Source organism: Aulonocara stuartgranti (genome assembly GCF_965226115.1).
Source record: "Aulonocara stuartgranti genome assembly, chromosome: 11".
NCBI classification, from domain to species: Eukaryota; Metazoa; Chordata; class Actinopteri; order Cichliformes; family Cichlidae; genus Aulonocara; species Aulonocara stuartgranti.
Genome location: NC_138947.1, coordinates 21,859,944 through 21,995,000, shown reverse-complemented (window position 1 = coordinate 21,995,000; position 135,057 = coordinate 21,859,944). Strand labels below are relative to the sequence as shown.

Sequence of the window (135,057 nt, the reverse complement as noted above, 5' to 3'; positions counted from 1 at the left end):
CTACCTGTATTCTCCTTCACCACCTCCATCCTTTAGGGTCCCATCTTTTCATTATTGGCACCATTTCCAGTCCATTTAACATAGTAGCTGCTCTCACTACCATTGTGTAAACCTTTGTCTTCACTCTTGCTAGTATGCCCATCTGTGGTAAATCATTTCTGACACATGCACTCCACCGTACCTCTCACCTCTCGTTCACGCATCAGTCACTTGACCCCTCAACAAGGGCTGCCACGATTAGTCGACTAGTCACGATTACGTCGACTATCAAAATCGTCGACGACTGATTTAATAGTCGACGCGTCGTTTGAAGCTTTGTAAGATCACAAAGACGCAGAAATAAGTAGCAGGATTTAAGAGTGTAATAACGGACTGAAACAGAAGATGGCAGCACTGCATGTACAAGGATGCCAGCTGCCGTTAAACCCCGAAGAAGAAGAAGCTGTGTCCCAGAATTCATAGCGCGGCCCAGCTCAGTTTCCAACAATGGCGGCAGCTAGTTAGTTTTAACCCTCTGATGCATGAATTATGAAAGCCTTGGTCAAGATTTTTTTCTTAAGTGCTTTTATTCTTCTCAGGACATGAAAAAAAATGTTCAACTCTTTTTTTCCCAAAAATATGTTTTTTTATAAAGTTATAAACTTGTCCACTCCAGTGGACTACATGCGCCTGAGCACTTAGCATGAAATACTGTGAATTTACTATAAAAATTAATTACCTTGTGTTCTATTGTAAATATACAAACACTTGTTTGCTTGTATCCTTTGAAAAACATCTCAGCAATTTTTTTTGGAACTTTCAACTCATAAGGCCCCAATGTTTAGACGTAAATAACAAAACCAATCAACAGTCCTAGCTGTGAATCCTACACCTGAATATGGCAAACTATCTCCAACAAGAGAAACATTTTTGAGTCTACACAGTTCTATAACGATGCAGGACAGTATTACCAAGCCCTTAGTAGCATGCTGGAAGAAAACACAAACTGACATCTTAGTCTCTGCATCTCCAAACACTTCTGTGTTCATCACACCTAGACTATCCGTAGTTCCTATGTCTCTGTTCTGCTCTGGCAGCCACTCTCATCATCACTGGACTTATCACTAAACTCATCATCACTGCACTCATCAATGAAATCATCATCACTGGAGCTGGATGGAATTTCCTGGACTATTCTGTACGCTGCCTTATTCTTTGCTGCATTTGAAGTCTACAAAATATGATAAAATAATTATTATAGTAACTCAAACTACAGCTGATCTGCACAGAAATATATATTTTAAATGAGTAGCTTATAAATGTAACAATTATATGCTTACTTATAACCAAAACAGTCCCAAAAAACAGTGAGACAATTTATGACTTATGTTAAAAAAATATAGTGGGTAATGCATGATGTCCACTACAGTGGACACATGGTTAATCGTAGTTTTCTACATATTAGACATAACAATTTCTTATTCCAAACAGATAATATCCTTCCCTAGATGTTACTGCATATCATCATATTTTTTTTACCTGTTGGGCTCTTTTAGCATAGAAGGATTGACAGGATATGCCAGCAGTGGTCGGCAGGGGTGACAGTTTGTCTGCCATCTTTGATTCAGAGGAAATTTACTTGCAGTTGCACTAACTGAACACTGAATTGACCTCAATGGAGCATGGCAGCAGAGAGCACTCTAAAGGCTAATATGCAGTTCCACCATAGAAACCAATGCATTAAAGAGATATGTACGTTTTAGTAGCTGTCCACTCCAGTGACCACTATGCATCAGAGGGTTAATATTACTCTTATTATTCTTTCTGGGTCACAAAATAAACGTTTAACATATTTTCAGTCAAGAATGTAGCTGTGTAAACCTCAAATATCTGCTCAGTTTATCAAGACACCACATATTTTCAAAAGCGCTCCGACGTTTTCAGAGACGTCTGTTACCCACTAGCTCGATAGCTAGCCGGGGGCTAGGCTAACTAGAGCCGTGAGAGCACCGGACTCCCGGCAAATAGTTTTCAAACCCACCGCCGTCTTTCGCTCCTCAGGTTAAACGTGATATATAAGTCACTTAGATAACTTAAAAATGTTATTGTTTTGCCTTTTTTTTTTTTTTTTTTTTTTAGTATTTTATTTGTTCCTGAGTAAATCAGTTTGGCTGAGATTAAAGTTATAGTTTTTACACAGCTGAATAAACATCAAGCAGACAGCTGATTATCAGAAGTGTGAGATGCTGTTATAGTTTAGATAGCAAGGAGTTTATTAAACTTCACCGAAACAATCTGCAAATTTCATTAAAATTTAATAAACTATCATCCTGTCTTTATTTTTAGTTAGCACAGACCTTAAACACTTAAAGCTGTAAGCTAATGATAGTTATATAAGAGCAGATGCTGCTGGTGCAATAAGCTGTACGTTTTACGTCCAATGGATGATGATCTGATTAGTCGACTAATCGCCAAAATAATCGGTGACTAGTCGACTATCAAAATAATCGTTTGTGGCAGCCCTACCCTCAACCGTTGCCACCTCAGCTAACCAATCCTCTCACCTGTCCTATCCACTGTCCTCTCACTCATTCATGCACTGTCCTGACTTTCATGGGGTTTTTTTCCCCCAGAGGATATACTCTCCAGGATCTTCCTGACTTGCTCTGTACTCTTGAAGCAGATCACAATGTCATCTGCAAACAGCATAGACCACAGACGCTCTTGTGGGATCTTGTCTGCCAGCGTGTCCTTCAAGGAAAGGGCTGAACATCGACTCTGTGTGTAATCCATCCTCCAACTTGAACCTATCTGTCACTTCTACTGCAAACCTCACTACCATCTCTCTTCCCTCATCAATCACCCTCACATTTCTGTCTCTCTTAACTTCCTCATACAGCACCGCACTTCTACTTCTATGCAGTTCCTCATTATTTGTCTGCAAATAAAAAAAAAGAAGCTTTCAGACCTCGTATTAAACATCACATCTGTTGTGTTTGTTTTGCTGCTCATTAATCATTAGATCTCTTCTTAACCTATCTTCCCCTAATATTTACCGTGACTTCATTGCTACATGGATTTATTTGCCTTTTGTTACTTTATCAGTAACATGCTTCTTCTCTGCTCACACACACATTGTGTCAAACATCCCTGATCAAACATCCCTCAAACCATCCCCCATGAAAATCCTCATACCTTTCATCCTCATGAACGTTCTGATCTACAATCTCCACACGATCCAACCTTTTCTTTCTCTCTCCTTCTTTGCTTCAGAGCACTGCTTTCAGTCTCTCGATCCTTTTTCTTTTCAGCATATTTTCATCCTAATCCTTCACAACCCTTATCTTTTACATATCCTATATGGCAGTCAGTGTAAGACCTTTTCTCCATCCTAAGCGTTCAACCATGGCTACAACTGTCATCTAACAGAAAGATATAAAATATCTTTTTCTAAAATATTTATAAGATATAAAAAGAAAAAGAACAGGACCAGACCAGAAGAAAAATCTTACCAAGCTAAAATCCAATAAACAGTATGAATGTTACTATTTTTGAGAACTACACCTGAAACAGTACCATCCATTTGACTATATGATAAACTCTTTTCCATTCAGATCACATTCTAAATTGCCCTATGAATCATCAATTAGCCTAATATCGCTAGCTGCATGTCTCTGAACTGTAAACAGAGGGAGAACATGCAATCTCCACACAGAGAGACCCCATCCAGATGGTGGAATTGAACTCAGGCCCTTCACCTGTGAGGCAACAGTGCTGAACGCTGCACCACCATGCTGCACTGTCTTACAGGTTTTCTTTGGAAGTTTAATACTCTGTGTGCACCATACGCTGCAAAAATGTTTATATAAGAGTGTTTGTGTTGGAGTCTTGCGTGCAGTTCTGTACAATCCCTCTTTGTCATGTGTTTGGAAAAACAGCTGAACTCATCAGCCTGGAACTATGTCCTATAGTGCACTGCTCATACCCTGTCTGACCACACAGGGGACAAAAGCTGGCCTGACTTCAAGAATCGTTTCTCAGTATTTTCTGGATTTCTCTGGATTGCTGGACAGACTTTTTTTTTTTTTTTTTTTTTGCTACACAAAGATGTGTGTTCAGCTCATGTTCCCCTGAGCTGACATTAAGATACAGAGAGGATAAATACCCAAAAGACCAACACATTATTATTTCTGTTTTAGGCACGCCTCTTAAAAGCGTCTGGGAATATAGACTGAGTAGGGTGGTTGGTTGCAGTTAAATGAAACTTTGTTAAAGAATGGAAAGACTATAGGCTGTAAACGTAATCTGACCACCACTAAGAAGCAGGGAAATTGCCTGTTTTGATAAGCAAATTAGACCCAGTGGAGTTGGCATTGTGTTATGAAAGGTATCTCTGAAGCTGAGACACTGAAGAAGCAGTGCCGTCCAGTTTTATGGGCTTCACGATATCGTGTTTTAGTGCTTTGTCACAGTACTCAGGAAGAACTGTGTGGCAACTGTGCAACTCATTTGCACAAGTGGTGACAGTGGCTCTCGTGTTTAAAACGATTGATTTGAAAAACTTTTAAATCTTTATCAGGGCTACTGAAAGATTCATCAGCCTGTTCCCACAGAGGGTAAACTACATGCAGGTGAGTGTGTAAACAAGGGGGGAAATGCAGCATTGCATTTGCATTTTGTGGTGCTGGAACAACGAAACGGTCATTAGACTGAGGAATAACTAAATATATTAAATTCTTCTTTTCTCTTATTAACATAAACTTCAAACTATTTTAGAACAGGTGTTAACACTTAGCTAACAGCGACTGGACGTATAAAGCTCTTATATATACATATGACAGTGGAAGATTTTCTGTGGGGGAGTGGGCTCGTTTGCCGGCGTTAGCTATCATTGGTCGAATGGATTTGCAGAAGAAGCCTTGTGTTTGCTGATTGGCTAGAACATCAGTCCGTTCACCAAGCGATGTCCGCCCTCCCAGCGATTGAGCCGTGAGAGCCGCCAGGCGCCGCTCCCGTCACGTTTCTCCGCTGCATGTTCACCGCCGTCAGATAATGTTATCCATGATCTCCACGGCTCTAACTCGTCCATCCTCTCCTGTATCTTCGGCTCTGGATTGATTCTCCCGTCGAACAGGTATGTGTATTTATTTTGCCATTAGCCTCAATCTATGAATTATCTAGAACGTTCGTTGCATCAGTGGAAGGATGCGCCTCGAACGCAAAGCCCTGTCATTTTCTATCATCGTGCAGCGGCATTTCTCGGGCTCATTCAGCACTAATGCCTAACTGCAGAGTTATGTGGCGTCCACGGGGAATCGAAGCGAGACGATGGTCGGTGGAGAGGTACATGCAAATTCATCCCGGCCACTGGGTGTCAAGTTTAAAGCAGACCGATGGTGATCAGGTGCAGGCTTGCTCGGGGGGAATTGGCTGCATCAGGCCCGTAAAGGCCCGCGTTTAATACCCACTAGCTCTCTCTCTCTCTCTCTCTCTCTCACACACACACACACACACACACACACGCGCGCTTTTTCAGTATTTTCGAGAATTTTTCTTTCATCCATAAATATTTCAACGTGCATCGCAATTGTTGGAAGCGGAGGGTGTGGACGCCGGATGGGGTTATGTTACGTAATCCCCCCCTCATTCATCACTCCACGCCATCCCTCCTGATCGCCGGCCCTTGTTCATCCCACACAGAATGATCTCTGCAACGCTGCTGCCTCCGCTCTCTGCCTTTCCTAGTCCCTTCTCCACATGTTAATCAAAAGAAGTATTGATGAATTAAATGACCTTTTTTAGGGTCCCTTACGCACACGTGACTCAGCATTCTGAGTGTAGTTTACAAAATCTGATTTAATTGGCCCAACAGAACACAAAGAATGTCTTTACAGGAAGATTTATAGAAACTTTGTATTTTCCCACGTCGTGCTCCAAACTGAGCTTTATTTGAAAAGGAGGAGCTAAACTACTGTGTGGTACTTTGGCTGCTTAGTAGGCACAGATCATGCCTACTACTAGCTAGTTATACTGTGATATCGGTGTCTTTTTGGATAACTGTGTAGCACACTGTAGGTAGATTACCGTCGTCAGTTTGCTTTACCCATTAGTACTTTCTATGTCAATAGCAACACTTTTTCAGCTGCAGGTCTTTTAGATCAAACCCCATTTTCAAACCCATCGTGCATTTTTTAAGTTAGCCGAGTAGCAAACATTCACTGTGTGTCAAGTGCTGCACTTTTTGGGAAGCAATTTCTCCCCATTTTCAATCAGTGCAGAATTTATGAGCTGAGCTGAGAGCTTTATTGTACCCGAGGTCCCGTGGTGTGCATCCACCCTTCAAAGTGATGCATTATGGTGAGTGGAGCGTAGAGGCTTCAGGACACTTTCAGACACACAAATCAGCTCATTAAATTTTGGATAAGTTACCTTTGGTCCCAGCAGCTGGCTTCACCTCTCTGAGCCTGGTTCTGCCTGAGGTTTCTTCCTGTTAAAAAGGAGTTTTTACTTCCCACTGTCACCTAGTGCTTGCTCGAAGAGGCCGTTTGAGTGCTGGGGTTTTCTCTGTATTGCTTTTGTCACGGTCCGGGGCAGCGGCCGTGTGGAGAGCAGAAGGAGGACTCAAAACGCAGCACTTATTCAGGTGTGAGGGTGATTTATTGATAATATCCAATATAAAGTGGGGATGGTAAAACAGAACTAAGGATGAACTAACTGGGAGAAACTACACAAAGAAATAGCAAACCTGAGCATGAAGGGAGACCAGCAGGGAGAGCACGCAGGGGATTACACCAGGTATGAACACAGACGACGCGACGAGGAGCAGAGTAAATCACACACTATAAATACACAAAGAGACACTGGGAAATCACACACAGGTGGGGGAAACAGCTGGACCTGATTAACCTGACGAGACAGGGGAACACTAACACCAGGGACCAACAGAGGGAGCACAAACCCAGAACCCAGTGTCTAAAATCCCAAACACAAACCATCCCAAAACAGCCATGAATAATAATGAAAGTAATAACAATAAAGAACATAAACATAAAGTCACTGAGTCATGGTCGCAGGACCATGACAGCTTTAGAGTCTTAACCTTACAATATAAAGTACCTTGAGGCATCTGCTTTTATTATAAATACAATTTAATTTAATTTCAGACGGGAAACACTTAAAGCTGCGCTGAGCCATAATGTTTTGTTACCAACAGTGGATCAGAAAGGCTGTGGGGGAGCTTAAACTGTTTCTCTCTGCAGACAATAACAACTAGTTGGTCATCTTTATTGGAGCCGTTTAAACTACCGATTTATAGATCACTGCTGTTTATATCTAGACTCTTATCAACCCCACTTTTAGCCAGAGGAAGCCGTGTTATTTTTAGCAGAAAGCTTTTCAAGATAAAACCCACTGCACACCACCAGCAGGGCCTCCAACAGAAGAAACACAGTTGCATAATTAGCTGCCAAGAAGTCGGAAATGTTCTGACGTTTGACATGTGACAGATGTAATATTAAGTCAAGTTGTCACATAGTTTCACTGCCCCCCGGTGGCCAACAAATTCATTAGATTAAATTAATTAATTTAGTTTATAATTTTTCATTTCATTTCATGTTGCATCTGATGGCTTTTACATTCAGTCAATCTGCTGATTGTTTTTAAATAATAAAAGCAGTGAACAATGAAAAAGATGTCAAGTCCTCCAGTGCCCACGGTGAACTGTGTGACGATTAAACCCCCCCACCCAAAATGACCTAAAATCATAACCTGTGCTGTTTTTGGGTGTCATTCTGCTCAGTGATCCAATGACCGCTGCTCAGATTTGCTTTGTGATATCAGTAGTATTGCAGTTTATAAATGTGTTCATACATGTTGACACAAGTGTGGCTCAAAGGCAGGTATTGACTAACCCTCCTCTTTGGTCTACAGTTCGCCATGGCAACGGTGGTGATGGAACAGATCGGTCGCCTGTTTATCAACGTGCAGCAGCTGCGGCAGATCCCTCAGCTGCTCGAGTCGGCCTTTCCAACCCTGCCTTGCACTGTAAAGCTGTCCGACGTTCCGTGGGTGTTCCGCGAGCGCCACATCCACACGGGGTACAGACAGCCGGACCTGAGCTGGCGGTACTACTTTCTCACCCTCTTCCAAAGGCACAACGAGACCCTCAACGTGTGGACCCATCTGCTGGCTGCCCTCATCATCTTGGTGAAGTGGCAGGAGATCTCGGAGACGGTGGACTTCTTGCGAGATCCTCACGCTCAGCCCCTCTTCATCGTGCTCCTGGCAGCTTTCACCTACCTCTCATTCAGTGCTCTCGCTCATCTCCTCTCTGCCAAGTCGGAGCTCTCCTACTACACCTTCTACTTCCTCGACTACGTGGGGGTTGCCGTTTACCAGTACGGGAGCGCTCTGGCACACTACTACTACGCTATAGAGAAAGAGTTGCACACTACTGTGCAAGGGATCTTTTTGCCCGCTGCGGCATTCCTGGCTTGGCTCACGTGCTTCGGCTGCTGCTATGGCAAATATGCCAGTCCCGAGCTGCCCAAGCTGGTCCTCAAGCTCTTTCAAGTGGTGCCCTCAGCCTTGGCTTACTGCTTAGACATCAGCCCCGTAGTCCATCGCATTTACAGGTGCTACCAGGAGGGCTGCTCCGACCCGATGGTGACGTACCACTTCTACCACGTGCTCTTTTTCTTAATCAGCGCCTATTTCTTCTGCTGCCCTCACCCAGAGAGCTTGTTCCCTGGGAAGTGTGACTTCATCGGGCAGGGCCACCAGATCTTTCACGTGTTTGTGGTGGTTTGCACCCTGGTGCAGATTGAAGCGCTGCGAACAGACTTCACAGTGCGCCGCCCCTTGTACGAGCGTCTTCACGGGGATCTCGCGCACGACGCCGTGGCGCTCTTCATCTTCACTGCCTGCTGCAGCGCCCTCACCGCGTTTTACGTGCGCCAGCGCGTGCGGGCCTCTCTCCACGAGAAGGAAGAGTGAGAGTTTAGACTATTTAAAAAAAACAAAACAAACAAGTCAAACAAAGTCTCATTTATTTTACTCTATAGTGACTGTTCTAAAATAACTTAAATGTTTTTGTCAAGGAAAGTTATCAGCTCGTGATAGTGACTTCTGATTATTTCTTCTCTGTGTTCTGCCAAACAACAGTGAACTAAATATTGACTGAGGCGGTGTTGTTGTGACTTAAAGGGGGGGGGGAAAGGGGGCTCCTGCAGCTCATCTGTAGCAATGCGGACCCTGCAACAAACCCTTACATCCTAACTTCTCTTTATTTATTTATCTTTTCTAGACGGTCTGAAGGAATGTTTTACTTTACGAAAGAAAAAAAGTCTTTGTGCACAGATTAGCAAAAAAAATGAGAGGCTAGTTTCTTCAGTTGCCTTCTTAATTGTATTTGGAAAAAATCTGACTGTCTTAATCAAATTGTAGCATTTGAATTTAGTATTTATAGTCCCTCAGACTAACTTTTAGCTCCTGTTAAGTTTTACACTGGTGCTTTTCTCAATGTCCTGATATTCTTTTGTGTTTCTTTGGGTTTTGGTTAGGTTTGGATATCAAAGCAGGGATTATTTTTCCATTTCCCAAGGCGCTAACACTAGGCCACGCTAATGTTTCAACACAGTCCACAAAGATGGAAACCCAATTTGAAAACCAAATATTTTACCTCCTTATGAAAAGCAGACCCTTTTCCTTGGATTCGATGACACTCTGTTGAAAAGGAGGCTGGCACTCTACACTGGTTAAAAGATGAGCGGAAGATTACTGATGTCTCCTTGTTGTTGTGACAATGTTAATCTTTCTCTATTTTCTTTAATTCAAAGGGCTGGAACTTCAGCTTTTGCCTTTTCACGTCCTGTGATGTCAGTGCTTTGCGTGAATCATTTTCATTGTTGGTCGATTCGAGTCGTGGAAAAAGGAAAAAGCTGCGTCTGACCTGCTTTTAGTATGGTTTTTTTTTTGTATGATGAATATGTATGTGCCTCTACGCATGTCTTTTGGTATATACCGTGGATAATAAGTGTGTGAATGTCTATGAAAGCTTAGCCTTGCACTTCTTTCTTACCCTGTAAATAGCTGTATTTCTCTTGAAATTTTCTTTGCATCCCATTTTCTCCCCACCTGATGGCATTCGGAGGTGAATGCACAATATTTTTCTGTGGATGTCACGGGCTGCGATGGCAGACCGTGGAGTGACAGTGAAAGCAGGGCCCAAACGCGAGACTCTAAGTGAAGGACAGTGGATTTATTTACAGGAGGTGAAAAACACACAACTATATACAAAATCCCAGCACTGTGGTCCCGTGGTGATTCTCCCTGAATCCCACACAGTGCAGATGTCCGTGAGAAGTGAAAGGTGGCGACTCCAAAAAACTCCAATTCCCACACCGTGACTTTAGAGGCGTACTCCGCTCCCGATTCCTGGTAACACAAAAGGCAGAGGGTTAGCAGGGGATCTGTTTCCGCGGAGGTTACGTAAAAGCTCACGGCAGTACTGACGAGTTCTGACTCAAGGATCCAGCGTCGGCCTCAGCTCAGCTGCAGTCCTAAATGCCGTTCCTAGACGAGCGTAATCTGCTGCAGCTGGCAGAGGACGACGAGCGGCAGGTGCGGCCGTCTCTCGAGTAGACCACTTCCGGGTTTGCAGTCTCCTCAGCGAACCCACACCTCCGGAAGCTCACACAGAGACACATGGAGAGATGGCGAGCAAACCAATACAACACACGGAAAACATAAACATAAACATACACTGAAAATGCCTGAGCCCTGGGTCCCTATACCCAGGCCATGACAGTGGAATACAGCACATTACTCTTTTGCTGCTTCCTTTCAGAGCGTGTTTTGTGTCCTCCTGCCCATCAGACTGTAATGGGTATGAATATTGTAATTTCATACTGCCTCACTCTGAAGAGTCCTCTGGTTTATCTCTTTGGTTAATGGCAGTTCTTATAAAAATATCTCACAAATATGGCTTCTGTGATAACGCCGCTTGGATTTTTATCTCACAAAATCTCAAATGCCAGAAATGATCTATATTAATGACTGCACTCCTTGTTCATGACAGTGCTGTAATGTGCCAATGAATCTGTTATTGCTTCAGGGATGGCTTTACTGAAAGATGAATGAACAGACAGAATGCAAGACATCGATTTGAGTGGAGATTTAACCATAATTCTCTTGATTATAAACCTAATTATAAATTGGTCTCATCATGCACTGTCTAAATCCACACTATATATATATATATATATATATTGTAGCTGACAGCACTGGCTGTGTTTACATGCACGGAGGCTGATAATGCGGTTATTCTGGTTTTCTCCTCAAATGTCATAAATCAGAATAACGTGGTTAAGTCTGTACTCCTGCTGAGAGAAATTATGTTGTGAAGCTCTTGTGTATAAAACAGATTTTCTGCACACAGTCTTCACAGTCTTCACTGAAATGATCCATTATGGGCTAATCATTTCTAATTGGCAACCAATGTCTCCTAAACCTCTGCCCAGCCCTATCTGTAACATAAGGGTGTTGTTGTGACCATCAAAGGGACCAAAACAACTACTTTATAGATTATAATGTCTTTTCTGTGTGTTAGAGAGAACGTAACTTTCTTGAAACTGGAGGGGAACAGTTACAAAGTAACAAGTATTTCTTTGCTTAACTGATTATTTGTGGCAACAAAGACACTCTGTCACAGGTTGTCTGCGATACGTGCCGATTAAACGGGAGATCTTAACTGGAATAAGGCCAGCACTCCATGCAAGCGTGTGTGTGTGTGTGTGGGTGTGTGTATGTTCAAACGTAGCCTCTGATACTACTGAGGGTTTCCCTTTATCCCGTTCAGAAAAGTAGGTTGAAAGGGACGAGAATGTCTTCTGCCTCTAAAAATACGTGTAACTGACTGTACTAATATTCTGTTGTATTTAAGAAAATAAAGTGTTACGGTACATTCAGAAATTCTCCTATGTTGTTTGTACTGATTCTAAAGAAACTGAAATATCCAGTTTGCCAATTCTGCACCAGCCGAACAGCTGTGAAACATTTTCCTTGGGAAAGAAGCCATGTGAATATGTTTGAGGTCACGTCTGAATTTTACCTGCCAAATTTAATTTCAATGTGATGGCTGCACTTACAGCCACACAGGGGTGATATCCACCATAATAGTGTAGAGCCTTATACACAACATTGCATTCACATTTGTCTTTAAATATAGGAATTAATTTACAGGACAATTAATAACTGGTTTTGGTTTAGAATTAATTCACATATCCACATGACATTGCTTTCTAAAATAAGTGTGCACATTTTAGTTTACACTGTTATGTATGATTAATCTTTTGTTTTCTGAGTTACCTTAGTTGCAGCTGTTCCAGTCCCTTGATTGAGGAGCCGAGAGGTGGAAAAGGGGCGGAGCAAGCTTTGATGGAAAACTGCAAATTGGCTCATTCCATAACTCGGGACCATGGGGGGGATTGGAGTTCATTTTGTTAGTTTCAGTTAGGTTTTGTGTTTTACCCCTCTGTGTTTTTGTGGGCTGATCAGCCACTATTTAAGTTTCCCCTTTGTCTCTTTAAGTTAGTTTGTCTGAGTTATCGGTGGCGCCTGTGTCCGGCAGCCTCGCCTCTGTCAGTGCGCCCCAGGGCAGCTGTAGCTACAGTGTAGCTGCCATCACCAGTGTGTGATTGTGTGTGTGAATGGGTGGATGACTGAATGTGTAAAGCACTTTGGGGGTCCTTAGGGACTAGTAAAGTGCTATACAAATACAGGCCATTTACCATTTACCATTTACCATTTTACCATTTATCAGTATTGTTGTCAACTTTGAGAAGAGTTCTGTTATTTTGACCTCTTTTATGGGCCCAAGATTTGGATTCTTTTTGCATGATTTAACCAATTATGTTTAAACTGTGCCTAAGTTTCCTTCGCTGCTCGGTCCATCACTTTCAGACATTTGATTTAAATATTTTAAAGAATCATAAATGACTGAAAACTGTTTTTCTCTCACTCACTCATCGAAATATTGCAAGGTTGTTACTTTCTGTAACATGACCCAAGAAACTGACTCCAGTTCCTATTTTTATTTGTAGAATTAAGCTCTTTGTGAGTATATACTCACGGCCACGCCAGATATTAACAACTGGCCAATCACATGGCAGCAATTCAACATGTCACATGTAGGCATTGTGAAGATTACCTGCTGAAATTTAAACAAGCATCAGAATTGTGACAAAAGGTAATTTGCGTGACTCTGAACGCAGCGTGGCTGCTTGGTTTGAGTATTTCTGAAACTGCTGATCTGCTGGGATTTTCACGCACAGCCATCTCTGGGGTTTTACAGAGGATGGTCTGAAAAAGAGAAACTGTCCAGTGAGAGGTCAGAGGAGAATGCACAGGTTGCTTTGAGATGATAAGAAGAATAAGTAACCCAAATAAACACTTGTTACTACTAAGGTATGCAGCAAAGCATGTTCAACCGTGAAGCAGATGGTCTACAGCAGCAGGAAGTGGAAACTGAGGCTACAGTTTGCATGGGTTCACCAAATATTGGACAACAAAGGATTGAAAAAACATGGCCTCGTTCTGAAGTCTTGATTTCTGATTGGACTACAGGTCCTGATGGTGAATTTGGCCTAAAGATGAAAGCAGGGAAGCGTCCTGCCTTGTATTTAACAGTTTGTTGGCTGGTGATGGCAGCGTAATGGCATGGGGGATATTTTCCTGGCAAACAACAACTGAGTATCGTTAAAAAGCCACAACCTCTCTGACTAGTGTTGCCGGCTATGTCCATCCCTTTATGATCACGTCTAATATCTGCTTCCAGCTGGTTAAAGGCACTAAGTCACAAGGCTCAAACTGGTTTCTTTAAGATGATACTGAGTTGTACTCATTATCATCTGTACTCAACTGGCCTCCAGATCTCAATCCAACAGGGCACCCTTAGGACGTGGTGGAACAGGAGATTTCCATCATGGATGTGCAGATGACACATCTGCAGCAGCTGTGTGACGCTTTAATGCTAACATGAACAAAATCTGTGATGAATATTTCCAGCACCTTATTGAATCTGTGTCATGACGAATTACAGCAGTTCTGAAGGTAAAAGAGGTCAAGGTAAAATGAAGTGGACAGTAACAGTACATGTAATTCTACTGAAAGCACCAGAATACACTATGATAATATAACATAGGAAGTCTAATGAATCTGAACTACAGCTGAACTACAGCTAGTGCATGTTATTTACTGTAAAAGTAAATAACATGCACTAAAGACATAATAATATAATAATATAACATAGGAAGTATAATGAAACTGAACTACAGCTGTTGCGACTGTGAAAATAAATAACATGCACTAAAGACACATGCTCAAGGATAGTCATTTCTCAGACACACTGTACCTGCTGTCACCAGCAGAGGGCAGCCTTGTCGTTTGGTGAAAGCGGCAGTAGCCCTACAGCACACCGACTTATCTCAGGTAAAAAACCCTGAAGATGTATTGTGAGGTAACAAAATAAGCAAAAGCAAATGTTGTATTTATCATGGTTCGTGTTTTCATAGTAGGTTTTCTTTCCGCTGAAAATACTTTTCATCCCAATAACTGTAAAATAGACAGAGTTGTCCACATGAAGGTATACAGTAAAGACTGGAAAACAAATGAAAAACCCCCACTTAACTTAAAATGGCTCTTTTGTAATAAATGTAATAAATGCATGAAGACCGAAGTAATGCCGAATGGAAATTAGCTGATTAAAAACTGTTAGTAGGATTAAGAAAAACTATTGTGAGATTATAGAGTAGCTTTTTAGGCTAATACAGAACATGCTGTGGTAGAAATATGGCAATAATATCAAACAGGTGTTTTTCCTCATCTGTCCAGGGTACAGTCAAATAGGAGTAGCACACAATAACTTTCATCTTGGACACAGAGCTCTGACTGGTATCTAACTAGAAAACATTTACCAAAAAACCCCAAAATCTTTTAAGAACTGTTTTGTTATTTTCGTTACACAAGAAAAATAAATCTTTCCATTAGGGGGCACAAATGGTCTGCATATCTATTTACATCATGGATGTATAACTCCACTTTAAAATGAAATCCATCAAGGCAAGTTTTTCTTTGTTTCTTTTGAATAATTTTTGTAGATAGTGATACCCACTGTTGTAATGAAACACAAAACTCATTACAGGCCATCTGCAGCCAGGATTACTGAACAACAGTCTATGCTACCCCCTTTTGTTGAATTAAACCTTCTGTGAAAATGAATAAAACTTAATTATTGCTGCAAACATTTGCTTAATAGACTAAGAATAATATTACACGAGCAAATCTAATGTCTTACATGTAACTGTTCATCTGGAAGCAACGGCTGGAGCGGCTTCCTGCTAAGATTGGATGTGGGTGGCACATTATGGTTTATATATGCATATGTACGTTCTGTACGTGTGGATTCAGTCTCTCGGGTGTTAACACTTGTATTTATTTACATATGTCTGTATTCCAGTTTTTTTTCCCACATAAGTTTGTGTGGGTTTGCATCGCTTCGTCCTTTTGCTATTTGTCAGTAGCTTTGGTTTATGATGATTAAGCTGCATTGTACATCGTGCATTCATATGAGGGAACTATCTCATCAGGCGCATCCTTCTGTCTCTCGTCTGCCTACATGCTCACATGCATAACATTTGTACCCTGCATGAGTGGAAATTCATATCGTGAGATAATTAGAACATCTCTAAACTACGTTTTCCAGTAATGGAAAAGAATCATTGGAATTTAAGGCTGAAATGGGCTCTTGATATATCTCCCTTGGATGTGATTAATTCACAGTATTACACACTCAGACGGTCCTAAATCAAATGGCAGAGATAGTGATAATTGCCTTACAGCCTGCTTCCTGTCCTCTAACTATCAATTGCTTCCTCAGACTCCATCAATTTTCATATGCCTGCTTCTGGAGCAGCTCACCGTCTCTCTCCCGGCTTCACTCTTCTCCATTGCCTGTCTCTTTTTCTGTCTGCGAGTTGAGCTACAAAGCTATTTCTTCTCTTCTTTCCTTTTTAAATGCTTCATTTGCTTTATATGATTTGTATCAAGGTTACCAAGGCAATATGAGGTGGCCTTGGTCTCACATCATGTTTTGTAATTAAAGGTTTGACTTGCTAGAGGGAATGGCTTTGTTCAGAGTTATTAAATCACCTTCTCTTTTTGCCAGGTGACAGACAGCCAACTTCTCTCCCATCTCTCTTTTTTGATGAACCTCTTCTGTGCTGCCAGGTATTTTGTTCCCACATCCTTTGTTATTGTGGCATTTTCATATGGTCTCCTGCTTTTGTTATTACTTGGAGAAAAGCTTAGGGAAACTCACTGTGTTATGAAGGATGTAATCATATAAAGAATGGAACAATGCATTATCAGACTGTGAATTAGAAATGAGTCAAAATGGAAAATGTAATACCTGTTCTCCAGTCCCTCTAATGTACTCATAAGTAATAATGGCACGGTGCCACTGCATGTAGACGCTGCACAAGTGTCAAATATTTCTCCTCTAAAACCTAGTTTCATCATAGGTGTGTGTTTACAGTATAACCAATGGTTTATTTGAAATCATAAAAGTCTATTAAAACAAATGAAAAAAGACTTGAAATATTTAATCCGTCTTAGGCAGCGATGAGTTATTGATTTTTATCAGGAGGCCAAATGATAAACTCAGACTGTTGTGGAGGGCTGTACCAGTGAACTTAATATTAAGCAGATATTAGTTCAGCTTATTAGTGTAGCCTTCCACAACAGTTTATCATATGGCCTCCTATTAAAATGACTAACCCATCACTTTTTAGACCAATTAAATATTTCGAGTCTTTTTTTCAGTCTTTTTAATAAAGTGAAATAAGACCTGCTTAAAATTTGTTTTATTGGTGCGGCTCTCAACAACAGTCCCGGTTTCTTTTTCTTTTTTTTATTACTTGGTTTTTAATAAAGGTTTTACATATTTTTACAACAGAAAAGGAAAACAACAAACAACCAAAAACAACAATAACAAAACAAGCAGTCGACTGAAAAGCACAGCTTTTCCCCACAAAGCCAGTCCCGGTTTCTATTGTGGGAAAATTGATTTCCCATCCCTGTTCTAAAGGGAACAAGAAACACACTCTTTTGCATTCTAAAGTTCATTATTCTACCTTGTTTATGTTTTTAATTGTTTTAAATCAACACAATTGCATACTTGGTAAACATCCTCAATTTAATTAATGAGGGTTGCATCAGGAACGGCATCCCACGTATCCAGCATAAGGCACTGTGACAAATCAAATATCATAAAGCTAGCAAGACGTTAGCCTAGCTTAAAGACCGGAAACAGAGAAACTGCTCCGTCTCCTTCTTTGGGAGGTCACCAAATTGGCTTGCCAGTAGCTCTAAATCTTACAGCTAAAGTGTTTCATTTTATTAATTTAATCAGTACTTTTTTATACGTTTGCAGGTTAAACAAGATATAGTTTAAGGTTCTTGTAGGTGGCTTTTATTGTACCTTTGAGTAGTGCAGGTTAACTGGTTTCCCTGCACCACTGCGACTGAAAAAAACTGGTTCAAGTTTCACATGACGGATGGGAGCACTATTCCTCATCCTATAGCTCAAAATAAACAAATCAGCATTTTTCCCATAATGTTTTTGGCTTAAATTGTGCAGTCACTCATCAGATGGTCACATCTGGAAACAGACGTGGACAGAGAAAATGTGCCATAGCATAGTTTTATTACTCATAAGCAGGTTACTACAGCAACATGTTCTCACTCCCAAAGCGTAATATGTTACGCAATGTGCCAAATCGTTGGTATGTTATGCTTTCGGCCACTCAACACATTCCTATGTTATGCGTGGGGAAATAGGAGGAAACATGAGAACTGAACTGAATCGCTTTGGAAAACACTGTCTAACACTGTCTAACACGATTAGGACTGTGGTTAAGGTTAGGGATTAAGGTTATGTATAGGGTTAGGTTTTAGCTTAGGGTTAGGGAGAGAACATGTGTCATTCTATTGGATTCCATCCACAATCGGGCACGTATCAGGACGGGTACCTTTCGCGTTCCTATGGGACTCCTTGGGACCTGACAAATCGTTGGTATGTTTCGTGTATCCAATCTAGATTACACCACCAAAAGACTACAACCTACTGACATTTAAAATATGGAGCTTTACAAAGAACCCAAAGGCAGTGTACACACAGTGATAGACTGATGAGACCACTCTGTAATTGGCTAACGACATCATTTATAAGTTGTAAGTTCAGAAAGCTGTTTTCCCTTAGACTTCTAAAGGACCCAGAGTCTTTTTCCAACAACAGCTTTCTCCATCTGATGGCCTTCAGATAAAGTGCAAGTTTAAAACACTTGCGCATCGCCTGCTGTGTCAAAGCATAAATTTGCACCGTTAGTCAGATATTTACTTTAATAATAATAATAATAATGGATTGGATCCATTACTTTACTCTCATATGTTTTTATATATAGTGTCACAAAAAATTGACTACTATATACTGTACTTTGAGTACCATGATGATGAAATCATTTTCTGGGTTTTTAAAGATTAGTCTGGATGCGGATTAGAAAATTTCTTTTTTTTTTTTTTTACATTACTTTACTTTAGCCCAGTATGCACAGCTCTATTCTTGTCCTTAATAGCGCTTTCTGCACTGTGTTGAATGTCACTGTGTTCCAGCGTTCAGTAATTTAATGTACTTTACAGTGTTTATTCTGGTATTTCTAAGAATGTCTGCCGTTTTTCCTCATCAGTCACCCTACTGTGTATTGGTAAGCAGACTGTGGTAGACAGATAAAGACTGTAAGAATAAAAAGCATACAATATAGATAACAGAGTTGATGAAGCAAGCTTTAAAAGCAATTGTGAGGCTGATGATCCTTCTAAAGTTACACAGTGACTATGTAACTGGCAATGAGAGGCACTGGCTCATTGTGTACTTAAATGCTAATACACTCACCACTAAAACAGAATCCAAAAATAAGTCTCTTTATTTTAATAATCACACAGACACTGCATTGTCCTTGCTAACACTGATAGATATATATTGGAGCACCTCTTCTCCAACACTGTCAGAATATAATATTAGCCTCATAGATTCTGTCTCTTCTAAATGAGACACTTCTTACCTCCTCTTCATCTTTGCAGTTGCCTTGATGCTACTTGCTTCACCAATCAGCTCGCCCACTGATCGGGCCTATTCATCATGAGCTAGTTGAGGAGATACTGGGGGCTGGGAGAGGTGAGGAAGAAGCACGTATGTCCTATCTGAAGGTCTCTCCTTCTCTTGCCAGAATCCGGAGCCGCTCAAGGATAATGAATTCCCCCCTTCGACCCTTTAACCTCTCTGTATACAGCTGGGTTACAGACTCCAAACACATTATACCCAGATAACCAGCAAGTGGGAAACTTTGAGATGCCTGGACTCTGTGTTTTTGCTCACAGCGGGCTTGCGCTAGAGCTGCTTAGGGGGTATATAGACTTATTTTGTGGGTGTTATTGTTTGAATAACCTTTTGCTCAGAGTGGAGTTGAGATATGACAGCCCATACTTCATGCTTCTGCAGCGCAATTACTTTACTGCAACCTAAATCGTGCCGTCCGTTATTGGCTGTAATGTTTGCAATACCTTTGCGGTGTCACAATTATAATCACTTGATTTGTTACTTTTGGAGGTTGTCAGCTCGCGGTAAAGGCTGTACGCACAACACTGGAATGTGGCCACAGTGTGTGTGTCAGCATGGCTTATTTAAATGATGAATAGAATATGCAGTTGCTTATGTTTCAAACTAGATATCAAACACACACTTAATGTATCTTCTCACTTCTTATTTTCCCACCAGAGAGTCTATATGTTCCATTTCTGAAAACCCATCACCTGCCAAAGAGTCCTCCCTTCCTCTTCCTCCCCATCACAGCACAAAGTATGAATTTTCTCAAAAGACTCCAGATGGCTCGGGATCATTTTGTTGTGGCCCATCTGCATGCTTCCTCTGCCGATCTCTGTTCCTTCATACGCGGTATTTAATTACACATGCACCTGCAGCGCTGGTTTCAATTTTCAGACGGAAGTACGAACAGGCTTTTCACGCTTGTTGCTATAGAAAATGAGAAGCCATTTCAAGTTTCTCTGCAGTCGCTGCTGTTAATATCTTTAGGGTTTTCTATACTGTAAATTACTGTTGAAGAGTTCTTATGATGGATTGGTTAAAATGACTTCCTTTTTCCTCTCAGTGAATGATGAAAGTCTCGGGCAAGACAGAGCAATGCTCTTTCTGTAGATGATTGGAGTTATCTGTTTTCAGCGATAACTTGAAATGTAATTCTTGGATTATGCAACTGGATGGGCTCAGTTATTGTTGTGACTTTTTCAGGGATTACATCCACACTGAGGATTAGTAGCAAAATTGTTAAATTGAATTTTGGGAAGGTACAGAGATGATAAAGGCAAATATTGCTATGTGGCACATTGCCTCAGCATTGCTAAATACACTCGCTCTTGTTCAAAGAGCAGGAGACCCAAGAGCCGCTTGAAACTGGAAACCTTCTCTTATCCCCCTTTTTACAGTCTTAACCGGCTTAGTCAGCAACAGCTGAGCAACCAAAGAATGACGGATGTTGTGTTTTCGATTGTTAGGCCTTGCATTAAATATATACGTAAAGCTTACAAGGATGCACTGCACTGTTGGACTGTCAAACTCATCAGCAGCTCTGTGTTTTCAGGCTTTGTAATAACCATGGATCCGGTGACTCACCAGCGACACAGAATCTGAGGAGTTCTTTAGCCTCTGTTGTTCTGGTTTCATGCCATTTTTCTAATACTTTGCTCTCATTTACCTATTCGTCAAACCATTTCCATATATGCATTAAAAAGGAGACACATCAGCGAAAGACAAGCTTGGGTATAAATGAAAAGATTGTTGCTGTCATAAGGTATGATGTGTCAGAGACTTAGTTGGTTCAAAAGTATATCTTTTTTGCATGTTAAAGCATCAATACTGCAATTTCTTGTTCTCATAAATTCAAATTTTGGAGACCAGAAGAAATAAAAAAAGCAAAAAACAGTTGTTTTTATTTTACTTAAATATGTTGGCCAGCAACACAACTCCAGATGAATATTGTGTTATAGGTTTGGCTGCAGAGCAACAAAGATGGAGAAAACAAATAACCAGGCAGGGCTCACAAAACGTTTCTGCCTGTTGTTACCTAACATCAGTGATCCTGGATAATAGATACAGGCAAGAGTCGTGTAATAGAAAGTCTATAATAATGCAGTTTTTCTTTTAAAAAGTGATTAAATGTGAATTTAATGATCTTGATTTCCAATGACAAAGATTACTTTTCTTTGAAGTGGATTAGTGTAACAAAGTATCTGCCTTTGATTCAACTTCCTGTTTTGACCTGCCCTGAAGATGAGGTGATTAATCCCGGTTATGTGCCCTTATCCCAGCTCCTATTTTCTCAAAACTGATTGCAAATCTTTAGTTTGAGTTTTGTCCATATGTGTTGCTGTTTTTGTTAAAAAAAATATGTTCTTTGTAAATCGCTATGACAAAGAAACGACTACATCAGAGGGCCCGGTGGCGCCAATGTCTGGCAGCCTCGCCTCTGTCAGTGCGCCCCAGGGCAGCTGTGGCTACAATGTACAGTGGGGCAAAAAAGTATTTAGTCAGCCACCGATTGTGCAAGTTCCCCCACCTAAAATGATGACAGAGGTCAGTAATTTGCACCAGAGGTACACTTCAACTGTGAGAGACAGAATGTGAAAAAAAAAATCCATGAATCCACATGGTAGGATTTGTAAATAATTTATTCGTAAATCAGGGTGGAAAATAAGTATTTGGTCAATAACAAAAATACAACTCAATACTTTGTAACATAACCTTTGTTGGCAATAACAGAGGTCAAACGTTTACTATAGGTCTTTACCAGGTTTGCACACACAGTAGCTGGTATTTTGGCCCATTCCTCCATGCAGATCTTCTCGAGAGCAGTGATGTTTTGGGGCTGTCGCCGAGCAACACGGACTTTCAACTCCTGCCACAGATTTTCTATGGGGTTGAGGTCTGGAGACTGGCTAGGCCACTCCAGGACTTTCAAATGCTTCTTACGGAGCCACTCCTTTGTTGCCCGGGCGGTGTGTTTTGGATCATTGTCATGTTGAAGACCCAGCCTCATTTCATCTTCAAAGTTCTCACTGATGGAAGGAGGTTTTGGCTCAAAATCTCACGATACATGGCCCCATTCATTCTGTCCTTAACACGGATCAGTCGTCCTGTCCCCTTGGCAGAAAAACAGCCCCATAGCATGATGTTTCCACCCCCATGCTTCACAGTAGGTATGGTGTTCTTGGGATGCAACTCAGTATTCTTCGTCCTCCAAACACGACGAGTTGAGTTTATACCAAAAAGTTCTACTTTGGTTTCATCTGACCACATGACATTCTCCCAATCCTCTGCTGTATCATCCATGTGCTCTCTGGCAAACTTCAGACGGGCCTGGACATGCACTGGCTTCAGCAGCGGAACACGTCTGGCACTGTGGGATTTGATTCCCTGCCGTTGTAGTGTGTTACTGATGGTGACCTTTGTTACTTTGGTCCCAGCTCTCTGCAGGTCATTCACCAGGTCCCCCCGTGTGGTTCTGGGATCTTTGCTCACCGTTCTCATGATCATTTTGACCCCACGGGATGAGATCTTGCGTGGAGCCCCAGATCGAGGGAGATTATCAGTGGTCTTGTATGTCTTCCATTTTCTGATGATTGCTCCCACAGTTGATTTTTTCACACCAAGTTGCTTGCCTATTGTAGATTCACTCTTCCCAGTCTGGTGCAGGTCTACAATACTTTTCCTGGTGTCCTTCGAAAGCTCTTTGGTCTTGGCCATGGCGGAGTTTGGAGTCTGACTGTTTGAGGCTGTGGACAGGTGTCTTTTATACAGATGATGAGTTCAAACAGGTGCCATTCATACAGGTAACGAGTGGGGGACAGAAAAGCTTCTTACAGAAGACGTTACAGGTCTGTGAGAGCCAGAGATTTTCCTTGTTTGAGGTGACCAAATACTTATTTTCCACCCTAATTTACGAATAAATTCTTTACAAATCCTACCATGTGAATTCATGGATTTTTCTTTCACATTCTGTCTCTCACAGTTGAAGTGTACCTCTGGTGCAAATTACTGACCTCTGTCATCATTTTAAGTGGGGGGACTTGCACAATCAGTGGCTGACTAAATACTTTTTTGCCCCACTGTAGCTGCCATCACCAGTGTGTGAATGTGTGTGTGAATGGATGAATGATTGAATGTAGTGTAAAGCTCTTTGGGGTCCTTAGGGACTATGTAAAGGCCATTTACCATTTTACATACATCAGAGTAAAACAGCAAAACACCATGTAAGGGGAAATTTGGGGTTTTATTTACAGATCCATAATAGTTTTGTTATTCAAACCTTAGGATATCAGAAATTAAGACCTTTCTTTGTTGAAGGACCCACAATAGTCTAAACCCCCAAGTCCCTGCGTACATGTAAGATGTTCACTTTCTTATCTGTCGAGGAGTCGAGCTGGGAGTATTAACGAAACGATTGTGACGATATAGGAAAGAAGAGAACCTCCCTGCCCATCAGTCTGAAACAATACATATAATGCGATGAGTGTATCTTGACAAAATCTAAATAGAAATGTCTGTGGGAAAACAAGAAATGGTTGGAGGAAGTGGCTGTGGTTTGGAACTCCCAGCTCTGTGAGGCTGATAGATGGCTCTCAGCCCAACAACACTGCCACAATGACTAAATCACAGGGAGGAGGGACACGGCTGATAAAAACTCTGGGACTGTCACACTGTTTCTGATTAAGGTTTTCTTCCAGCCCCTCTGTTGTGTGAAAGCAGTACTTTTACACTTGCTGTGAGACTTTTTAGAGAGATGCCCGGGGGTCGTGAAGAACCTCCTTCTGATCCTAATTAACATGAGCAGTAGTTCTGTGAGAGTATGACAAAGTGGGGAACGTGACCTGTATTTAACATGTTTTTTAGGCGAATATCAATGTCGAGTGTGTACAAAGGATTTTAGGTAAAAGTATTGATACGACCACCTAGTTTCATCTAATTTCTCTTTTGTTAAGGGGCTAAATATAAACACATAAAAACAGGAGTTAGCCTTTTAAGGTCTGTAATAAACATGTTGTGTAATTGCTGATAGATGTATGTAAAGTTTGGCCGCATTCCATTTGCAACCAATCTGAAGATTAGAGATGTTGAGTGGAATTGATGCCAGTCCACAGAAACGCAAAAGAAAAAACCCCATCTGTAGATCTTCTGAAAGGCAGATGATATGCTCACTTCAAATAAATTCCTGCTCTGAAGATAACAGCGGTTTGCATTTTTTGTTGGAAACTCAGGTGTACTTTATAAGAAAATGCCCTTGAAAAGGACCACCAATGTATTTTAGGCTACATGAAGTGCGACTCTTTGTGGTTTAAGAAGCGCACACCCACATGCACTTGTGAGTCAGCCCGCTTTGCTAAAGCAGTCAGTTAAATTAAACTTGGCAGCAACAATTTTAAGATTATGTAGATTTTAAAAAACCTAGTATCTGTGTTTAAAAAAAAAAGTTTTTTTGTTGTCCCTCCAAAATGAGCATGAAGAATATAAACACTACATACAAATTATACACTCTTGCTGGCAAGAAAATGCCCTGCAATTTAAAATAAAGTTGTCTGCTATATGTAGACAGACATCGGTTCCTACTTTGAGTTAGCTACTTTTTTTAATGCTTGAAGGATTCATAGATCAGTGTTGAGTGACCTATGAAATCAGTTGGCTTAACAAGCAAAAAACATTTCTCACAACTGAACATAAAAACATGAAAAAACAGCAAATGTCCAAAGAAAAATGATAAAAAGACCTTCAGGATGCCTTGAGAACTATCATTAAATACCACTTTTAAAACAATTACAAGAAAGTCTGGGTCCTGAGATGCAAAGTTACTGTTGCACAGTACTATAATTAAATATAACAAATGCTCAATGTAAAATCTTTCAAATAGATTGAATAGCAAACCAAAAAAAGATGTTTTCTCTCTATAGTGCATTACATTGGAAGTCTCTAGTGAAATGTTATTCAGATTCCTTTATATGTAGGACATAAGCTTGTGTCCTTGTGTGAGTTCAGTCTTACAGATCTGCCGAGCAGCTAAATCTGAAAACACTATACCTCACAGTGTAAGCGATCACTATAACGGATGAAGGTCATAGTTTCCAAGAACACTAAATGGATGCACATGCTGAGCATGGATTTTGAGCTATCACAGAGTTGTAAACAAAGACTGGCTCCAAAACGAATCTGTAATGCTTTCAATTTCTTTAAACGGACAAACTACTGATATCAAGACCAGTTTAATCAGCACATGAGAGCAGTTTTCAAAAACTCTTATGTTTCTGAGCTCTGAGGGGAGCTTTTCAAGGTGATGCAACAGTGACGGCATCGGGGTTATCTCAGCTTGGACTTAAGAACTGATATTTTAAGAGTCAGACACTTGAGGAGTTGTTTTGAAACATGCATACACCTGTTGATCTACATTGTTGCACATGTAAAATAGTGAAATTCAGATTTACACTAATTTAGAGGTGATTTTTTTGGATGCATGAGCTGCCAAAAATTGTTGGAATATCATTTTCCTTTTGCTCACCCAGCTGCAAGATAATAAAGACATACATTCAGAGATATTCAGAGTCGGTGTCTGGCAATCTTTCGATTTGGCTCCTGTCTTTCTTTTGATTCACAATAAAAGCTCCTGAGTTTACAGCTGTGAGAACAACAGGCTTGGTCAATTCTATTTTTCATGGCTTAAATCTGGATGTTGTAAATGATCAGATTGCGGTGTAGTTCAGACGTGCCCGTCACACCCGTGGCCGCCACCCAAAAGCCCAAACTCGAGTATATGTAAGCACAGATGGTAATGCAGTTGGAACACATATACAGAGCAAATATAAGCATATTAAACCAAGTGAATGAGAGGAAGAACAGATGCTGTATTAATTTACTTGCTGTTAATCCAATACTCAGTGGCATGCCACACACTCCCCTCAGCACGAAGGTCTGCTGACACAGAATTGGTATTCTTCTGCAGGCACAACTTTCAGGGGTAAATATTTATAGAGGGGACTGGCATGAGGTGATAAGGAGTAGGGGTTCATTCATGATAACGCGGGGGGAATTTACACAGAATATTTAATCAAGCACTAGTTTATATCTCGGGGACAATAATGTTTCAAAGCTTTTAAAGGCCTACCTTGAAGCGTTTTGGCAAAGGTCAAGGAGGATTTCTACAAAGTTTTATTCACCCTAGAGCTCAGTGCTATTTAGGGGCTGCATTCATAGTCTTGTAATAATCACTGACAAAAAAAAAGAAAAACGCAGAATATTTGTCCCAGAATACATTGTGCTGTGGGCTTACTGCTGAGCATAAAAAGCTATCTGAATGCACACAACATGGAAAATAAAAAGCAAACTTGCAGCTGCATATTCTGATATGGAAATATCACAGAAAGAGTTGTATTATGTTTGCTCCTACCTCATTCCTTCAAAACAACAATTTTGCCTGTTTTTGACTTTGGCCCTGAGCTATTGTGTGCAAAAGGATGATTAAAAAAAAACCCGTCATGCTAACAACAGCAATTTCCAAACTGCTGGTACTGTGAATCCATCCTCTGTGCAATGCTTAACTTGTGAATCTTTGTTTGCCATTTCAGTTACCATTTCTAATACCTCTCCTAATATGATACTCATCTTCAGCATTCACAAGGTGTGACAGAGAACACAGAACTTATGCAGGAACAGGAATCAATACATAATTCAGACAACAAGGCCTGAAGCGCTTATATTCACATCTGAATGAGACTTCAGTTAATAGTTTTACTTCTAAGAGCAAAAACGAAGTCCTGGTGTGAGCACAGAAGCTATTCAAGTGGCTGGCTCTCAGTAGGTCAAATTGCAGCCTCTCTTTCAAAACTCGGAATAAATTGTTTGCAACACAATATGTTTATACGCTAAAATAATCTGTTATCTGAACGTATAAAAACAACCTGACGGGTCAGATAATGAGCAAATAGGTTGTTTGATGAAGCTGTTATGTGGTGACAAATGTTGCTACATTTTAAAGTTAAGCAACCCCCAACGGGAGTGTGAATAATTGCATATAAAATATGCACTGGCTATATCACCTTCTGATGGGCTCAGAAATCTGGAAGCCCGAAATAAAGCTTCTAACACTGCTGGTGTCATATATTTTAAACAAATGTGTAATCAGATTACAGTTATTAATCAAGTGATATTGTTATGTCAAACATAACAAGCATAAGAAGAAACATGTTTTGTGCAGCAGTTGCTTGACCTCATATCTTGCAGGTTATAGGACAAAATGCACTTTTTATTGATTACCCAGAAAGAAGGGCATGAGAAAGAGAAGAGACAACAATTCACCCGTCCCTTTGGCACCCTAACCATTACTTCTATGCCTAAATCTCACCTAACACCAAATAGATACGAAGCAAACAGTAACTGGAAGCAAATGTGTAGTCTCAGACAGGAACTCAACTCAAAGATACTAATTTTGCAGGTCTTTTTAATCACTAATGTATGTCATTCCAAGGCTCTGACATCAGTTGTGATAGTAGTAATATGATCGATTAATTGGTGGAAATGCAGTCTGTGGAAAAAGCAACCTAGGGTAGGCTTACACAATGTTTTGCTTCAATATAAACAACTTAACAGAATATTGATACTCAATCAACTGTAGCCCATAGAGCCAAGAACTGTTTATCTAATGATACTCTAAATCTATAATGAATTATTCCATAGGACAGCAGGGTGGTGCGGTGGTCAGTACCGTCTCCTCACAGCAAGAAGGCTCTGGGTTTGAATCTGACCACATGTGCCCCACATTTCATGCCAGTAATAAGGCCCACAGTGACTGCTTGCACTGGCATGAGATGGCATGACTCTATTCCTAACTCTGTTGGAATACTGGAAGTAGGCATACTATATACACGTTAGACATACTGAAGCAGTGTATCTAATCACAGTTAAGCTATGATACCTTTTCAGTGCATTGGTGATGTTCTTTTACACATAGTTCTGTATGTAAGGAGTGTGCTGCACCTTACTGTAAAGACAACCACAAATACAACAAAAAGCCTGTGCTTTCAGTTACAGCACACCACAATAACTCTGTATAGCCATGAGTGTATCTGCTGCTGTATTACCGGGGCTTCCAAAAGTTGTTCAACTAACTGAAAAATAGTTTAACCAGGAAAATGTTAAGTGTGAGGCAGAATGAGCTTTAAAATCTTTTCAAAGGAGATGCTTGGCAGCAAGGACCTCAATGTGACAGATGGCTGAGGGAGGTGAGGGAATAGAGGAGAGCACCAGATCAGACCTGATTCAGGATTGCAGGATTGGAGAGAGTTGGAGTTGGAGAGCGAGTTCTTGGATCTCAGGATGAAAAATAGGCGATGAGAGGAGGGACGGCAGGACTGGCTCCAAACATGAATCATGTAACTTTAATGACAGTTTGGAGCATCATGACACAGCGAAGTCTTTCTAGTGCTTTCAACGACTTTCCACAATCACGAGGCATTGCATTAAGATGCACTCAGTGAAGTGCATTGTTACGCTTAATTTCGTTCTCATGTTGAGCCTTGTGATGAGTAGAATTTTTTCCTTCACATCTTGAACTTGGGTCATTCTTATTTGCATGCAATTAAGAATTTAGATGTGCAAAGAACATGGCTGCTTGATGTCGTACGCGCTTACAGGAGGCTTCCCACAAATGTTATGGGCAGACCTAGCAAAGTGAAGCCTTTTTGGCGACTTAATTAACCCTAATCATGCTTGTATTGTGCCCTGGTTAGTGTAAATGGCACTGCTTGGGGAGAAGCATGCAAGTGCAAATGAGTTGGTAAAAGCCTCACGATGAGCCACAATTTGGATTACAGTAATGGATAATTATAAAAATGCAGGTTGGAGTGAAAATGTCGAGCGTTGAAACACGCTTCGTTAATAGTCGTGCTCGCATAGTCAGTCGTAAATGGTCTTATTTTTTACTAAAGCTGTAAAATTATACTTTGTTAACTGCAAGGCTTCAAACATCTTTTAACAGCAGGAGGAACAAACACTGATCTAAACTGTTCCCTCTGCAGATTTCTTGGTTTGGGGCAGCATTCTCTCTTCTTCTTGGCATGGCGCTCTTGACCCAGGAGCCAGGCTTAATGAGCGTAGTGGTTCATCTGTTTTTCAACATTCAACACTTAACACCATCTGTTGTGCTTAAGTACTACCCACCCGCAGGTCCAAACCCACCACCTGATTTTCTAACAGCGCCGCGCTGCCCACCCCCCCATCCTCTCATCCTCTCGCTGCTCCTGAGGGAGTCTGTGTTTCAGGCTCCAGGTTGGTGGATAGAATGTGTCCAATCTTTCTGGTGCACTGGGTATTCAATCTTGTCTTTTTTTTCTCCATCTGTCTTTCTCCCACTCTGATGATCTCGGCAGCCTCTCCGAGCTTTATCTTTTAGAGGGAAGCAGCTATCTGCATCATCATCCTCCCTTTGTAAATTGTTTTTTTTTTCTCCCCACACCTCCTCTGACTTGTTGTAAGCCATCAGTATGATTTAGTGAGCGATGCTTCACTGGCTTTAGTATCGCTGTAGTGAATCAAAAGAAAACTAACAAGGAGGGCAGCAATGTGAATATGTCTTTCTTCTCTGCTAAAATATGAGGTGTCATGCAAGTTTTAGGGCGAAGATGGGAACAAAGGTGTACTTAGTGTGCATCCAGCAAGTGTGAATATGGCAAAGTACCAAAAAAGATGAAAACACCCATGTGTTTATTGGTAAAGGCATGACAATATTTGGAGCATTATATACAGAACAGACCTTCACGTATAGTTTTAAACTCTTGTTGTTCGTCACTGAGACGTTTACTGGTGAGGTCAACAGTCATACATATAAGGATGATTAATTTAATCTAACTGTTGTAATTTCATTCATGTCAGGCACGACCTGGGGTGTATAGGTCATAATGGTTGAGCTCATTCATCCTAACAGAGTGCAAAATTTTACTTTAGATGACTTAGTGAATATAAATATGAGCGATGTACTGAAAGTGCCTGCTTGGAAGTATAATGAAGCCTCTTCTGTACCGCTGCAAGACAGACCTGCATCATCTCAGTGCAACAACTTCATCATCTGCTGCATCTGAAGCTGAAATACTTAATAGGCAGTGTAGAGATATATGCAAATACTCTTCCCAAAACTCCAAACTCCTGTTTCTACATTATAGTACATTATATACTATAGTATAGAAGTGATCATATACTACATTGCCGTGGATTTCCACTAATTGCGGTGCCAGTTTGTTCTTTTTTTTAATATGCATATGATATCTGGCCTTCATTTAGCCTCAAACCTGTAAAGTTTTGTGATCAACAGAGTCTGTCCAGGTGCCATATACCATCAGCCAACACATTAAAACCACTGATATGTGAAGTGAACTGATCATCATCATATGCAATGTTCTGCTGGGAAACCTTTCCACTTATATTGATGGTATTGTGACATTTGAAACATTACTGTAGACCAAGCACAGCCCTTCCATTGCAGTGCCAATCCACCATCAGGAGCATAAAAAACATCCTTAGGTGTTGACTTGACCTCCAAACTCCTCAGATTCCAATTCAGAGCATTCACAGGGGTTCTGCATCAAGCCTGATCCATAAAAGACCCCCTGCAAAACCCACAAGACCTAAAATGTCTATGCACACACAGGGCAATATGAGGGAGACCTACATTATTAAGCAGGTGGCTTTAAGTGTACATAGACACCTGTTAAAGTGCTTAAATCCAGCTTTGTTATAGACCTTCTGCAGCATGTGTCTCATTTAGCCACAGTAGCACACACACACACACACACACACACACACACACACACACACACACACACACACACACACACACACACACACACACACAAGATGAAAATAATACTAGCCCTGCTGTCCCAGCTGGTAACTAGCTGACAGATAAGAAGTTGTCTTTCAATCACACAACATATCAAAAAGTTACCCAGTTGGCATGGAAACAGAGAATTTCTGTTTTTCCGAGCGCTTCCACAGACTTCTTGTCCAGGTTATCTGAAAAGTTGGGATTGACATCAGCTAGCAAAGACATGTTACTTTTGGAGTTTCTGATTCTTTCCATGTAAAAACACTGTAAAAAACTTTATCAAACAGTCAATGGTAACTATGCTTGTTTGGGTCAGTTTAACTGTGGTCCTTAGTCACACTGAAATGTGGCTCAAACAACAAATGTTACATGATAATACACCCTCTCAGTCCATGTAAACCTTACTTCACAGTCATGCTGGCACTTTCCACTTCATGGTAGTCTTGAGTCTGGCTGGTTCCTGAGTTGGTCCTGAAGATCCTAACCAATTTCCTTTCATCTGAGGGAGACAGTTTGGGTCTTCTTCCAGAACTTGGTAAAGTGGTGACACGTCTGAACACCTTGTGCTTGAGTACAGTTGTTTGAGCCAATAATCTTGGAGTCTGCAGTTGTTTAGGTGGAATTATGGACTCAAATGCAGATTTGAAGAGTAGAGAGGAATAACATGGAAACTAACTTTCATTTTGGCAAACAGAAAATCCAAATAACTGTGAATAACTAAAGTCCAGCTAGCGGGCAAGCAGAAAAAACAGTATGACCCAACAAAGGCCAAAGGCAAACTGAGGGCTTAATACAGGCAGTCAACTGCCTAAACAAAAAACTTAACAAAAACTAGATAGCAAAACTAATGAAACTCAAAATGTAGAAATAATTATATAAATAATAAACTATAAATAAAAACACTTGGGATAATGCATGAAAATAAACTAAGACTCGACAGAGAACAGTAAATAAAAGTCCAAAACTCGAACAGTCTGGGTTAAAATAACACAGCAACACGAGATAACTAAAGATTAAGATGAAATCAGAAAACCACTCAAGTATAAAGTAAACTTAAACCCAAAAACAAAGTAAGAAAACTCAAAACCACGGACCAGGGACCGTGACACTTGTTAATGCACAGTCCTCCTTAGATTTTCACTGAGCTCCTCTCAGATTTAGCCATTCTTATATTTTGCTTGTTCTTATGTTATTGTATTTTTGCACACCTCTGTTGCTTGTGAAGCTCGCACACAAGAATGTCACTGGCATGTACTGTACCAGTGTACCTCCACATGTGATGTGACAATAAAAGTGATTTGATTTGATTTTACTGTCTCATATTTCATGATCACTAACAAGTTAACAGGCCTTGGATGCACATGAGCCTGGAAATCGTCTTTTCTACATTGATTTTATTCTGATTTCCTGCTGCTGTGTTCTTGGTCCCCCCCTGTGCCACCCCTTTTAAAGCATCCTGCCCCGTCACTGATTACGGTAATGTTAACTTCTGTATTACATTGCAGCACTACAACGTGTACTATCTGAACGACAGCACAAATGTTCCAGAAAGCTAAAAACATGCACCCTGTTTTTATATTCATATTTTTGCCTCATACAAGAGTACAGAGTACAGTCACGTACACCTGGCTGGTTTATAGCAGCAGGAGGTCTGTTGTGTGCTGGAGTTCTGCTCTGGGTCTCTGCCACTGATGTTACATTGAGACTAACTTTTCTCACCTCTCTTTTTTCTTAATACCTTTCCCTTTCAAGGACCTCATTTAGTTCTTCTGTAATTATTCTTGACAACAACTTGCATAAATTAGCATAATTTCCTTCCAAAGCATTTATGCCTCTTGTTAGTGTTGTGCTGCAGTGCCAAAGCAATGCAGAGGTCATCCTTTTCTCACAAGTGGTCTGTGTCTTCCCCCTGCAAGAGCCTGAGAGTCTACATTTGTGTTTTAAATATTTCATGTTGAAGCTGGAAGAAAGGATAAAGCTGCCTCTTTTATGCTTTTATCTTTATCCATATTATTATATTGCTATTATTATTGTCATCTCCCATTGTTTTTTACCACTTGTCCAATTCAGTGTTATGGGGCCATCCTGAAATCATGGCTGATTCAGTGCTTTAAAGCTTCAACATATCCAAAAGAAATGTATCTCTGCATTTAAGAAACTAGAAATGCAATTCAAACATGGTCACTAGTCTAAAGAAATGATGAAATATTTTACAGTCATGCATCCTAGCTATGCATGGATCCTTTGGAATAACCAGGATTTCTGATGCTAATGTGAAATCTCAAGAAACCTCCATTAGTAGTAAAAACATCCCTGCTGATAGCAAAGGGTTCAGAAACTTTTTCTATTTACCCCACTCTCTCTTCCCACACCTCTTCTCCACCTACGTCCTTCCCACACACACTGGTTTGCCACTCTCAGTCTGTCATCCACCTTTTTCCACTACCGACATCTAGATTTTTCACAGTAGGGGAAGAGCAGATTAATGCATTCCACTTACATCTTTGTGCAAGGTGTTTTACTGCATATTAAAACACAGAGCCAGCTTTATTTTCTCCGGGCTTTCCACACTGTAACAAGTCTGCTGTCAAAAAAAGGTCTTTCGCCTTTGTGCTCAACAGCACTGCAGTCCAGTGTTTTGTAGTTTGTTTGTTTTTTGCTCCCTGACTGTTATTTTGCGGTCTTGGTCCAGTTTATTAGATTTTTATTTAATTCTTAGTGTTTATTTCATGTTTGAGCTTAATTCTGGTTATGCTTGAAGTTTGATAATATTTGTTGTCCAGTGTCATGAATCTGAGTTTTAATATCCTTAATCTGTTAACTCTTTTTGGGTGATTGGCTTGATTTTCATGTATTTACCAGCATTCTATGCTTTCACCTTCGGCTTTGTGTTGGCTTCTGCGTTTAGAGCTCAAATTCTTTAAAAAGTTGTGTAAAATGTAAATAAAACCAAAATGCAATGATTTGCAAATCCACAAACCCATGTTTTATTCACAATAGACAAAAGAAAACATTTCAAATGTTTAAACTGATGAAACGCAAATTTAAAGAAAAGAAAAAGTTCAGTTTGAATTTGATGTAAATGGTAAATGGTAAATGGCCTGCATTTGTATAGCGCTTTTCTAGTCCCTAAGGACCCCAAAGCGCTTCACACTACATTCAGTCATTCACCCATTCACACACACATTCACACACTGGTGATGGTAAGCTACATTGTAGCCACAGCTGCCCTGGGGCGCACTGACAGAGGGGAGGCTGCCGGACACTGGCGCCACCGGGCCCTCTGACCACCACCAGTAGGCAAACACGGGGTTAGTATCTTGCCCAAGGATGTAAACATAAAAAATGGAACAGGGCAACAAAATGCTGGAAAAGTAACTGGTACTTAAAAGAAACAGCTGGAGGAAGATTTTGCAGGTCAGTAACATTGCACCAGGTGCTACTACCTAAAAAAAACATGATACATATTGTGGAAGGACTGAGATAATCTGGAGAAATCTCCACATGAAAGGGAATCATTATTGGATACCACCCTCAGACGGCATGACACAACTGCATGGGCTCAGAAACACAGTCTGCTGTACTGTCCATAAATTCATGTTAAAGTTAACAAAGTTAAAGAAACCCACAGTGTCTGTGAACATGACACAGAAACAGAGCTTCTTCCCTGGAAGCTCATTTCAAATGGACTGAGGCAACATAGAAAATTTTCCTGTGGTCCAACAGACAAAATATGAAATTATTTTCAGAAAACATCGATGGTGTGTCCTCCAGACTAAAAAGGGACCAGGGACCGTCCACCTTGTTATCAGCACTCAGTTCAATACCCTGAAACTGATGTTATTGAAATATGTCAGTCACTATGGAATTTACAGCCTGCACATCTGCACAGGTTTTAGGCCAACATATGATCCCATCCATGTGACATCTTTTCAGGGAAGGCCTTGCACAGTTCAACAATTCAACATCATTCTGCATCTGTTACAACAGCATGACTGTCTGCACTCCACACCTGGAGTCCACGCCTTCAGAGAAGCAGGTAAAAACCAACTAAAAACATCTGGAGCATCATGAAACTAAAAGCTGAGCAGACCCAGGACTGTTGAGCAGCCAGAATCCTATATCAGACCTGTAAAGGCTAAGCTTATGCTTGAAGCCATTGAGGTGTTCGTTGACGGGGGTGACGCGATGTCACTGGTATGCATGAATTTATTAAATAACTGCAGTCCAATAACTGCAGCCTTACTCATCTTGTCATTCAGATTCTTTATTTCCACGATTTAGCATAGCAGCACAGCTGTTTGTCTTTTTCCGATCAACAACACACCTGCCGCTAATTACATGTGTCTACCTTAAATACATTCACCAAAACTCAAAAAGTGACCTCTAGCAGCATACATAATGTATAAATCCAAAAATGGCTCCTACAAGACCAGAATGGAAATATTTTCTCTCCCAAAAGTCCAGCAGCTGCTGTCCTCAGTGCTGAGACGTTTAGGGAGGAGGGGATGCTACACAGTGGTAAACACCGACCTGTCCTAACTTTTTTGTCATGTGTTGCTGCCACCAAATTGAAAATGAGCCAATATTTTTCTCTTAAAATGGTCCATTATCTCAGTTTGAACATTTGATATATTTTCTGTTATACTGTGAATAAAATATAGGTTTATGAAATCTGCAAATCATTGCATTCTGATTTTATTTTCATTTTTCGCAGCAGCCCAACATTTTGGAATTGGGGTTGTAGGGTTTATTAGTTCTGTCATATTTTCCTCCATTTCATCCTGTTATCCTTCCCGTTCCTGTGTTTCCTTCTGTTGGCTGTTTTTCACTTTCTGTTTTACTTTAGCAGTTATCTCATGTCTGTTTTTACTTCCTCCTCCGTCTCATGTCTGGGTGGGTTCACTGATATCTTTTTACCCATGTGTCCAATTCTGTGATTCACCTTTTGTGTATATGAAGTGTGATGTTGTCCCCTGAGCTTCCTTGGATTTTTGTCTTGTTGTTTTGGATTTTGTTTTTTCACTTTTTAGACTTTGATCAGCTGGAATAAAAGTCTTGCTTTTATTTTAACCTGCACCTACACTTGGGTCTTTTTACTCCACACTTCAATTTTGTCTCTACCTGAACGCCTTCTTGCCTGTTTCTTCTTACAGCTGATGTCTGTGCTTTGGTTTCTTTAGCCACATTCACCGTTTTGTTAGACACAGTACAATTACATGACTGAAAGCTGTGAACCCATTTTGGCTCACATACTGTGGCCCATTATATGTAGATCTCTCCACATGACTTGTGGAAAGAGGACAATGAAAACTTGTTGGCTTAGAAGCAAATAGGACTCAGTGTGACCGATTTACTGTGTCTATTTAGAGCCAAAAGGGGAAAAAAGTCTAAGCATACTATGTAACAAAGACATATTTGTGACTGAAAAGCTGAAAGAATGAAAACATTTCTGTCCACAACCAATTCTCAAGGCTGCTTTAGTCTTAATGTCTTTAGGAAAAAAAGAAGATCAGAATTATCTATCTGCAAATCGCAGCTAGATAACTGAAAAGCTAACTGGTGTCAGTTCAAAATGCTATCCAATGTTAACAAAAGCTTCAAATTACAAGCAGGAAAGGTTTTGTTTCTTTTTTAATATCATCCAGGAGTGGAGTCGGGTGGTGGGTCAAATACGAATCACTCAAGCCCCACTTATTACAGACAGTAAGGAGACCAATTTCTACTTGGGCAGTGAGAACAGAAGGATCGAGTACTTAAAAAAAGATGAGGGATAGCAGAAGAGGGTCGTGTGCTGAGAAAATTGGGAAGAAAATGAAGGGGTGAAAGTAGTAAGACAGATTTTAAGAAATGTCGAGAGATAATTTGATAGCCTCCACTGACAGAAAATCCAACTTTATTGTCACGGGAGTGGAACGGACTCAGGCGCAGACTGAGGTAGCACAGTTCAACGACACTTTATTAATCACACTGGTGCACTATATACACGTGAAGGGGGGGGGGGAAAACACCAGGGTCCCGGGGATCACTTGGCTGGGGAGACACACTTCTTCGCACTCGCTCTGCTCCTCGTCCAAACAGTCTCCACACAAGCAGCTCAGCTCACTCTCCTACTCACGGGGTCCAGGGGTCACAAAAGGGCTGATCCAGGTAAACCTGTTTACACAGACGAGGGTAAGTCGAAGGCAAACACGGGAACAGTAGAATCGCAAGGAAGCCAGGCAATACTAACGAGAGTTACTCAATATTCCAGCGACGAACAGCTCAGAGCCCCAGCCTTAAGAGCCAGAGAACTGCAATCCGCTCGAGATCAGCTGCAGGTGCGTGGGCCAAGGGCAGGAGCCCAATCAGAGCTCCGCCCAGGCAGACAGGTAGGAGAGACAGAGTGAGAGAAAAACAACAAACACTTGTGGCTACACTGGGCTGGCCGGGGAGGCACAGGGACCATGACATTTATAGAAAGACAGGCAGGGTATTTTGGTAGTTAAGGGACATCTTTTCATCTTGAAGAGTTTGAATTTGAGACTGATGGCTTGGTATAAAATCTTCATGTCAGCAGGTATCCATCCTGCTGCAGCATTATTGACCAAAACACTGAAAGCCTCGTCCCAGGGGTTCTGTTTTCTAATGTTTTTATAGAGGCGGAGAAAGAGAGATTTTTCCCCTTAAAGCAAACACCAAACGATCACAAACAAAATTGCTACTTATTTTCCAATTCTCAGTAATTTCCTGTGTGGCAGGATACTGGGTTAAAAATAATTAGGGTCCTCAGTGTGTTCAGGAAAAGTTTTCCTGCTCTATAAGTGTGCACAGATATATAGCCAGCTGGTAGGGACTGCAATAAATATGTTTGAACTGTAGCCCCAGGAAAAAAAATCAAAGAAGGCCTGCAAACACTTTTCCAGATGAACTGCAGTGACCCCGCACATCAACTACTGAAACGAAGAAGAAACAGTCTAGAAAAAAAAGATTTCCATTAGCAGGTGTTCAAGACTGCGTGACATTCCTTTCAGGAGGACTAGTTAAGCTTTCTTTGACTGTGTATTTTTTAAATGAATGCTAGAACATCTTTGTATGTGACATTTAAAAGATTAAAAGCCAAAACAAATGTGACCTATAAAGATTATTATGTTCAGAGGACGACGTGTTAAAGTTATTGCAAGACTTTTCTTCACACTTCTTTGGTTATTACGCTGTCAGGGAGGACTCATCCTGTTTGCTGCACTTGATGAATCCTTCTTGTGCCACTGTTTTCCAGGCCCAGTTCACTGTGGGTATTTTTACAGCTCAGACTTTGATAATGCATATGGTCAGGTTATTTGGTTTCCATAGAACAATATTCTGTGATGAACAGTCTTGGTTTCCGGCCCACATTCACATCACATCCCCTCACTTTTTTAGCTGTGCTGCTGCACTGTGGATGAAAATGTCTGACAGTTGGTCAGTTCCAGCTGAAATATTTAAAGTAGTTCAGCTATGTGTTATAAATACTGAAATGGTTTGCCTTGAAATTCCAATAAAATGTTGCATAAAGAGACGATAAATCTGGTGTTCCCCTGACATTTTTTAATTAGTCCTCCTGAAACATGAGGGAGGAATGAGGGCATAAGACCTGTGCTCACAGCCCAGTGCTGTGCAACTAATTTAGCACGTACTAGAGAATACCAGAACTGGGGGTTCCAGCTCTGGTGCCCATTCTTTAAATAGAATACAGAGCATATTTCTCCTGTTTTGGCTTCCCTTCATTGGCTTCCTGTTAAATCCAGAATTGAATTCAAAATCCTGCTCCTTACTTACAAGGTCTTAAATAATCAGGCCCCATCTTATCTTAATGACCTTGTAGTACCATATCCCCCCATTAGAGCACTTCGCTCTCGCACTGCAGGCTTACTTGTTGTTCAGATTCAGATTCAGAAGACTTTATTTATCACCAAGGGGCAATTAGACTAAACTAAACTAGACTAAACTTGCCAACCGTACATACAATACGGTTGTTCCTAGAGTATTTAAAAGTAGAATGGGAGGCAGAGCCTTCAGTTTTCAGGCCCCTCTTCTGTGGAACCAGCTTCCAGTTTGGATTCGGGAGACAGACACTATCTCTACTTTCAAGATTAGGCTTAAAACTTTCCTTTTTGCTAAAGCATATAGTTAGGGCTGGACCAGGTGACCCTGAATCCTCCCTTAGTTATGCTGCAATAGGTGTAGGCTGCCGGGGATTCCCATGATGCATTGAGTTTTTCCTTTCCAGTCACCTTTCTCACTCACTATGTATTAACAGACCTCTCTGCATTGAATCATATCTGTTATTAATCTCTGTCTCTCTTCCACAGCATGTCTTTTATCCTGTCTTCCTTCTCTCACCCCAACCTGTCGCAGCAGATGGCCCCGCCCCTCCCTGAGCCTGGTTCTGCCGGAGGTTTCTTCCTGTTAAAAGGGAGTTTTTCCTTCCCACTGTCACCAAAGTGCTTGCTCATAGGGGGTCATATGATTGTTGTTTTTTTTTCTCTTTATGTATTATTGTAGGGTCTACCTTACAATATAAAGCGCCTTGAGGTGACTGTTGTTGTGATTTGGCGCTATATAAATAAAATGGAATTGGATTGAATTGAAAAACAGCAGATCATCTGCCTCTCACCCTATCCCCAATATCCTCTTCTGTCACACCCACCCTCTGCAGGTCCTCCTTCACTACACCCAAGAACTTCTCTGTAGTTTTTCTGCTGCATCATTGCATTCATCCTTTCTCTACCACGTGTTCTTATCTTATCACATGTCTAAAACATTGCAACCTTGCCTCTCTAACTGTGTCACCAACTTACTCATTTCTAATCGTATCCTTCTTGGTCATTCTCGGTGAAAATCTTCAACTATGACACCTCCAGTTCTGCCTCTTATCTTTTTGTCTCTAAACTATTAATCTTGTAAACATTTCCATGCACAGACTCTCCTTTTGTCACATCATCACATGTTCAATAGAACAATATTCTGTGATGAACAGTCTTGGTTTCCGGCCCACATTCACATCACATCCCCTCACTTTTTTAGCTGTGCTGCTGCACTGTGGATGAAAATGTCTGACAGTTGGTCAGTCCACCGCTTCAGTTCCAGCTGAAATATTTAAAGTAGTTCAGCTATGTGTTATAAATACTGAAATGGTTTGCCTTGAAATTCCAATAAAATGTTGCATAAAGAGACGATAAATCTGGTGTTCCCCTGACATTTTTTAATTAGTCAAGCTTGACAGAATGTCAGATTATTTCAGATTTGTGATGTTTTGCTTTGACCGCTAAAGACTGGAAAAACAGAAGTTTCCTCAGCTAACAGAGATGGTACAAACTGTTATCTGCTTGTACACAGTGTTGGGAAGGTTACTTTTAAAATGTATTCCACTACAGATTACAGAATACATGCCCCAAAATGTATTTTGTAACGTATTCCGTTACGTTACTCAATGAGAGTAACGTATTCTGAATACTTCGGATTACTTAATATATTATCATGCTTTTACAACTACATGAATGTGATTTATTACTATTACTGAAGTTCCGCGGGTCTGAACCGTAGTAAAGGGACCTCTGACTAATACGTCAGGTTCCCTGTTGGGCTCGTAGCTGAAAACTAGCTTTACTTTGTTGTCTGGGTCAACTTTGCTTGCGAGAGAGAGAGAGAGAGACAGAGACAGGCGTTGAAAGGCTGCTCCAACAGAACTTATTGTTTCGGATGAAAACACGAACACAGCGTACAGTCGAGTCGTAATAGCTTACTTACAACTGGGCTTGTCAGGCACTCTTCTTGGCTGCAGTGGTTATTATTATATTTACATGCTTCCAGCTCCCGTTTCTGCTTGACGATAACTCCTGCTTTTCGACTCTCCTTTTTCTCCCTCCTCGCGCTCACAGACCCATAACGTGTATGGCAGTCCATGCTCCCTGCAGCACGGACTACACTGCCCATGAGGCTACATTCTTTAGGGCTATGTCTGTAACACTCTACCTTTTAGCTTAGCACAACAACAACAACAAAAAAAAGGCGCTCTCTCACCCAGGAAACACAGTCACAAAGAGAGCGCGTCACCCTGTAACCATGGCAACCGTAACGCTGCCGCCTGGAACAACAGAACGTAGCTGTCAAACAAAACCGAAACAGTCCCGACCCGCCACAATATGAAACAGGAAAGTACCGCCGTGTAATCAATTTATTTCAACAAAGTAACTGTACTCTAAATACCACCTTTTTAAACGGTAACTGTAACGGAATACAGTTACTCATATTTTGTATTTTAAATACTTAACGGCGGTACATGTATTCCGTTACTCCCCAACACTGCTTGTACATCATTAGGTTAGCATTGTAAATGTGAGCATTTTTTAGAGTTTAGCAAAACACTGCTACACCCTTGAGCAAAACTAAGAGCAAGAAAGGCCTATCTGTGTAATTGTAGGCTGTGTGGCAGGCTGGGTTAGGACCCAAACGCAGGACTCTCGGCAGGGGCGTAATTTCCTGGGGGGTTAAGGGGGTTATGACCCTCCCAATAATCAGACCCAACCAATATAACCCCCTCAATAAAATTATCAATTATCTTGAATAAATAGACTGTTGATTTTCTTTACTCATTTCAGGTATTACCAGCAAAATAGTTGCATGTTTAATGATCTGGGAATTTACCCACATTTATTTATTTATTTAGACAGAGATCTTGACCCCCCAAATGTTCAGCACAAATTTATGCCGATGACTCTCAGACAGAAAACTTAAAGCTCTAAAACAAAAGACATGAATATTCAAGAAACAAACTAAACATAAACTAGAGCTAAGAATCTCCTGACTAGCAATTAAGGACTTTACATGACTTGACAGGACTAGAGAACATGGAACAAATGCAAGGACACACAGCCAATGCGGTTACGATGTGACAACGAACAGAGGAAAACACAGGGCTTAAATACACAAGGGAGTAACATGGAAACAGGAGGGAAACACAGCTGGGACTAATCTGACATAACGAGACGGGGAGGAGGCAAAAGTGAATACAATGAACACAGGACAAGGAACTATCAAAATAAAACAGGAAACAGACAGACTGAAAACTCAGACTCAAGGCCCGTAATCTTAACACAGTGAGTGGAGAGACACTGGAAACATAGAGACAAGACATGAAACGTGGGACACGGGACACGCACAGAATAGACACGGGAACAGAGACTAAACACAGGCTAAGCACAGCTAAGCTAACCACAGGTTAAGATAAACACTGAGAGAGGGAGAACTAAGATCACTGAGAAAGACATAACAGAACCAAAACCAAGAATAAAAGTAATAAAAGAATATTAATTAATCAACAAACACAAAACACTGGGTCACAGACTCAGTACCGTGAGAGCATACAGCCAAACACAAATGCTTTACAACTTGCCTCATCCTCTGTATCACAGCCCTTTCATTTGCTACTATTATTCCTCAGTTAGTATTGTACATTACCTTGTAGTGTCACATTAACCTAAACCTTTCCTAAACCAAGCTTGCCCTGGTGGGAAGCGTATTCTGTGTCCTAAAGTATACTTTTTTATAATTAGATGCAGTGGCACACAGTGGTGCATAATAACAGAGCAGTGCATCTGTTTTCTTCTTCTTTCTATTCGATTCAGCATTGCGGTTAGGCTGAAGAGTACTCCAGCTGGTATCCCAGAGGCGGGATTAACTCAGTGACGTCACTTCCTGGCCAATCAGTGGCATGCAGTCTGTTTACTGCATGATTTTGTTTTATTTAATCAAATTTATGTGCTGATTTTGGGATATTCATGTTGGATATGAAGAACTCAACATGGAAGTTACCTAAAAAGATCTTCTGATTCATCGTTTTGACTCAATCATATTCTTTCTCTAAGCCTAACTACATAACTATACTGTGAGGAAAAAGGAATAAACTACCAAAAATAAAAATAAGATAATAAGATGCAAACAAATTCTAAAAAAATTCTAAAAAAAACCCAATCCCAAAAGGAGATGATCTCATCATCCAAATTGTCACTAGGTGTGAATGTGAGTGTGAATGGTTGTCTGTCCCTGTGTGTTGGCCCTGCGACAGACTGGCGACCTGTCCAGGGTGTACCCCGCCCTTCGCCCTATGACAGCTGGGATAGGCTCCAGCGCCCCCCGCGACCCTGAAAAGGATAAGCGGAAGCGAATGGATGGAGGGATGGATATCATCTTACTTAACTTGCAAAGTGCTTTTCTGCTGAAGCATCAGTGGCAAACTTCTCCTAAATTTGTGGGAATATGTAAAACATCCATGGATCTCTTTGAGGAAGCTTGCAAAGTCTTTTCAGTGCACATGCCACTGAGCAATTTTGGTTTTGAATGAATGAGATGTCGTCTTGTAATCCATCTCGTAGACAGTTTTCCACAGTAACTCCATAGCTAGCATGACTCCATGCTACTTCTACTGTGCTGTGAAACTTTCTTCAGAAGCTAATAGACGTGTTAAAAAAGAGAGAAGGCTGAGTGCAGTCTTTTACTCTGCTTAGCCACAGGGCTCAAGGATAATGCATGTTTTACCAACCTTGCTCTCAGTGCTGTTCCCTTCAGAGGCTCTCATTATGACATACTGTTCGGGTGTTGGTGCAGTGGAGGACACTTTCTGGTAAATTGCTGTGGAAAGGAGCTTTAGCAAGTTGACATTAACACACTCCGCTCTCGGTTGCATCACTCGGCAGCTAAAAGCTGACTGCCTTTTGCAAAGCATTTATCTTGTTAGCTTTGGCTAGAGCATAGTGGTGCTTTGAAGGAGATAGACGGGTGTGAAATGCTGCATTTAAGGGTGGATGTCCTCTTCCTCAGCAAAAGTTTGCCTCAAGATAAATAGCTGCCCATTCTGCTGGTCGACATTGCCAGAGTGAGAACAAAGACAAAGGCTTCAAAAGACTCTCTGAAAAAATGGGCTAATGCAAATAAAACCACAAATCATATTTGTTGTCTTTGCTTACAAGGCAGCAGATGCAGAGGGGACTACGAGGATCACTTTACCTTCCAGATGGTTTGTTCTCAGACAAATCCTTCATTATATGTTTTAAACCTGCTATCTATCACACCATCCTCCCCACCAGCCTTCAAAGTACTTGTTACGTTTATACTGCTTTCAACAAAGCAGTAGTTCCCCAATTAAGCTTGCATTTAGAGTTATTACCATCTCATCTAAAAAGTAAAACAAGAAAGATTTAAGTGGCACAACTACAGTAACGAGTTATGAGTTAATTAGCCATTATTTTGGTTTTTACTTAACATAACAGTGTTTTGCTTTAAACACAAACATACATGAACGCATGGTTGATCAGTTGATCCTGTACAGGTGATGAGAGCACAGAAAATATGCATCTCTACAGCTAAATGTAAATTACAATGAGCTCCAGCACTGTATCACGCGGCTGTTGGTGTGCAGGCAATCAAACAGTCTCCACAATAATTCCAAGTGAATCTTGTTTCATGTGCAAAACTGCAAGTTGACAGACTACAAATCACCAAACATCTACTCAAACATTTTTATAAGTCTGGGGTCTGACTCAGGTCTGCATTTGCATAATGAAATCTTTTGTTTATCATAAACTTGTGCATTCATTTCACCAAGGACCATTAAACAAGCACAAAGTAGTTAAAACTGTGGATGCTATGGTGTGGAATATAAAATTAAAATGCAAATGTGGCTCAGTCCTGATATCTAGTCCTCCGTGGCCCAATATAACACCAGCGAAACAGGTAGCGCGTACTCGATCTGTGGTGTTTCTCCACAGCGACTGACAGAGAGCAGAGGACCCAGAGGAACGGAGCCAAAGCAAGATGTGGATGATGACACTTGATTTCCTTTGATGAACGAGACTCAGGTGGATACTAAGAGTGTGCAGAGGGAGACTGTGGGGGGAATGGGGGAGGACAGGATGGTATGAACAAGCAGCAGATCAGCTCCACACTATTGTGCCATTAGTAACTTCCTGCGCAGAGATGTTTGAACAGCTACTTGTGAACTTGTTGTGAAGGCAGACAAACAGACACAATTAAAGGTCAGGTCACTGAGGATTAGCTTGTTCATTCCGCATAAATATTTATCAGATTGTATGTGTCCTTGTTCTGTTTTTTTACATCTACTTCCACATGTTTATACACGCACACAGAGAAGAGGATAAGGTTACATTTTGTGGCAGAATGATCTTCTTTCAGCTACAAAGCAACGTGCTGTTGCTTCTGGGCAAGTTGCCAAGACAACATGACTGGATCTGAAGTATGTGGCAAGCTTACATAACCACAAATCTATGTCTAAGCTGTGGCAATGCCATGTACTAGCTCCATAAGAAAGGCAGCCAAATTAGGCTACTGTCAATCGCGTCTTTTCTTCACAGTGTTTTGGAAGCTTTGCTTCATACCGATCAGCTTCATGAAGATTGTAATGATTTTCTACAGAACAAGAATGAAAGAGCTGAGTTTAAACTTGCCTTATGCTGCACACACTGTAACAAGGGGAGGAAACAGATAAGTGAAAACAGAGTACAGCAGTAGGTTTACTGTTCATATGGTGCTTGTTTAGTTTGCTGCTAAATTAGAACATGAAGGAACAATCCAAATAAAAGAACCAGATTTTATCATCATTTGCTTTCAAGAGAGTACAGTACAGCTATCTCATTACCAAAGGTAGGCTACAATTGCTGCGTAAGCTAATGACTTTTGTAATTATTTTATTACTTAGTAATGGAAACTGTTGCTATTGCTGAAGTCTTCTTCACTACTGGGAGCATGAAATGATGCCTGCAGCCCATTCACATTTGACAGTTCCAGCTCCTTCATGATGGCACACCCATACATGCCACTGTAAGTATGCTGTGTCTCCCAGCACATTCTCAAGAACGTGAAGGAGATACCAGGAAATTGGCTGTTACATGACGAGAGCAGGATTCAGTTCAATTCAGTTCAGTTTTATGTATATAGCACCAGAAAATAGAGAAAACCTCCAGAATCAGACAACTCGACCTGAGCTTTGGTGGCAGGGGAAGAGAAGGAAAAAACTCCCTTTTAACAGGAAGAAACCTTGGGTAGAAACAGGCTGACGGACGGGCAGCCATCTGCCATGACAGATTGGGGGTGAGGGGAGGGAGACAGGACAAAGACATACTGTGGAAGAGAGCCAGAGATTAATAATAATTAATAATTAAATGTAGAGTGGTGTAAAAACACATGGTGAGTGAAAAAGGTGAGTGAAGAAGAAACACTCAATGCATCATAGACAGACCCTAACAACCTAGACCTCTTGCAGCGTAACTAAGGGAGGATTCAGGGTCAACTGATCCAGCCCCATCTATCAAAACATTTTAAGCCTAATCTTAAAAGTAGAGAGGGTGTCTGTTTCTTGAATTCAAACTGGAAGCTTGTTCCACAGGAGAGGGGCCTGAAGCTGAAGCCTCTACTCTTAAATACTAGGAAGTAAAGCAGTAGCCTGAGAGCAAAGCGCTCTAATTTGGTGATATGGTACTATGGGGTCTGTAAGGTAATATGGGGCTGGATATTCCATGACCTCTTATGTGATAAGAAGGATTTTAAATTCAGCTCGGGATTTAACAGGGAATCACTGAAGAGAAGCCAGTATAGGAGAAATATGCTCTCTCTAGTCCCTGTCACTATTCTTGGGTCAACAAAAGGCTTTCCAAAATGACCTCCAGCAGACCACTGGTTTGACCGTCTCTGACCAAACTCTCAGAAACATGAGGGAGGAATGAGGGCATAAGACCTGTGCTCACAGCCCAGTGCTGTGCAACTAATTTAGCACGTACTAGAGAATACCAGAACTGGGGGTTCCAGCTCTGGTGCCCATTCTTTAAATAGAATACAGAGCATATTTCTCCTGTTTTGGCTTCCCTTCATTGGCTTCCTGTTAAATCCAGAATTGAATTCAGAATCCTGCTCCTTACTTACAAGGTCTTAAATAATCAGGCCCCATCTTATCTTAATGACCTTGTAGTACCATATCCCCCCATTAGAGCACTTCGCTCTCGCACTGCAGGCTTACTTGTTGTTCAGATTCAGATTCAGAAGACTTTATTTATCACCAAGGGGCAATTAGACTAAACTAAACTAGACTAAACTTGCCAACCGTACATACAATACGGTTGTTCCTAGAGTATTTAAAAGTAGAATGGGAGGCAGAGCCTTCAGTTTTCAGGCCCCTCTTCTGTGGAACCAGCTTCCAGTTTGGATTCGGGAGACAGACACTATCTCTACTTTCAAGATTAGGCTTAAAACTTTCCTTTTTGCTAAAGCATATAGTTAGGGCTGGACCAGGTGACCCTGAATCCTCCCTTAGTTATGCTGCAATAGGTGTAGGCTGCCGGGGATTCCCATGATGCATTGAGTTTTTCCTTTCCAGTCACCTTTCTCACTCACTATGTATTAACAGACCTCTCTGCATTGAATCATATCTGTTATTAATCTCTGTCTCTCTTCCACAGCATGTCTTTTATCCTGTCTTCCTTCTCTCACCCCAACCTGTCGCAGCAGATGGCCCCGCCCCTCCCTGAGCCTGGTTCTGCCGGAGGTTTCTTCCTGTTAAAAGGGAGTTTTTCCTTCCCACTGTCACCAAAGTGCTTGCTCATAGGGGGTCATATGATTGTTGTTTTTTTTTCTCTTTATGTATTATTGTAGGGTCTACCTTACAATATAAAGCGCCTTGAGGTGACTGTTGTTGTGATTTGGCGCTATATAAATAAAATGGAATTGGATTGAATTGAAAAACAGCAGATCATCTGCCTCTCACCCTATCCCCAATATCCTCTTCTGTCACACCCACCCTCTGCAGGTCCTCCTTCACTACACCCAAGAACTTCTCTGTAGTTTTTCTGCTGCATCATTGCATTCATCCTTTCTCTACCACGTGTTCTTATCTTATCACATGTCTAAAACATTGGAACCTTGCCTCTCTAACTGTGTCACCAACTTACTCATTTCTAATCGTATCCTTCTTGGTCATTCTCGGTGAAAATCTTCAACTATGACACCTCCAGTTCTGCCTCTTATCTTTTTGTCTCTAAACTATTAATCTTGTAAACATTTCCATGCACAGACTCTCCTTTTGTCACATCATCACATGTTCAATAATGAATAATTAATGAATAAATAAGGGTCTGACTGCAAGGTTTGTATTCCAGTGCAGTGTTTGGCTGCCTTAAAGGGAACTACAAAGAGTTTGTAATTCAGTTTCTCCAGTAAATACATTTTATTTTATGTTTTCTCATTTTGGGGAGTTAGGTAATCTCACGTACAGGCCCATCACACAGGAAAACACTGGATATTGCAGCCCAAGGAACATGAAGATGGTGCACAAACTAAACTTCAGGCTCTCAAGTTCCCAGTCAAATGGAGAATCTGTTGGGTTACCTGAAATAAACACGATGCACAGTGACTCCACACAAAAACTCAGAGCAGCCAAAGAATCTACCAATGTCAGGATGTGTCTCAGAGAGGACATTCTGCCCTGATGACACACACACACACACACACACACACACACACACACACACACACACACACACACACACGACAAGATGGAAACAATACCAGCCATGCTGTCCTGGCTGGTAACTAGCTGACTGACAGCCTTGTCTCAAGAAGCTGTCCTGGAGCTTTCAATCATACCAAACATCAGACCTCAAGAGGAAAACTCACTCAGCAACTGGAAAATCTTTCTTAAAGGTGTTCATATATACACAGTGACTACATATAAAAGCCTTTATGATTGACATTAGAGAGTCTATATATTAATATTTGCCTTATAGCATAAGTGAGTCATTAAGAGTGCACAAATGAGCAACTCAAACAGGTATGTGCCTGGGATGTGTTGGACCACCTTTGCAGTTGACAAAAAAGACTGAGTCTATAACTAAAAGTCACGTTTTCCCCCCCATAACACATTTCAGCTAACATTGACAGTCAGTCCAGCTGCTGTGATCTTGGTAATGCTTCCAGTCGGTTATTTCAGTTCAACAAGACCAAAGAATCACCGGAGTGATCAGGATTCAATGTCTCAGCATCATGTTTGTCTAAACTGTTGTTTGCTAAAATTATTATTTTGCTAAATATTTTCAGTTTTAGGGCAAAATATTTGACAAACCAGCCAGCACTGCCACTTTTCAAGGCAGATGATGTCACGGAAAGCTTGTTTTTACATACTGCCCTGCAAATGTGTTTTCCCCACCATCATCTGACAGTCCCCTCCCCTAAAACCATCCATGCTCTGTGTAGAGGATGTTAATATTGCTTCTCAGGACGGGTTCCAGGTGTGTACCTGTGCAGTATGCGCACTGCTCTTTCGTTATCCAATGTGTCTCCTCCCCATGTTTGTTGAGGATTTTCTGGTTGTGCCAGCTACACACTCCTCGCTGCACTTCACTGCATCTGTGGCTCCAGTGATGTGCAGGTATATCATCCCTTGGGTAAAGTAAGTGTTACCTCAGTGTGTTGGCAGGTTTGTCAAAAACATGCTACCTGCTGTGGTTTTAGACATTTTTGTGGCATTTGTCAAAGAAGGTGGATTAAAACAGAAAAACTGGCAACCACGATGGTCGAGGTTTGCACTCCATGTGGGAGCTTTGCTTTTACCCACCTTTTAGCTTTTCCTTTCACTGTTCTTTGGGTCAGTCAAGGAACCCCAACTCATGAAGATATAACACCAAGGGGTCCTTTCCAAGAGTCTGTACGTGATGAGTCTGGAGTGAGATTGAGCTGCTTTTAAAAAGTGCAGCAGAACCAGCAGCTTGGAGCTTCAATCACCAGGATGCACCCAGTGCTTATTTCTTCATTTCCTGCATGCTGTGGGGTACACTGACGAGGCTGTGACAAAGCCAATATGAAAGGAACTTTGAAGTGTGAATACTCCTTCAACCAGTCTGGGCTTAGCTGAATTCTGAGCCTCTGCCATTGTTACTGTTTCCACTGCTTCCTTTGTTGGAATACATATAAACATTATTATTTTGTTATACTGTTATTTTATCTGATGTTGCATTATTTCCTAGACATATTTCACAAAAGAGTCATCTATTCAGTCCTAATTAGAGGTTTTAAGACAGCGGCTTGGCATATGGATATATTTCCAAAGTTGCAGCTTGGTGGAGGAAACTTTACATTTCTAGAAATAAAGTTTGTAAATGTGAACTAAAAATGAAAACAGACAAATTTCTGTTTCCACACTGTGAACAGCCCCTAATCGCATTCTTTCTGAGTGTTTTCTTCATTGATATTCAAATGTGTCTTTGCTCGCGCGTCTGCTATCAGTTCTTCTCCAGTAATGTTTCATTTAAGCTGCTCGCCACGGAGAGCATTTATTTTACACCGTCCACATTTGTCCATTTGTGCATTGGGAGTGTGTTTGTCTCTCTGCGGTGAGCAAGGACAGGGCATATTACTGACCTGTGACAGCAACAGCACACTCAATCAAGGGCAAAGAGCAGGAGGAAAAAGAAAAAAGGGTCTGCATAAATTTCCATCGCATTTGATTTGTGACTTTGAGCGGCTGCGGACAGGTGAGCAACTTATCATCCATGAAGAATGAATTTTAGCACCTGTCGATGCTTTTAATGTGTTTGTACAAGTTCTACGATTTAAGACAACTACTTTAATACAACCACCGAGTCACTACAGACAGAATTGTGCTGTAAAGCCAGAAGATCAAGAGAGGAATTCAAATTTGATTTCCAGTGGGATTTTTACCGTGAAAATGCGACTCCTTCAACACCCCCATCCTCTCGTCACATTGTCATCTCCTCTGAAGTCAAACAAATCTGTTTCAAAATCCTCCCAAACATTGGACTCTCTGGCACTGTTGCCATGGAGGCCACTTCAATATCAAGTTCCCCTCCTCCTTGTGAACAACACATTTCATTATGGCCCCCCAAACCAGATTAAAGCTGTTTTGCCCTGGAACAACCAAAGGCCTAAACCAGCTGTCATAGTTTATTAGATGATAGCGCTGCTATAAAAGAGCTGGAATCCTCTAATATCACTCTGTTGTTTTATTGCATGTTTCATTGTAATTATGGACATGTGGTATTTCATGGGTGTGAACACTTTTTCTTTTTGCAGTTCAGAAAAAACTTTGATACTAATATTTCTTTCACTTAAGTAGAACAACAGCAGATTTATAAGCTACACTCACATTCTGAAGCTATTCCAAAAAGCACGAGGCATTACAAGCCCTCTATATCGTGACTTTCCACCAGCATGTCCTCCTCTCGCTTGCAGAAACAAAAGCTTAACTGTCTAACATTGCCAAAATGAGCTCCCACACACTAAACAATGTCTTAGTCTGTGTGTGCGCTGCACACTGTTGAATAGCCAAATAAGCTATGCGCAGTGCTGGCATTCCAGTAGGCGGGCAAAGTACAATCTACTATAGTGGGCGGCTCTAATGGAATTCAAATATTTCGCACCTCGCAGATTAAAACGGGAGCTGATAATTCCAGTTTAGAGGGAGACGTTTAGATTAAGCCTCTTCTCGTTCGCTCTGTCTCCGTCTCCCTTTGGCGCTTTGCGTTTTGCTGTGTGTTACTGGAGCCTGAGGAAAAACACAACTGCCACTGATGGAACTCATGCTAGGTGTGAAATTCACAGTGGAAGAGCTTTTAAATGTGCAAAAAACAATAAAACAAACAAGAACAAGAACAAAAAATAAATTAATCATCATTCTCTATTGTCTGCTTTGGGCTGAATCGATATGGGGCACATACTCGCAACTGCCATAGAGGTTCTCATCTAATTTATCACAGTCTGCAGAGAATTGCTAATCAATAAGCCCATCAAGCCTCTTATGCTTCAAGGTCAAAGGTGTCTACAATATAACACATTTCCCACCCCTCATCACGTGTTTGTCGTCACCGTTAGTGTAATTGTGTTTCTTAAACCTTGAGAAGGTGACGTTCACAGGACCCAGTGAAGGTAATCTGCATTCAGCAGCATCTCTGGCTGCCTGTGCAGATGGTTTTCAAATGTTTTCGTACTTGTGAGCGAGACACTAAATCCGACAAATGAACTGGGGGTCATTTAAATTTTATTCAGATTTAATGGCTTGTGAGCCGTGGAATTATCTTCTGAATGTTTTTGATGAATATTCCACGTCAGTACATGCATTTATTCTTTCAGTCATCATTTTTCTGCAGCTCTGAATGAGGAGGGGGGGGGGTGGGGTGGAGTATACCTTGTTGTTCTCTAGTAGACCCGCTGAGTAGTATCACCTGCTGCATTAATTTGCAAAGCAGATGGATTTTTGGGGTGAAAAATAGACTGTTGCGAAGGCACAAAATAAATGCACTTGCAAAGACCCTCAATCTCCCTCATCTGACAGCAGGGGGCGCTAGTAGGCCGTTAACTGAGTTGGGAAGTTGGTTTCTTGTGAACTGAGAGCAGGAGCTGGGGGTTTTTCTCCTCAGATGTGGTATATGGGCTCTTCAGCTACACAAACACAGCTCCTCTTTTCTGCTGCGAAATGCGCATATTGCACGGAAAATACTTAAAGAAAAGAAAAAAAAAATCAATTCCACCACATTCTTTTCCTTCTTTCTTTTGATTTGACAGATAAAGCGTGAACTTGAATGACCTATCATCACCACCCCTGCCTCTTTGTACACACACCAAAAATGTTGTGTCACACTTTTAAAATATTGCCTGCTTTGTATCGCGCGAGGAATAACCCACAAGATACGCCGCTACTCTGCTGTCGTGAAAATGGGAACTCGGTAGCTGAACAATAAAGCTAAACAGTTCATTTTGGAGTGATTTACAAAAATAAGCCACTGTCTGGAAGTATGAAAAACATTCTTCACTTCGCCGGCAAAGATAAACACTGCAGCGACATTGCACAGTCTATTGTTATGCCTCTCTTTCTGGAGGGTGGTGCAGTAGCTCTCATTACACATTACACAAAGTGCTTCGATACTAACGTACCTCTTATGACAAGGAGCTCACATTTGGTTTGATTCTCCTCCCTTTTCCCGTCTTCCTCTCTCTCTCCTTCTGAGTGTGTCGCTGTGCTCTCCAGATCTCCCACCAAAGAGCTGCGTTCATGAAACAGTGCAGTCTATCTCTGGATATACTCCATTGTTCCTCGCACATTTAAGTGTCTGAGTCTATCACTCCTTTCTTCCCCTCAAAGATTTTCCTTGAGAACTTGACTGACTATAAATTAGGCAGCTAATGTGTTTTTAATGTTTAGGGCAATCTCACCCTTTTTAAAAAAATATTCTAAGGAGTCTTTAGGGAAACGCTGCTATTGGAAGTTGTTCAAGTGAGTGAGATTTGGTCTAGCTGTCTCTTCTAATGTTAATTGGTCCCTGTGAAGGTCTGTTATTAAATAAACACTGGATAGATTCAAATTACATTAAGAAACAGCTAATGCACTGCACATTTTCTTATCTATTATCACAGAACGAGGGTGGGGAAAATAAGTTGAAATGGTAATTCTTCAAACTGTCATATGAGACATGATTCTAACCAAAGGAACTGGTGGCCAACAACAGTAGCTCAGAGAAGTGTTTCGGGCTTTAAATAAAACATTTTTCACCGAATTTCCATCCCAACACCACTTTTTGAATTCCACCATCTTCAGTTTATAACACAGGGTTTCTATTATCATTTTAACATCTAAAACTCACATTTGCCAGTACCACAGGAGTTATTTTTTCCTTAGCAGGGTATGTAGTGTTATCTTCCATGCGTTTTAGATGTGATGTTCAAAAATCACATTGCGCGAGTGCACTCTGGGCTTTGACCATCTGGTTCTTAAGTACTACTGTGCTCCTTAGTGACTTTGGTTTCCATAGCTGAACTATCCCCGAACAGCTATTGACAACCAAGAATGGCAGCTTCATGAGGCAGGAAGTTTGTTCCTTTCTTCTCATTGGCTGTAAAGAGAAAAGAATAGATATCATTATGAGATGTGCTTCATTAAAAAGGGTGCTAATGGCTGCTCTTTAACGCCGAGCCCAGGCTGCCTCTGCAGACATCAGTGCTCTATAGTGATTGCCACTGCAGCCTCAGCATCACTTCACATTAAATCTGCCTGTGCTCTGTCTTCTTTGAGCTAGGAAAGGGAGGAAAAAGGAAGACGCCAGTCAGCGGATTAATGAATGCAGAAGGACCTATTCGCTTTTCCTTCCCTTAGTGAGAGGAAATGAAAGGCACTTTATCATGTGAAGAATAGAGACTAAACACGAGACGACCCTTGTGGAGAGAATGGAGAAAGCAAAAGGGGACGAATTACTTTATCCCAGGAACCCTGTGACTCATGATTTCTCCTTGCTGCACTTTCTCTCTGTGCTGCTACACTTTTGTGAGACATTGAATACGGTGCAAATATGTTTTGAGCTAAAAGTAAAGATTGCCTTCAGAAACAAAGGCTATGATTTGGTTTTATTCATCAAGTAACTTAAAACAAAGCGCGCAGCAAACAGAGAATATCTAAGAAAAATCGATATTTGGTGCATCCACCCATCTCCTTGAAACAGTAAATCTCCCACATTCGCCTGCACACAATTTTTCAAGGGGCTTGGCAGCCGTATATTTCCAAGGATCTCGGATATGACTCAATTTCTTCTCTCTCTTCATGTAATCCCAGACTGACTCCTTGAAGTTGAGATGAGACTCTGTGGGGGCCACACCACCTGTTCGAGGAGTTCTTGTTCTTGCTGTTCAAAATAATGCTTCATGACTCTGCCTATATGTTTGGGGTCTGTGCCTTACCGCAGCATGAATTTGGGACAAGAATATAAACATCTACAGCAGCTAAAACTTTTCCCTCTTGCTGTATATTTGTCACGTAGAACCATTATGCCGTTAGCCTGGCTTTTAATGGAGAGATCTGTGTGAAAACCCCGTTTCCCCCATAAATACTTCTAATGAGCATAACAGCATGTGTCACTATATAAATTGCATACATAGAGCTTCTCAGCATTTCCATTTGGATAGGCTCATAAAATGCTAATATGCTCTGAATTTTAAGTCAAACTCAGGCTCAAATCAAGCTTTTAACTGAGGCAACGATAGGACATGTGAGTCTTGGAATCAATTTATACACATTGCAGCCAAAATGAAATAAATGTTGTTGTTTTTTTGCTTTTTTAAAAGATGGCAATTCGAACATCAAGAGAGCACAGAAAAATACTCATGACTCATGATTTTTCTAGACACAACTTGGCGTGGATAAACAGGAATAGAAGAGCTCACTCGATGACAGCTACTAAACCCTTCTAGACATCACTGTCTGTCTTATTCACCATAGCCGTGGTCTCAGGATTGCTTATCAGGAACACTGCTGTTTTTTGTTATAAGATGAGGATTTTTGGAATATTTCACTGGACCTTTATGTTTCTGGGTTTCACTTATTATATCTACTAAAATAATAAAAAAGGTAAGGTGTATTAAATCTATGGAAAATTACAGACAGTATGTTTTGTGTAAGAGGGTTTGCTTGAAGTAGATGCAGTGATCTTTGTGAATGCCCTCGTGTATGACAGCTGACATAAACCCCCTGAATCCCATTGCCACAGATGGACAGAGGGGATGTAGCCCATGCATACCCTTTGCACTGACATGCAGCCCCCCGCTGGGTGATGCTGAGGTACCAGTGTTCAGCCAGTAGTCCAGTGCATATTAATGCTGACAACAGTGCTTAAACAAGGCTAGAAAATGAATGCTTGGCAACACGAGGGAAGGAGCACTAAGACATGATAATCAAGTGTCATTGTGACAAATGCCTATTTCTCAAAAGCGGGTGGTGAAACTAATTTTATTCAAATGAACTTGCCATCACCAGCTTGGGAGCTCATCTCCATACAGTGGGTCATTCGGCTTCATATGGTTTCCCTACTGTGAAATTCTCACACTGTCTTTATTGCAAGAAAATAAGGTGTAAACTTCAAAGGCACTGCATGGAAAAAGCTACACGGTGCTAAACTCATTGCGGATCTGTTTGGGGTTTTTAATGCTCATCTTGTTACTCATTTTGTTACAGTAACTAAGCTGCTTGTTATTGGCTTTGGTCATTCTGCTAATAGCATCTCCAGAGAGTTGATAAAGATCTTCCACCAATACTCTGTGGATGAAGTAGAAACTCAGGCCATCCGGGTTAACGTTGCAGTAATGAGCTTTTCCATCCTTTGAAGCGTCTACAGTAATCTACAAAAGTCTCATTTCTTTATATTTAGCTAGCGTAATGGGAAATAGGCGCAATGATTTATTGAAACATGTGCAAACATACATTGAAATACAGTATATGAGGCAAAAACAGAGTTGGTACAATTCTAACAAGTATAAAAGTCAGTATTTGGTATGACCGCCTTTATTCTTCAACACAGCCAGAACCCTTGGGCAAGCTTTCTCATATTTTCTTTAAGTAGTATTTAGGAATAGTACTCCAGGCTTCTTGAAGGACACTCAAAGCCCTTCTTGGGATGATTGCTGCCTTTTGTTGTGTTCTCCATCAGGATGATCACACATCACTTTAATAACGTTGAAGATTGGGCTCTAGGGAGGCCAGTCCATGACTGATTGTGCTCCATTGTGTGTTTATCTAATCAGATAGGATTTTACTGCATTGGAATTGTGTTTTGGATCATTGTCATGGTGATAAATTAATCAGTTGCCAATCAGATGCTTTTCAGATGGTGTTGGATGGTGGATAAAAATCTGTCAGTTCTTTTCTGTGTTTACATCTGTCAGTTTAGACAATATTTCCAACAACACTGGCTGAAATACAGCCACAGACGCTCCAATCTGTTCTACAGATGGCTGTAGACAACTGTCTCCTGACCTCCTCAATACATACTGAACCAACTAATTCAAATTTGGATTTATCAATCTATAAAACCTGTTGCCACTGATGATTTCAGTCCAGTTCCTGTGTACACCAGAGTGTAGTCTATTGGTTTACACATCTGCATTGTAAAACCTAATATTGTGCTTAATCAAAAATAAAAATTGGACTCAGTTTTGGCTTAAAGTTGTTAGAGTTGGCTTAAATTAGAAAAAACTAAGTAAGCTGGAAATTTTTCTTCAATGGTAGAATGTAACATTTCCTCTATATTGTACTCAAGTAGGTTACAACTCACAGGTAGCCTGCTTTACCTATCCTTGCTTCACTATATTTTATTATTTCACTTCATTATCTGGCAGTTTATGTTACTGTTGGACTTTTGTGTATTTTTTTTAGACAAAAACAAAGAACTAGATTGAGAGACTGCTTCTTAGGTCATACAAATGCCCCCGTAACTTTAAATAAACCTTATGAAATGGTCATTTTATTTTGTTTTATTTCATTATCAGATGATTTTGCAGAGAAACAGACAAAAGACCGTCACCCTTCAGCAGAAGGACAAAACGACATGGTTTGAAAATGCCCTGTCACTGCTTTCCTCCTCGCTCGCACAGATCAGTCCGCATGGTTGGCACTAGTTTTTTCTAGAACATATTGAGCAAATGTGGGTGCTTTATTAAGTGTTTTACTAAGAATCTCTTGCATTCAATGATGATAAAACATAATGTGATTTAGTTGCATTAGTAATTTAGTAAGAAAAAATTAAAAACAGTAAGTTACAACAAATATTTTTTTAATTTAATGGAACTTGAAATGTTTGTCGGTGGGTAAACAGTTAGTATCTATGGAAGCGTAGAGCTGCCACCCAGGCAAAAGAAAAATAGAAGTATATCACATTATAACGTGAAAAATTTATCATTCTAACAATATACTTTTCATGTTTATATAATATAATATCACGTTATTACAATATACATAATTATCACGTTCGTACAATATAATATTTATACTGTACAAACGTGATAATTATGTGTATTGTAATAACGTGATATACTTCTATTTTTCTTTTGCCTGGGTGGCAGCTCTACGCTTCCGTAAGCATTACTAGTAAAAATCAAGTTATTCTTAGTGCATCATTTTTACTAGTGATGCTTATCACTTGCAATGAATAAGTTGTCCAAACATAGTTCGCTTGGTTCTTTTGAGGCAACACGTTTGTAAAAAGTTCTGGACCTAATTAGATTTTATAGTGTACCTGATGAGTGAAAGAACCGGGCTTGATCCAAAGAGGGGACACAAATCCTTTTGCGGTTTTTATCATGAAGGGCATCTGATGTGAAAATCAACCATGCAGAGCTAGCTGGAAGTAGCTCTATCGTGTAATTTGTCATATCTCAACCTTTTATCCCTGACAGAGAATGGCTTCTTGACAGCCACCCTTCCAGCAAGACTGTTTCTGATGCTGCTCTAGTGAGCAGCCGATGGATCAACTGAAGGGCCAGTTGTACCTGTCAGATCTTTGTTGGTTCATTTCTTAAGAATGTGGTTTTCAAATATTGTTCATCTGCTTTAGATTGTGTTTACACCTGTAACTACTTATTCTGTCCTCCACTTATCCAGTTTCCTCAAAACTTTTAAGGAGACAGTGCACACCATGTAGAGATCTGACAAAGTTTTGGTTATTAGTTCTTTGCTAGTCCTAAAATACTATTTTATTTCTTTCAAACTGTCTTATATTGGGGATTTGTCTTAGATTCAGCTGAAGAAATGGGAACAAATTATGTATTTATATTGTCTGTTATGTGTAGATGCAGACTGGTTCGTCCCTTGAATTAGGTGACTTTTTGATTAATGATTCATAGGTTAGTGTTGTTAAGTGGTTTAATAAATAATAACAACAACAACAAAACTTTCTAAAAACATCAGGTAGCAGGACTGATTCGAAAATGAGTGAAAAAGCAATCAGTGTCCACAGAAAAGTCTGGAAAACTGTCGCTCAAGACGTCTTGATCCATGCTTAATCATCATGGCAATGACAATTTGCATATTAATGGTCAAGAAACTAATCTCACAGCACATTGTTTGCCAGTGGTGCTAGTTTCATTCATCATACAAATGTACTGTTTATAAGGTTGGGGAAACCTGCAGTCAGCTGAGACTGAAGAAGTCACTTCAATTCATGAATTCATTTCACCAAATGTTTCTCCCACTGAAAACGCTACGTCCAGATGAACAGAATCAACTTTTGGGACATTACTCAAAACTAAGGCTGGGGATCATCGTCACTGATTTCTATAACTGATTCTATTCTGAGGTCCAGATTCCAGAGGTGTGGACTCGAATCACATGACTTGGACTCGAGTCAGACTCGAGTCATTAATTTTATGACTTTAGACTTGACTTGAAAAAATGTTCTAAGACTTGTGACTTGACTTGGACTTTTACACCAATGACTTGGGACTTGAATTGGACTTGAACCGGTTTACTTGAAAAGACTTGATATTTTACCCCAAATATAAAATTTAACATGCATATTATATAGAGATTGAAAATGTGACGTCATTCACGGGTAGAACCGCAAAGGATTCTGGGAACTCGTGGCAAGCGGTACTAGCGCACGCAGGCTTTCAATTAAAATCAGTTATACAGCGATAAAAAGAAACACAAAAATGTCAAGAAGCCGTTGTATTATTAACTGCAATAGCCGGTCGCATGACAGCCACGGGAAGCCGACGGGTAAAGAGATCGGTTGTTATCGGATTACGTCGTTGAAGAGAAATTGTTCAAGCCATGTTTCCGAAGTAACAAAGATGCGACGGATGGCCTGGATTGCAGCCATTCAAAGATCAAATATAACGTCCCAGAACACTCCAGCTCACAGGTTAGTCTGCTCCAAGCATTTACACGAAGGTCAGTGTTTTTTAGTAGTTAATACGTCATTTTCATAACATAATTGGTGATATAGGTTACAAGCAAGTCTGGCGCTGAACAGAAATTGTCGCGCTATGCTCCTTTATTTATTGTGCATAAATAGTGAATTGTCCTGACACAATATTGCGTTTCGCTTCTGTTATTATGGTACATTGACAAAAACATATGCTTTTATTCACAGGATAAAACAGGTTTTTTGTATCACTAATTGCCCAGTACGATTACAGCATACAGTATTATTGTCACTGCTACATTTCTGTGATGCTACCAGAAATTATTTCCACTACTAATTAATTACCGTTGAGCTCAAAGGTCCTATTAATAAACGGTTAAGGAATGTATATTTATGACGACGATTTGTGAGACTGGTAAACTTATGATACGTACGATGGTCTTTCGTTCTACACGGTGCATTTCAAGGTCCTGCACCCATCTGTCGGTAAACTGTACCTGGGCTTGTTGCAGTGACCGGAAGTTACTAAACTTCATGAGTGTATGCACTCACTCCAAGAACCGTATGATTATAAATATGCATATAAATATGCTAAGATGAGATAGCTGACTTCATCTAACTAGCAAATGTTTTCCAGGCTATGTTGGTGATACAGTTTTTTTTAATGTGTATGATATTTTTGTCATGCGATTTTAAAGCCGGTCCTACAACCGCATCCAAGAATAACATGCAGCTTATCTCAGAACTGTCGGTGAAAACTATTCTTGGAGCTAGGTTTAATTGAGCTGCATTTTAAAGAGGTGCAATTTCACAATTTGTGTATATTTTCTAAGTTCACTATTTTGTCATGTGTTGAGAAAAACACAGATTTTAAAATTACATGGTCTAATATTTACATTTAGCATAACTGCAACATTATTTTTTCGTTTTTTTTTTTTTTAAAGACTCGAAAGGACTTGAAATTCAAAGTTTCAGACTTGTGACTTGACTTGGACTTTTACACCAGTGACTTGAGACTCGACTCTGACTTGCCTGACATTACTTGAGACTTGACTTGAGACTTGAGGATAAAGACTTGAGACTTACTTGAGACTTGCAAAACAATGACTTGGTCCCACCTCTGCCAGATTCGATTCACTTCACGATTCCATTTGATTCAATTCAATTTTGACTCAGACAGTCAGAAATATTAACATTCTGATCATTTATCAGTACGTATCCATATTTTTATATTTCTGAATAAAAACAAAGCTGACACTTGTGAGACTTCATCAGAGGTGCAAGCATCACAGCAGATGCCTTTGTGTCAAAGTAACTGAGGATAAAAAAGAAAAATATGAAGGAGATTTCCCTTCCCTGGCTTTTTATAGCAGATAACTGCCGTAAAAATATTCTGCAGTAGATGAAAAACTAGAGAGAACCATGAATCAACATATGAACATTACCTGATGCTGCTGAAGTGAAGCAGAGCAAACTTACAGACGTTTATTAGAGACACAGCTAAGTGTTTTGCAATTTGGCATAATTTGCAAAAGTTTAAATTTCTTTGGTATTGAAACAGCAGAAATGAAGCTTTCTTGTCTTTTTTTTTTTTTAAAACTACCGCCAACAGTGCTGGACACAACAGTAGACTGCTGCATAATAAGCAAGCGAATAATGCAGAAAATTGAGATTTATCATGGGAAACTGTTCCTGAAGTACACTGACAGAGAGAGAGCTGTGCAGGAAGTGCGATTTTATCGTGGTGAAAGTAAAACTGCCAAAGTGAGAGGGAATTAATGACGATATTTATCAAATGTGAAGCGTAGTTTTTGGTCAGAGAGTGACGAAACCTGCAGCTTCAGTATCTGAGAGATGTCGTCTCTTAGCACTCGATGGCATGTCCGTACATGCTGTCGGGTCGCGCTTTGTGTTTACATCTTTTTGCGGACTCGGGGCCTGTTCTTCGTACCGCGCTAAGTGAGTTAGCTGGATGAGATTGTTGACGATTTCGCGTGATCCTGGATCGTTCGGTTCCCCGAAGCCCATCCGGGACTTGCTGTCATAGCAACAGAGCCGTAAGCGTAAACCTGCTGGGGAGCAGGTTTACTTTATGTAAACAGGATTAGATCGCGGCCACGCAGGTATGTCCGCGTCATTCATACGAAAGCAACAGCGATATTCCACCACTGTTTCACCATAAATAAATAACATCAATGTAACTAAAGATAATGCAGCACTTGATCCTTTTATTGATTTCACACAGATACATACAGGTCATTCCCTAAAAAAGGGAAATGTACTATTAACATTCTATTACATGTATGTGATTATTACAGATGTAATTCATATTTCAGAGTAGTAATTGTAAATTACTTCGTGTAATCAAGATGAGAGACCACGGCTATAAAAGCGAAGGTGGATTTGGGAAGCCTGTCGCAGCCATGTCCTGTCCGTTTACGCGAGCAACCCATTGCGGAAGGTGCAAGATTGATAAGGAGAGTCCTCAGAATTCAGCGTATATTGCGGGACAGACAGGATCCTTTAGCTCAGCGCGACAGTGTGCTCATAGAGAGATATCGATTTTCCCGTGAGGGTATTATTCACTTAACCAACTTGTTGACGAGGGGGTGCAGGACCACCACCTGTCTTTTTTTGCTCTGCCCTTTTCTTGGTTGCTGTTATGAACAAACAAACAGATTATTTCAGGGTCTCTTTCCAAGAGACGACAAGCAATATAAGTGATAAATATTACCATTCTGTAGAATATTCTTATATTTCACTTTTACTTGTTCCCATGTTCTAGTGGGTCCTGTCGTGGCTCTAATGTGAAAGGGGATATAATATAACATATTATAATATAATATAATGTAATATAATATTGGATAATATGGTGTGATATGATAAATCTACCCTACCGCCTACTGGTGTTGGCCAGAGGGGCCGATGGCGCAATATGGCAGCCTGGCTTCTGTCAGTCTGCCCCAGGGCAGCTGTGGCTACAACCGTAGCTTGCCTCCACCAGTGTGTGAATGTGAGAGTGAATGAATAGTGGCATTGTAAAGCGCTTTGGGTGCCTTGAAAAGCGCTATATAAATCCACTCCATTATTATTGTTATTATTGAATTACTTACGAGTTTGATTTGTCAGCAACTTTCTGCCAGCCCTCTCTCCTTGCTTTTGCAGCCTTTGCAGTGTTCCCTTGCGTTTTAATTAAACTCTGAAACTCCTGAAATCCCTCACTCAAGAGTTCTTGCTCTGCTGCCGAAAAATACCGAGCGCGCTCCTTCGACATTTTCGCCGACCAATCAAAGGGTTGCCGATCAATGTTTCTACTATCGATGCGTAGCCCCTGTTGGGCCACCCAGTGATCTCACATTACTTCATCCAGCTATACTAATCGTCAACAACAGGTGTGTTCGGGGAACCGGAATAGCGAGCTCAGAGTTAGCGCGATGATTTGGTCTTGGATGTTTCATTTGATCTTGGATGTAGTAAGCGACGTACGAAGCACAGGGCCTCTGTTTATCCGCTCTTTCAACTTTAATTGCTGTTTTAACTGTTTGGCATCTGATGAAATAGTTTACACTTCACACTGAGATTCCGGGGTTTCAGGCAAAATACACTGAAAAAAAGGCCATGTTGGATTTACTTAACTCAATAGTGGATATTGGTTGCACACAAATGTTTTGCTTTGGCAGAAACTTAAACAACTGAGTTAAATCAACACAACTTATTCATATTCAATAAACTTGTGCATTTTGTGTTGATAAAACGCGATTAAAACATGTTTAGATGAAGTAAGTTGAGCTCTTGGAATATTTTAATCCAGGGGTGCCCAGTCCCGGTCCTCGAGAGCTACCGTCCTGCAGCTTTTAGATGCATCCTTGTTCCCACACACCTGAATCAAATGAATGGCTTGTTATCAGGCCTTTGCCAAACATGATGGCATGCTGAAGAGGTAATCAAACCATTTGATTCAGCTGTGTTGGAGTAGGGATGCATCTAAAAGCTGCAGGATAGTAGCTCTCGAGGACTGGGATTGGGCAGCCCTGTTTTAATCCTTCACAATTTTGTCATTTTATTTCGACACTATTCAATAACTTCTACCTCAATACTACTTGGTCACTTAAATACTACATATTGTCTTCATATTACATAATGTTCAGTCTGGGTACCATAAAAAGTGAATGGATCTACAACAACTACCACCCTCCTATCTTTATCCTGGTTGCAGAGGGGTTGGGGAATAAACCTAAAGTGGCAGGTCACACTGTGGACAGCTCACCGGACAAACAACCATTTGCACTTACATTCACAGGTAATTTAGAACCACCAATTAACATAACTCCAATAACTGCATGACTTTCAACTGTGGGAGAACACCAGAACACCCAGAGAGAAACCACTGTAAGCTAGCCAGGTTGTGGATTTGAACCAAGGACCTTCTTGCTGTGAGACAATAGCACTAACCACCATGCCATCAATCCAGGCTTAACAAAAGTAGGAAAGTTCAAGGCTTGATGCAGAATTTTCTGTACGTTTTTGTCCTTGACAGGTTAGACCAGAGGTCCCCAACCTTTTTTGCGCCACGGACCGGTTTATGCCCGACAATATTTTCATGGACCGGCCTTTAAGGTGTCGCGGATAAATACAACAAAATAAAACTAGCACCGGTACCGAAAAAAAGAACATTTATTCATAACACATGTGAAAAGACCCAGGAAAACCGAGTTAACGATAAAAACGATAACAAAATAACGCTGAAAACCGATAAAAACCCTGAAAACTATACATTTCACACCTGAGCCTCAACTCTCGCGGCCCGGTATCAAACAACTCACGGACCGGTACTGGTCCGAGGCCCAACCGGGGGTTGGGGACCACTGGGTTAGACTACAATAAATAGCGATAGCATATACGTGGTGTTTGTGTGTAGTTGTCTGCCTCTTACAACTCCAGTGATTTTCCTGCAGTTTGAAATCTCGTGCGATCTTGTGAATTTCACCAGTCCAGCAACTAACCACTCGTATTAGATTGCATCATGTCATCTCAACAAGAACAAATTAAGTTGTTGAATTTCATACAAATTCTACATGATTTAATTATGTTTAAGATAGAAACATTTTTGTGTTCAAATTACAAGGTAATTGTAACTTTTTTGGACTTTTTTAATGTAACAACCCCCTCTACTTTTTTCGGTGTACCAAAAAAAGTAGAGGGGGTTGCTTGACTTGACTAAGATGGATGCCTTCCTCAAACCACAATCCAAAGCGTGCGAGACTGAAATCCCATGCAGTGTCGTGAGATTTAACATTGCTATATTATTGACTTACTTCACATATTAACATGATATGAACAATTTAATCTACCCTCTCTGCATATAATGTAGTTTCTACACTATATAGTTACACTTAACTTTAAAGCACGAGGCAATTGTGTTAAATACAAGCAAGATGCTTACATAAATCTAAGAGATGGCCAATCACTTTTTTTCAGTGTACATTTATATAAAAAAAATTGATTTAGGACTTAACAAATCGATATTGCATTATTCAAACTAAAATTGATTTGAATTGGGAAATCAATTTTTTTTTAAACCCACCCCTACTCGAGACCAATTACAAAAATAACATGAAAGTTTGGGTCCTCATATAAAGGATAGAGGAGTAGCACAAGACTTTTGCACAGTACGGTAACACTTCCTAAAGATGTTAATGTAGTGAACTTTTTCAACTCTTAAAACACACTTCAGCTGTCCTGGGATTTGAGAAGTCTACATGGCTGTGATGTGGTCTGCAGTGACAATGACATAAAGGAATCGCACAAAGAACCACAAAGACTCAAGCAAACATACAGACATCCACATAGCTCTGGGTACACCAGTGGTATCAAACTGTCTATGACCAAATGCAAAGACAGTATATGTATGTGTGTGTTTATATGTGTCAGGTGGGGGTGTTGGTAAGGTAATGAAGGGGACTGTGATGTATGTATAAAAATGCCTGTGGGGATTTGTTTTTCTGTTTGCAGTGCCGTCGAGCTCTTGTTGCATGAATTTCTTTTACATTATTCCACCAATTGTTATCAAGCTTGTCTCTGGGGACCACATTGGGTTAGTTAACTACCCAATATCTGGCATAGCATATGCACTGACAGCACAATCATTTTGCCTTAACAATCTTGCAACAATGAATATAGTTTCCTTCAGGAAACAACAAAAACCTTGTTCACACAGAGAGTCTTCAGGATGTCTTTTGTGTGAATGGCCCAGGCTGTGCACAGTGTTCTGCCCGTTGGCAGAAAAAGCCATTTCTCAACAGCTTCCCCAAGCAAGATGTCCGTAGGTTGTATGCCTCCTGACCCCACTGTATCAACAAGCAAATTAATATCAATTTGTGTCACTTCATTACACTCTGCCATTATTTAACATCACAGTTGCAAATTCTTTACATCCCCTTTGCTGCGAGACTGAGATTAAAGCTCTAACGGACACTCCCTGTTCTCATTAGAAAGCTTTCCCAGATACACTTTTCATCTGAGCCTGTCACACACAGACCCGCCTGTCAGCCAAATGATGATAGAGGGACCCTTAGAAAGCTTTGTTGTTTTGCTGAAGTGTTTGGGTTGTTTTCTCGTGTGTATTGCTGTTTTTTTCTTCTTCTTCTGCATCTTAGGCCTCATTTTATACTCACAAATCTGGTTATACATTCATGTAGATGATTGTCTTGGATAATCTGGTGCAGCAATGCTGATGCAAATAATTGGTGACTTGACCCTTTAGCCGTCATGTCTTCTTGTCTATATGTGACATATGCAATAAGAAAACTGGTTTTAATTTAATAGGAGGATGTCTATGGGAATGGAATAACTACACTACTATTGTGTTGTCAGCTGTTAATGGCCTGATGAAACTGTGGCAAAACAACAGCAGTGCAGTCCCATTAAACATGTGCATGCTATGGTTCTGTTGCTAAAATTCATCCCTGTTCTTTGGTTTGGGTGGCTTCATATTGAAGTCTCCTATCAGATTGCTCTGCAGTGCAAAGCATCATGAAACCATAAACAAACATCACTCAGAGACATCAGCTGTGCTGGGTTTTCCGGATAATGATCAGAGTTTTTAAGCCGATGCGACTGCAAGTGCTGAGTCCAACTGGACTGCCTTCTTGTGTTTGTGTATACAGAGAAGTGTGAGTGTATTTACGGCATCTCCTCTGACACAATTTTTAATAACTCAGTGATTGCCATATGTAAATTATTCTGTGGAACCGGCTCTTCCCAACAGGAGGAGCAATTTGAGAGATGAAGCTGCTACAGGCATTTTAAGATGAACAACAATTCTAGTACAAGAACAATATGCAGAGGTGTTAAAATATTCAACATAGCCTGCAAACAGTCTTTGCACCTCCCTGGGTTATTGTGCACTGAAATATGTAGCTGATATTGGTGAAGGGGCAGCTGTGAAATGGCAGCTCTGTCTGGTTTCTGTGCCTCTGTGAGTCACTAATATTGTTCAGTAACGTCCAGTATGCACTGATGAACTTTCGATTGAGCATGTAAAGCTGGAGAAGCAGGGGCATACACTTACATCACATATCCCCCCGAAGTTTCCAGCACAGGAGGGCGTTTTAATTCTCTATTTTGCTTTGCTGGGTTTTGTAATGAATCACAATTCAGAGACCTCTGCCTTGAATCGATACAAAGCGCCACCACAGCACTATCTCTGCCTTATTACAATATGGTTAGAGTCATTGGAAATTAGTTCCCAGCAAGCATCCCACTAGTTCTTTAAAAATGCATAGGATTAAGAAGGAATGGTGCGCTGCAGTATCAATCAAGCTCAACCAAGTGAGTAAAAGGACAGAGGGGATAGAAAAACTGACACTTGACAGTTTCCACAGAAGCTGCTTTCTGGTATTTTCTTTCTTAGATGTTCTGTACCGAGTGTTGGTGATCAGAGGGTGGCAAGGTTATTATTTATTGCTAAAGCAGAATTTTCAGTGTGAATTCAGCCAAGTGTGGGCTGAAATACACTATAAATGAATTTGTCATTATAGGCTTTTTAACTTTTTTTCAGTACGCTTACTTGGCCAGTTACTCAGTCGACTCAGCTACTTGTGATACAAACCAAAGCCCTGATGGATACATGGCAGTGCTGGTGGAGTAAAAATGCTCAAACATGCTTTTTATGTTATCTGCAGCACCGGCTGACACCTTGGTCATGAAACATGGCCAATGATTTACATCTGTACCTGCAAAGAAACTGAAATCAAAATGCTTATGCACAATTATGGGTTTGATACTCACAATGTACAAACATGGCCATGGTATCAATGAGTTCAGGTCCTTTAGAGCAAAGCAACACATGAAAGTATTTACTTATGTCGGGCCATTTCTTGAAAGTACTGAAGAAGGTGTGAGGAAGGCAGAGGAGAAAGGGGCTGAGGTAGTTCTCAAAGGTTGGTGTGTTTTGTGGTGGAACCTTTCAGTTCAAGTTATATTTCACAAAGTGAGTGTGTCAGCAGTGATATTCAAAAATGCTTTATTTCTCCAAAGGTGAAGAAGAGCCAAAGGCATCTCAACGAACCTGAAGTCCTCAAAGAGAAACACATGGAGTGAATTGCTAAAATCCTTCTGAATATCTTTTGTGCTGTGACACTCTCGTGACACCACGGATATTGTGTGCCTTTTCCTAGGTGGAAAGTAATTCTGAACCAGGAAAGATACAGGTGACAGGAAAGAAGGAGGCCAGAAAAAATACCAAATTAAAAAGAGGGTCGTAAACACTATCAGCTTCACAGAAGCAGGACAAAAGGCTCTATGTGGAAATCCCAATGAGAGCGAGCCCAGAAACTGGCAGAGAAAACTCCAGTTTCCTCAAGCACCAAAGAATTTGATAGAAGGCACTTAACTCTTACATACTGTTCAGGTCAAATTTGACCTGTTTTGATATTGACAGCTCAGTAGGTAGCGTGGTGGCCCCATGATCGCAAGGTCAGGGGTTCAAATCCACTAAAGGGCTACTCTGAGGTACCCCTGAGCAGGGTACCGTCCCTACACACTGCCCCCTGGGTGCCCAATGGCTGCCCACTGCTTCACAGAGTGAATGGGTTAAATGCAGAGAGGACTTTCCCCAAGGGGATCAATAAAGTAAATGGTAATGGCCTGTATTTATATAGCGCTTTACTAGTCCCTAAGGACCCCAAAGCGCTTTACATATCCAGTCATCCACCCATTCACACACACATTCACACACTGGTGATGGCAAGCTACATTGTAGCCACAGCCACCCTGGGGCGCACTGACAGAGGCGAGGCTGCCGGACACTGGCGCCACCGGGCCCTAAGTATACATTATTAAAACTGAAAAATACGTACATTTCAGAATTATAAAAAAAGGCCTTTTTCATGGAACACAAAATGTGTTAACAAGCTGTTCTGCAGCAAAGGAGGTTGGTCAGGCCTTGAAAGCTGGTGCTACTTCTACAGGTGTTCCAACTTTTCTGGATTACTTACAACCCCCCGGTCTGCGTAAAAGCAGTGTTGGAGCACACTGTGGTACCATACTCTCCAGTTGAACAGTATTGTACTGCAGAAAGTAGCGTGCTGCTACAAAAAGAGTGGCATCATATAGAGGAGGAAGTGTGATGGTCTGGGGCTGTTTTGCTGGATCCAGGGTCGGTGAATTGCACAGAGTGAGAGGCACCCTGAACCAAAACGACTACCACAGCATTTTGGGGCGCCATGCAATATCCTCTGGTATACACCTAGTTGGTCAGGGGTTCATCTTACAGCAAGATAATGACCTAAAACATAAGTCCAAGCTATGTAAGAAATACCTCAGGAACAATGAACATGATGGTAAGCTTGAAAACATGAAGTGGCCACCACAGTCTCCAGACTTAAACCCCATTGAGCTGGTCTGGGATGAACTGGACAGAAGAGTGAAAGCAAAGCAACCTAGAAGTGCCACATTTTTGGGAAGGTCTGAAACAGATATGAGCTTTTCTGGAGAATATTTGATTTCTATTGTAGAAAGAATGCCACGTATGAGTTCAGCTGTTATGTCTACCAAAGGTGGCTACTTTGATTAGTCAAAAGTTTAGAACACATTTTGGTCCATAAATGTATTCTCTGATTTCTTTTTTTTAACTCCATTGCTTATGTGTACTACGCTTTCATTTAAGAGTGCAATGAGATATTAAACTGCACAATTTTCAATAAATAACTGGGGTGTTTTAAAACTTTTGACCAGTAGTGTAAACAATAATAATATTGAATTAATATCACACATCATAGATGGTAGTTATGAGGATTTCTTTATGATGTATAAGTGAGGTTGTGCTCTGTAAAACAGTAATTGAGTATTAATCATCCATTTATAAATGTCAGACGGGCTGTTTATGTATTCTAAATAGATTTGTAGTTGAGAATTTGCTATACACACTTACTATGAGGGAATTATTGGTCTGGGTCAAAACTGATCCAACGTATACAGTGACGGCATGAAATATGAAGAGTGTGTTTGTCATGACAGATTGGAGGAGAAGAAGCAGCAGAGTTAAGGACTAACAGGTCATCCAAGCATGGTTGCTCACACTGGAGGTGGGCTGCTGGAGTTTTCAAACTCAAAAAGCATGATGTCTTCTTACTAAAGTGTATGGGAGAAATTAGGCTAAAAGCTGTGAAGGAGCTGATAATATTAGCTATTTGTTGTTGTTCTATTCGCTGTTTTAAGATATACCGTATACAGTCACATCCATCTGCTTCTGCTGATCCTTTTCAGGGTCGTGGGGGGCGCTGGAGCCTATCCCAGCTGTGATAGGGCAAGAGGTGGGGTACACCCTGGACAGGTCGCCAGCCTGTCGCAGAGCTAACACACAACCATTTGCGCTCACATTCACACCTATGGGCAATTTGGATGAATCAATTAACCTATCCCTACAAACTGCATGTCTTTGGACGGGTAGAGGAAACCGCAAAATCCACACAGAAAGACCCCGGCCTGATGGTGGAATTGAACTGAGGACCTTCTTGCGGTGTGGCAACAGTGCTAACCACCATGCTACCGTGCTAATACATACCATAGACAGTCACAGCTACAGTAAATTATAAAAATGGGTTTCTTATTGTTAAAGAGTCTGTTAAACATCATGAAATTTTAAATGGAATCTGTATATTTCAAGTATTTGACTGAAACCTTGACAGGATTGTGCTGCCAGTCGCCAATCCCACCACCTTTGTTTCTGTTTACCTTACAGGTTTAAGGTCAGGAAAATATATCTTTCATAGTCATTTATTCAGCTTGGGTTCCCTCTGTGAATAATCTTGACATTTTCATAAAGGTTAGAGCAGTGAAGTCCTAACCAGGCTTTAAGACTTCCAGCCCACTGGTGTCCATCTGCCTTGCAAAAGAGATTCAAGTAGCCTGACAAAAAAGTGCCTCACAGTAAAGAGAGGGCCATTACTAATTTATTTTTATACACCCCATATTCAGCTTCTGCTCACTTCTGAAAGCACAGAATATAATCAGGTTTGCCAATGTATTTTGATATGCAAAACTACACAGTTAATGTCACATGTAAAAATAAAATTTAATATAATCATGAATAATGACTTGGTGGAAACGCTCGAGTTGGTAGAAAGATTGAAATCTGCTTCACAGGAAGTGAGGGCATCCTCTCATCACCACCTGGATGAATAAATCCCGAACATTTTTCACAACCACATTAAACCAGAGCCTGTAATGTGCAGATGTTGCAAAATACTCCACATGCACTCATTTTTTTTATAGTATTAATCATATTTAGGTGTTGATAACCAAGATTGCAAAATTGCTTGCAACACTTACTGTCGCAGCATTGAGCTTGAAATACTCTGTAAAAGCCTGAATGAGCTGACATTTTTCACTCCTTTTCAGCGATGTCATGCTTCTGGCTTTCACTCAACATAGCTGTGCAGCCATGTTCATCCACCTTTGGCCTTGGATTTTAACCGCTGTGAAAAAGGTGTTTTAACAAGGCCCACAGATGGTGTTATTCAATTCAATTCAATTCAATTTCTTTATTGTCCCACAAGGGGAAATTAGTTTAGCAGCAGGATAAAAATAAACAGAACAATACTATGAAATAATAATAACAATAATAATGGTAAAATGGCCTGTATTTGTATAGCGCATTTCTAGTCCCTAAGGACCCCAAAGCGCTTTACACAACCTGTCATCCACCCATCCACACACACATTCACACACTGGTGATGGCAGCTACGTTGTAGCCACAGCCGCCCTGGGGCGCACTGACAGAGGCGAGGCTGCCGGACACTGGCGCCACCGGGCCCTCTGACCACCACCAGTAGGCAACGGGTGAAGTGTCTCGCCCAAGGACACAACGACCGAGACTGTCCGAGCCGGGGCTCGAACCGGCAACCTTCCGATTACAAGACGAACTCCCAACTCTTGAGCCACGATCGCCCCGGTGATAGAAATGATAGAAAGTTCAAGGACAATTATTTGCCATTAAGAAGACAAGACGCAGTGGGGATAAAAGAGACCTTATGAAGAAGAAGCATGAAGAAGAAGAGCAACATTTAGTGTTCAACTTTCAAGATTTATTTTCAAGATTTTCAGTAATTTTCAGGTTCTACTCCTTTTGCTGAACCACAAAGTGTCTCTTAAATGCATTGTTCTTATTTAGGGGAGATATGAATCAAAATTAAAAACACTGATGTCGATAATTTATTAATAATTTATTGACACAGCAGAAGAAATACAACAGAGTTCTTTATAAATTAAAACTTAAGCATGGATCAAAGCATATTGTTAATGGAAAAAACTATACTAACAATTCGTTGAACAATTAGATGAAATAATCTTAGGTACTTACAAAACTAACTTCATCAGAAGCTCCAGAAGATGTCAATAGAAAACACAGGAGGGAGCATTGGTCTATATACTCGTTAGACACTTTATTAGGTACACTTTGTTTGTACTGGGTTGGAGTTCCCTTTTACCTTCAGAACGGTCTATATTCAATATGGCACAGGTAGTGGAAACATTCCTCTGAGATCTTTGGTTTAGCTCACAATTTAAGCAGGTGACTATATACTGCAAGGCTAAATCCAGCAGCCTGTTTTTAATTCCAATCCAAGACTCTTTGCTGAATCTCCTCACTGCCTTGCTCTGTGCTTTCCTGTCCCTCATCACTGATTTCTCTAATAAAAAGCAAAAAAGCCCAAGACATTCATTGAAATAGGGGAGATGTTATTGGCATTATAGCATCATACAGTTGCTGCAGATTTGTAGCTGCACATCCATGATGTGAATATGGCATTATGTGTTATTCTGCTGGAAATAGCCATCAGAAGATGGGTACACTGTGGTCATACAGAGATGGACATGGTCAGGGACAATACTCCAGTAGGCTGTGGCATTTTAACGATCCTCTGTTGGTACTAAGGGGGACAGAGTGTACCAAGAAAACGTCTCCCACGCCATTATACTACCAGCAGCAGCCTGAACCGATGATAGCAGACAGGATGGATCCATATTTTCATGTTGTTTACACAAAATTCTGTCCCTACCCTCTGAATGTTGTAACAAAAATTGAGACTCATCAGGCCAGGTGGTGTTTTTAAAGCCTTCAAGTTTTCATGAGCGTGTTTTTTTGTGAATAAGTTTTCTGTTCTTAGCTGACAAGAGGGGACCCAGTGTGGTCTTCTGCTGCTGTAGCCCATCTGCTTCAAAATTCAATGTCTTGTGCGTTCAGAGAACAGTTGGTTTGTTCTGAGATCAACAAGGCATTTTCTGCTGCTCACTTGATATTTTCTTTTTGGCACCATTCTCTGTAAACCCTAGAGATGGTTGTGTGTGAACATCCCAGCAGACCAGCCGTTTCTGAAATACTCAGACCAGCCTATCTCGCACCAACAACCATGCCGCCTTTCTTCCACACTCTGATGATCAGTTTGAAATTCATCTACATGCATAAATGCACTGAGCACACCCACTGTAGGAACCAATCTGACAGAAAGGGTTCAATACCATAACTTTCATAACTCCCTGGTACTAAAATTTTACCAACATCGAAAATAAACTATAGTTTTGTGTTCTTAGCACAATGGTACAGCAGAAGGAACAACAGATTAGGCTGTCAGATCAAACTGCTCTCATGAAAGCGTCACATTTTTAAAAGAAGCTCAACATATTCTAATAAATATTTCTGATAATAAATGAGTGTGCAATATCAAATGCATATGTCTCCTTACTCCATTCCACTTTGTTACCGATTGATATAAAAGTCTTTCTGTGTTGGAACTCAGAATGGGATATCAAAGGCTACACAAAATAAAAGCAAGCTCCCACACTATGATTAGCAAATCCACGCAATGAATTACACTGTGAAAACTTAAACAGATAAGTCTGCCATGATAGTTGATTTAATCTAGCCTCAAACAGAAAGTGTGGGTTTCAAACAGAAATGGTCGAAATACAAAATTGCAGCAACATAAAACATTTCTTTCAACTCTCAGCATTGTACGGCTCTACGAAATTAGCATTCTTGTTTCCACCACTATCAGCTTCAAGCATTTCAGTGATGAGTCGAGCAGATTTTCCTCTAAAGTGCATGCAATAACTTCTGATTCCTTCTCCAATAAATTGATATAAATGTTAAAAAGAGGGGGGGAGCACAAATTGGTGTGGTGAAGCACAGTTTGTTCTCATAAAGCAGGTTTCCTTTTGTGAAACTTGACACTTTTCCATGCTGCAGTGAAAACACATCCAAATGACTTTCATTTGTTGGTTTCAGGTGTGTGTGAGCAAAGCAGGAACCTCAAAGTTTCACTTTCAGTCACTAGAAATCTGTTTGGTGACTGCTATGCAGCCAAAAAGCCTATTTATAGTTTCCATTGCACTGGCCTCTAGTGGTATGATCAGACAACTCCCATGCTGTAGTCAGTTGCACAAGATGAGTTGCACAGCAAATGCAGGCATGCGTGTGTGTGTGGGGGGGTTACAAGCCTGAAAAACAGCTCACAGGCGAAGCCAAACTATGACTCCTAATGCAGCGAACAGAGTTAAAGTGTTGCGAATTATCTGGCAGTTAAGCATCGCTTTCTCAGTGGCTCATGTACAGAAACAATAAAAGAAGAGTGGGGGTTTAAGGTCAAAAGCTGAGTTAGCCTGACAGGGAAAATACATATAAATGTAGAAACTGTAGGAGGGAGCATAGGCGTTTATAAAAATCCACTGTGAAGGTGCAAGTTGTTCTTCATACACTGTATGTTTCTGGGAAATTATGAGCTAAATATCGGTTTTATTTACTTTTTTGTTAGTAGTTGAAGCAAATGAAACTTGGTGCATTTCATTTTCCATTATTGATGTCAAATGTATTTGTTTTGCAGGGTAAAGTGTTCTTGAGCATCATACATCATAAGCAGGGGGGCTCTGCTTCTTTGTCTCCCTTTAAACCCCCTTTAATTTAATGCACTGTCACAAATATGAAATTGGACAACAAAATTAACATTCTTGTTTCCTCTACTATCAACTCCAAGCATTTCAGTGACGAGTCAAGCAGATTTCCTGTAAAGTGCACGCAATAACTTTATGATTCCTGCTCCAATAAATTGTAATAAATGTTTTTGTGTACTTTTTAGGGGTTGCTGAAGCAAATTACACTCTGCATATTTTGTTTTTCATTAGCGAGGTCAAATGTACTGTTTGTGCAGGGTAAAGTGTCTGTGAGCATCAGACAGGAGGGCTCTGCTTCTCTATTTCCTTTACTTGGTGCCGTCAGTGGCTCACAGGATGGAAAACAGTGCTTGCTGGAAAGGAATGATAATTAATTTTCTTACTCCCATTTGACAAGATTTTATTTTCAGTTATGAGGATTTTAAAACTCGGCACTCACCAGAAGTGCTGCAGATTCACACTCTGAGCGCAGTTAATTTGCCAAGCAGCAAACCCCGATGACCCTGACGTCCTCAACAAAATTTAAAAGGTTAAGTTAGCTTCACGCCGTGCTCTGCTGCTTAAAGAATATTACATTAAAACAGAAATTGCTTTTTGTTGTTGTTGTAGATTTGCACAAATAAAACACGAGAGCAACCAATCAAAGAGGTTTTTATCGTGTGGTCTCCTGGAAACAGCTTAAAAAAGACCAGCACCAACTTCAGTATTTCATATTGCATTCACTTTGAAAACCCACAAGTGTCACACTTTATATAGTGGTACAATTTCTAAGACATCTACACTAAAGGTTTTCTTTACTGCAAAAACAGGTAATTAACAGGCCTGCAACAGAGTGAAATCAATGACTTACAGAGCAGCTCATGAGCCCCGGGGCTGTTTCAGTTCATGAACTTAAATGCTGGGTAAAATATAAAAATACCACTGCTCTTAAGAAGACAATCATCCTCTCTGAGTGTTGTTTGTAGCTCCTGACATTTCTTTCCGACATCGCATAGGTTTGTGTTTTAAAAAAATATATAATTTATTCTGTCAAAAAGCTTCACAGCGTGCTTTTTTTACATGCTTACTGGCCAGGCTGCCAGTCAGGCTGTCACTGGATAACAAGGCCTCCATACGTGAACCATAAATCCATTAGTTTACACAGAAATCAGTAATTATATGCGACACATAGATCTCGGTGGGGGACATAAGTGTGCATTTGCTACTAGGCTTCACTCTGCCAATAGGAAATATTCACACTGTTATGGCACAGAGGAATTTATATGTGTGTGTGTGGAGAGCAATGAAGGAATAGCTACAAGGGATGTATGATTGACAGTGAGTGCTAAAGACAGCAGAGCATCTGCATCGCTCTGACTCATGCAAAGCTTTCTTGCTAGTGTGCTGAACTTGACCTCTGTCGGTTGTAGTGTGATTGGGCTTTTAATTCAGCCCACAGCTGTGCGGCGCACCAGCAGTCAGTCCATGAGTAGCAGAAACAAATGACTGGCCACATAATGAAATCCCATCTTCTTTCCACTTACACAGCGCCTGCTTTTACAAGTCAGTAGGGCAGAGAACATGCTCTGTTTTAAGAACTGTGCAGAGTGGGATGCACATGGAGATGAACGTTTGACTTATTCTCTGAATTTCGTGTTAAAATAGGGTCGTTTTCAGTGAGTAAGAGGCATGAAAGACATGTCTGAGATGATTTTCATGCCAATTTTGTTTTAAGGAATAGAGATAAAGGATTCTCCGATTACAAGATGAAAAAAAGCATTAGCTCATTACAGAAGACTACTTTTAATCACCTGTAATAATAAATAATGCTTTATTTTGGGACTCATTTCTATCCTTGTACTGATGGTTCCAAATAATCCTTATTCAACTCATATTGAATTTATATAAGGATAAGGAGGATAAGGATATGTATTTATGTTTTTTTGCTCCACAACAGCCGTGTGGGAAAATTAATTAATCTTCCCTTCTTTGAAGCAGACTTTCTTCTGATTGGCTGCCCCTCCCAGACCGAATATTGGAAGGGCGAGATGATGGACAATTCAGGCTTGGTTTCCTAGGTGTATTCATAACCAGTTCAGATGTCAATCTTGCACTCTCATTGGAAGTTGTTCCAGTTGCTCACCGGAAAGTTGAGGCATCTTTGTCTCATGTTTTGCCCACTCTGTGTCACCAGTGGATATTTTGTTTCTGTGGTTTTCCATGTTTCCAAGGTCATTCATTTTATATGGTTGCCAAGTCACTTACAGTGTGGACTCAGCTTAAAGATATCCTCCCTCAATGACATCACCAGCGCCAAGAATGAAACAAAACTGGTAGAAATGGAACATTTAGAGCAATTTGAATCCTGAGCAAAACTTTCACTTCCCCTGGTGCTGAGGCAGAGTGACAGCTGATGGACTGATACTACATGGTACTTACTGTTTACATTTGCTGTATGAATTGTTAGAACTTGGCATGTGCACTGTGTGTTTTTGGTTTTCCATGACAGCTGTCTGAATTGGCACTATAGACATAAATTCTATATTTAAAAGAACACTACATGTCTCGTCTTTCCCTTTTTACCACATTACCAGATTTGCAAAGCATTAGTTTCACAAAACTGTTAACAATGCTGAAAGAACCAAACTTCCAGGTACTTAACAACAGTAATCATTGTAGCCGAAAGCATTCACACTTCTTTGGGTCGATAATTAGCATGTTGGTTGGATTTTAAACACCACCAATTCAAATGATACAGAGCAAATAGAAAAACTAGGGGACATATCATAGGTCATGCATCCATAATCTTCTTTGGTTTTTGTGCAGCTCCCGCTCCCCTTATATGAAATCCACAAATTAGCTGATAAGTGCTGAGACACTGTGAGCTGCGGATTTTGGCAGAATGACAGCATTAGCAGCTGCCTTATCTTTAAGTTCAATAAAGCATTGACAAGAGGTTTTCCATGAGTTATCTAGGGAGAGGCAGCAGAGCACAACAGGGGACATCAAGATGACAATGTTCATTGCAGGTTTTCATTAAGATCTCTGCAGAAAAGCTACGCTTTGCATGGAATATAAGCTGCCTCCCTCTTGTCCTATCATTTACTGAAGCGTGCATCTCCCACTGCTTTTAGATTAACTTTGCATTCCCGCTTTCACTGTTCAAGCAAGGCTTTCATATCATCCCACCTGGCATGTCGTTAACTCCTTCGGCTGATAAATGCAATTCACAGCTTCCAGTCTTCCTAATTCTGCAGCGCTGCACAACCTTCACCATATGAATAAATTAGAATCAGTATCGCAAAGTTGCACAAAAGGAAGAGAAACACGAGAGCAAAGGTTTGAAAACTAGACTTCGATCAGTGCTTATCTCGGATCCTTTTCACTGTGTTTCTCTGTTTCTACAAGATTCGTGCTTCACAGAGATTTCCATTATTCCCGTCTCTATGTTTTTTAAATGGCTGTTGTGACAGGTAGACTTTAGAACAGACCTCTTGATGATGCAAAGCTATACTTTTTTTTTATCCGCTCATGCTGTAAATTGGTGCTCACGTCTTCTTTCTTAGGAAGATGGAAGCCCTTCGTCTGAAATAAGAAGATAACTATGCTTGCATAAGGGGGTATGAATTTTCATATATTGTAAAAGCCAGACAACTGATGCAAAAAATAGAAGCAATTTACAATCAAAGACATTTGCTGCGTTTAGTTTGAATAAGATATCATGCATAATGTCTGACAGTACCAAATTCAGAATGATTCCCATGGTCCTGAAAAGCCATCCTAACATGATTTCTGCCATGCTTTTCAGTGCTTGCTTGGGATTGATCTGTATAATGCCACAGTGCCGGAAGATGTCCATCTGCAGTACCCTTATATATTTTTTTAAAGATTTCACTGAACATTATGTCTCCTCATTCTAATTTATGCCCTTATCCCTCTGTCCTTTTATCACTTCACGGCCAAGGATGATTAGTAGCGCTTAACTATTAGGCACAAACTATTAGGAGGGTTACATCTAAACCTCCTGCTGCTTACTGCAGAGAAGCAGGGATGGTTCTTCAGTCATTTGTTCAACTGGGTAAAGTCCTCTGTCACTGATAATTAGGCCTCAGAGAGCCATCTGAAGACCTGCAGAAGGGAATGACTGAACAGATTGCCAGGACCCCTGAAAGTGTTTGTGAAAAACTAGATGTGTGTGTTTGTGTGCCGGACAAAAGAAAAAGCAGACAGACAGTCTGACTGGCAGACAGGAAAAGCGAGAGGAGGCCATTATCCAATATGAATCTCCATTTTATTTGTTTTTTTTCCTGCCAACCTTCTGTCCATATTTCACTCCAATGAATATCCCACCGATAAAACAATTAGACTCAGAGACAAATGGTAGGTTTCGAAGGCATTACTTGTGCTTGGCAGTAACATATTTCCATGGTTTCACTGCATATTTCACACAAAGTCTTTAATTATGTACACGAAACATCTACATGGATACTGATAGTAAACTGTGTCATTAAAATGGGCAAAATGCCTGCAAACGCCAAGTTATTAGAGGAATTGTATACACACTCCTTTTGTGTCAGGAGGATTGCTCTGGTCAGTGGGAGTCTATCAGTTTTGTAGAAGTGCTCATTTAGACCCATTTCCCTCTAATGACAGCAGCTAGAGGCTCATTCAAGCACACCAGCCTCCAATGCGACACAGGATGTGATGCGCGACTCCTGTTGTATTTGTGGACAGGTTTTATTTGTCTCAGAAAAGGGCAATGGTTATATATCCAGTAGGGGTGCAACGATACACAAAATTCACGGTTCGGTTCGGTTCGATACTTTGGTGTCACGGTTCGATATTTTTTCGATACAAAAAAATGTTCATGCATTTTTAATTTGTCATTTATTAAAATTATAAATATATATTTTAACTCAAAAGTACAGTTTTTGAATTTAACCCTAACCCTTGTGCGTGTTTTTTATTTTGACAGCGAATGCGCACCTGCGGACCACTTATGTGCAGCCCTGGTTATTTAGCTCGTCATATCGCAGCCACAGAGATTCTTTTGTCCATGAAACCATAAAGCTGCACTTTCTTTTTGCCTCATAGTCTGATTTGTCATAACTTTTCCGTTTTGTGGTAAGCTTTTCTTTGGCTGTCACTTCTTCACCCTGACCTGTCTTATTTGGCTCAGCAGAACTGAAATGCTTTTACACGCTCACTCACATAAGCTCAGCGATTCTCTGCGCGATCAACCTCTCACATGTTTAAGCTTGCTGCGGGAGATTTCACTTGTCATGTTTGCATAGTAAGCTAACGATTAATAAGACGATGTCAGAGGAATTGGTGCACAAATGATCATCACTCACAGATCAGTGCTGTCGCTCTCTATACACAGTTCACACGATTGCAAAGTGAAAGCAAAAAACAAGCGCAAATTCAAACGCGACTTCAATATGTCACATATTGACAGTGGCTCACCGATGCCAATGACATAATTACCCAGCTACATTTCTGAAAGAATGCAAAAGCATTGACATATATTTTTCCTACAATAGCCCGACGGGCAGGGAAGAGATAGATTTTGGTAGCCCGACTGAAAAAATCGCTAGCTCCGGGACGTCGGGCTAGCGATATTGCAAGCCCTGTATCTGATTGAGGAATCACATCATCTTTGGAAAAGAGAGTTTATTACAGAGAAATGGCTCTTTCCAAAATAAAAGCTATACTATCCGCTTCTTCTGGGCTATATTCTCAGCAGCATAAGGAGAATCATGTGCTAACAGCTGTCTAAATGACTCGGCTAAAGTTAGTAGCAGAGGTGGGACCAAGTCATTGTTTTGCAAGTCTCAAGTAAGTCTCAAGTCTTTATCCTCAAGTCTCAAGTCAAGTCTCAAGTAATGTCAGGCAAGTCAGAGTCGAGTCTCAAGTCACTGGTGTAAAAGTCAGAGTCAAGTCACAAGTCTGAAACTTTGAATTTCAAGTCCTTTCGAGTCTTTAAAAAAAAACAACGAAAAAATAATGTTGCAGTTATGCTAAATGTAAATATTAGACCATGTAATTTTAAAATCTGTGTTTTTCTCAACACATGACAAAATAGTGAACTTAGAAAATATACACAAATTGTGAAATTGCACCTCTTTAAAATGCAGCTCAATTAAACCTAGCTCCAAGAATAATTTTCACCGACAGTTCTGAGATAAGCTGCATGTTATTCTTGGATGCGGTTGTAGGACCAGCTTTAAAATCGCATGACAAAAATATCATACACATTAAAAAAAACTGTATCACCAACGTAGCCTGGACAACATTTGCTAGTTAGATGAAGTCAGCTATCTCATCCTAGCATATTTATATGCATATTTATAATTACACGGTTCTTGGAGTGAGTGCATACACTCATGAAGTTTAGTAACTTCAGGTCACTGCAACAAGCCCAGGTACAGTTTACCGACGGATGGGTACAGGACCTTGAAATGCACCGTGTAGAACGAAAGACCATCGTACGTATCATAAGTTTACCAGTCTCACAAATTGTCGTCATAAATACACATTCCTTAACAGTTTATTAATAGGACCTTTGAGCTCAACGGTAATTAATTAGTAGTGGAAATAATTTCTGGTAGCATCACAGAAATGTAGCAGTGACAATAATATTGTATGCTGTAATCGTACTGGACAATTAGTGATACAAAAAACCTGTTTTATCCTGTGAATAAAAGTATATGTTTTTGTCAATGTGCCATAATAACAGAGGCGAAACGCAATATTGTGTCAGGACAATTCACTATTTATGCACAATAAACAAAGGAGCATAGCGCGACAATTTCTGTTCAGCGCCAGACTTGCTTGTAACCTATATCACCAATTATGTTAAGAAAAATGACGCATTAACTACTAAAAAACACTGACCTTCGTGTAAATGCTTGGAGCAGACTAACCTGTGAGCTGGAGTGTTCTGGGACGTTATATTTTATCTTTGAATGGCTGCAATCCAGGCCATCCGTCGCGTCTTTGTTACTTCGGAAACATGGCTTGAACAATTTCTCTTCAACGACGTAATCCGATAACAACCGATCTCTTTACCCGTCGGCTTCCCGTGGCTGTCATCCGACCGGCTATTGCAGTTAATAATACAACAGCTTCTTGACATTTTTGTGTTTCTTTTTATCGCTGTATAACTGATTTCAATTGAAAGCCTGCGTGCGCTAGTACCGCTTGCCACGAGTTCCCAGAATCCTTTGCGGTTCTACCCGTGAATGACGTCACATTTTCAATCTCTATATAATATGCATGTTAAATTTTATATTTGGGGTAAAATATCAAGTCTTTTCAAGTAAACCGGTTCAAGTCCAATTCAAGTCCCAAGTCATTGGTGTAAAAGTCCAAGTCAAGTCACAAGTCTTAGAACATTTTTTCAAGTCAAGTCTAAAGTCATAAAATTAATGACTCGAGTCTGACTCGAGTCCAAGTCATGTGACTCGAGTCCACACCTCTGGTTAGTAGCATGCTTGTTGTTTTTGTCTTTGCACTAGGATGATGTCGGCATAAATGTGCAGTCATATTCGTTGTGTTCCCACTAGTGCTTTCAGGTTAATCTCGTTGAAATGACCTTAATGCCACAACACGGCAAATCTCCGTTAACGAGCTACCGCCGATCGCTCCGTGCATGGGGCTAGACGGCCAACACCTTAACGAGCTAACTGCGCTAACACACTAGTTCACACCAATGTAATTGAGCATTGCATGGCACATCCAACATACTGTTTTACTTTAGTCCATGACTCGCTTACCTTCAGGGTCATACGTCACATGAAAACCAAAATAATTCCAAACGCCAGATCTGAATGAGGTTCAATTTGCTTGTTGCAAGGAGAGCTTAACTTCTGTCTCGCTAGCTTGCCCTGCGCTCTTCCTTCTGACTATGCTGTCTGTGTTGAGCGCTCAGTGGATCTGCGCTCGACAGTGCAGCCTAGGCGGAGTAGTCGAACGCAGATTCACTGAGCGCTCCACACAGACAGCATCGTCAGAAGGAAAATTGATAAAATAAATTACAAATGTTGTATTGTTCGATACATATGCGTACCGAACCGAAAGCACTGTATCGAACGGTTCAATATCGATACGAATATCGTTGCACCCCTAATATCCAGAGTCATTTTCCCCGCTGGATTTGGAGCTGGATGGTTAGAAGCACGTTTTAGACCTCCGTTAACACAGACAATGTTTGCACCAAGATGCCAGCTGTAAATAAATCCTAGAAAGCTTGTAAATAATTTTATTAGGGCAACAAATTAGCAAATGCTCTCGCCATTTTTTAAAAGCTGAAGCTGTAAAGTGTTTCACAAAACATTTCACAGCATGACTGCCGGAGAAACTACTGCAACAAAAAACCCCAACAACAACAAAAATAAACGTAAAAAAGAAGAGCAGTGCAGGATAAAGCAGTGTAAAGACAGTCGTTTGTGATCTTCGTCGCTGTGCACGTCTAAACGGGCAGCGGTGGAAGCACAACAGGAAATGATGGAAAAGTAATTTTCATCTTTTGTCCCTTCGACCAGGAGTGCCACAGCAGCTCGGTTTGCCCCCTGGCACATTCATTCAAAGATGAAGGGGAGCCTCAGCAGCAGCGTGATCCTAAACGCGATGACACAGGACTCTGTGGCTGATTCTTTGGACAGGTGCATGCTGGGTGATTTATGTGCGCGTCCTCTTGCAGGTCCCCAGGAGCAAATATTGACTGTTTATTTCTCCAAGCTCAAGGCAACAGGGAGGCAGCAATTTCTTTATTTTTTATTTATTTCTATAATTTTTTTAGGCCTTAGATAAATTGAACCCTGCAAGATGCAAACGCACCTGACAGGGAGCAATTTTTTTTAACTCACCCCCCCAACCCACAAAAATGGAGAGAGAGAGAGAAAAAGCAACTTAATAGCGAACATTATTGATTTGTCATTCCTCTTCTCAGACATCTATACACCACAGGGATATTTCAATTACATAGGGGCTTTTGGATTGCTTCCCTCTTCAGCTTCCCACCAGGACCGACCACCTGCTGCAGAGCAGTGATGGACACACGCAAACGTGTTCGCATTACAGCGCTTATACCCATACATACATTCATATCCACCTATGGATTTGTGCATGAACTCACTCAACCCTCCCGGTATTCCTGTTTATCATTCTTATTTTTATTTTTTTTAGGAAATTGTTGAAAAATGCTAAGTGTATGCACGATTAACACAAGGGCACGGTCAAGGTTAAGTCAGGGAGCCGTGAATGGCACGATGGTGTAAAACCAGAATGTAATTAAAAATATAACCTTGAATTGTCCTTTAGGGATATGAATGATACAAAATGCCTAAAACTCGAACGTGCTCAATTTGGAGGACCCTGTTTTTCTTTTCCTAGTCAATTTGCCCTTTACTGGGAAATGGACTGCACAGATTTCTCTCGGTAAAGTCTGCTCCTGGGGGAAATTGTGTTTAGCGTTGTTGGTGGGAGATACACGGGCTCACTCAACCAGAACAAACAATTATTGTACAAAGGGAGAGAGCCAGGGTGTCCGAATGAAGCACTCCCACATGCTTATGTTACTGAGTCCGAGAATTAATAAAATGGGAATTATACATTATTGAATAAGAGGCACAAGTGAGCACTGCTGCCTCTTAAATACGATGCATTAATGTTCCATTTTCTCGTTATTGTGTGCAGACCAGTGTCTTTGTGCTTAAACATTTGTTATGTTTTTGTATTCTGTATACTTTGGACACTTTAAACTGAAAGAGAGAAAATAATCTGAATAAGTTAACTCTGCAGTGCACTGCTCCACTGCTATAAGGACAAGTGCTTCCTGCCTGCAGCACAAAATAGTGAAAGTGTGGATTGAATTGAAAGAAAAAATCCTGCAAATCTTGTTTAGTCACCTTTGTGACCCTCTGTTTTAATTTAGGTACAGGATGCATTTTGTTATTTTGGTGAATCAGTTTATCCACTCAGGAGCAAGACACCATTTGCAAGCGTGATTAAAGAAAATGTGCAACATTCCACTTGTCAGTTTTGCTTTTACCAATATTTTTTCTTGTCTTTTTCCTTCTCTTTTGTTTGCATTTTTTATACACTCCTCTTCTTATCCAGCAGAGAAACAGCTCACTAAAAATGCTTCTGATCAATTAATATTCTTTGGTTTAAGTCCAAATATAGTGAAGTGTTTCACTGACTGTTTTGTTCTTTGATTAGTGTTCATTAGAAACTATTACAGGTCTTTTCTTCACTACAAGCTGAAGTAAAACTTCATATGAGCCTTCATGGATCAGTAGCAAAACACTGAAAAGCAAAGAGTACTTATGCAAAAGCCTTGCAAAGCTTTTGGCTGGAGCAAATAGGGATTTTATTACTACGAGAGTAACATTTATAGACAGAACATTCAGTCCTTGTATTACCTATTCATAATCCATATTCCACTTTCCATAAATCCTAACCTGTATCTGGTTCATGTTCAAAAGGTTGAAAGCTGACAAATTCCTTCCGAAATGAAAAGTTTGTTAATATTTCATCAGTGATAATCAGTGATTTCAACCCATAAAAGCCAAGTATATCATATTGTTTGAGACTTTTCCTTTCAAACAATCAAAATAAATCAAAATAAATGAATACATATTTATGAAAAAGGGAGAACAACATTTTAAGGGTGTACCCTGCCTCTATCCGGTCTTTAAGTCTGATGTCAATAGCTGATTCCAAACTCTGCTTCAGGTCCCAAAGTCAAACGAACACTGCAGCATCACTGAGAATTACAAACTGTCTAAATCCTTTCATCCTGGTTAAATAAAGGTTAAATAAAATAAAATAAAAATCTGCAATAAAATGATCCGTGTGTCTGCGCTACCAGGTGTAACAATTAAGTTTAACATCCAGGCATCCACAAAAGCAGAATTTATTAAATTTAACGAGCTAGAAGTTAGCAGGAAGTTAGCTCACTAGTTTCCACCTAAACATAATATGCCATGTTGTGATTGAGGGATTTCTTAAAAAATGAAGACGTACAGCTCTGCTATCACTTCCAACACAAATGAAGACAGGAAACTAAACAGTATTGATGTTTGTAGGGTTACTGAAGTTGGACTAGCTGGTATATAATGATGTGCTATGCGGTGGCTAACTACATAGCTATGGTTAGCGTCAAACAGAAAACTGATTAAGCAGAAGTGTGAGATGGTTGAAAATTTACGCCAGCGTCCGGTTATATTTTAGATAGCAAGGAGCAGACGGCAGAGTTTCACTCCACCGAGAGAGCTCGTGACGTAATCCTGAGGCTAGACCGTCCAATTTCACAGTCGCTCATTTCCAGTCTACCCAGCTTTCGGAGGACCCAGCCCAGACTGTGAAGGCCGGGTCCTCAGGTGGATGCAGCTTCTGAATTTGGACACCCCCGCTGTTTCTGGCCGGACAATAATAACGGTGACATTTAACTTATTTTATCCGATAAATAAACATTGTAAAATTCAAGTTTCTTGTATATATATGTATACCACTCCTTGAAACAAGTGCTTTTTAGGATCATTTACCTTCAAAGGTTTCCCCTGACATCATAAAAAGTCATTTAAAAAACATAAAAACAGAGTCTACAAAGGTCAGGATAAACCTTTTCGCTAGTTCTCATCAACAGTTTCCTTGATCTCAGAAGACTCCAGAAGTGTTTATGAGTGTTGAATAATGGGGCGGGTCAAATAGGAAAAAAAATGTTTTCTTAGTTGTTGCCAACAAAGTGCTGAAATACACATAATTGCATGTATAGCCCTGTAGTACTAACATATTTATATACTTATATGCTACAGATTAATATTACCGTAATTGTCGGGCTATAAGCCGCTACTTTTTGCACAAGCTTTGAACCCTGCGGCTTTTAGTCAGGTGCGGCTTTTCCATGGATTGTCCATGATTTTTGTCATATCATAAGACGATTTGTTTTGTTTGTTCCGCTGTTGTACGGCACTACGTTGCCTGGCGGAAGGATCGGGGTTCAAGAGTGGTATGTTAGTCACATGTCCGTCCGCCAGGCAACATAGTGCCGTACGAAGTAGCGCGAAAAACAAACTTCAAAGTAGCGCTACGCATTCAGCGGGAGTCGTGGATGACGAGCGGCGATAAACTTGCGAAAAGCAAGTTATGCCCAACTCCACCGGTGGATTCTGACAGCGTGGAAAAGTGCGAAAACATCCACGATCACCAACGGATTTTGAAGGGCTGGACTGCTGCATGATGGAGAGGAGGACACCGCCACGGCCCTTCTGAGGGTGTTCGACTCTGACACTGACAACGAGGATTTCTTTGGTTTTGAAAGTGACAACGAAGGAGAGAAGCGGAGAGTGGATGACGAAGCCATCCTGAGCCTGTTCGTTTCCGACATTGGAGAAGAGGACTTTGGTGGTTTTAGAGCGCAGGAAGAAGAGAAAGATGGTGAATGACTGACTTTTCTTCTTGTTAAAGCCGTGTCACTGCACCTGAGCCTAAAAGGTAGGCCGAATCTATTTTCTGGTGTGCTGTAGGTTACTGTTATGTACTACATGTGCAAATATGTACCCATAACTTGTTTTTCAAAATATTAATAAAAGGGGTGTGTCTCCAAACAGCCATCTCTTTCCTGACAATTCCCTTTGTGCATATTCTCTTACATATGATAAGTCAACATTGAAACACCTGCGGCTTTTAGTCAGGTGCGGCTAATGTATGTACAAAACAGGATTTTCCCCTGATTTTAGCTTGTGCGGCTAATATTCAGGTGCGCTTTGTAGTCCGGGAAATACGGTAATATTAATGCAAAGGCTGAAGTGCAGTCCTGCGAGTGGTACACTGACTGTCTGTTTATAAATCAGGTTCAACAGAGTTTAAATGATATCTAAAGCATTTCTGCTAAGCACTTAATGTTCAGTGACAGGTTGCTTCTCCCCAAGACAAGAACTAACAGACTTAAAAACTCCTTTGTCCCACACGCCATCAAACTGTTTAACTCCTCTCTGGAGGGGAGAGGGAGGGGAAACAGGAGGACAAAGGAGGGGGGAACAACTAAGCTGTAGTGCCTCTTCACCTCACTGCACAATACCTTGTGCAATACTTTTTGTAAATAGTCAACAGTGCAATAGACTCAATACTTGAAATGTGCAATTCACTTGTATTTTTATTTTTTATTCCTATTTATTCTATTTATCCCCTTTGTATATTTTATTTATATTTGTCTCTGTATTTATATATGTGTGTGTGTGTGTGTGTGTGTGTGTGTGTATATATATATATATATATATAACAATTCTGTAACTGTAACTTCGGTCGTTGCTGTGCTTTTTGGAAGTCGAATTTCCCAGAGGAACCCACCCGAGGGATTAATAAAGTTCTATCTTATCTTATCTTATCTTATCTTATCTCTTAATGCACAATATCCCTGCTTTTTTCAGCGCTTTCATCCTCAGCACAGAACAATTTAGTGTCCTTTACCTGAAATATATTACATTTTATGCAGTCTTGTTCATATCCTTCTTTAATGGAGCAATGTTATTATTAAGTCGATTTGGTTGTGTGTATTTGTGGAGCACTTTGGAACTGTGGTTTTAAAAGCTCCATAAATAAATTCTACTTCACCAGCTGCTTCTGATTTTCTATGTAGATTACAATTCATAAAAAAAAATGTATTTTTTTCCAGGAAGAGGTGCATTTAGGGATGCTGACTCAACATATACACAAAGCCAGCCACTGTGGAGAGATCACTCACAGAAATACACAACAGTGACAGATACCGTCTGGCCAACAGGGAGCATACTGTTCACAGACACATCCCAGTTTTAACAGCTTTTTGCCTTCATCCTTCATCCAGTCACTTTATTGTATGTGGCCAAAATGCACCATATTGATACATATCTGCAACTAATTTCAGGTGCATTTGTACAAATGCATGAAAAGCATTGTGCCAGTGATGCATTGTCTGTTGTCTCTTGCTTATCTGCTCGGCTTGTACTTTTTGCTAATCTGTCTCCCCGAAGTTTGAAACAAGCCACAGCGAACACCAACTCACCAACAGTAAAAACACAAAGGGAATGCTAATGATGTTAGGGGTTTTTAATGTTCACATGGTTTCACTGAACCGCATAATATGGTGAATGGATAAAAAGAAAAATATCAGTGTTCACTGCATGAAAAGTGGGATTTTTGTCAGGAAATAGATCTGTAAATTTCTGTGAAACTTCACAGCTACTTGGAGTTATGCAGGTGTTGACAAACCTGTAAATGTGATTTTTTTTTCATGCAGTGGCCACATTTTATTCTATAAAATGCATAAAAGCTCTGCAAGAAAAAGAAATGCCAACAGATGTATATTAAATGTTCAAAAGCTGCAGATGACAAACACATAAGATCCTTGATGTCCCTTTGTTCAGTAATATCTTATATTGATTCTTTAGAATCAATTACAATAAAGTGAAATGGGCAAAAGAATCCTGATTGAGACGAGCGTGATAAACAATACATACTGTACGGGCAAACTGAACTCCTGACTTCTCAATCTAAAACCCATCAACCTAGTATCGTGACAAAGCGTGCAATAGACACACCAGTCTGCCATGTCCATTTCACGCTTTGCCTCTCCAAAGCGTGAAATGGAGAGCATGCAGAAGTCGCAGTAAGCTGCATTACCGACAAAGGGAGATATTTTATTTCAAGCCAACATGAAAATAATGACGGGAAAGTGTTTAAACAGACATTATTAACACATTTACATGAAAATATATTACATACATTTCTGGCACAGAGGGACCCTGCAGTGCCCTTCGTACATCTTTTTGATCAGTACCAACTTCTTGGCTTTAAATAAATTATGTCCCCCTGCTGGTCCTGCAACTTCTGCATGCATGCCCATTTCACTGAAGCGTGAAATGGATACGCTGGACCGGTGTGTCTATCACATGTTTTGCCATGATATCAAGTTGAAACTATTTCTTAATCTACCAAAGAATCTAGACACTAGATGTGCAAAGGTTGTAATACTGACATCAGGAGGCAGAAAAGCAATTTGCTGTCAAAAGACCGCTTGAAAAATTGCAAAAAATCATATTTTGCATGGTTGGATCTTAACAGGGTTACAAGTCGAGCTTCAACATGCACCAAGAAGAGCGAGACAAAACATTTTTTTGAACGTGCAATTTATTGAAAACAAGGCTTAAACTGAAACAGGCTGATTTACAGCTGATCAAAAGTTTAGGATCACGTTTCCAAAGGCCCCGTGAACCCCTCAAAGCAGAATTCAAAATTTCAAACTTTAGCTCCACCGTTATTGTCGATCACTTCTGAAATTTGTTGCGGCATGCTTGATGCAAGCATTTCCATGAGGTGAGTGGGAACATTTTTCCAAGTGGTGAAGACAGCCACATGAAGGGCATCTACTGTCTGGAACTGTTGTCCATTTTTGTAACCTTCCCGTGCCATCCATCCCCAAAGGTTCTCAGTTGGAATTAGATCAGGGGAACATGCAGGATGATCCAAAAGAGTGACGTTATTCTCCTGGAAGATGTCCCTTGTCCTGTGGACATTGTATACAGTAGCGTTGTCCTGTTGAAAAACCCAGTCGTTACCACACAGACGAGGGCTCTCAGTCATGAGGGATGCAACATCTGGACATAGCCAGCGACCGTTTGACACCCCTGCACCTCCTGAAGCTCCTGTGTTCTACTAAAGGAAAAACCACCCCAGACCATTATGGCGCCACCTCCAGGTGAAGTGTAGAAAACATGGGATCTGCTTGTCATTCCAGTAACGCTGGCAACCATCAGGACCGTCAAGGTTAAATTTATTCCCATCAGAACATAAAACGTTCTTCCACCTTTCAATGTCCCATGTTTGGTGCTCTCTTGTCCAAACGGTCAGTTCTGTGGTGTTCAAGGAGACGAGGCCTTTGAAGATGTTTTTGAAGCACTTCAGTCTTAGATGCCGTCTGATGGTCATGGGGCTGCAGTCGGCACCAGTAATGACCTTAAATTGTTCCAACTTCTGCAATCTGGTAGAAGGTTCCGCATCTTCCGGGCAAGGACAGAGAGACTCAAGAGGAGCTTCTATCCCCAAGCCATCCATGCCCTAAACACACACACCCGCCCTCTCACATCATCTATAATTGACTGAGACAGGACTCTTCCAGACACTAAACCAAGGCACAATGTACATTTCAATTCCTTTAATTTTAAATATGTTTATATTGTCTATCCTGTAAAATAGTCAGATGTCTATTCATATTAATGTACAGAATTCACCTGCTTGCTGCTACTACTGCACATTCACCCAGTGTACATACTATATGTATATATATATAATGTTCTTCCTCTACACCCCCCCCAAATTTTTGCACATGTCGAGGAGCGTGTCAGGCTACATTTCACTGTGTGTTGTACTTGTATAACTATGCATGTGACAAATAAAGAACCTTGAACCTTGAACCTAAATTGGGTCGAGGATCTTGGCGGACAGCCAATTGGATCCTCCAGCTCAGTGCTGGTGAAATATTTTGGGTCTTCTACTTGACTTTTTTTGTTCCATAACCCTCAGGATCATTTAAGAAATTCTAAATGACTGTCTTATTGCATCCCACCTCATCAGCGATGGCGCACTGCGAGAGACCCGGCTTATGCAGTTCAACAACCCAACCACGTTGAAAAAAGGGAACGTTTTTTTGCCTTTGCCATCAGAACATTATGACAGCGTGACTACCTGACAGAAAATGACAATGAATCCACATTTTTGCACAGATTTGGTCTTTTAAAGGCACGTGGTCATAAACTGAAACAGGCTGTGAAATAAATTGCATGCACAGAAACATGTTTTGTCTCACTCCCATTTCTTCTTGTTGCATGTTGAAGCTCTACTTAGAACCTTGTTAAGATCCAACCATGCAAAATATGATGTTTTGCCATTTTTCAAGTAGTCTTAAACAGTGGCGGAGCGGGGGGGGTGGCTTACTGGGCTTAAGCCCGGGTTGTTTTTTCAGAAGCCCGGGGTCTTTTGGAGTGTAATTTTTTCATAGTTAGATGCCTGGCTGACAACTGTATAAAACAAAAACCAGGGGCGATTCTAGAAAGTAAGAAATCTTTGGGGGTGCTTTGATTCATTTTGGGGGTGCTGAAGCACCCCCAAAGATGGGCTAAAATCGCCCCTGACAAAAACTACACACAATATTCGAAGCACATAGTGCACACTGTGGGAATTTACGACTATGCGTAAATCCCCCCTAATATTGGTATGATCCGAGCTTAGGCACTAAGTGACTGTGCGAGGGGGCGGGGGGAACTGCTGCCTGCGAGTGTGCTGTTGGAGAAGTGCAGCCAGGCAGACAGAGGAGAACTTAAGTTTGACCAGGTACTAAAGTAGATCATTCGTACTGTACAAATAATGTAAATATGATGGTGAATCACGAAAGATTAATGTCAAACTGATCACTTGACCCATATTACGTTACTTGCTCTTCAAGTGAATCAACAAATGGCGAAATGAAAAGCCGAACAACAACAATGCTGTTTCTTTAGAGAGTCTTAGCTTACATGTGTGTTTATTTCATATTTTCAGTTCTTACCCTCCACGGCTAAATAAATTTCAGTTTCAGTAATGCACTGATATACAAGAATGGACATAAGGAGCTTCTTTCAAAGAAAAAAACTCGTAGATGTTATTTTATATATTATGCTTTGTATGTTGTTCAGTATATTTCTATGCAAAACAAGAGGAATTTCAATACACAGCAGCATATTCACAGTTTAAACCAGATATTTACATACACTTTATGGAAAACACAAGAACATTTTTATACTGTACAACATCAATTTAGAGCAAACTTATTTTGTTTTGGATAAATAAATATTGAAATATCTTTTGAATTAGTTAAATGTCAGAATAAAGAGAGACAGAGCTTCTATTTTTTATCACTTTCATCAAATTTAGGAGTACATATACACTAAGTTTATTGTTAATTAATAAGAAAACTCCAGACGATTCCATTCTGAGCTGAAGAAGCTTCTGATAGGTTAGTAGAGTCCATGTGAGTAAATTGGTGGCACAGCTGTGGATGCATATAAGGCAAAACACAGAGTCTGTTTCTTTAACATGGGAAAAATCAAGAGATGTCAACCAAAACACCAGGAAAAGAATCGTGGAGCTCCATAAGTGTGGCTCAAGTTTGAATACAATTTGGTGCCATTTGCAATTAAGAAATACAGACAGTTTATCTCTTTACTCTTTATATTTATCAGCCTAAAAAAATAAACATTTAGTCTAATTTGATGTTACAATTAAAAAAGTGTTTGTGTTTTTATCTGAAGAGTTTGTAAATATCTGGTTTCAACTGTATATTTGATGATTGTCAGCACAAAGAGGGAGAGAGAGGAACAGAGAGGGAGAGAGAGAGGAACAGAGAGGGAGATGGAGAATGAGGACAGAACAGAGATGAACAAGAGCAGGTGAGCCACACATGTTAGTCAAATGGTTGTTTACCAAAAGTATCACCGTATCATAGGTACTCATGTATCTCGTACCTAGTGTTTCTTTTTAGGTTTGTTATTTTTCAAATTCTGTATTTATTAAGTTATGCAGGCTTGTTTGCACAACAAGGCTAAATAATTATATAAACTTTTCTGAATCTAAATAGTGGACTTTTGTAGAATTAAAAAATAAGTGTAGTGCAGGTCTATGATGATTTTAGTGCTACTATCATTTAGTTCTGATTCTGGTTCTGTCTTGGTTAAGTCCCAAGTAGTCCTGATTTTGAACTGTTGTAGTCCCGTTTTAATTCCGGATCAGTTCTGGGTCTGGTTGAATTGGGGTTTAGTCCTCGTGTCTTGATACAGCCCTGATTTTGTTCTGCCTTGCTGCTTAATTAAAAAACTAGTTTAAGGTGTCCTGCATGTGTGATATATATTATACCCTATATGAAGTCATTCTTTTTTGAACAAAACTCAAAACAGAGCCTATTAATCTTTCAGTTATTTCTAACATGTATCATACTACCCTTTAGGGCTAAGCCCCGAGTGTATCAAATGTCTGCCTCCGTCTCTGGTCTTAAACTTTTGATCGGGACTGTACAACTGAGATAGAATTTACATTTAGATGAATGCAAATGGCTTATAAGTGTTGTTTAAATATTTTTTGTTAAAAAGATTCATGCAAAAAAATTCAATGTACAAATAAGTTGTCAAAGTTGTTATATGCAAAACAAAACAATATCCGTTTAAATTAATCAACGCAGCAATAGTTCTTGCCTGAGATAACCTGAATTTGATTAATTCATTCCAAGATATTATTCAATTCAGGATAAACTCAATTAGCGCCTGAGTTTTGATTTATTTTTTACTCATGAGATAAGTTTGCACACAGATAGCTAGCACAGCAGGACAACCTTTCTTACAAAACGTGAACACTGCATGTGTCTCTAATATCCGATCGTAATCAGACAGACAATGAGCTGTTTTCATCAGAGCAATCCAGCCTCCAAGGCTGGCTGTGAGAATAGGGTCTGTTTAGAAAGTGCGATACCCTTATCTGTGGTTCTGACCCTAAAACCTCACCCAAACATGTGCACATACACATTGTAATGTCACAAAACGTTGCTTCTTTGTTATTTCTTTTGATCAAAACATGAAATAAAATGAGCTCCACAGACTGAGCTTACAAAATAACTCAATATTTATTAAACGGAAGGAGGTTAGCCTCTCCATGACTCTAATTCCCAGAAACTAGGAGCTGATTTTTTTATATGAATTCCAAGAAAACAGCATTTGCCTGAAGGCCAGGCTATTTAATAAAAGCATTTTTTAAGATGATGATTTTAACAATAAGAAAAATCACAAAAGAAAGCTATTTTGATACATTAAATCACGCCTCAATATTCTTCTTGGGAAATACTTTTGAATTATCAAAATTATAAAAATAAACAACTTTACATCCCAATGCCTAATAAAGTTAAAATCCTTGGAGTTTTCTAGCACATACTATTAAAAAGATTATCTTTAATCTTAAGTATTAACTCTGCAATTTAACAAACAAATCCAATCTCATTAAGCTCTGTTTATAAAACACATCTTAATTATTAAATTATTTTAAAAAAGAATGAAAAGCATTACATTTCTTACAAAATAGTTTTTAAAATAATATCCTGACTCTGAGGTGATTACCTAACCTCGCCAAATTATTTAATGCACTATTATGTTTTGTGAGTCCTACAAGCATCTTCACAACTCATTATACGGACAGGCTCAGTCCTAAAAACAGACCTAAAGTTCCATTATCCTTTCAGAGGAAATAATAGGGCAAGGTAATGGCCAGGCACAATGGTATCCTGTAGAATTAGTAGATAAAACCTGCACTATTGCCTCAGTAATAGTGAAGCACATTCACAACTGGTGAAGTCCTGGATTTATGGTCAAAACCTTTAGTTTGTGTGTTTTTTTCTTCTTTTGTGTGGAACAGCAGATTGTGCCCAGGTGTCTTCCCGTGTCTCAGGGAGAGTAAAGCAGATGAGCCTAATGACGTGCACACTTCAAAGCAGACTCGTTTAAATATTAAATTGTAGCACATCATTAATTAAACAAAAAAAAAGCAAATCATAGCACGGGCAGGGTTTTCACCAGCAGATGTTAAAGATGACAGCAAATTCATGTCTACAGACAGAGACACACAAACATATATAAGAGAGGGGGAAGGGTGGGGGACGGGGGGGGAAACAAACTCGATAAACACTAATTAGCTACTCTAATTGAAGTGCACTCTTAAAGTAATTACTAGGCAGAGGAATCGGTATTTACATTCATAAATAATCCTGACAGCCAGTGCAGGAGGGTCCCTCTTCTTTCCTTTGGGTCTGGGGAAAGTTGTCTTCCCACTCCATAAATCTGCCAGTCACTAACATTATCAGTTAGAGTTTACTGCTAATGGCTTTGTACAACAGTTGGTTTGTAAGCATTAAATCAGTGAATGGCTGCCCTGAAAAACAGAGCTTAAAAATACCTGAAGTACACCAGCAGTTATTACAACAAGTCCGCCACCCTGAATGACAAGATAGCATGACTAATATACAGTGTTGGGGAGTAACGGAGTACATGTACCGCCGTTATGTATTTAAAATACAAAATATGAGTAACTCTATTCCGTGACAGTTACTGTTTAAAAAAGTGGTATTCGGAATACAGTTACTTTGTTGAAATAAATGGATTACACGGCGGTCTTTACCTGTTTCATATATTAGGCTATGCTCTCTCTATTTTTGGTAATTCCACGCCGGTGGAAACCCAAACAAAACACGCATAAAGAGGCTCTAATGTCTGCATCTTAATCTGGCGGCCCATATCACCTCTACTTGCGGCCCGCATAATGACGTGAAGAAATATTTGTAAAAAAATATTCAAAAAATGATTTCATATGAAGGCAATAGGCAGAGTGTTAAAGGCATAACTGTAAAGAATGTAGCCTCATGGGCAGTGTAGTCCGTGCTGCAGGTTGAATGGACTGCCATACCCGTTACGTGTCTGTGGGCACGAGGAGGGAGAAAAAGGAAGTGGAAAAGCACGAGTTGTCACCGAGCAGAAACGGGAGCTGGAAGCATGTAAATATAATAATAACCACTGCACCCAAAAAGAGTGCCTGACGAGCCCAGTTGTAAGTAAGCTATTAAGACTCGACTGTACACTGTGTTCGTGTTTTCCTCTGAAACAATAAGTTCTGCTGGAGCAGCCTTTCAACGCCTCTCTCTGTCTCTCGCTAATAGTAAAGCTAGTTTTCAGCTACAAGCCCGACATGGAACCCAACGTATTAGCCAGAAGTCCCTTTACTACGTTTCGGAGCCGCGGACCTGTTTTATATACACGCGGAATAGTTTTCTATATGAGATCGCTGCAAAAAGTGCAGCTTTACCTAATGTCCACCCTACTGTTACTCTGTTACTACTTTTACATTAAGATTTAAAATTCTAGTTGATATTGGTATGGCGAGTAGCCTTCAGTAACAGTAATAGATCACACAGCAATAGTACATTCATGTAGTTGTAAAAAGCATGATAATACATTAAGTAATCCAAAGTATTCAGAATATGTTACGCTAATTGAGTAACGTAATACGAATACGTTGTATTCTGTAATCTGTAGTGGAATACATTTTAAAAGTAACCTTCCCAACACTGCTAATATATTTGTTTGTTTGTCCCTGTGATTTTAATTTGAATTGTTTCTTTCTCGGGCAGCACGGTGGAACAGTGATTAGCACTTTGCCTCACAGCAAGAAGGTCCTGAGTTAAATTCCACCATCAGGCTGGTGTCTTTCTGTGTGGAGTTTGCATGTTCTCCCCGTGTTTGCGTGGGCATGCAGTTAGTGGGGATAGGTTAATTGGAAACACTAAAGTGAATGGATGGATGTTTCTTTCTGTTACTCACCAGAAGACTGTACCAGAAGTACTGTCTGTCTCACTGTTAGTTGTTTCTGGAGCAGTGCGTCTGCTGACCAATACATTTGTTCTGGCATTGTTCACAGATGTGCAGGGTGGCTGCTAATAATTAAATGGACAATTTTTCAATGTGCACATTGTGATGAGGTAAATACTGTAGGTTTTATAGCCAGCATGCCAGTGTATTCGCTTTTGTGACATTGAGATTTTGCTTTGAGGCCTGTTGCTTTGGATTCTTTATATCAGGGCATACTTCACATGCCAAGTCTAAAACGTTGTAAGTGATGCAATTTTAATTGGTTTTCTTTCAACTACACCTCTGTGACAAGCCAAACATGTTGTACACCCAGAAAACACTGACGTGTCTGAAACTTTTTGCTTATGACTTATTTCCTTTTAATAAAACAAAATAAGGCACCTTGCCTCTGAGTGGTTCAGCTAGCAGGGGAAATATGTTCACACATTTCTGTTTTTTCTAATGATCCCAATCTTCTAGAGTTAATATCTGAGTGTGGCATATGCAAATAATAATATAAGATGTGCAGATGTTGAAGAGAAAAAAAATGTTGCTGTCTCTTTTGACATTATGACTGTGCACACTGAGGCAGCTCCCACCACAGAAAGACAGATCAGGAAGACGGGCGCCTAAACTATACTGTAGACAATGTTTCACATATGCAGTGTCCAGTTTGGATGGAAGTTATTACTGTCAGATAGGAAGAGCAAGAAAAGCAGAGATGACATATCAATCAAATGACAGCTCAGAGCCTTTTCCTCACATATCTTTGTGATGGTTAGTCAGCCTCCCCCCAAGATCCCGTGGATCTCAAAGTGCTCCATCTTTAAAGGAATTTTATTTCATGCGCATCTGTGTATAGCAGAGAATGATATTTTGGCTTTAACACTGTGATAGAGGCAGAAACTATCCACTGACTGCCAATCTGTATTAAGAAATATTGCTGTGTGTTCAGTACTGACCTTTTCTGGATTGCCCTCCAGTTAGCTGCAAAGAGAAGCAAAAATGGAAAGTTTAGATTTATTCACTTCACTGCTGTGACTGCATTTTGCTGCTAAAAAATATAAAGTTTCACTAAATTAGCTTTAACTATCAAAGCAGATTTATATTTCCTATATTGTCACATTTCACATACATTTATAAATATGTGTGCACCCATGGTATCGCGTCTGCGGTAGCTAAATGCTGATCGTGGCAGTGCTGACACAGTAAAGCGGGTATAATATGTTCACCATGAGACGTGTTAAGGAAAAAAAAAAGATATTTCATGATTCTAAATCAGTGGGCCATTACAGCTCTATCTGACTTCCTGGGTCTCTGCACATTTCACCGCATGATACGACTTTAATGCAATTTCTAAATTTTATTTGATCAAATGTAACAAAAAGAGACAAAAGCATACATTGGGGCTTCTGTGACACCTACCTTATTAATTGTTTTACAGCTTTACTGGGAGTATTCTGTATGTAAGAATGTTTTATGCCACTGTTAACACACAAACTTAACACAAAGGATGAAAGACACAGCAGGTTTTTAGAGATTTGCTCAACCCTCAGCATACTGGGCAAATTGGAGCTAGAATTGATGGGCATGTTATTATAATCCATGGAATTTATCCAACAGTTGCTGATGGACTTGACATCAACAGAAGTGCTGTTAATGCCAGAATGTAGACTGCTCTAAAACCCTGAATAAACTAATGAGAAACTCCACTGTGCCTGAAAAAAGTAAAGAAGAATAAAGTTTCATCCAAAGCACTGCAGTCACTCTTTTCCTTTTCTCTGCACAGGCATAACGTTAATTGCTTAATTGGCACTTGAGTGGGGACAGTGGTGTCGTCGTCATAATTTATCGAAAGACTCTATATGCCATGACGTATTGGTTGACAAGCTGAAGAAAAAAGGCCGCTGCTTTTCAATTTAACTGATTTACAAACTGTGGCTATCTGTCTCCTTCAGTTAATTTGTGTTTGCCCTCTCCCTCATGTGTAGGACCAAATAAAATTGTCTAATTGAAATTGTTCTCATAGCTCTGGCGAACAGCACGATGTCTCCTCAGTGGGGTTGGCCTCAAGGAAATAGCCTTCTATTAAGTTGTCACTTATCGGCATGCATGAACTGCAAGGGGTGGGGATTTTATTTTTTTCAATCAAAACAATGGGTGCATCCATTGCCTCACACAGAGCAAAAACCGATGGAAGTTGGTGCCCTGCTGGGAAACTATACAAGAGTCTGTGATGTACCATTAAACATTCCAGACTATGGTCACACAGAGAATTATAAAACACAAGTAATTGAATTCAGAGATTTTCTCGGATCCCATCAGTCATTCAGAAGAGATAAGCTCCGGATGACCCTGCTAAAATATTATAGCAAATGTACTTTTCTTGAAATATAATTACTCAAACTGAAGGGTAAGCTCACCCTCTTTTTCCTTCTTATCTAATCTCACAAAGAAGAAACCCACTACAGGCTACTGGCAGTCTGATTTAACATATTAAATGTCAACAAATGGTTTCTAATTAGTTTCACCAACTAACAATGAAACAAAAGGCATCAATATGCAAAGAATCAACTGCAAAAGATGACTGAGCACAGAGTACAGTTAACCGCAACACACCAGGGACTGCGGGAGATGAGATTTAACCTAGAGTCAGGTAACACTGGCAAAATGTCACCTACTCACATTATATCTATTTACAGAGGCTTACTTAAGCACAAAGAAAAGAGGGAGTAATTTTCAGGCAACTGAGAGTGATTTGAATGCCGGTACTAAAAGTTTTATGAAGCATGAATTTTATTTTCTCAGCTATTTGAAATATGACTTTGTGAATGTGTAGCGTGTGCTGTCATTTGTTGTCTCTGCACATTTACCGGCTGCTTTACACAGGTAATTTTTTGGAGCTATAATAAAGAGACATTTGGCCCTTACTCTATGGGGGACCTCGCTTTTCCCCATGTTGTACAAATGTCACACTGTCAGTGAACATTGCCTCTGAGATTCAGTAGTTAATGCTGAATACTTAAGGTGGAGTACCATGAATTTATGTGACTGTCCTCCCAAGAATGAAGCTTTAAAAAGACAACATACAGGTTCATTCAGGTGACGATGCCCTGTTTGTCATAGTAGTTATTCTGGATGCATGAAAGAATGTCGCATGGTGCATAATCGTGGATGTCACTGGAGATATCCCAAGACAATTCTAAGAGATGGCATTCACACAAGCGATGGTTATAATAATGGACTGATATTGCCTAAAAAAGAGCCACTTAAAATCCGGTCCTCTCTTTATTATACTCTCCTCCATCCCTACAAACATCGTTAACTATAACCATAACCAAACCAGACCACATACACAATGATAAGATCCAGAAATACATTCCTTTGGTGCAGCTATTGAAATAATAATATAAGTAATGTAAGGAATTATTATATAATACAAAGTATTAAAAGTACCAGGAACTCAAAGTTGTTTTGAGTTGTGTTGCTTTCTGCATTTGGGCTTTCTGAAAGCATTTCACTGCACACAGAGAAAATGAAATCGTATGAGTATTAATAGCTTTTTTCCACATTGGTGATTGGCAACCAGGAAGACAAAATTTACAAAAGTTAGACAATAACTTCTACTAACTCGTTTTATGTGGCATGCGGCGAGTTATGTAGTGGCAGCTCATGTCTGCTGTCACTAATTAACTGTAGTTTCAGGCGCAACTTCATGGCAAACCAAATTAAAAGTAAACAAACAAAAATGGCGTAATGCCTGAGGCGTTACTAAAACCATCAATGACCATAAAGAGAGAAGGTTAGGGCACGCTAAACAAAACACTGGGCGTGAGGGTGCGCCTGCATTTCTAGTTTCACTGCAATCTCCGGCCAGCTCTGAATGATTTACAACACAAACTTCAGTTTTATGAAGTTCTCAGATGTTAATGATCCGACAACACTAGCATACACCATGAAACTGTTTAGTAAAGCATTGCCATTTTACATGACAAAAGTACCACATTAGTCTTACACACTGGTTACAGTTTGCGATAACTTTAATGGAGTCTCATTACAACTCGAATCCAGGCTACAAAATCACATCCGTAGGGGGTTAAGTGTGAAGTTTTTTCTGTTAACCAAAAGAAAAATGTGATGTTAATTAAGCGAGAGGGGAAATGTATGTGGGGAAAAGTATTTGCTCGACACTTTTGCGAAGTGCGCCGCTTCTGTTTATTGTAATGCATCTTAATCAGCATACTCAAATGCACTAGTATGACAATTAATTTAAAATGGTCTCTAACGAACTCCACATAAAGCAATTTAAAACAAAGCCTTTGATGTTTGAAAAATATAGACTAGAGCAGGTTTTCTTTTAAACTAGAGTATGTGTTCTCTGGACAGGGAACTGAAAAATAGATTCGGCCATGTCAATAGTAGACGTGTTTAGCACAGAACAAGAACAGTTTTCTGGAGACCCTCACACCATGAAGAATAGTGGTGGACATGATTTGGGGTTGTTTAGGTGCTTTGGGGACCGAGTGGTTTGCGGTCATTGATTATACTGTCTGCATCATATCAAAGAGTGCTTGAAGATAATGTAAGGCCATCTGTCAGAAAGATCAAGAGGACCTTTCAGCAGGATAATGATCCCGAGCAACCTAGAAAATTCACCAAGGAATGATGCAAAAAGAAGAAAAACGCAGGTGTATGGAGTCGAATCCCAGGCTTGCATCACATTATAAATTTATGAGAATTTCAAAAAGGCAGTAGATGGAAGAAAACCAACAAACATCTTGCAAATACAGGAATTTTGCATCACAACATGGACAATTGTTTCATCAAACTGATGCCAGAGAAGCTACATTGGGGGGAAATAATTATGAGATCTCCTAGTGAATTTATATGTTTGCTTACTTATAAAGAAATGAACAGTCTCTAATTTCTAGAGACTAAGTTTCATCATAATAGAGAACTCCCAAAAAAACATATTCCACAAAAGTTATAAATTGATTTGTGTATTATTGAGTGAAATAAATATTTAATCTCCAAGCAAAACATGACTCAGTACTTGGTGGAAAAACCCCTATTGGTAAGCACCATGGTAAACTGTCTCATGTAGTTGAACGCCAGGTTTGCTCATGTCTCAGGAGGGATTTTGGCCCAATCCCCTTCACTGAAACTCTAAATCTTTAAAATTTTTTGGCTACTAGTGATGGGATTTCCGGCTCTTTTTAGAGAACGGCTCTTTCGGCTCGGCTCACTAAAACGAGCCGGCTCTTTCGGCTCCGAACAGGCTCTTCAGGTTGTTTTGTTGCTTAAATTAATTTATTATTAACAATAATATAAAATTATGCACAAAAGGAGTTACTAATGTAAAAAAAAGTGGTTTTATTTATATGTTTATATATAAATATATGCGGTGGCCCCTCGAGACAAAACATGTACAAACTCCAAAACATATTTCTAGCATGAACTGAACTTCCAAAACAGAGCTTCCTAGATCACTTAAATTACACAATTGAATGCATATGTGTACTGTTTGTGTATTTATACACAAGCACTCATATATATTCGAATAATTAAAAAAAATGTTCATTTGCCTGTTACTACCACACACCAAATCAGGACGTTGCTACTTGCTGGCTTGTGTAGCCACTAGGTAACAAAAGCTCAACACTGCCCCTAGCATCCTGGACCATTTCTGTTGTGTTTTGTACGTGTTTTGAGTTTTTACGTGTTTTGGAGTTTGTACATGTTTGTTTGTGCTTTGTCTGTAGCGGTCACCGTAAATATACTTTTATTTATTCACTCCACATAAAATGTAATAAATAAATCATATAATACAAAAACCAACTATTTACATTTCAACTCTTAACTATTTAAATTTTCAGTTTTTTCCTTTTACAAATTTAAAGTGAAACAACACAAAACACTGAAAACCACAACACAATTAAATATAAATTAAATTAAATTAAATTAGAAAACAAAAAGAAGATGCATCTTCTCTGTCATATGGACCTGCGTGAATAAACTTTCTGAATCCTTTATCATCCGCAACTGAAAATAGTTGTAGATGATTACTATACCTTTCTAATGTGATGTTGTTGTCCCTGGCTCTTTCTCTGTCTCTCCTGCTCTGTTCCTGTGCTACTGAGTGTAACTACCGCCCCTCCCCCTCTTCCCAGCGTAAAGCACAAGGCTCGCAAGCGAAAAATAGTGCGAGAGAGAGGGGGAGATAAAGAAAAAAAAAAACCACGGCTCGTGATAAGGAGCCGGCTCGCATCGTTCACGTCAAAGATCCGGCTCTAAGAGCAATTTCGTTCGCAACCAACACATCACTCTTGGCTACTGCTTGGCAACTCACAGCTTCAGCTCCCTCCACAGATCTCTATAGGACTAAGGTCTAAAGGCCGGCTATACCACTTCACGACCTGAATCTGCTTCTTCTTTAGGTCACTGTCACGCTCAAAGACTCATTCAAAACCAATGGTCAGTGTTCTCGCTGAAGGAAGGAGGTTCTCATGTAAGATTTTATGGTACATGGCCCCATCTTAGCAGGAACACAGGCCCAAAGCATAATGCTGGCACCTCTGTGCTTGACCATGTGAATGATGCTCTTTCAGTCATACCTAGCATTGCTCTCTCTTTAGCGAGTTGATGCCAAAGAGCTCAATTTTGGTTTCATCCGGCCACAGCATTTTCTCCCAAACCTTCTCTGAATCACTTAGATGTTCACAAACACATGATGGATCTCTACATGAACATCCACGCACTGCAAGATTTCAGTCCATTAGACTGTAGTATCTTACCCATGGTGTTTTTGGTGACTGTGTTACCAGCTGCCTTCAGATCATTAACAACCTCCTCCCGTGTAGTTTTGGACTGACCCATCACATTTGTCATGATCATCCTCAGCACACAAGGCAAGAGCTTGTAAGCAGCTCCAGACTGAAGGAGATTCATTGTCATTTATATTTCTTCCATTTTTTAATAATCACACCAACAGTCGTCACCTTCTCATGAAGATTCATGCTGACTGGCCTTGTCGGCCATGTGCAGGTCTACAGTCTTGTTCCTGATTTCCTTTGGCCGCTCTTACCCATGGTGGTGGAGAGGTTGGAATGAAAGAAATTGAATTTTTACACAGGTGTACTTTAAACAAATAACCAGCTGTGCTTGATTGATTGATTGATTGATTGATTGATTGATTGATTGACACTTTCTTTTTAAGTGTCCAAACCTACAATTACAACATGGAATGAGAAAATGTTTTCTGAGCCATCACTTATTTCTTTATGTTTTCCTTCAAAGGAGCCAGACTCTCTTGTAAGTTTTTAAAGTGGTCTTGAGCAATAGTTCTCCAGGCTTTCTAAAGAACTTTCAAAGTCTTTCATTGGACACTGGCTGCATCTTTAACTCATTTTCACTGTAGTTCTTATACCTGACTTTTTTCAGAGTAATGTTGTTTTTTTATTTTCTGTTAACACTGACCTATGACCTATGTAACATTAAAGAATAAAAAAAAAACCCCACCTTTCTCAAGCAATCAACCAGTGTATGTCTACACATAACGGACAAATCAGACAACAAAGAACCTGTTATAATTGTATCTTTAAGTACTTTGTTACTAGTAGCCTATCACAAAACAAACAAAAACAACAAAACATATATTCTGTAGATAGGGGTGCAACGATATTCGTATCGGTATTGAACCGTTCGATACAGTGCTTTTGGTTCGGTATGCATATGTATCGAACAATACAAACATTTTTATTTATTTTATCAACTTTTCTTCTGACGATGCTGTCTGTGTTGAGCACTCAGTGGATCTGCGTTCGACTACTCCACCTTGGCTGCACTGTCGAGTGCAGATCCACTGAGCGCAGCGCAAGCTAGCAAGACAGAAGCTAAGCTCGAAACTGAACCTCCCCCACCCTCATTCAGATGTGGCGTTTGGAACTATCTTGGTTTTCATGTGAAGCATGAGCCTGATGGTAAGCTCGTCATGGACAAAAGTAAAACAGTATGTCGGATGTGCCACGCAATGCTCAATTGGTGGGAACTAGTGCGTTAGCGCAGTTAGCTTGTTAACATGTTGACGCCGTCCGGCCCCACGCACGGGGCGATCCGCGGTAACTCGTTAATGGAGATTTGCTGCGTTATGGCGTTAATGTCATTTGAACGAGATTAACGCTGACAGCACTAGTGGGAACACAACGAATATCACTGCACATTTACTCTGACATCATCCTAGTGCAAAGACAAGTGGAAGCAGACAAAAACAACAAGCACGCATGCTACAGACTTTAGCCGAGTCATTTAGACAGCCGTTAGCACATGATTCTCCTTATGGGGACCTGATATGTTTAATATGCTGCTGAGAGTATACCCCAGAAAAAGCGTATGGTATAGCTTTTATTTTGGAAAGAGCCATTTCTCTGTAATAAACTCTCTTTTCCAAAGATGAGTGATTTCTCGATCAGATAGATTTTTTTATTTTTTTTTATTTTGTTGTTTCAGCAACATTAAATTTAAAAACTGTACTTTTGAGTTAAAATATATATTTATAATTTTAATAAATGACAAATTAAAAAGGCATGAACATTTTTTTGTATTGAAAAAATATCGAACCATGACACCAAAGTATCGAACTGAACCGAACCGTGAATTTTGTGTATCATTGCACCCCTATCTGTGGAATCTGAATCTGATTATCAGCACCTAATTTTCCAGCTTGACAATGATCGTAAACACATTCCCAATCCAGTAAAAGCATATCTGTCAAGAAGCCTGGAGAACTATTCATGAAGACTACTTAAAGAAATTACAGGAAAACCTGCCCAACAGAGTCTAGGCTATAATGAAGATGTAGAGGAAAAATATTTCTCGTACCAAACATTGATTTCAAGATTGTTACAAATGTACAAACTCAATGTACAAATGAATGCTTGTACAGGTTTTAATAATCTCAAGACTTTTGCACAGTAGTGTACATGTATATATATAACGTATCTGTTTCAAAGAGAGTAAAAAACAAAGTTAATGTCAACATAAGACATTTACTTTTTCTCATAAATGTAACATAGAGCCTTTGTTTTCACATTTTCATACTCTTCAGCATGTCTTTCAAAACACATTATGCTAATCAATGTAAACAAAGGCTAAAAATAAATAATGTGAACAGTATTTCTGTCAGCCTTTAACAAGGCACATTTATACATCTCAACATTTGACAACTTAATAGTGGAAGGAAATAATACTGGATCTTTTCTTCAGTCAAATTCTCCTGCTGCTTTTCTTTTCATTCTAATGCAGTTTAGTGTTTCAATCAACGGAAATACATTCAAAACAATAAGTGAAAGCTTCACTCAGATGAAAGAAATACAGAGCTGCTTTTAATCAATTCATCCAACAGATGCGATAGAAGCTCCGCATGTTTTTGTTTCTGTTTAAAAAAAGTTTTTTTAAACCATATTTTCATGTTTTCAGCTAAAATTCCACAGTAATGATAACCTTTTATTCATCAGTCTCTTTTCTGATTTATAAAAAACATAGCAGCTCTGCAGCCACTGCACAAAAACAGAAGTAGCACAAAAGATCAGTCGCACTTCAGATCAGAAGGGAAGACTAAGGCTGGACATCACAGTTACCCAATGTATTCACTTAAAGATATGCAGTATTTTTGGTGGATGCTAACAATTTTTACTTACATGCTGCTTTGCTGAATTCTGGTATGGTGAGCCAAAACACATGGACTGGGTATATGATGTGACCACAGAATATATACAGGTTACAGTTTTAGCATCTAGGCCCTGATCGTCTCAGCATCCCCGAAATACACAAGCTCAGCAGTGAGTGGGAATGCAGAATAATGAAACTGGCTTTGTGTACAGAAGTCAATGATAAGTAAATAGAATTTGCTGTGAGCTCTGAGTAAAAGCTGCCACGTGGTCCTTCTTGTGTAACTCTAACTCCTGCATGAACCAGATTTATAGCAAGCAGCTTATGACAAATCATAATTTTATTAAAGCTTATTATGACAAAAATACCTCCTTCTAAAATGGGAGTAGATTGGTAGCCGATGAACCGTCAGCACACATGTGAACTGTTGGGTTGGCATAGAGTGTAGAAAAAAAGCCACGCTGACTTACCAGTGAACTTTACCAATTTAGTGTTTTACTTTTAAAGACTTTTGAAACTTTCTATTAAAAATGTGAGAGTATTACTTTTCATACTTCACAAAGAATGCAGTAAATCAATTCAGTCTATATACTTGCTAATTTACGGTGTAGATAATGACGACCCCAGCTACTCTGCCGGTTCCTTCTTGTCTCTGTCTTCCTGGTATTTTATCAAAGGCAGGCAGAGTGTGAGAGGTGGATCCCAAGAGGGGACAAACTTGTTAGCACCAGGCTAATTGTTATTGAAAAGGTCTCGGTGCTAACTTTCTCTCTTCTCTCCCCAGCAAACAAGAATGTGTTGAGTTTGGCTTGTTGTTAATTTTTTTTCCTGTGCTGACAACTCCACTTTATGTGCATCCATGCAGTAACATATTAGTAATTTCACTTTTTAATACATTTAATATGATTAAATACATTGTGGATACTTAAAGCTGTCCTTATCTGTTTGGTTTACCTATCTTGCCTGAACCTGTGTACTCCTAGTGCTGGTCCCAAGTCTGGATAAATGGGGAGTGTTGCATGAGAAAGGGCATCAGGGATAAAACCTTTCGCAAATCAAACATGTGGATCACAAAGAATTAGATTTCCATTCTAGTTGGGTTAACAGTTCATAATCCAGGTTAAAATTTTCTACTGGTGGCTGAAGGCAAAGGAAGAAGAAAGGGGAAAGACGTATTTTGGGGCAGGAGTGTGGTGAAAGTAGGGACTCTAAATTTTGGGACTTTGACTGGTAGGGTTAGAGAGCAGGCTAATGTGATGGAGAGAAGGAAGAAGGATATTTTTTGTGTGCAGGAGATCTGGTGGAAGGGAATCACGGCCGGCACTGGAGATGGATTCAAGCTGTTCTACCATGGTGTACGTAGGAATAGAAATGGAATAAAGGTAATCTTGAAAGAGTAGTTGTCATGGTCCTGAGTCTGAGGACTCAGTGTTTTGTGTTCCTTGTGCTTTTGTTCATTCAGAGTGTGTATTCTGTTGTGATTTTGCCATTTGTTAGGTTTCTGTTCTTTGCCTGCCTGCTTCCACTTCTCTGTGTTCCCTCTGTCTGTCCATGGTGTTATTGTGTCTGCTCATGAGTCTGCCTGTCAAGTTCAGTGTCCAGTCTGGTTCTCTGTGTCTGTTAGTTTCCTGTTTTATTCTGAAAGTTCATGTCTCATGTCAGTGTGTTCAGTTTTACCTCTCCCCTGTCTTGTTAGCCTTATTGCTCCCAGCTGTGTCTCCCTCCTGTGGCCCATTCCCTGATTACTCCCCGTGTATTTAAGCCCTGTGTTTTCCTGTGCTCTCTGTCGCGTCGTCTGTTTAACTCCATGTCAGTCTGCATTATTCTGTTACCTGGTATTCATTCTGCGTCTCTCTGCCATCTCTCTTTGTGCATTTCGCTCCTCCTCCCGTGAGTGTCTGGTTTAAGTTTTGTTCTTTAGTTTTCCCAGTTTAGGTTTGTTTACTCCCCGCTCTGCTCTTCCTGTTTTGTCACTTTATCACCTCTGCAAATAAATTTTCACTCGCACCCCAGTCAGTGCCTGCATCTTGGATCCTTTTCTCAATTCACCACACGACTGCTGTGCAGCCGTGTCAGTACGACGCGACCACAAGATGGATCCAGCGGTCTTGGCCGGGGAGAGCGACCTCACACGTGCCCTACGCCTGGTGGACTGGGTAACCCACACCTCCAATGCACGAGCGAAAGTTGTGGGGATAAATGCCGTTGAGGCAATCCTGGCCGGAAATCCCTATCTCCACCAGGTCCGGGGATTTACAGACTTAATCGCTGAGCTGCATAAAGCCCAGGAAGCGGTGCAAGCTCGGGAAGTAGCCAGTTGTGCCCAGCAACAATGGACTACGACCGCCACAAAGCATCCGTCTCAGATTCACCCACCGGAGGTTTCACGGCCCGACCCCCCAGAGGTTTTTCCCTGCCTGTCGGAGCCGTCAGCGGTGGGGAGGAAACATTCGCGCCACCGACGCTTCACCCCACAGCCGGATTCAGGGACTCCTGTGCGACCAGCTGTGGTGAGTTTTAAGGACGCTGGTGCTTCTGGGACTGTGTTTTCTGGGGCCGTTCATGGGGAGGGTAAAGACAGTACACGGCGTTTACCTACCTTCGTGGTAACTGACCTCTCACAAGTTGGCATTTTCAAAACATCCATAACAGTAGCTGACTGTGTTTCATCCACTCCACCACCAACTCCAGTCTCACTTCAACCAGTACATCAGCCTTTAGCCAGTTCATTAGCCCAGCCTGCATCTATGCCATTAGCCCGATCACCCGTTCCCTCCATACTGGAGGCTGTGTCTGTGCCACCCATTTTGAATCTCGTTCCTAGCACCCATTTTGAGCGGAGAGACAAATGCATTAAAACCACTCTAGTTTCTCAGAAACTGGCTAATTTAGAGACTGTTACTCGCCCCAGGGCCTCCCCAGAGGCTGGGTCTCAGCCCCCAGCAGACTCAGGACCCCTGGCGGTTAAGAAGCCAGCTGAGGACCACACCCGGCCGTCGCTGCCTGAGCAGACCCAATGCTCTGTGCAGCTGCAGTCTGCCATGTGTTTGCCAGAGGCCCGTGCGCCTGCTGGTTCTGTTCTGTCCCTGCCAGAGGCCCGTGCGCCTGCTGGTTCTGTTGCGTCCCTGCCAGAGGCCCGTGTGCCTGCTGGTTCTTTTCTGTCTCTGCCAGAGGTCTCCGCACCTGCTGGTTCTGTCCTGTGTGTGCCAGGGGCTTTAGTGCCCACTGGTTCTGAGACTGTTTTTGCTGGGGGGCCCGAGGAGCCCGTCCAGCCTTCTGCCTCGTCAGCTGGGGGGCCCGAGGAGCCCGTCCAGCTTTCTGCCTCGTCAGCTGGGGGGCCCGGGGAGCCCGTCCAGCCATCTGCCTCGTCAGCTGGGGGGCCCGAGGAGCCCGTCCAGCCTTCTGCCTCGTCAGCTGAGGGGCCCGAGGAGCCCGTCCAGCCTTCTGCCTCGTCAGCTGAGGGGCCCGAGGAGCCCGTCCAGCCTTCTGCCTCGTCAGCTGGGGGGCCCGAGGAGCCCGTCCAGCCTTCTGCCTCGTCAGCTGGGGGGCCTGAGGAGCCCGTCCAGCCCTCAGCTGCAGTCTCATCACCAGCTGCAGTCTCATCACCAGCTGCAGTCTCATCACCCTCGCCTGGTCCAGCTTCCGCTTCCTCATCAGCATCGCCTGGTCCAGCATCTGCTTCAGCATCGCCTGGTCCAGCATCTGCTTCAGCATCGCCTGGTCCAGCATCGCCTGGTCCAGCATCCGCTTCAGCATCGCCTGGTCCAGCATCCGCTTCAGCATCGCCTGGTCCAGCATCCGCTTCAGCATCGCCTGGTCCAGCATCTGCTTCCTCATCAGCTGCTTCGTCTGGTCCAGCATCTGCATCCTCATCAGCTGCTTCGTCTGGTCCAGCCTCAGCATCCTCATCAGCTGCTTCGTCTGGTCCAGCCACTGCTTCATCCTCATCAGCTGCTTCGTCTGGTCCAGCCACTGCTTCATCCTCATCAGCTGCTTCGTCTGGTCCAGCCACTGCTTCATCCTCATCAGCTGCTTCGTCTGGTCCAGCCACTGCTTCATCCTCATCAGCTGCTTCGTCTGGTCCAGCCACTGCTTCATCCTCATCAGCTGCTTCGTCTGGTCCGGCTTCAGCCTCCGCTTCATCCTCGTCTGGTCCGGCTCCAGCCTCCTCATCAGCATCGCCTGGTCCGGCTCCAGCCTCCTCATCAGCATCGCCTGGTCCGGCTCCAGCCTCCTCATCAGCATCGCCTGGTCCGGCTCCAGCCTCCTCATCAGCCTCGCCTGGTCCAGCCTCCGCTTCTGCTTCAGCCTCGCCTGGTCCAGCCTCCGCATCCTCATCATCCTCATCAGCTTCGTCTGGTCCAGCCTCCGCCTCCGCCTCGTCTGGTCCAGCCTCCGCTTCGCCTGGGGCTGCAGGGGCCACGCAGCCTTCAGGTCCCCTACTACCACCTCCACATCGTCGGTCATCTGCCAGGCCGCTTGTTGGGCATCTCCGCCACTGTGGACGCCCTCCTGAACACCCTCCTGAACGCCGCCACTACCTTCCACGTGGCCGGCCTCCGGACTTGTTTCCACACCGCTGTTGCCGTCCGCACGGTCGGCCCCCAGAGCTGTTTCCACGCCGCTGTTGCCGTCTGCACGGTCGGCCCCCAGAACTGTTTCCACACCACTGCCTACTGCGTGGCCGGCCTCCGGACCTGCCCCACTGCTGCTGCCTTTCACGCGGTCAGCCCCCGGAACTGAACTGTTTTGGCCTCCGGGTCGGCCCCCTGACCTTGTCCGTCTGGGCCTTTTCGGACTATGTCCCTCCGTCCTGGACCCCCACCGCCCGCCCTGGTCGGGTCGTTTTCTGTTTTTTGGTTCGTGGGGGTTTTTTTTGGCTTTGGTCCGTTTTTGTGTTTCTGTTGGGCTGTCTGGTGCCAGCCCTTGAGGGGGGGGTACTGTCATGGTCCTGAGTCTGAGGACTCAGTGTTTTGTGTTCCTTGTGCTTTTGTTCATTCAGAGTGTGTATTCTGTTGTGATTTTGCCATTTGTTAGGTTTCTGTTCTTTGCCTGCCTGCTTCCACTTCTCTGTGTTCCCTCTGTCTGTCCATGGTGTTATTGTGTCTGCTCATGAGTCTGCCTGTCAAGTTCAGTGTCCGGTCTGGTTCTCTGTGTCTGTTAGTTTCCTGTTTTATTCTGAAAGTTCATGTCTCATGTCAGTGTGTTCAGTTTTACCTCTCCCCTGTCTCGTTAGCCTTATTGCTCCCAGCTGTGTCTCCCTCCTGTGGCCCATTCCCTGATTACTCCCCGTGTATTTAAGCCCTGTGTTTTCCTGTGCTCTCTGTCGCGTCGTCTGTTTAACTCCATGTCAGTCTGCATTATTCTGTTACCTGGTATTCATTCTGCGTCTCTCTGCCATCTCTCTTTGTGCATTTCGCTCCTCCTCCCGTGAGTGTCTGGTTTAAGTTTTGTTCTTTAGTTTTCCCAGTTTAGGTTTGTTTACTCCCCGCTCTGCTCTTCCTGTTTTGTCACTTTATCACCTCTGCAAATAAATTTTCACTCGCACCCCAGTCAGTGCCTGCATCTTGGATCCTTTTCTCAATTCACCACACGACTGCTGTGCAGCCGTGACAGTAGTGTGTGAATGGGTATGTGGAGGTGAAGAAAGTGTCAGACGGGATTGTGCGTTTGAACCTGGAAATTGAAAGGGTGACTTTAAATGCTGTCAGTGCATATGCTCCATGGGTTGTAGTAAAATGAATGAAGTGGTACAGGGTTTTGCATTAAAAAACTGACACTCTTTGCCCCTGATTGAAGCAAATTTTGATAGACATGTAGGTGAAGGGAACAGAGTTGATTAGGTATAGCGTTAGGAAGAGAGATGCTGAAGATCAGATTGCAGTGGATGTGTGGTCACTTTTGAGTTAAGAAGCATACACACAGGAAATGATCTCCAGATGACCAGAAGCCATTCATTTTTGATTCTACACAGATGCATTTGTAAGTATTTTTACTTTCAGACACATGTCACACAGCTGGAATATAGAAACCATGGTGAAAGGATGGCTCTTTATACAGCAAGTTCTTTTTATTATTAATATGTGTTCATAGACTTTACAGTAAGTGATCAGATTTTCTGGGTTTCTCTGTTTTTGTTTCTGCAAATAAGAAAACAATACAACATCTTATTACACTGTGCCATGTATTGAATTTAATTAAAAATACCCCCGCTTATATATTCTGCTCAGAAGGACTATGACATGAGGAGAGGAGTCATGAGAGGAATCAGGGATGTGCAAAAACATGGAAAGTCATTGAAATAAATGTTGCTAAAAAAAACTCCAGTTGAACTACTCTCAGCTCTGAGGTAGTATGATTGAAGTGACTGCCAATGGAAACTGACTGATTCGGAAATATAGGGATTGGTTACTTCTAGGTTTATGGTTAGCAGAATAAATATTGCTGGACTTCAAAGCAGCTGGCTGCATATGTACCGAGCTGTCGTAGAGCTCATTCTTTGTTGAAACTGGGCCAGACTAGTTGCTAGGTAGACTTTATGTCACATAGTGCAGCGGTCCCCAACCTTTTTTGCGCCACGGACCGGTTTATGCCCGACAATATTTTCACGGACCGGCCTTTAAGGCGTCGCGGATAAATACAACAAAATAAAACTAGTACTGGTACCGAAAAAAAGAACATTTATTCATAACACACGTTAACGATAACAAAATAATGCTGAACCGATTAAAAACCCTGAAATTCATACATTTGACACCTGAGCCTCAAGTCTCGCGGCCCGGTACCAAACGACTCACGGACCGGTACCGGTCCGAGGCCCGGGGGTTGGGGACCGCTGACATAGTGTACATAAGTAACGGAAGAAAATCCTGGACTGCAAACAAAGAGTCTCAGGAGGTTTAAAAGCAATGTTTTAGAACAATGCCATCTGCCATAGACCGTGAACATTGTCACCTTTCCTACCTTTTAATTAAAAATATGCTTAGTGACAGAGTAAAAACTAAGAAACACATGAGAAATATCTACATATGTAATGGCAACAATAAAAAAAAACACAGGCAAGCAGAGACGAATAAAAGAGCCTGCAGCTTCAGCAGCATCATAGCTACTGATGAACGAGCACACGGATACACTGTATTTTTCTGTGACTGGATTATCAGGAGGACAGGACAATGGGAATCATATCCTTTTGCGCTCGCTTTCTGTATATACTGTATCTCGCTGAGGGATGTGCAGCATCTAGTCTGTATAGTTGATATGGGAAAATATTTTATTCAGGCTGCAGTTTCTCTAATAGACTCTTGACTGGTTTTTATTTTTTGACTTTTCTATATTATGTTAATATGTAAAGCAGCAAGGCGAAGTAAAGCTTCTATAAAACCAATGATAATAAAACCAACTACCTAACCACTTCATCTCCCTCTGAGGCAAACCTACATTATCAGAGGGTTCTTTACTCAAGTGTTAAACTGAACTGCAATAATAGAATGAGAGAAGTTCAAACATTAACAGAGAATCGGTAATGAGCAGCAGACAGCAAACACAAACATCTATGCATGTATAAAGTAATGATGCTCAGAGAATATTTTTGAATCTCATAAAATGTGAAACATACAGTTGATCAGTTTGGTTTTCTTAAGTAAAATGAAGTAAAACAAAGAATAGACATGCTGTGCTCACAATGAACTAATATGAACAATGTGTACGCCCATTTATCTGGAAGAGGTTATTAACCTGAAATATTAAACTGATTCTGTACCTTACACTCAGTCGGAAATGTGCATCTTACATATGAAAATGTCAAAGTGAAAATAAAAAACCCCATCAAAACACTTTCTTCTGTTTTTTGTGGTCATATTCACATTCTCTCATTTGTCACTTTCAGACATGTCCAGATTTATTTATCAATGCAAATAACTCCCGTCACACACCAGCAGTGTATGCATGTAACCGAACTGTTCCCTCTGCACACTCTGAGCTGGAAGATACAGCTTAATCTTCTCCAAGGCTGCAGTGTATCCCACCAGTCATCTTGGCCCCACGCAGGGCATGTGATTGAACTCTCCGGGGCGCATGTGAGGTGCAAGAGCCATGGAGCGCCAAGGTCCAGAAGCCACCCTGCGGCCTCCAGACGAGCATGGCGCAGGTTAATGAAAACATCAAACAACTCCCCGTGGAGTCCAGATGAATAGAAAGCTGTCACGACGATCAAGCCCCCTCCCCTCCCCCTGACCAGGCCTTAAAAAAAGATCAAAACAAACAATAATCTCACATCCGAAAGCCGACAGGGCATTTACAAAGGACATGCACAAGACTTGTTTTTGTTCTTGCACAAACTGGAAATCTACCTAATGGAATTATTTCCCCACCTAGCTTTTAGAGAATTTTTCCGACCAAAGTCTATAAATCTGATTATTTTTTTAGTCCATTATCATCAACATTTCCATTTTCAGAGAGTGGGTGAAATTGTCTAAAAACTCCAAAAGTTGAAATGGAGAAAAACGTCTCTTTTCCTGTTTTTCATTTTACCTGTGATTTTCTTTCCCTGCTATGACATTACATTACTTTCAGATGCCTTCGCACCACATCTGCGCTACTTCATGTAAGAGTGTGCCAAAGCATGTAGCTACAGCCATTTGCACTGCTTTTACATATCATGTACAGTAATGAACTTTATGCAAGGTGCTTAATATGCTTTATGAGTGTGTGAAATAGCCATTTTTAAAGCCTGGTTATCTCAGTGTATTTTTCCTCACTTGATAGATTCATTTAAAATTAAGAAGAACATCATAAAACTGTCCAAAAAAAAGTCTCTTTGCAGTGTTCAACCTGAAACCCCAGAGGTCGCAGTAACTGGAACAGGCTCAATTACTCATTAAAATAAATCTTGTCACCATAATTAGAAGGTAGAACATGGCACGTTAAATGAAGAGGCCAGCTAGTGCTACTACATGTGTTTGAAGATTTCCAGGTGAACAAGTTTCACAGTGTTTTTTGTGACACTGACAGTGACTTTTGTGTTACAGGTTGTTTTTTTGCCATCTCAGAGTTGTGTGATTGATTTTTCAAATACTGATTGGCACAATAAGACAAATTGTCATTCCCACCTCTCCCTCATCAAAAACATCTCTAAATATAACGAACCGAGGGTCTAAAACCAGTTAGATCACAATAATTGTCTCAGGCAGTGTTTTTTTACACGACAGCAAGAAAACAAGTGAAAAGAATTTTATTTTCTAGTCTGAAGTGCATTATGCTGTGAGTCTGTAGTTGTCTGGTCTTGCTCTTTAGTTGTTCCAAGTCTCAGTGTTTGTTTCCCTGCATCAAGCTGCATGTCTTGAGTTTGGGTCTCTGTCCCTGTGTTTATGCTTCCTGTCTAATTTTGAGAGTCCCTCAAATCAAATCACTTTTATTGTCACATCACATGTGCAGGTACATTGGTACAGCACATGTGAGTGAAATTCTTGTGTGCGAGCTTCACAAGCAACAGAGTTGTGCAAAATACAATAATGTAAACAAGCAAAATACAAGATACAAGAATGGCTACATCACAAGAATGGCTACATCTATCTTGTGTCTGTGATGTTCTGCTTTGCTTCATATGGTTTGTCAGTGGATTCTGTTAAGCTGTGTTCCCCAGGTGTTTCTGTTCTGCCATTACCTCATGTGTGTATTTAAGCCTTCAGTTTTCCTCTGTTCTTTTTCCCATTGTTGTCATATGTCCCCTCACACTATATGATCTATGTTTCCTCTGGAGTGTCTAGTTCTTGGTTCATACCTTTCCATGCCAGAATTTTGTATTTCAGTTCTTGTAAATTTCGGTATTAAAGCTGTTTTTCTCTTTGGAATCCAACAATTGGGTCCCTCTTCCTGCTTCCACACAGCCACCGCATAATATTATTCTCTCATTCTCTTCAATTATATATTACATAGATCCAAAGCTCAATTTCGAGAACATTGTGATCACTATAATCTGAACTTTTTTCTCAGAAAACCAGTTGGTGATTTATAATTGGCATCTGACATGAAGTGCAAAAAATTCACCAAGTCCTTCAAATGCATTTGAAACTAAAAGTTAGTCAATCCTCTCATATTAAAATAGTCACCTTTACAAGAGAAATTTACAAAAAAAATGCCGCTAACATAGTCAATTCCTCTTTTAAAATGTTATATACACTAATCCAGCCTATGCAATTGCATTGGCAATCTTGTAACTATATAGTGTTAGGAAAATAGCCACTTTGTGAGTGTCCTGTTGTTCTGTTTAGTTGCACTGAAACACACTGCAAGGAGTGAGCTGCTCAGTTCTTCCACTTCCACTGTCTCTAGCCAAAACAAGACAGAGACTTTTGAATGCACTTTGCAAACCAGGCTAACTATGCAGCATTATTATTAACTGATAACTCCTGAGCACAACTATTGGTGTGTTTGTTTTAAACAAAACCAAGACGACAAAATTCAAAACCGGTAGTTTCAAAGCAGTAGCTGTGGATGACAATGTAGTGGTTTTGTCCATCCTTTCTGTACAGTCTATAGCTGCCATTTAAAAGGTAAACTAACCAGTCTGGTAATCTTGGATTTTTCACTGAGAAATGTGGTCATGTATGTGTATTGTGCTATTCTATTCTTTCTGGTACGGTTACATACACCCACACATTTTTTTAACAATTAATATTGAATATATCTTGCATTAACATGCAGTGCTCATATACTTTAGTTTGAAAAGGTTCCATTCACTGGTGATATTTTGTCTATATGTTGTCTCCGTGTTGATCTAATATCATTTTACCTGTTTTTACTGCCCTTCTTCCTCTCTGTGCTTCTTCAGGCTCAGCAGTCAGACAAAGTCGTTATTGTTGCGAGACAGATTCTGTGGAAGCATAGAAACAGCCATTGTTGATGTTCACAAGAAGCAAACATTATTAAAGCATGGATTATCACTTTAACCTTGTCGGTGTACCTTGGGGACAATTTCCTGCTGCCTCATGGTTATTGGTCACTCTAGATTTTATCATTTCATTCAACTAAGTGGAAGTCAGCTTACTTTAAATGACCTCAGCTGAGGGGCAATAGGGATTTATGTGAGCACGAAAATTCTTCTGTAAAACATAAATCAATGCACCAGCTCTTTTGCAAGACATCTTGCTTTTTCTTAATTATTGCTATTAGCAGCTGAAGCATCTGAAGCATGCATCACTGTCTTTTGCTATCGACTCAGCGGATTGACTAGCATGTAAAGAACTGGTTTCTAATGGCATGTGGAGGCTGTTTTCAGGCCTGTGAAAGCAGTTAAAACTAAATGGGATAATATTCATCCATGTGTTTTTCTGCCAACGAGCACCTGAGCCTCAACAGCTCTGTGTAATTCATGAAATTAAGAGTTTGCTCTGTATAAAGCATGAAAGGGTAATCAATAAGCTTGCTGTCATCTTCGAGAGTGCTCCCTCTCTTGTTCAACTATGAAGTGTTGGCGAGTACAGACAAACCAGATACACCTGATATCACCCTAGAGATACTATTAATTTTATGGCCGCTAGTACAAGAAGCGCATGACGTCTCTTTCTCCCTCTGCTGGTCAATGATCCTTACTCATGCACGGAATGGCAATCGATAAGAACACAGATGCTTCAATTTCCAGTGGAGCAAAACTGACTGCAAGATTTATTTGCTTAATTAGCCGAAAGAAAAGAAAACAATAAAAGATGCAATTGCCCCATTCACATTGTTCTTCTTGTCTTCACTTATTCTGTCTGCTACATCAGACACTCAATAATAATGTCATGGTCTGGGTGGGCACCTGCAGGTCTCCGACAGCGGCCCCTCCTCCTTTGGGCGGAGTTCGGTTGCTCCTCCCTGGCTGACCACCTGTGAGCAATCATGCCAGCAGTATATCAGACCTGCGCTCTCAACCATTCATCGCCTGAGTATCTGCTATCCCCATGTCAGTCGAGTGGAGCATCATAACTCTGTCAGACGCTTACTTGTCTTTCTTGTCCTCAGAGGTAGCACCTGGAGTGGAGATCTTGTCTCCCTCACTCCCGCCTTCCTGGACCTGGGCCGCCTGCTGCTAACACGACGTGGCCTGCCAGCCCACCACTCACTTGCCTGCCTCCCCACGCTTCGACCGCTTCCGGGCTTCCGCCCCACCTGTCACCTCCACCTGAAACCAAGTAAGGCAACTCAATTCAACTGTGGAGGATCGGTGATTGTCTGCTGGATCCCACTGACCGTGATCTCCTCTTATTCCAGTGCCCCGGCCCCTGCCCAGTCCTGTTTCTACCTCCCCGCTGCCTCTGCTGTTCAGCCGTCTCCTAGAGGTGTCTAGGTCGCCCTCTTTATCGTAAATTATCCTACGCGCCACGAGTGTGGTGGCGCCGCTTTGCTTTTGTTTTTGTTTGCCTGTGGGCGGAAATAAATCATTTGTTCCCTACCGTCTCGCTTCCGGGTTGGTTTCTGCACCTGTGTCCATCTTTGTTCCCTCGTGCCGCTGGGCCGTGACAAATAATGTGCAAGCATTCTGTGTGGAGAATATATGCAAACTGATACTCTGATACTGATCTGATAATGACGATATGAAATAGGAAGACACATCCATCTATCTAATAACGTTCAAAATATGCTGTTTTAGTCATTTATTTAATAGATAATGGTCAAAATCAACCTATAATAGCATTCGTGGCTTTATTGTGCTGATAATCATGTTGGTCTGTGAATACAGACTTTAAGTACGCTAGATAGAGAAGCTGTTTGGATGACGGCAGTGGTAGTTGTCTATGTACTATTAATATTAAAACTACATATTTTTTAATATCTCTTTGCAGGGCATACAAAATGCTAGGCATCGTAGGGGCTAACAAGCGAAGAGCCATCAAGTTGGTCACCAACGCAGCAGAAGCAGCGTCAAGGTGGCTGTGGATCAAAAGAGTAGAGGCATGGCATGTAGGGTAGCGCTACCTGTACACAAGCTGGGGCTTGATCAACCCTGGCTGGGTCGCCTGGGAGAGGGGGTTTGATTGTTAAAAGACCCAAAAAACCCCAATGACCCCCAGGTTACATCACTGATGATGTGTCCAGGGGCACCAGAGGGTGTATCATCAATTGACAACAATGTAATATTTGTGGAAAAAATTTATTTTAAATTTCATTTCGAATCAAACACACCATCACTGTAGCTGATTCTGAAAGTTATCGGATTATCTTTTACTTCAGATGAATGAAGCTGTGCAAACTAATGCAAAAAAACCCCCCAAACAAATAAAATAAGCACATAATTGGAATAGCTGAAAGTAGAAATGCCTGACTTATTAATTTTAAGTTATAATGCAAGAAGCCAGACCTTCTCCAAATAAACTAAAATCCAGTGTGATAATGCATCAAGACTGCATAAAAGATGCATGAAGATTTTCTTTAGAGTTTGGGCAACAGCCTGTGCATACATGTAGATATCCGGTCTTTAAGTGATGACGTGATAAATCCTGCTTCCGGGCCCAAACTACTGTGCGTTTATTAAGGCTGTTGTGTTTTTAACATGTTTTAATGCTTTGTATCTTGTCTATTTAATCTGAACAAGCCCCTAAAAACAGTCAGTGATCACTGCTGGCCTTTCTCGGTTTTTATTACCACTGTTCATTTTAAAGTTCAGTTTTCAAATCCTTACGATGTAACTACAGCCCAGCCCATGCAGCAGCATATTAATGACTAACCTCGTATTGTGGATGGATTATCTCAGTTGTTCTCCCGACTGAAGTTTGGTCCGTTTACAGCATCCTGCCATGCGATTGCATTTGTCCCTAACCATCAGGAACCCTCACGTGAACTTTTATCGAGTGGAAAAAGGTTAGCGTTCATCCTCCAGCTTCACTGTCTTTATGTTATGCTAACATAGCTGTGTTGCTATCACGTAGCACATCATTATATACCAGCTAGTCAAATTTCAGTTACCCTACAAATGTCACTGCTGTTTACTTTCTGTCATGATCCTGGGTCTTTTGACCCAGCGTTTTAAGTTTGAGTTTATTTTGTTCATTAGGTTATCTAAGTTCATTTGTTTATTAGATTCCCCTTGTGTATCCAACCCCTGTTAAGTCTCCCTTGTCCTTCATGTGCTTCATGTCTGTGTTTCTTATGTTGTCATGTTTGCGTTTCATTATGTTTCCCATTTTATTTTGAAGAGATCTTGTGTTTTTATATTATGGATTATGTTTTGAGTCCTTTGTTGTACTGTTTCTTGTTTCCCTAGATGTCAGTTGTGGTTATCATAGGTTTAGTTCTTTGGCTTTGTAATATGGCTTCCCTGTGTTCAATGTTGTGTCTACTGTGACCTTTTTGTACCATGTTTCTGGTCCCTATGTTCTGTCTTCTCAGTTGCTGTTAAGTTTGCATGTTTAGAGTTCAGTCAGTTTCCTGTTTTACTTTGAAGGTCCATGTCTCATGTGAGTGTTTCTAGTTTTGCTTCCCTTGTCTCATCCAGCCTGATTACTCCCAGCTGTGCTCTCCTTCTGTGTCTCATTCCCTCGTTATCCCTCTGTGTATTTAAGCCCTGTGTTTCTTTGTCAGTGTTATAGTCTCCCTCATGGCTGTGTTCCCTTGTGTGTCAGTTTATCCATGTCCCAGTTTATCCATGTCCCAGTTTAGTTTTCCATGCCATTCTGCAATAAAGTAACCTTTTGAGTTTAATTTCGTTGTCGTGAGTTTTGCGTTTGGGTCCTTCTCCTGCCTGTACACAGCCGAAACATGACACTTTCCTGTATTTATTTATGTCTGAAGTGATAGCAGAGCTGTACGTCTTAATTTTTTGGGGAAATCTCTCAGTCAGAACATGGCATATATTTAGATGGATCCTGTTAACTTCTAACTCTGTTAAATTTCATAAATTCGGTCTTCATGGATGCCTGGATGTTAAACTTAATTGTTACACCTGGTAGAGCAGCAGTGCTGGTCATTTTATTACAGATGAAAGGATTTAGACAGTTTTTAACTCGCCCTGCACACGTATTACTGTACAACAACCCGTCCAACCAACATCATCGTCAATTATGCTGATGACACCACCGTGGTTGGGCTCACCTGCTGTCGTCACCTGGAACCACAACACCAACGCCCTGGTAAAGAAGGCCCAGCAGCAGCTGCACTTCCTCCGTGTCCTGAGGAAGAATAAACTGGGTCAGAAGCTACCGCTGGCATCAGAACTAGGCATCAGTTATGTTACACGTTTGTGCAGTTATATATGTTCTTGGTTTGTGACCGCTGGGTACCAAACACCCAGACAGTAGGAGAGCATGCTCTCCTACTGTCTGGGTGTTTGGTACTGAAGGGGCCACTACTGAGAACAGGAAGGCTGCATAGAGGGTAATTAACACTACCCAAAAATTCATTGGTTGCCCTCTGCCACCCCCGGAGGCCATCGTCAGATCCTCCTGTCTCAAAAAACCAGGGCCATCACAGGTGACCACTTGCACCCCGCCCACCTGTTTGACCCGCTGCCCTCAGGACAATCAGGCCCCACACCTCCAGACACACAAACAGCTTCTTCCCCTGGGCCACTCAGACTGCCAACAAACACTATCCCCCACAACCCACCTCCGCCCACTCACCTCACCAATCTGAGTCATGGTCTGAGTAACCCTCATCATTCAGGCCACTCACACACGGACTTTAGACTCAGACCAAGTCTTTGTCCACTGGTTCCAAACACTTTCCTCTCCATATATATATTCCTCTAGACTGTATAATTCTCTTCTTTTTGCTATCCATTCCTGATCTCTTTACTATTTATATATATTTCATCTTTTCTCCTGCACAGTTGGCATGGAGCACTCCTAATTTTTGTTGAATATGTACAATGACAATAAATGGCTATTGTATTCCACTGTATTATATTTTGGCAAATTTCTATTGAACAAAGAAGTCAACAGCAATGGAAAATAAGGATGTTGGAAATGAAACACAGTGACATTCAGTGCTCAGCAAACTTAGCAAAACCTTAAAAAGTACAAAGGCAAGGTAACAGATAAAAAAAAATAAACTCATAATGATTATTGATTGATCCTGTAGATAATCTAACAGTTAAAGCATTTTCAGACCTCATTTGTGAAAATGTATGGCAGCCAGTTGAACGGCTATTCAAACTGTCTCTTTGTAAAAAATAATACCAAACGTGCCGACGTCATGACAGGCCTCTCTGGATGAGTGCTTCCATCTGGCATAGCACCAAGGTGACCTCTGTGGTGTGCTGCTTTTCTGAATGCAACCCTGTGATAAGATAAGAGGGGGTATAGAGTTACTGCCCCGGAGATATAAGGTAAAAAAGGAACAAGCTTAGTAAGCACAGCACTTAGCTCCTGTCTAATGTGTGTGAGAGTTTATTATGGTCTCATTCTATTCATAGGTTTTAGACAGACAGCTACATCAGGTCGGACTGAGAAATAGACTGAAAACAGGAAGCATAATGCAATGTCAGTCAAAAGTGCTGGTTTGGCTCCAAAAGCATTGTAGCGTTCCAGCCCACTCTCACTCCAAGGTTGTCAAATACTGCAGTTTTGTCGAAGCCAGTGCTGTCTCAGAGATATGCACAAGGTTTTCTTTTTCATCACTGCCTGATGCACCAGACAATACTGAGGCAACTCTGTCACTCCCAGCTCGTATATGAAATCAACGCTGCTTACACATGTCACTGTCTTTGTACTAAAAGGGCAACTTTCCTCACAGTGTAGTTTCATTTTGTGACTGTTGTGCCTCGGTGTAATTTTCAGCTGCCCAGCAGGAGGTTGGGGGTACAATGGTTGCTCTCGGACAGAACATGCTATCCTCTGCCAGATTAGTGGCCAAAATTTCCCAAACACAATTGCACAATTGCATCAAAGACTGCAGTGCAAAGTGTTAGCAGTCAGTCAGTAAGTCATGTGCCTCTCAGATGAAGCTAGAGCATCATTACAAGAAGGAACAGCTTGCTGTCATGCTACGTTATATTAAAAAACAAGATATTTCACAGTTGGTATTAGTCGGCGTCTAGGTTCTGCTGTGCAAATGCAGATTTAATGTATCATGTCAGGTTGTGCTGATAACATGTTATTAGTAAAATTAATTAAATGAACAACAGCCTACCTAGGTGGTTCAAAGAAATCTGATTTTGCACATAGTAACACAACTATATGAAATGGCTCATAGACAAAATTAAAAATTAAAAAATCTGAATATACACAATCTCTATAACTGTCAGATAAAGTGAGAGAAAAAAGAGCACAGAGGGGTTTTATAAAGTGTCTTATGCCTAAAATCACCCGTGAGTCATTCTGTGTCCAGCCAACCAAATATGAAAAAGCTTTTTTGTAATATAACACATTAAAAAATTACAGTTTTCACTTCTTGCGTCCGGGCCTAATTGCAAAATCATTGTCATAGCTTTAATTCTTTGAATGTTGAATTTCACGTTTAATGTTAAAAACTGAATCTATTCTTTCAGGATGAATGAGCCTGGTTTTAAAATGTAGAAAAAAGGAGACCTTGCATATGCTATAACTCGCTTCGACCTGCCATCCCTCATAACAAGTAATACTTTTTTTTAATGTTTTTTCCAGCGAATTAACAGAAAAAGCTCAAATATCCACGGTACCAGTTCTATCCTCTGTCACAGCTGACCCCGTGATACTGATATTCACACATCTTGCCATAGAAAAAGAAAAATCATGCTTTAGATTTTAACCATTACAATGGAGCCAGATTAAAAAGAACCAAACAACCAACCCAGTGTACTCTACAGGAACTGCAACTTGGAAAATAAACATAATATGAAGCTCTTGTACATATGCTGGGAAACCTACTGATCTTCCATGGAAAAAATCCTTTCCACACTTCTAAAACATCTTAATATGGCTTTAAAGTTAATTCTTATCTCAGTCTGCATTGCTTTCTCACACTGTCTGTCTTTCATATGGGCCCAGGAAAACTTAGATGCACTTTTAAAATCCCATGGGTGCGTGATGCATCTCCTCACTGTGTTCTGGGATTTTCAGCATTGCACAGACAAGCCCACAAACGCTTCTTTCAAAGGTATAAGCAGGGTGGCATATTTGTTACTGATAGCTGCAGAGTGGATCTGCATCAGTCAACGGGGCTGACATATTTTGAGAGCAAAGAGAGCTGTGAAGGAAACTGTGCTGACATGTTTGATGCAAAAATTGTTTTATTTATTTATTTATTTAAAATATGGAAAATATAGACACAAAGCTCTTAGAAATCTGGTATCACAATCCAACAATAGTGTTTAACTGGTTCAAATTATGCAACCTTAAACATAAGCAGCGTACAGTCACCTTTTACACCAGTGTGTGCTTCAGAAAACTACTTCAGCATGTGATAATGATAAGCCTGTTGAGTTATTAGCAGATTTGATGGTAGTAGGTGTACCGTGTCAGAGAAGGAGTTACCTCCTGTTTATCCCCTCCCTGGTAAACAAACACCACGAAAGCAGACATCCCAACCCCTTGATGTCTACATTCTGTTTATGTGGTGGGTGAATTATTTCTACAGTCATCAACCTCATATTTGCACAGATAAGTAAGACACACAGCTGCACAATTGGGAGTTCGACTGATACGCACAGGTGCCTTTTCAGAATCATGCTGTCGTTGTACCAATTGTGTGTTATCTGTATTAAATATCTTTCACACTTATAGGAACCATGTGCATCCAGAAAACACAAAAGAGTCAGCAGCTGGCAGGCGCATTCTCTTTGAGCAAATTACTCACTGATTGTGTTTTGCCAGTACGGTAAAGCTAACACAGCGCTGTGTCTGACAAGCATAGGCACACACAACCACCTGGCTCAAATTTCCTTTCTTTGACTCAACACGGTGTAGAAAGTGTATCGACAACATGTAGAAAATCCCACTCGTTTAGAATTGAAAGCGGCTGTAAATGCATTAGGACTTGAGTCTAGTGTGCTTTTAGTGATTCTTCTCAGTTTCTCTGGTTAATTATTGATCTGAGCCGTGTTTAGATCCTTGAATAATTAACGTGCCAGTGTTGCGGCTGTCAGAATGAAAGCGATCGCAGCAATGCGTCAAAACAATATTGAGGGAAGTGTTAAATTATGCAGCGTTGCTCTCACGTTCATTAAGTGTCATCTGACCAGTTTCTTCTGTAACACTGAATGCATAACACAACACAACAGTAGTGGCAGTGGGCAGGAAAAGCAATATTTTAAAGCACTCCTCAGTTTCTTAGATTTTATTTGAGAAGCGTAGAACAAGGTTAGCACAGTGCATAATACATTCTCCCTTTGTTATTTTTTAATTCTGCCACAACTTTACCCACTTTTCACTCCTCTAATGACAGCTGTTCATTTACTTTCAAAGCAAAAACATGGTTAAAATACTCACATGACACACTTGTCACCATGGTAACCTCATTCACACCTTCGACATGTGATCCAGTTGACTTTTACTTTATACTGCCTGTAACATACAACTCTGTTTAGACATAGAAAAAAAGGTATGAGTGTCTAATATCATTAGATAAAATCTTTCCTATCTATTTACAAGTATAAACCTTTATAGAGTGTATAACATGAAATATTTTATTTAAAATAGTTTTCTTAGTTGACCACCAGCTGAGTACTTTGGACTCCACTCACAGTCTCTTTATGAACATGGAATGCATCGCATGCATCGCTGTATCAGCGATCAAAACATGAAACTGAAAAGGTTGGATTTACAGCATTAAAGAGGAATGGCTCTCATTTCTCTGCTAAGGACACCATTTCTTCACTATATTTTGCACTATGCAAATAGTTCTTTGCTGCAAAATTAATGTTTCAAATCTCATAACTTTAATAATGGTGTTGTTGTTATTTCAGTTCTGTGACAAACAACCAGGGCGTTTGTTAAAATGTAAATATATCAGATTTTTCGTAACAGTGTGACACAAGGAAAATTAATCCAGGGTACATGCACCTATATTTTACTATAATATACTGTATGTGAAGATATTGAATAATAAATAATAAAGAGAATAATAAAATTCCAGACAAAGCAACCAAACAGGAGACAGTATTATACTGTAAAACCTTTATACATCGCAGTTATTTTACATCGTTCTTGTAGTTTACGCTGGTAAAACAAAGTTTCATGCAGCACAACTTCGCTGTAAGGATCAATAACGAGGCCTCATAACTTAAATTTAAATGTTAAAACCATATTATAAATGATTTCAGGATATGTTTCTTGTAATGTCACACAAATGAAAATAATGGCTGCATTAACAAAGCTGAAACAAAATTGACAGCGACAGTCTTGACATTTGACTTTTATTTTACGTAACTTGGAATATTTAAGCTCTGACACACGATGAACACGAGTGACTTCATCCTTACTTAAATGCCGTTGTAATCAACACTGATAGAGTTTTATCCCCAGTTGAAATCGGACAAGAGCTTTCATTTGGTGTGGTTCGTGCCTGTGAGCTGTCAAAATTATTACCAATTACCAAAAGTGCGATTTATTTCCATGATAGTTTTCATTCTTCATTTTTTTTTCCAGTTTACAATTACACATTGTTGAGTGCCTTTTAGCAAACCATAAATTAGTTTAGTGAGTTGAGGGTTCTGAAATCAGGAAGCTTATTTAAACAGTGGGGCAACTCTCAGGCACTGACTGACACATCATGAGGAATCGCTGTTGCCTATACTCAAATCAAGTAAAAAGACCTACTACCACCTCTTGGCATTTACTTCCCCCCACTCCTTTCTTCCACTGCCGTGTGTGTTATTGTGTAGTTTCTGAGTAGGTTGGGCAGCGATGCACAATGTCTTATGTCAGGCTGGGTTTTTATTTATTTATAGATATTTTGTCTTAGCAGCACAAAAATTCTCCTTTTTCTGTGATATGATTACTTCATGACAGAAGCATCAAATTGGATTAGTTTAAGGTGTTCACCCAAATCGATGTGTTTTTTTGATTGTATTTCGTGATTAAATAGAATTTTGTGTATGCTGGAAAACTTGCCAAATTTTCTGGTTTAGGATGCATCACTTCAAAATGTGAACTTTATCAATTCCAGCTGTTGCTTTGTCATTGGAGGAATTTGCTAATTTAACTAGCATGAAACTAGTTAGTCTTTTTATTGTTTTAGAAATGTAAGTTATTAAAGTTATTTATTTATTTAACTGGTTGTGGTACAAGACGTACTTGACAGCATTTGACAGCTAGTATTTACTTACGTATTTACTTGTTTGCTTAACAATAGAAATGTATGGTTTTGAGCATTCTCAGAGTCTTTAAATACAAAGTAAAATTCTTTCAGCAAGTGGAAAAATCCAACATTTTACTGGCTGGCTGGACCTCCTTGGTTGTCTAAGCTATAAGCAGGGCAGGAGTGGAACATTTGTTGTTATTTTAGCTTTTTTTCTCCAATGTTAAGTGACAGAGTAACTTCGAATGAAGCGATATTTTAGTTGTTAGTGTCCTGTAGTTCTTAACATTGACATATTTATTGAGCATCTCCTCATTACATTAAACATCTGTTTACGGTTCAAGGATCTGCTGAAGTGCTGATCTTGTCTCAGTGCTCATTGTCTGTGGTTCTTCCTCTTTTCAACCTTTCACAACATCAGACTCGTCTGTATTGACTGGCATTTTAGAAAAAAGGTCACAGGCACTTAAAATTAATGACAACAGATAAATCAGCCACTGATGAAACAACTTAAACTTTCTGTCACTAATAGTTTCATTGTAGTCCATTTTACAATGCAAATGCAGCACTTTGGTTTACAGACAGACGGATGGATGGATTTGTCGGCTGCTTCATTTAAATCCTTTATTGTTCTCTTATAATTGCAATGAAAGCTGGATTGTCTCCAATGTGCCCTCCGGTGCATGCTGAAAAAAAGAACGGACACCTGGTGTGACGTTCTGCCTTTAGGCTCGGAGGCTTCAAAGTTTTAAATTCTGAACGGCTAGGTTGTATTTGATGACTCAGCTCTGAGCACAAGCAGCTGTCCTCCAAACAAGAAATAGGTCAGTTTGACACCAAAGTCAACTCTCTGTAAACGCTTTCTGTAAACGTTGATGTGTTCACAGGTGTATGAGTGGTGCGCAGAGAGGAAGGCATCTAAAATTAGCAGCTACTCTGAAAGTAGTCCTAAGAGGAATAAAACAGTGACTAGTTATTTATGTATTTTTTGAGGTTTTAACAAAAACAAAAAAGGCAGCAGCTGCACCTGATGCTCATGTGTTCATAAACTAATTAAAATTGTAGCTATACAAGGAATTTCAGCAAGCATGGAAATTATTCTGTTATAAAGTAAAAAAAAAACAAATAATAAAAAATTTAATATTGATGAAAATATTATCATAATAATAATAATTATTATAAGTAAATAAATAAATAAGTAATAATAATATTTTAGAATTTTTAGGTTTAACCCTCTCAAGGCAGGCGTTGCAGATTTGCAACAGTTAAAAACTAACAACCTGATTACCCCACATACATATTTTATGAGGTTTTTTTTACTCAGAAGTACCACTGCAGGTATTTTTTTGTGCATTAGCAACAAAAACTTAATTTGAGCCTGAGAGGGTTAAGCATTTATTTTAATTAGCTAAAATTCATGAGAGAAACAATAATTCCAATGGTTATGTCTTTCAAGACTACTGTAAACATCATGAAGAAAGAATATGATACAAAAACTTTCATTTTAAGTCAAATCCATTGCATCATAGATGCTAATAAACTAGAGTTTAGGTTATGTTGAGACCAGGCAGCAGTAGAAGGGATCTGTTGTGTAGCCCCATTGGAAGTCTGTCACAAATACGACCCTGTCCCTAATCCGTGCAGTTTGAATAGCATCTCCAGACCTTATCGAAGATCAAGTGAAGAAAAGAAAAAAATGAGTTAATGGATAGGAGCACAGAAGGTGAAGCAATCAGCAGGTTGCATTAGAAAGCATTTATTGTCTTGATCTTCAGTCAATAAGCTTCACTTGCTTAGTTTCATTTCCTGCAATTTAGAGATCAAACATATCTCACTATTTTGAATACAAAATCAATGAACAATTCTACGTTTTGATCAATTAATGCACACATTCCTAATCTCATGTACCATATATACATTATAGCTGATGAACCCGGACGCCTAATTATTCCCAGGATTGCGTTTCACTTGCTGTTCTGTGGGATTAAGTGCAGCTGTTTTGTTTAAGTTGAAGCTAGTTTCCTTTCAAGTGGAAAAAGTGTGAGAAAAGTCCAGTGTGTATTACTCATATGGATATAGATATATACTATATACTATATATTTAGTTTGAGAAAGAAACACATTCCCCAGCAGTTTCCTTGTGCCAGGCCTGCTGGTTGTTGGCTGCACAGATGTCTGAGCATAGGGGGAACAGAAGTGATGCAAGTACACCGTCAGCCCAACCACCTAACTCGACACACTGACATATGGACTGCCTGTCAATTGCAATTATTAATTTGATATTTCCCAGCCCCAGGAGCATGGCACAACATGCTGCCCAGAGCCAGCATAATCAAATTACCAGAGCATAAGTAATGGCTGGCCATACACCATTGCGTCCCCTGACTGAACCTTTAATTCTGCCATGTTGGCTCTGAGGGTAAAAAAAAAGGATATATTTACATTGATAACTGCGGACGTCCTCAAGGGTGTGTTTGCTTGGTGAAATAAATACATACATTGTTTTGAGGGAAGCAGCTTTTACTCAGGGATGGATTTTGCAGTTGAATTAAGTTTTAGGGCAGGAATGAGATTCATGTGGGTCCACTTAATGCTCTAACCTTCTAATATAGTGGAAAAATTCCCAGCCACAGCATTGCTGTTACTATTGTGATTACTTTTTATTTGTTGTTACCTCTCCTCATACATTTCCACAATACCCAGCAGAATAAAGTGTTCAATAAGAACAAGAAACTTCACTGTAGCAGCACTTTTTAAAACCAAGTTATGAGATGTTTTACAAACTGTAAAATATCAATAATCAATATTAAAAGGAAATGAAGAAGAACTGAGAAGCAGGGGAAAAAGAGTGAACAATAAACAACACTAGGCAATTTTATAGTGGCAGAGTAAAGTATTACAGCTTAACAATCAGCAACCTTGCATGTGACACTTCCTACAAGCTGATATTTTTCTATATAAAGAGACGTTTACTGAAGCACGTTGCAATCACAAAAAAAAAAAAAACTGAGACCTTTTCAAGTAATTGTGGTAATTACAATAAAGGATGGCTTGTGATGGTTCTCAATAATTGCAATTCTTAAGAGGAAAGCACAACAAATTATTTTAGTGAAATGTCATGTTAAGTCTGCACTTTTGTAAACCTGAAGGAAGCAGATGTTGCCATGGATGCAGCAACTTTACTATGTGCTGTTGCTATGTAAAATTGTGCAAAGTTATTGCTGGATGCACCCACATCTGAAGAAATGGTAAATATGTGTTGTATCTCATAATAATCTTATCTATAACGTATAATGTGGCCACCTAGGAAAATGAACTGCCCACTATTATTCATTTTGTATGTAGCAGAGCTTTCTCACAAGTTAAGTAGCAGGCTGAACTTTTGTGGTTAGTAGAGATTCATACTGGTTTACTTTGGTCTTTTCAGTGTGGAAAAATAAAGAACCTAACCAAAGGGGAAAAATCTCCAATATTGCAGTATCCTTAACAAATTTGGACCAGAGCAAACAATCTAAAGGTGGTGAAAATAGCCTCAGTCTTAAAGTCAGGATTATACTTACTTGCGTTTTTCTGTTGTTTCCATGTTGGGCATCACAGACAAGGTTTCCTTCCATCCACCCATCCATCCATCCATCCATCCATCCATCCAAAAAGATGCATTTCCTGTCATATTTTTAAGTCTTTCAATAATGTAGTGCCTGTCTGGATGGCCAAAAAAATGAAGCACAAAGCTGTACATTCACCTTATGATGAAGACGTTTCTGTCACTTGGACCCAGGTAGATCCTAGTATACTCACTGCTCACTGTCTCTTCACAGGACATCATCTAAGCTCTGATACATTAGGCTTTTTTTTGCAAGATTCATTCCAATCAATATTAATTAATTGTAATCAATGCATTGCCCCTCAGAGGAGTGGACTTCACTAATGAAGTTACTGAATTTCATGTTGAAGCAGCAGTTTCTGCTGAAGTATAACATCTACATACAGAGATACACTGCAGTATTAACAGTACATTGCACAGCTGTGCTTTGGGATGTTTCTGTTGCCTTGACTTATGATCTTATTTCCCCTTTTGAGAGCTGAATCTCCTTACTAGAGGACAAATATTGTTTTTTGTAAAAACCCATGTGCTTCTTGATGGAGTTTAAATATAGTTCAGCAAGGCAGAACAGTAATCAGAGCCAATAGACTAGCCAGGGACAGCAGCAAAAAACAGCGCTGTCTCCTTGTAAGTCATTAATACACAGTTAACTGCCAAGGGCATTGCATGCAGGCCACCCTTCAGGGGAACTCCCTTTTAAATCCTCGCCTGTGTGGAATTTCATTTTCCTGCAATGCTGTTTGTCAGTAATTTCTTCAAGCATGTCCTGCTCTGCAAATGGAGTGATGATTACTTTGCAGACTTCTAATTGTCTTGTAAATGAGAGCAGAATTACCAATACATCAACCTGGATCGAATGAACTGTTTGTTTGCCAAGAGCTCCTGAATCAAGAATGCCCCAAAAAATCTTTGGTTAGCTACAAAGTTGTGTTAAAGAAATCATATTTGACAGAGGCAGTGATTTGATCATAGCAGTTCGATGTCAGTTCCTTTTACTTGTTGTGTGTAAAGTTTCCTTTGAAAAGAGAACTTCAGTGTCAGCTCATGTTATTTTTACTGGTCGCTCACAAGAGATGATGTTGGTAACGTTAATTGTAACGCATTAGTCACATGTGAATGTGAATAGCACCCTGACAAGGTGCCAACAACAGTGAGAACAAATGTGAAGTTGGAAATCGTAGATGTTACAAGTACCCTGATGGTTTTGTTGGAGGAATGCAAGCATGTGATAGAGATTGTGCAGCATGCTTTACACTCTCCTACTGACAGACAGTGGGCAGTGAACTATGCATGAAAACAGTAGAATCAGCTTTTTGCAGTGATGAAAAATGTAAAAAACACTGCAGTTTATCATAACTTTTTTGTGGCCCTAATCCTCTTTTGTACATGGATCTAAAGAAATACCATGATGATGTGAATGCTATATAAATCAGCAATGCATGAACACACTGATAATCAGCTTTTTGCAGTGATGAAAATATAAAGTGCATTAAAACAAAACAAAAAAAATCAGCCTGGTCTTGGAAAAGTCCTGCAAACGCAGCACAGGCTAGAAGGATTTGTGTTTCCATCCAAACAGCTTTGAAGACAACACAAGCTCCTCGGTTCCTGGCAAGGCCAAACCCATGTGACACTTTGCTGCATTTGATCACCGCCCACTCATAATAAACAATAAAGAATAAATAGGAATGCAAGATCCCTTTACGTATTCGGTGAGGGCTACATATGTTCATATTAGTGAATTGTGAGAAAATGGCTTTACAACAGCTTCAGGGCGCTATACGTTTTACTTGGAACTTTCTGATCCTATCAGGGGGTTTGTACTCTTGCATGTAAATTATAGGCCTACATGGAGACCACTGTGAATAATGTGTGTACATTCCACGGTATCATGCAATTCATTTTTCTGCTCTGATTCATCCATCTTAGAGTAAACCATGATGAAGTGTCTCACATTCACCTGGGAATGAAGCCTCTTTTTTAATGGAGGTGGCATTTGTCATAAGCTGCTGCAACTGATTAAATTTACAAGCGCATGTCCTCACCCATATGGACTTCCAGTCCGAGTGTGTTTTTTTTTGCTCTTGTTCTGAGAGGTAAAGTGCTGCACCTGCACCATCTGCTGCATTGTGTCAGGCACCTCTGCCTTGAGCTATTGAGAGGGACGTTCTGCTCTCCAGGCACAGGTACCTGATAACCTCTGTTGTTTACAACCAGCCTCGAAGCTCAGCGTGAGAAGTAAAATGCAGATAGCCAAAGTAATTCTGCTCTGATTGTGTTGTTGTGTGGAAACTGCTGCTTTAAAGCGCTTTTTTTTAGAGATTTTATTTCTTCCTGTTGGAAACATTTTGGAAAACGAGCTCAAATATATGTTGTATAAAATTAGCTTTTGCTTCTTTATAAGGAGACTGTGGGATGCCTGTGAAATCTTTCTCTTGAAATTATTCCAACATTTATTCCTTTCTAAACAGATAGTTTGCCAATGATTCCTAAAAAAATGACATATGTGAGTCTGAATGCAATTACTCAAGTGTTTTCAGATTAGCAACAGTAGGGCCTCTTGTGAGGTGCAAAACTTTCACTCAGGGGTGAAGGATGGGGCCATGGCATATTTTCCTAAAAATAAACCTGTTTTTAGACAGTTTTTATATCATTATTAAGTCTCCTGTTTGTTGTTTTCAGGCTTATGCAATAAAACTGTTAGATATAAATCATAATGCAAGACCACGTCTTTCCCTGCCGTTGCCTTTCTGAAAGGTTGGACATTTTACATACACTTTCTCACTGGACACGTAGTGATCTCTCATGCAAACCCATGCAGTTTTAGCCCCCTCTCGGTGTCGGCCGCCATTGTTGTTTTTCTGTCGTGGCCAGACTGGAATTAATGTGTGCGAGATCCCTGCTGATTTCATCCAGCCACATCCATGGTCTGAACAGCACGGCTGCTGTTTCACAGGGATGTCGGAGCCCAGGGGGACAGA

General features: G+C 40.5%; 1 protein-coding gene and 2 long non-coding RNA genes across 5 annotated transcripts; 1 reads left to right on the top strand and 2 right to left on the bottom strand.

The window, feature by feature from the left end:
• Positions 1-4,869: 4,869 nt before the first annotated feature.
• Positions 4,870-10,120, top strand: paqr7b (progestin and adipoQ receptor family member VII, b). Of its 3 annotated transcripts, none has more exons than XM_082550963.1 (2): positions 4,870-5,113; positions 7,909-10,120. In XM_082550963.1, exon 2 carries the CDS (start codon positions 7,915-7,917, stop codon positions 8,971-8,973), a length of 1,059 nt encoding a protein of 352 aa, XP_082407089.1. In that variant the 5' UTR covers positions 4,870-5,113; positions 7,909-7,914; the 3' UTR covers positions 8,974-10,120. The 3 variants fall into 3 exon arrangements, with proteins under 3 accessions (XP_082407089.1, XP_082407087.1, XP_082407088.1); XM_082550961.1 differs by lacking the exon at positions 4,870-5,113 and adding an exon at positions 5,255-5,322; XM_082550962.1 differs by lacking the exon at positions 4,870-5,113 and adding an exon at positions 6,299-6,336.
• Positions 10,121-10,218: 98 nt separating this feature from the next.
• Positions 10,219-11,931, bottom strand: LOC309716879. The gene is made up of 2 exons (XR_014279530.1): positions 10,492-11,931; positions 10,219-10,413 (listed from the first exon to the last, which is right to left on the bottom strand). It is a non-coding gene; the product is annotated as an uncharacterized lncRNA (long non-coding RNA).
• Positions 11,932-53,391: 41,460 nt separating this feature from the next.
• On the bottom strand, positions 53,392-103,744 carry LOC309716999. Its single transcript, XR_014279607.1, has 3 exons — positions 103,689-103,744; positions 98,580-98,604; positions 53,392-53,944 (listed from the first exon to the last, which is right to left on the bottom strand). It is a non-coding gene; the product is annotated as an uncharacterized lncRNA (long non-coding RNA).
• Between the last annotated feature and the right edge of the window lie 31,313 nt (positions 103,745-135,057).